Here is a 143854-nt window from a genome sequence, read left to right as displayed (position 1 = left end):
ACCTAAAACAGGGAATTTTTACTAGGATTAAATGTCAGGAATTGTGAAAAACTGAGTTTAAATGTATTTGGCTAAGGTGTATGTAAACTTCCGACTTCAACTGAATATACTAACTGCTCACCGAACATCTCATTACAAAATCATGGGCATTAATATGGAGTTGGTACCCCCTTTGCTGCTATAACAGCATTCAATCTTCTGGGAAGGCTTTCCACTAGAACAGGGGTGTCAAACTCATTCCACGGAGGGCCTAGTGTCTGCAGGTTTTTGGTTTTTCCTTTCAATAAAGCCCTAGACAACCAGGTGTGGGGAGTTCCTAACTAATTAGTGATGTTAATTCATCAATCAAGTACAAGGGAGGAGCGAAAACCCGCAGACACTCGTCCCTCCGTGGAATGAGTTTGACACCTGTGCACTAGAACATTATTGATGTCGTGCACTGATGTTGGACAATTAGGCCTGGTTCGCAGTCGGTGTTCCAATTCAGGTCAGGGCTCTGTGCAGGCCAGTCAAGTTCTTCCACACCAATCTCGACAAACCATTTCTGTATGGTCCTCGCTTTGTGCACGGGTGCATTGTCATGCTGAAACAGGAAAAAGCTTTCCCCAAAATGTTGTCACAAAATTGGAATCACTAAATCGTCTGGAATGTCATTGTATGCAGTGGCGTTAAGATTTCCCTTCACTGGAACTAAGGAGCCTAGCCCAAACCATGAAAAACAGCCCCAGACCATTATTCCTCCTCCACCAAACTTTACAGTTGGCACTATGCATTTGGGTAGGTAAGATTCGTCTGGCATGCGCCAAAACCAGATTTGTCTGTCGGACTGCCAGATGGTGAAGCGAGATTCATCAATCCAGTGAAAGCGTTTCCACTGTTCCAGAGTCCAGTGGCAGTGGAGGATGCTGAGGGGAGAATGGCTCATAATAATGGCTGGAACGGAGCAGATGGAATGTCATCAAACACATAAAAACTGTCACACCCTGATCTGTTTCACCTGTCTTTGTGCTTGTTTCCACCCTCCTCCAGGTGTCACCCATATTCTACATCATCCCCAGTGTAATTATACCTGTGTTCTCTGTGTGTCTGTTGCCAGTTTGTTTTGATTATCAAGCCTTCCAGCGATTACCCCTTGCTCCTGTCTTTTTCTAGTTCCTGTTTTCTAGTTTTCCCAGTTTTGACCATTCTACTTTCCCTGAGCCTTCCTGCCGTTCTGTACCTTGTCACACCACCCTGGATTACTGATTACTGTTTTGCCTGCCCCCTGTTCTAGTAATAAGCTTTTGTTACTTCGACACTGTCTGCATCTGGGTCTTCTCCTGAAACGTGACAGAAAACCATGTGTTTGATACCGTTCCACCGATTCCACTACAGCCATTACTACGAGCCCCTCCTCCCCAATTAAGGTACCTCCTGTGATATATATAAAGTACCAGTCAAAAGTTTGGACACACCTACTTGTTCAAGGGTTTTTCTTTAATTTTACTATTTTCTACATTGTGTAATAAGAGTGAAGACATCAAAACTATGACATAACACATATGGAATCATGTAGTAACCAAAGAAGTGTTAAACAAATCAAAATATATTTTATATTTTAGCAGCCACCATTTGCCTTGATGACAGCTTTGCACACTCTTTGCATTCTCTCAACCAGCTTCATGAGGAATGCTCATGAAGGAGTTCCCACATATGCTAAGCACTTGTTGGCTGCTTTTCCTTCACGCTGCAGTCCAACTCATCCCAAACCATCTCAATTGGGTTGAGGTCGGGTGATTGTGGAGAACAGGTCATCTGATGCAGTACTCCTTCACTCTCTTTGGTCAAATAGTTGAAAAACAAATGAAAGTCCCACTAAGCGCAAACCCGATGGGGTGGTGTATCGCTATAAAATGCTGTGGTAGCCATGCTGGTTAAGTGTGCCTTGAATTCTAAATAAATCACTGACAGTGTCATCAGCAAAACACCCCCACACCATCCCACCTCCTCCTCCATGCTTCACAGTGTGAACCACACATGCTGAGATCATCCGTTCACCTACTCTGCATCTCACAAAGACACGGCCGTTGGAACCAAAAAAATTCAAATTTAGACTCATCAGACCGAAGGACATATTTCCACCGGTCTAATGTCCATTGCTCGTGTTTCTTGGCTCAAATGCATTAAGAAGGAAATTCCACAAATTAACTTTTAACAAGGCACACCTGTTAATTGAAATGCATTCCAGGTGACTACCTCATGAAGATGATTGAGAGAATGCCAAGAGTGTCCAAAGCTGTCATCAAGGCAAAAAGTGGCTACTTTGAAAAATCTAAAATATATTTTGATTTGTTTAACACTTTTTTGGTCACTACATCAAATCAAATCAGATTTTATTGATCACATACACGTAGACTTTATTGCGGGTGTAGCGAAATGCTTGTGCTTCTAGTTCCGACAGTGCAGCAGTATCTAACAAGTAATATCTAACAATTTCACAACAAATACCTAATACACACAAATCTAAGTAAAGGAATGGCAGTAAGCATATATAAATATGTGGATGAGCAATGTCAGAGCGGCATAGACTAAGATACAGTAGATAGCAGTGGTGTGCCGTGAGCCTGGGGCCTGGGCCTTCAGTGAGGTCCTACACAGTCCCACCCGAATTAATCCACCTCTTATTACCATCATTATGATGCCATGGCTCTAGACACTATACATTTAGACAGAAACGCAGTATAACCAGGCGTTGCGTCACCTTGAAATTGACAAAAATTGACAGTAAACAGTGTTTACCCAAAAACATGACACAATCAATAAGTCTTTTCAATATTTCCCTATTTTTCTTCACCTTTTCATTGTGCAGCTCCGTTGCCCTGCGCGCTTGTTCGTTGAGCTGTAGATCCACTCAGATGTCTCGTTGCTGCCTTGGTTAGACAACTCAAGTTTGCAATGCCAGTGTGGCTCCAAACACCAAATCGATCACTTGCAAATAATAGGCATTCCCAGCAGTACAGTTTGCAGTGCTTCTCGGAGCCTGTGAGCCATTGACAGCGCTCGTAGTTGGAACTTTGAAAGTGGCGGACGAACCCCTTTCCCGCCTGTGACAGGCTTTGTAGCGTCGGCGTCGGGCGACCTCTCCTTACAATGTCTAACTTTTCTTGAAAAGTTCGTCTTGAGAATGGCGTTATAATTATATCCTCGACCAAATCGATATCTTTTCCTCCTTCCGCCATTGTGGGTTGAAAAAACAGCTTAGTAGTACGCGAATTAATTCGTTTATCAAATTCAGTTTCCTAGTTCTGAAGTTCTGCATAGACCTGCCCATAGGACCTGCCTCTCAATATTGGTAATCCAATCAAAAGACGTGCACGCACTACGCCTGCTAGCTGGCTCCTGTGTAACACTGGAGCCAGCCAGCAGGCGTACAATAGCCAACTCTAAAGCTGATTGGTTGACACTAAATTTTCATTTCCATTCACTTTAAGCTACAAGCGCCCGCACTGTTGATTCTGAAGGCCTGAGGGCAGATTTTAGACTCCTGGCAACACATGATGGCTGAATATGATTGGATAAAATATCTAACATAAAGACCAGCCCTCCAAATCTCAACCTGGGGCTGGAAGCAGTGCAACCAAGAGGAAAGCTATGAAATGAAGAGTATAACTCTTACTCTGAGGAATAATTTAATACATATTTGTGGGAAAATATATATTTTTTAAAATTATATTCTGATGATGTTTAGGCCAGCAGAGAAGGCCTTGCTGGCCCTGACGGCCCACCACTGGTAGATAGTATAGAACACAGTATACACATATGAGATGAGTAATGCAAGATATGTAGACATTATTAAAGTGACATGATTCTATATGTGTTATTTCATAGTTTTGATGTCTTCACTATTATTCTACAGTTTAGAAAATAGCACCAATAAAGAAAAGCCCTTGAATGAGTAGGTGTGTCCAAACTTTTGACTGGTACTGGCAAGAAAAAGTATGTGAACCCATTGGAATTACCTGGATTTCTGCATAAATTGGTGATCAAATTTTATCTGATCTTCATCTAAGTCATAACAATAGATAAATAGTCTGCTTAAACTAATAACACACAAACAATTATATGTTTTCATGTCTTTATTCATCCTTTGGCAGCAATAACCTCAACCAAACGTTTTCTGTAGTTGAGTATCAGACCTGCACAACGGTCAGGAGGAATTTTGGACCATTCCTCTTCACAAAACTGTTTCAGTTATGCAATATTCTTGGGATGTCTGGTGTGAACCTCTCTCGAGTTCATGCCACAGCATCTCAATCGGGTTAAGGTCAGGACTCTGACTGGGCCACTCCAGAAGGCGCATTTTCTTCTGTTGAAGCCATTCTGTTGATTTACTTCTGTGTTTTGAGTCGTTGTCCTGTTGCATCACCCAACTTCTGTTGAGCTTCAATTGGCGGACAGATAGCCTTACATTCTCCTGCAAAATGTCTTGATAAACATGAGAATTCATTTTTCCATTGATGATAGCAAGCGGTCCAGGCCCTGAGGCAGCAAAGCAACTCTAAACCATGATGCTCCACCACCATATTTTACAGTTGGGATGAGGTTTTGATATTGGTGTACTGTGCCTTTTCTCCACACAGTGTTGTGTTCCTTTCTAACAACTCAACGTTAGTTTAATCTGTCCACAGAATATTTTGCCATTAGCGCTGTGGAACATCCAGGTGCTCTTTTGCGAACTTCAGAAGCGCAGCAATGGGTTTTTTTTGGACAGTAGTGGCTTCTTCCGTGGTGTCCTTCCATAAACATCGTTCTTGTTTAGTGTTTTAGGTATTGTAGACTCGTCAACAGAGATGTTAGCAAGTTCCAGAGATTTCTGTAAGTCTTTAGCTGACACTCTAGGATTCTTCTTAACCTCATTGAGCATTCTGCGCTGTGCTCTTGCAGTCATCTTTGCAGGACGGCCACTCCTAGGGAGAGTAGCAACAGTGCTGAACTTTCTCCATTTATAGACAATTTGTCTTACCGTGGACTGATGAACATCAAGGCTTTTAGAGATACTTTTGTAACCCATTCCAGCTTTATGCAAGTCAACAATTATTAATCTTAGGTCTTCTGAGATCTCTTTTGTTCGAGGCATGGTTCACATCAGGCAATGCTTCATGTGAATAGCAAACCCACATTTTGTGAGTGTTTTTTATATTGCAGGGCAGCTCTAACCAACATCTCCAATCTCGTCTCATTGATTGGACTCCAGGTTAGCTGACTCCTGACTCCAATTAGCTTTAGGAGAAGTCATTAGCCTAGGGGTTCACATATTTTTTCCAACCTACACTGAATTTTAAAATTATGTAATCAATGTACACAAAAAAAGTACAATAATGTGTGTGTTATTAGTTTAAGCACACTGTGTTTGTCTATTGTTGTGAATTTTTTTGACCAATTTATGTAGAAATGCAGGTAATTCCAAAGAGTTCACATACTTTTTCTTGCATCTGTATATATGAATGAGAGAAAGAGAGAGACAGAGAGAGAGAGAGAAAGAGATAGAGAGAAATTCAGTTTAGCGTACGTTACTGAAGCTGACGGTGTTGTGTGCATTACAGTCCATAATGGAATTATTGAAATGAGCCCAATGAGAGTTTGAGGTTCATTTCAGCGCTGTTGCTTGGTTTGAATGAATGAAATGTCTTTCTAAAATGAACACACACACATTCACACAGCAGTTCTATATTCTCCCTATCCATAGAGCCTGAACAAAATACAGCCAACAAACATAATTTTTCTCCTTCTCCTTCATTCTCCATCACTACCCTGTGACACCAATAAATACTGTACCCTCTGACTACTCTGAACTATCCTCACTCTCATCAAATCCCCCTCATCCCATCCACTGCCTTTGGTCCCTATAGCTTCATGCATAGGCTATTTACATCCCTCGCTGATATAAATAGCTCCAACACCCCCCTCCCAGCACATGGCAGGCACCCTGCATCTTCTCTGCAACACAGAACTGCAGTGCGCTGGGCTGGCAGCACGCATACGCCATGGCAGAAATAGGATGAATGGCGATGCAGTGTGTGTGCTCTAAGCACGGTGTCGCAGTGCCTCTAACTGGAGCAGAGAGATGAGGGATAGAGAGAGAGAGAGAAGTGGGAGCAAGGCTGCTGTATTACACCAAACAGCAGGATAGAGAATGAAAAGGGAGCGCAGAGATTTAGAAAAGAAAATAGATCGTCCTGATAGTCTTTGTAGGGACTTGGTTATCACCGTTATTGCCATTATAGTTAGTGAGGATTGCCATCTAACCCGAACATGGAGATAATCAAAATCACACAGGCCCGCACTCCACATTTACCCCAAGACACACAGATAGGAAGAATTAACCCAAATCTTCTCTTCAACAAACCAGGTTGACCGTTCCTTCGGCTCAGCTATTCCAATTCCTTTATTTTCTCTTTCTCTCATCTTTTCATTTGGACAAAGATGAAAACCAATGCCTTGTGGGTTGGTCCACTGGGGATAAGTTCATAAGCTTGGTCTTGCCTTTCCTCCACCAGCCCTCAGCTTGGCTACTTATAGATCAGTCTGTGTGTCCGTGTGTGTGTCCCTCACATAGATCCAATGATTTTATTTTCTGGATTGTTCTAGTAGAACTTGAACCCAAAGTAAACACAGTATATGTATAAGTGACCAGACACATTGGACTGTCCACAGAAGAGATGGATGAAAGACGATAGTTTCCTTAAATTTCACCACGTGGTAATTCTATAACTACAGCAGACATCATTTGACAAATGGAACAAACACAATCAATATGTTGGTATTATTTTTCTCTGTGCAGGGATTTTGTAGATGTTACCACAACCTTATTTCTTTGCAAGTTCTTCCACCTAGTGGTGCTAGAAGGACACATCCATACCACAAAGAAACACTGCTACCAATGGTCTAATGGTTCATGTAGAAGAGGGGGAAGAATTAGACTGGTTCTTCTACTCTGGTAGGAAATATTCTATGCTAGTCTGGTCCCAGATCTGTTTGTGCCATTATGTCAACTCACTCATTAACCAGGTTTCCCTCCAACCATTTCATGCAGATTAATTACCTAATGCATAAAAATTGTCATGACTGGGCTGATAGAAACAGGAAATTATGTTTCAATTTAGTAATTGCCAACAGACCATTTGTTTGTTTGACATGGTGGGATCTTTTTGTGTCAGTCAAATGAATTATGCGAGAAACTTGCATTGATACAATGTATTCAGGGGTGTAAAGTACTTAAGTAAAAATACGTTAAAGTACTACTTAAGTCATTTTTGGGGGGTATCAGTACTTTATATATTTTTGACAACTACATATACATTTTTTTAGTTCACTACATTCCTTAAAATAATAATGTACTTTTTACTCCATGCATTTTCCTTGACACCCAAAAGTATTTGTTACATTTTGAATGCTTAGCAGCACAGGAAAATGGTCCAATTCATGCACATATCAAGAGAACATCCCTGATAATCCCTATTGCCTCTGATCTGGTAGACTCACTAAACACAAATGATTTGTTTCTAAATTATGTCTGCATGTTTAGTGTGCCCCTGGCTATTCGGGAAAAAAAATAGTATATTTTTGCAGTTATATTTAATTTTGATACTTAAGTATATTAAACACCAAATACTTTTACTCAAGCACTATTTTACTGCTTGACCTTCCCCTTTACGTGAGTCATTGTCTATTAAGGCATCTTTACTTTAACTCAATTGGGTACTTTTTCCACTACTACTGTAGTTGTACTACCACTACAACGTGAGAAAGCATTAAGAGTTTATAGGCAGATGAAATAAGTTATGATGAACTTCATGGTGGTTAAGTGATGGACAGTGGTGAGCTTGATGTAAATTTCCAATAAATATTGAAGGTATTATTTGAATGTCACCAGCATGATGATCGATGCTTGGCTGCTAATTGTATTTTATTGTTTTAAGGATATTTCTCTCATCCATATCTCATCATATAAGCTGCCACAGGGGTTCCTAAATGTTTTGTGTTAGCAATTCATAAGGGACCCCCTCATAATCAAAACAACTTGAGTGCGATAAAAATAGCTTATAATGAGTATTACTATGTTGTCTGCAGATCATTGCTGGTGGTGTGAATGTGAATACCTAAGAAAGTTCTGCGTGGACTTCGATTGATGACGTTATAAGGATTCTGTGTGATGTGTGAATGAAATTTGGGAAAATAGTGAGGTGGTGTGTGAAGATTTGAAAGGAGAGATTACAATTACTGAATGTGTTGTATTTATAGAACACTAGTGTGAAGGAGGAATTTGTAAAGAATGAATATCTAAACCCCTCTATTATAAAAGAAAGAATGTAATTACAAAGACACAAAATACAACATTGATATGGCCAATAATGCAGATTTTTTTTTGGGGGGGGTACAGCTGTATTTTACAACTACAGTTTTGCCGATTTATACTTCAGGTGTGCCTGTTTCAAGATAGGGAGCAAAAAGAGAGAATGGGAACGTGTTGTAGTAAAAACGAAAATACAAGTCGCCCCGGATTTCGGGGCCTGCCAAAACGATGAGTCAGAAATTTGGGAATAGGGTGTTAGACCAAACAGTTAAAGAGGCTAAATGTACAAATGGAGCATTCCCTTTAGATGGGATACAGAGAGACTTGTAGAAGCCAGAGAAAAACTGGAAGAGGCAGAGAAGCAGAATCACGGAAATAAAAGGACAGAACAGAGAAAGGTTTAATGGTGAAGCAAGTAGACAAAGAAAAGGAAACAGAAGAAAGTGAGAGAAGAACACGAGCAAAGAAAAAAGAGAACAGCCTTTATCCAGAATTTCCAACAGCCCCACCTGAGGCACAGCCCTTACTGCAGCTGATGTGCTACAGCGGGGGAGGGAAAGAAGGAAGAGGAGGAGGAAGAGGAGCTTGAGGAAGAGGTGGAGGACAAGGGAAAAGACGGGGGAGAGGTGGGAACCCCCGGGAAGAAACAGTCGGAAACGGTCGGAGGTGTTATAACTGTGTTAAACCAGGACATTTTGCCAGAGACTGCCAAGAAAATGAAGGCAGGGAGGAGTGAAATGGACCTCCCAGAAACATGAGGGTAAATGACCCTTTCGGAGACCAACAATAGGATGAGGCAGAAACCGAAAGTGAACAAGAAGAAACACCCCTACAGATGTTACAACAAACTACTCTCTCAACAGAAAATCCACTAATTAACATTGAGATACTGGGAGAAAAAAATCCATTCATTTACATTTACATTTACATTTAAGTCATTTAGCAGACGCTCTTATCCAGAGCGACTTACAAATTAGTGCATTCACCTAATGACATCCAGTGGAACAGCCACTTTACAATAGTGCATCTAAATCTTTTAAGGGGGGGGGGGGGCAGAAGGATTGCTTTATCCTATCCTAGGTATTCCTTGAAGAGGTGGGGTTTCAGGTGTCTCCGGAAGGTGGTGATTGACTCCGCTGTCCTGGCGTCGTGAGGGAGTTTGTTCCACCATTGGGGTGCCAGAGCAGCGAACAGTTTTGACTGGGCTGAGCGGGAACTGTACTTCCTCAGTGGTAGGGAGGCAAGCAGGCCAGAGGTGGATGAACGCAGTGCCCTTGTTTGGGTGTAGGGCCTGATCAGAGCCTGAAGGTACTGAGGTGCCGTTCCCCTCACAGCTCCGTAGGCAAGCACCATGGTCTTGTAGCGGATGCGAGCTTCAACTGGAAGCCAGTGGAGAGAGCGGAGGAGCGGGGTGACGTGAGAGAACTTGGGAAGGTTGAACACCAGACGGGCTGCGGCGTTCTGGATGAGTTGTAGGGGTTTGATGGCACAGGCAGGGAGCCCAGCCAACAGCGAGTTGCAGTAATCCAGACGGGAGATGACAAGTGCCTGGATTAGGACCTGCGCCGCTTCCTGTGTGAGGCAGGGTCGTACTCTGCGGGTGTTGTAGAGCATGAACCTACAGGAACGGGCCACCGCCTTGATGTTAGTTGAGAACGACAGGGTGTTGTCCAGGATCACGCCAAGGTTCTTAGCGCTCTGGGAGGAGGACACAATGGAGTTGTCAACCGTGATGGCGAGATCATGGAACGGGCAGTCCTTCCCCGGGAGGAAGAGCAGCTCCGTCTTGCCGAGGTTCAGCTTGAGGTGGTGATCCGTCATCCACACTGATATGTCTGCCAGACATGCAGAGATGCGATTCGCCACCTGGTCATCAGAAGGGGGAAAGGAGAAGATTAATTGTGTGTCGTCTGCATAGCAATGATAGGAGAGACCATGTGAGGTTATGACAGAGCCAAGTGACTTGGTGTATAGCGAGAATAGGAGAGGGCCTAGAACAGAGCCCTGGGGGACACCAGTGGTGAGAGCGCGTGGTGAGGAGACAGATTCTCGCCACGCCACCTGGTAGGAGCGACCTGTCAGGTAGGACGCAATCCAAGCGTGGGCCGCGCCGGAGATGCCCAACTCGGAGAGGGTGGAGAGGAGGATCTGATGGTTCACAGTATCGAAGGCAGCCGATAGGTCTAGAAGGATGAGAGCAGAGGAGAGAGAGTTAGCTTTAGCAGTGCGGAGCGCCTCCGTGATACAGAGAAGAGCAGTCTCAGTTGAGTGACTAGTCTTGAAACCTGACTGATTTGGATCAAGAAGGTCATTCTGAGAGAGATAGCAGGAGAGCTGGCCAAGGACGGCACGTTCAAGAGTTTTGGAGAGAAAAGAAAGAAGGGATACTGGTCTGTAGTTGTTGACATCGGAGGGATCGAGTGTAGGTTTTTTCAGAAGGGGTGCAACTCTCGCTCTCTTGAAGACGGAAGGGACGTAGCCAGCGGTCAGGGATGAGTTGATGAGCGAGGTGAGGTAAGGGAGAAGGTCTCCGGAAATGGTCTGGAGAAGAGAGGAGGGGATAGGGTCAAGCGGGCAGGTTGTTGGGCGGCCGGCCGTCACAAGACGCGAGATTTCATCTGGAGAGAGAGGGGAGAAAGAGGTCAAAGCACAGGGTAGGGCAGTGTGAGCAGAACCAGCGGTGTCGTTTGACTTAGCAAACGAGGATCGGATGTCGTCGACCTTCTTTTCAAAATGGTTGACGAAGTCGTCTGCAGAGAGGGAGGAGGGGGGGGGGGAGGGGGAGGAGGATTCAGGAGGGAGGAGAAGGTGGCAAAGAGCTTCCTAGGGTTAGAGGCAGATGCTTGGAATTTAGAGTGGTAGAAAGTGGCTTTAGCAGCAGAGACAGAAGAGGAAAATGTAGAGAGGAGGGAGTGAAAGGATGCCAGGTCCGCAGGGAGGCGAGTTTTCCTCCATTTCCGCTCGGCTGCCCGGAGCCCTGTTCTGTGAGCTCGCAATGAGTCGTCGAGCCACGGAGCGGGAGGGGAGGACCGAGCCGGCCTGGAGGATAGGGGACATAGAGAGTCAAAGGATGCAGAAAGGGAGGAGAGGAGGGTTGAGGAGGCAGAATCAGGAGATAGGTTGGAGAAGGTTTGGGCAGAGGGAAGAGATGATAGGATGGAAGAGGAGAGAGTAGCGGGGGAGAGAGAGCGAAGGTTGGGACGGCGCGATACCATCCGAGTAGGGGCAGTGTGGGAAGTGTTGGATGAGAGCGAGAGGGAAAAGGATACAAGGTAGTGGTCGGAGACTTGGAGGGGAGTTGCAATGAGGTTAGTGGAAGAACAGCATCTAGTAAAGATGAGGTCAAGCGTATTGCCTGCCTTGTGAGTAGGGGGGGAAGGTGAGAGGGTGAGGTCAAAAGAGGAGAGGAGTGGAAAGAAGGAGGCAGAGAGGAATGAGTCAAAGGTAGACATGGGGAGGTTAAAGTGACCCAGAACTGTGAGAGGTGAGCCGTCCTCAGGAAAGGAGCTTATCAAGGCATCAAGCTCATTGATGAACTCTCCAAGGGAACCTGGAGGGCGATAAATGATAAGGATGTTAAGCTTGAAAGGGCTGGTAACTGTGACAGCATGGAATTCAAAGGAGGCGATAGACAGATGGGTAAGGGGAGAAAGAGAGAATGACCACTTGGGAGAGATGAGGATCCCGGTGCCACCACCCCGCTGACCAGAAGCTCTCGGGGTGTGCGAGAACACGTGGGCAGACGAAGAGAGAGCAGTAGGAGTAGCAGTGTTATCTGTGGTGAGCCATGTTTCCGTCAGTGCCAAGAAGTCGAGGGACTGGAGGGACGCATAGGCTGAGATGAGCTCTGCCTTGTTGGCCGCGGATCGGCAGTTCCAGAGGCTACCGGAGACCTGGAACTCCACGTGGGTCGTGCGGGCTGGGACCACCAGGTTAGGGTGGGCGCGGCCACGCGGTGTGAAGCGTTTGTATGGTCTGTGCAGAGAGGAGAGAACAGGGATAGACAGACACATAGTTGACAGGCTACAGAAGAGGCTACGCTAAAGCAAAGGAGATTAGAATGACAAGTGGGCTACACGTCTCGAATGTTCAGAAAGTTAAGCTTACGTTGCAAAAAATAAATAAAATAAAAGATCTTATTGACTAAAATGATATAGTACTGCTGGCTGGTGAAGTAGCCTGGCTAGCAGTAGCTGCGTTGTTGAAAGTGAAGCTGGCTAGGTGACCTCGACAATTTCTCTAAATTTCTCTAAACTACACAATTATCATGGATACAAGGACAGCAAAGACAACTAGCTAACACTACGCTAATCAAGTCGTTCCGTTGTAATGTAAGTTTCTACAGTGCTGCTATTCGGTAGAAGTTGGCTAGCTAGCAGTGTTAGCTAGCAGTGTTGGCTAGGTAGGAGGACGGCAGCGCGGCAGGCGAAAATAGCTGGCTAGCTAACCGATAATTACTCAAAGCTACACAATTATCTTAGATACAAAGCTAGCAAAGAAAACTATGTAGCTAGCTAACACTACACAAATCAAGTCGTTCCGTTGTAATGTAATCGTTTCTACAGTGCTGCTAATCGGTGGCTAGCTGGCTAGCTAGCAGGGTTGACTACCTTACGTTACGTTAGGACGAGAATACCTGGCTAGCGAACCTCAGCGAACCTCGATAACTACACAATTATCTTTGATACAAAGACGGCTATGTAGCCAGCTAAGTAGCTAGCTACGATCAAACAAATCAAAGATAGCAAAGACAACTGTGTAGCCAGCTAACACTACACTAATCAAGTCGTTCCGTTGTAATGCACTCGTTTCTACAATGCTGCTATTCGGTGGCAAGCTGGCTAGCTAGCAGTGTTGGCTACGTTGCGTTACGTTAGGACGAAAATAGCTGGCTAGCGAACCTCAATAACTACGCAATTATGTTTGATACAAAGACGGCTATGTAGCTAGCTAAGATCAAACAAATCAAACCGTTGTACTGTAATGAAAATGAAAATCAGACCGTTGTACTATAATGAAATGTAATGAAAAGTTATACTACTATTCGGTAGACGGTGGACGTTTGCTAGCTGCTGGGCAGATAGCAGTGTGGACTACGATAGATGACGAAATACGATAATTACGCAATTATCTTTGATACACAGACGGCTATGTAGCTAGTTAAGAAGAAATTGCTAAGGTTGGACAAATTAAACCGTTGTACTATAATGAAATGTAATGAAAAGTTATACTACCTGCAGAGCGAATGCAAATGCGACCGCTCGCTCCAAACCGGAGCGAGCGGTCGTAGTAGACACTCCTAGTAGACACTGATGCAGCAGTCTCTGTCCTGAAGAAATCAGCCCTGAAAGTCATTCCCTCGAAAAGAACAATGCAAACTGTCAGCGCATCAGGGATCCCCTCTTTCGAACCCCTCACATACCCCTGCCCAGTTGCATGGAAAACTGGGAAACTGAGACATCAATTCCTGTATGCATCATCATGCCCAGTAAATCTACTGGGAAGAGACCTCAAGTGCTAAATTAATCTCACCCTATTGGGCATCAGCAAGACCCAGAAGAAAGAAACTACCTCTCCCCACCGAAGTGGTAATGGTGGTGGCTGAAACAAATTACACGATTCCATGGCTAAAGGAAGTGCCAGACAAAGTATGGTTCAAAGGGAAGACAGACATTGGCAAAATGAAAGGAGCAACAACCGTGGTGAGCAGAGAAGCAGAAAAAAGGCATAATTCCAGTACATACAGCATTAGTGGAGGCGGGTGCTGTTATACCATGCCCAAGTTCACCTGATAACACCACACCTCCCTGTAAGAAAACTCTCAGGGGATTTCAGATTCGTGCAAGATTTAAGATTGGTTAATGATGCTGTACATGATCAAGTACCACTTGTGCCTAATACGGTGACGATTCTCTCTCAAGTTCCACCTGGAAGCTGTTGTTTTTCAGTGATTGATTTGGCTAATGCATTCTTCAACATTCCAGTAGCTGAGGAATCGCAAGATAGGTTCTATTTCACGTTCCTCTGCAAAAAATGTAAGTGGACTGTCATGCCCTAGGCTCAGGAAATGGCTAGAAACCTGGAGAGCTGTGTCTCTCCATTAGGAAGTACGGTTATCCTGTTACGCCCTGATCTGTTTTACCTGTTCTTGTGATTGTCTCCACCCCCCTCCAAGTGTCGCCCATCGTCCCCATTATCCCCTGGGTACTTATACCTGTGTTCAAGTCAACAAGCGTTTTTGTCTCAGCTCCAGTCTCTCTTTTTCTCGTCCTCCTGGTTTTGACCCTTGCCTGTCCTGACTCTGAGCCTGCCTGCCGTCCGGTATCGTTGCCCCACCTCTGGTTTTCTGACCGCTGCCTGCCTTGACCTGTCTATTATTTTCCAGGGATATCGTCCCCCTGCAGCAGACAGTTGGAAGCGCTCACTGGTAGTGTCATGATCTGCCTAAGTTAGGACTCTCTTAGGCATGGAAGTGTGTGTGTGTGTGTGTGTGTTAGTGTGTGTGTAACTGGCCTGCCTTATCAGGAACTGAAACTAAACTGTTGCTATTTGCCTCCTTCCTTAGAAATATTAATATTCAGCAACATGTTTGAACAAAATATGAACTTTCTGCACTTCCCCTTGTCTCAGTATCTTTCCATACATAAACTTCGAATTCACCATTCATTGACCACCAAAAATGTACAATTATTATACAAGCAAAGTAATAACTATGTTCTAATATGATGACAGGAAAAATTCTACTTCAAGCCAGAATCCAACAGGTAGAAAAGTGAATGTTTCTGTCTATCAACTTCATAATGGATTGATGTAAGTGGAGTTATGTTTGTAACATGCCCTATGTTTGACAGCCTCACTTTAGGATAGGCAGACAGGGCATCTCCAGAAGGAGATTGAGGGGCTTTACCTCAGTGTGAACCAGAGGAAACACTACCTGTACTGTTTGACAGGTATGGCCCAACAACAATATGACCTCAAACACATTATTAATCAAGCAGTAAAACTGATTTGTGAAATAAAATGCATTAGTTATACACATCATACCATGTTTATGATCAAATGTAGGCATGTGCCCTTGATAAAAATCAAGATATATCTTATTGATCTTAATGATAAAAAGTGTCTGGTTTTATGTGTTGATTTCGCTTACTTTTAATATAAGTGTTTTCATAGAACCTCCTTTAATAGTTTCAGCCATAATCTAATTCTTACCTTAAAACGTAACAATAGTGTCACGCCCTGGCCTTATTATTCTTTGTTTTCTTTATTATTTTAGTTAGGTCAGGGTGTGACATGGGTAATGTTTATGTTTTGTTGGTTTTGGGTGTTTATTTGGTAAAGGGGTTATGGGGTGTAGTAGATGGTTTTGTGTTGAGTGTATATGTCTAGCGTTGTCTATGTTGGTTAGTTATCTAGGAGAGTCTATGGTTACCTGAATGAGTTCCCAATTAGAGACAGCTGATTTCGGTTGTCTCTGATTGGGAGCCTTATTTAGGGTAGCCATAGGCTCTCATTGGTTGTGGGTAATTGTCTATGTAAGAACGTTAGTAGCCTGTATGTTTGTGCACAACGTTTGTAGCTTCACGGTCGTTTTGTTATTTTGTTGTTTTGTTAAAGTGTTTTTGTGTCGTGTTCATCTTCGTGTTATAATAAAAGAAGATGGCATATTTTCCAACTGCTGCATTTTGGTCCGTTAATCCGCCACACGATCGTGACAGAATTACCCACCATAGGACCAAGCGGCATGGAAGGCGGCAACAGGACCTACCTACACAGGATCTCTGGAGTTGGGAGGACGAATTGGAAAGAGATGGACCTTGGGATCAACCTGGAGAATATCGCCTCCCTCGTGAAGAGCTGGAGGCAGCGAAAGCCGAGAGGAGGCGATATGAGGAGGCAGCACGGAGACAAGGCTGGAAACCCGTGAGTACACCCCAAAAATTTCTTGGGGGGGGGCCTTAAAGGGAGTGTGGCGAAGTCAGGTAGGAAACCTGCGCCTACTCCCTGTACTTACCGTGGAGAGCGGGAGTACGGGCAGACACCGTGTTACGCAGTAGAGCGCACGGTGTCTCCTGTACGCGTGCATAGCCCGGTTCGGTACATTTCAGCTCCACGTATCGGCCGGGCTAGACTGAGCGTTGAGCCGTATGTCATGAAGCCGGCCCAACGCATCTGGTCACCAGTGCGTCTCCTCGGGCCGGCGTACATGGCACCAGCCTTACGCATGGTGTCCCCGGTTCGCCTACATAGGCCGGTGCGGGTTATTCCACCTCCCCGCACTGGTCAGGCGACGGGGATCATAGAACCAGGTAGGGTTGGGCAGGCTCGGCGTTCAAGGGAGCCAGTACGCCTGCACGGTCCGGTATTTCCGGCGCCACCTCCCCGCCCCAATCCAGTACCACCAGTGCCTCCTCCACGCACTAGCTATATGGTGCGTGTCTCCAGCCCTTTACCACCAGTGTCTAAACCACGCACCAAGCCTCCTGTGTGTCCCCAGAGTCCTGTGCGTCCTGTTGCTGCTCCCCGCACTAGCCCTGAGATGCGTGTCTCCAGCCCGGTGCCACCAGTCCCGGCACCACGCACCAGGCCTACAGTGCGCCTCAGCCGGCAGGAGTCTGCCGTCTGCACAGCGTTGACTGAACTGCTCGTCTCCCCAGCGCCATCTGAGCCATCCGTCTCCCCAGCGCCATCTGAGCCATCCGTCTCCCCAGCGCCATCTGAGCCATCCGTCTGCAATGAGCCTGCAAAGCCGCCCGTCTGCCATGAGCCTGCAAAGCCGCCCGTCTGCCATGAGCCCACTGAGCCGTCCGCCAGACAGGAGCCGCTAGAGCCGCCAGCCAGACAGGAGCCGCTAGAGCCGTCCACCAGACAGGATTTGCCAGAGCCGCCAACCAGACAGGATCTGCCAGAGCCGCCAACCAGACAGGATCTGCCAGAGCCGCCAACCAGACAGGAGCAGCCAGATCAGTCAGCCAGCCATGAGCAGCCAGATCCGTCAGCTAGCCATGAGCAGCCAGATCCGTCAGCTAGCCATGAGCAGCCAGATCCGTCAGCTAGCCATGAGCAGCCAGATCCGTCAGCTAGCCATGAGCAGCCAGATCCGTCAGCTAGCCATGAGCAGCCAGATCCGTCAGCTAGCCATGAGCAGCCAGATCCGTCAGCTAGCCATGAGCAGCCAGATCCGTCAGCTAGCCATGAGCAGCCAGATCCGTCAGCTAGCCATGAGCAGCCAGATCCGTCAGCTAGCCATGAGCAGCCAGATCCGTCAGCCAGCCATGAGCAGCCAGATCCGTCAGCCAGCCATGAGCAGCCAGATCCGTCAGCCAGCCATGAGCAGCCAGATCAGTTAGCCAGCCATGAGCAGCCAGATCCGTTAGCCAGCCATGAGCAGCCAGATCTGTCAGCCAGCCATGGGCCGTCCCTCAGTCCGGAGCTGCAGTCCCTCAGTCCGGAGCTGCAGTCCCTCAGTCCGGAGCTGCCATTCCTCAGTCCGGAGCTGCCCCTTACCCTGGAGCTGCCCCTTACCCTGGTGCTGCCCCTTACCCTGGTACTGCCCCTTACCCTGGTACTGGTCCTTAGTCCGGAGCTGTCCCTTAGTCCGGAACTCCCCCTTAATGCAATGGGGTTAATGTGGAGGGGGGTCGTTTGGAGGAAGCCTAGGAGGTGGTTAGGTACTGTGGTGACGTGGGGACTACGACCAGAGCCGGAGCCGCCACCGTGGAGGGGAGCCCACCCAGACCCTCCCCTAGACTGTGTATGGTGCGCCCGGAGTTCGCGCCTCAAGGGGGGGGTTATGTCACGCCCTGGCCTTATTATTCTTTGTTTTCTTTATTATTTTAGTTAGGTCAGGGTGTGACATGGGTAATGTTTATGTTTTGTTGGTTTTGGGTGTTTATTTGGTAAAGGGGTTATGGGGTGTAGTAGATGGTTTTGTGTTGAGTGTATATGTCTAGCGTTGTCTATGTTGGTTAGTTATCTAGGAGAGTCTATGGTTACCTGAATGAGTTCCCAATTAGAGACAGCTGATTTCGGTTGTCTCTGATTGGGAGCCTTATTTAGGGTAGCCATAGGCTCTCATTGGTTGTGGGTAATTGTCTATGTAAGAACGTTAGTAGCCTGTATGTTTGTGCACAACGTTTGTAGCTTCACGGTCGTTTTGTTATTTTGTTGTTTTGTTAAAGTGTTTTTGTGTCGTGTTCATCTTCGTGTTATAATAAAAGAAGATGGCATATTTTCCAACTGCTGCATTTTGGTCCGTTAATCCGCCACACGATCGTGACAAATAGTTATCACAGAGTGATAAAAGGAGGGCGTGTGATGGAAATGTATTTTCATGCCTATATAATCGTATGTCTAGCACAATGCTGCTTTTATTATAACGCCATTTTCAGAGTTTCGTCAGGCTTGTATTGAGTTTGTGAACCTCTCTGGCCGTGATAGTAAAGCTTGTTTCATTTACTTGAAGTTTGAGTCTTTAGTGGGGAATTTCCACGACACTATCTTAATGATTTTATTGTTGTTGGGTTTTTTTCTTACACAAAACTGTAATTGTAGTCTTTGTGTTGATTGGTTAGGCACACAGTAGTGTTTTATTAGAATAGCTGACTGAAGATGTACGGACAGACATTATCACACTACTGGCAATGGGCTAGAATAAGAGGAAGTTTGTCAACATGGATCATATTTTGGCAAAGAGATATGTGAAGGTATGGAATTTTTGGGGGGCGGGTGCTTCCATAAAACTTAATTTTTTTACCTGTTTCTTCTTGTATCTGCTTTCTCATTCTTGTTTATCTATTTCTGCATGTCTGATCTTCTGTTTGCAATCCTGGCTCAGTTTCTTTTATTATTTTTACTAGTCATCTTGTCATGACTTTAACATTAATCTGAAGACTGTTGTTTATCTAATTAAATAACTATGTTTAATTGTTACCCAATTAAATTAATCATGTATCAGTTATTAACTAATTACGATCTCGGGCACCACGAGAGTGGTTCTTTAAAGAGTTACCATCTCCCGAATCAAACTCTAAAAGGTCTTTACCTATCACATCTATAAACATTCAACTTATTAACCATAACCTCGTATCATATCACCATTCTGAACAGTCATAACCTCCTTGCATCTGCAAAAACCGAGCCTTATGATTCAGTGCTTCACAAATTGGTTTAATTATTTATTTACTAGCTAATTAAATGGGAACACAGGATAAACATACCCACTTTGCATCGGTCACTTACTGGAAACTTCATACGCTGAAAACAGGTCCCTAGCGGAATGACAACAACATTGGAGACCAGCCTAAATTTGAACCTTCACCTATGTTATTCCTTAATTGAATTGTATTTTTTTCAGAATGTCAAAAGACTGAAGGAGGAGACCAGCCTCCTTGAAGAAAAGCGGCACAGCTGGACATCAACGGCGCTGTGCTACAGGAGTGGGTTGCTGAGGTGCAGCAGTGGCCTGAAGGTATATTAGTTTCTGAACAAATAGAGCAAAAACTCAAACGGACAACCAGAAAAAGTTTATTCAACCCACAAGCATATATTTATACCTTACGACTAGGCACCACCTTGCATGTCTACGATAAAGCATCATTATCTATTGTTAGGCAGAAACACAGTATGTTCGTCTCACTGGTAGTGTCATGACCTGCCTAAGTCTAGGACTCTCTTGGGCGTGGAAGTGTTTGTGTGTGTGTTAGTGTGTGTGTAACTGGCCAGCCTTATCAGGAACTGAAACTAAACTGTTGCTATTTGCCTCCTTCCTTAGAAATATTAATATTCAGTGACATGTTTGAACAGAATATAAACTTTCTGCACTTCCCCTTGTCTCAGTATCTTTCCATACATAAACTTCGAATTCACCATTCATTGACCCCCAAAATGTACAATTATTATACAAGCAAAGTAATAACTATGTTCTAATATGATGACAGGAAAAATTCTACTTCAAGCCAGAATCCAATAGGTAGAAAAGTGAATGTTTCTGTCTATCAACTTCATAATTGATTGATGTAAGTGGAGTTATGTTTGTAACATGCCCTATGTTTGACAGCCGCACTTTAGGATAGTCAGACAGGGCAGACAGGGCATCTCCAGAAGAAGATTGAGGTGCTTTACCTCAGTGTGAACCAGAGGAAACACTACCTGTACTGTTTGATAGGTATGGCCCAACAACAATATGACCTCAAACACATTATTAATCAAGCAGTAAAACTGATTTGTGAAATAAAATGCATTAGTTATACACATCATACCATGTTTATGATCAAATATAGGCATGGCCTATGTTATGAATTGATCTAATGTAAAACATTTCATTAAACTAATAAATTACATCACCAGAAACAGCAGAATACCTTGTGAGCCAAAACTCTGCATGGCTTGTTATAATGTTATAACTGCATGACAACCAATGCTTTAGAAAGGAGTTGATTGCTTTGTACTCTCTTTGTTTGTGCCTCTATAGTAGCTCTACAACTTATAGTTATGTAACATATCTGGATCTTCAGTTCGTCCAATCACCCCGTTGTATTCAGACGGCAACAAGAGGAGGCATCAGATTCAGAGAAAAATTGTTGAGCACAAGGCAGCCTTGACAGCAGGCAGAGCTGCTCAGTGGATGAGCTGCTCAATACTAACAACATTGTGCGGCCATGGGAGAGACTTGGCACCAGTAAGTATATGAATGCAGAATGTATCTACTGTGATTACATTTTTACCTTCTCATTGCTGTTGCTCTGTTATATACCTCCGAGTTTACATCTCACAGGCAACAGCCATCTCGCCATCAAAAAGGCAATCTTCGACAGACTGATGTTGGTGAACAGACTGCAGGAGGAAGAAAGGATCCTGGTGCAGGAGATGAAGAGCCACTGGGAAGCCTACAAAGAGCAGCCGGGAACTCTGGAGGCACTGTCCCTACAGCTGCAAGATCAGAGTAAGTTGAGGTTTATACTATTTTTGGACTGAACTTTTTGTCTTGCTTTACAAATACCCTCCACACTGTGGTGGAATTGTAAATAATTTACAGCTTTACTTATTACTTTTAGGTAATGCAGTGGAGGGAGGAATGGCCTTCTCTGCCTCCTGAAGAGAAGATTGAGTGAACTGACACAAGACCAAGGAAACGCCAGGAAGACCTACCAAAAGCTGGTCCTATTGCTGAGAGCTCAGATGACAACTGCTATGCTTTCTGAAATCATTCACCACCCCTGCCTCTTTTTCACCTCCCTCGGGAGCAGCCTGGTCTCCTGACGTTGACCCCTGACCCCTCACCTTCTGAACCCATCCAGAGAAATATAATTTGCCTGATGATGCGCTAGTGGAGAAGCAATGTCTTATTTCACTGCATTTGTTGCCAAGTTTCTTCTCCTCACCTCCTCTCCTCCCGCTTCTTCCGGTCGTAGACTATGGCGACATCATCAGCTTCCAAAATAAGTAAGTGAAGTAAAGGTCTTCATAAATAAATGCATTAAGCACTAACAAGTCTGTGTGAGTGTGTGTGTGTGTGTGTGTTTCAATCGATTACACAGAATGAATGAATTATTTTGACGTAATAAAAATTGTGGATGCAGCCATTGATACCCCTTGCAACGTCACAGCTTATGATTTGATAGTTGTTTTGCCAAAATGAATTGATGTCAAAACGAATTGATGTCTGTTCAATATACAGTTCGCAAACTATAGCCTACTAAGAAAGGCACCTGTACCAAGGCTGATTGATATAGGTTATGAGCAGTGAGCCTATCTACTAGTTATGAGCAGTGGATTGGTCAGAACAACTTAGTAGACCTAGTGATTTTCTTGTGAGTAATGAGAAAACAATCATCAAAAGTGATGGAAATATTGCATTTTGAAAAGAAAATACTTAGATTGAATATGTAGGCAAATTCCGACATCAGTGGACCTGCATTAGGGGTGTCATGAAGAATTGGGGCATTTTGAGTAGGCTGATACAGTATTGCACTATTTAGGCAGCGCAGGGCTCCTGTTACCATTTGTAACAGGGAACAACTTATTAGGCTATAGCTTAATTATATTACCAACTGACCTTCAAATAGGCTACGAACAATTTCTTCGACCTCATGGCTTCGTTTTTGCTCTAACATGCAAAGTCAACTGTGAGACCTTATATAGACAGGTGTGTGCCTTTTGAAAGGTGTGTGCCTTTCGAAATCATGTCCAATCAATTGACTCCAATAAAGTTGTAGAAACATCTCAAGGATGATCAATGGAAACAGGATGTACCTGAGCTCAATTTCGAGTCTCATAGCAAAGGGTCTGAATTCTTACAGTACCAGTCAAAAGTTTGGAAACACCTACTCATTCAAGGGTTGTTCTTTATTTTTACTATTTTCTACATTGTATAATAATAGTGAAGAAATAATACTATGAAATAACACATATGGAATCATGTAGTCATGTAGTCTTTGTGAGACGCAGAGTAGGTGTGTGGATGTGTGGATCCCCCCGTGAAGCATGGAGGAGTAGGTGTGATGGTGTGGGGGTGCTTTGCTGGTGACACTGTCTCTGATTTGTTTAGAATTCAATGCACACTTAACCAGTATGGCTACCACAGCATCCTGCAGTGATATGCCATCTCATCTGGTTTGCGCTTAGTGGGACTATAATTTATTTTTCAACAGGACAATGACCCAACTCACCTCCAGGCTATGTAAGGGCTACTTGACCAAGAAGGAGAGTGATGGAGTGCTGTATCAGATGACCTGGCCTCTACAATCACCCGACCTCAAACCAATTGAGATAGTTTGGGATGAGTTGGACCGCAGAGTGAAGGACTGTTGGAAAAGCATTCCTCATGAAGCTGGTTGAGAGAATGCCAAGAGTGTGCAAAGCTGTCATCAAGGCAAAGAGTGGCTACTTTGAAGAAATCTAAAATATAATTGTTACCACATGATTCCATAAGTGTTATTTCGTAGTTTTGATATCTTCACTATTATTGTTCAATGTAGAAGAATTTAAGGAGCATCAGGTACTGTCAAGTAATGTCTACCCAATGGCAGGCGTACCCATCTTTTTGTGAGAATTACACTGGTCACATAAAACATTTACAAAGTATTTATAAAGTATAAATAGCACTCACTTTAAATTAGGGACTGCAAAAACACAATGATTAGGCGAACACACTATTTGCAAATGCCTTATACATGGTTTATTACTACATTTACATTTACATTTAAGTCATTTAGCAGACGCTCTTATCCAGAGCGACTTACAAATTGGTGCATTCACCTTATGATATCCAGTGGAACAACCACTTTACAATAGTGCATCTAACTCTTTTAAGGGGGGGGGGGGTTAGAAGGATTACTTTATCCTATCCTAGGTATTCCTTAAAGAGGTGGGGTTTCAGGTGTCTCCGGAAGGTGGTGATTGACTCCGCTGACCTGGCGTTGTGAGGGAGTTTGTTCCACCATTGGGGTGCCAGAGCAGCGAACAGTTTTGACTGGGCTGAGCGGGAACTGTACTTCCTCAGAGGTAGGGAGGCGAGCAGGCCAGAGGTGGATGAACGCAGTGCCCTTGCTTGGGTGTAGGGCCTGATCAGAGCCTGAAGGTACGGAGGTGCCGTTCCCCTCACAGCTCCGTAGGCAAGCACCATGGTCTTGTAGCGGATGCGAGCTTCAACTGGAAGCCATTGGAGAGAGCGGAGGAGCGGGGTGACGTGAGAGAACTTGGGAAAGTTGAACACCAGACGGGCTGCGGCGTTCTGGATGAGTTGTAGGGGTTTAATGGCACAGGCAGGGAGCCCAGCCAACAGCGAGTTGCAGTAATCCAGACGGGAGATGACAAGTGCCTGGATTAGGACCTGCGCCGCTTCCTGCGTGAGGCAGGGTCGTACTCTGCGAATGTTGTAGAGCATGAACCTACAGGAACGGGTCACCGCCTTGATGTTAGTTGAGAACGACAGGGTGTTGTCCAGGATCACGCCAAGGTTCTTAGCACTCTGGGAGGAGGACACAATGGAGTTGTCAACCGTGATGGCGAGATCATGGAACGGGCAGTCCTTCCCCGGGAGGAAGAGCAGCTCCGTCTTGCCGAGGTTCAGCTTGAGGTGGTGATCCGTCATCCACACTGATATGTCTGCCAGACATGCAGAGATGCGATTCACCACCTGGTTATCAGAGGGGGGAAAGGAGAAGATTAATTGTGTGTCGTCTGCATAGCAATGATAGGAGAGACCATGTGAGGATATGACAGAGCCAAGTGACTTGGTGTATAGCGAGAATAGGAGAGGGCCTAGAACAGAGCCCTGGGGGACACCAGTGGTGAGAGCACGTGGTGCGGAGACAGATTCTCGCCACGCCACCTGGTTGGAGCGACCTGTCAGGTAGGACGCAATCCAAGCGTGGGCCGCGCCGGAGATGCCCAGCTCGGAGAGGGTGGAGAGGAGGATCTGATGGTTCACAGTATCAAAGGCAGCCGATAGGTCTAGAAGGATGAGAGCAGAGGAGAGAGAGTTAGCTTTAGCAGTGCGGAGCGCCTCCGTGACACAGAGAAGAGCAGTCTCAGTTGAATGACTAGTCTTGAAACCTGACTGATTTGGATCAAGAAGGTCATTCTGAGAGAGATAGCAGGAGAGCTGGCCAAGGACGGCACGTTCAAGAGTTTTGGAGAGAAAAGAAAGGGATACTGGTCTGTAGTTGTTGACATCGGAGGGATCGAGTGTAGGTTTTTTCAGAAGGGGTGCAACTCTCGCTCTCTTGAAGACGGAAGGGACGTAGCCAGCGGTCAAGGATGAGTTGATGAGCGAGATGAGGTAAGGGAGAAGGTCTCCGGAAATGGTCTGGAGAAGAGAGGAGGGGATAGGGTCAAGCGGGCAGGTTGTTGGGCGGCCGGCCGTCACAAGACGCGAGATTTCATCTGGAGAGAGAGGGGAGAAAGAGGTCAAAGCACAGGGTAGGGCAGTGTGAGCAGAACCAGCGGTGTCGTTTGACTTAGCAAACGAGGATCGGATGTCGTCGACCTTCTTTTCAAAATGGTTGACGAAGTCATCAGCAGAGAGGGAGGAGGGGGGAGGAGGGGGAGGAGGATTCAGGAGGGAGGAGAAGGTGGCAAAGAGCTTCCTAGGGTTAGAGGCAGATGCTTGGAATTTAGAGTGGTAGAAATTGGCTTTAGCAGCAGAGACATTAGAGGAGAATGTAGAGAGGAGGGAGTGAAAGGATGCCAGGTCCGCAGGGAGGTCGAGTTTTCCTCCATTTCCGCTCGGCTGCCCGGAGCCCTGTTCTGTGAGCTCGCAATGAGTCGTCGAGCCACGGAGCAGGAGGGGAGGACCGAGCCGGCCTGGAGGATAGGGGACATATAGAGTCAAAGGATGCAGAAAGGGAGGAGAGGAGGGTTGAGGAGGCAGAATCAGGAGATAGGTTGGAGAAGGTTTGAGCAGAGGGAAGAGATGATAGGATGGAAGAGGAGAGAGTAGCGGGGGAGAGAGAGCGAAGGTTGGGACGGCGCGATACCATCCGAGTAGGGGCAGTGTGGGAAGTGTTGGATGAGAGCGAGAGGGAAAAGGATACAAGGTAGTGGTCGGAGACTTAGAGGGGAGTTGCAATGAGATTAGTGGAAGAACAGCATCTAGTAAAGATGAGGTCAAGCGTATTGCCTGCCTTGTGAGTAGGGGGGGAAGGTGAGAGGGTGAGGTCAAAAGAGGAGAGGAGTGGAAAGAAGGAGGCAGAGAGTACTATACTATATAATACTAAATGTTCTAATGAAGGTCGACTGACCAAAAGCTCAACTTCGATTATTATTATTTTTGCATTTGACTGGAAGTGTGTTGAGGCTTTTTCCAGTTTGGCATTTTGATTCTAGCACCTTTGACTAGTTGGTTTTGGGTGTGCGGCCTATTATTTATTACTGAAGGTTAACATAACGTTTTACAAATGTTTTACAATTACAGAGGACGTGTTAGGTTCAGCTTCTTGTGACAAATCCTTTTAATCGAGAGTTTGTGTTGATTTATTGTGAGAAAGACACAGGAAGTCAGTGTTGAGCCTTCTCTGTGCAAAGTGTGATAAAGTATGATATAAACTCAAGTGAAAATGCAAAGTGCATGGGTGCACTGTGCATTGGATGAAGCATTCCAACCAGACTTGCACCCAGATGGTGCAATCGATGCCATTGACAAAATACTGAACAAATATATAAAAACAGCATAGAATCATTTAACAATAAATCATTTGCCAACAAGGCCACTGCCAAGTCAATACATCAAGGTATGCTACACTTTAGGGAACAATACAGCACAACCTGATACAACAGTGTGTTAACAATTGATTGCATGTGCTCTCTCTATACAAACAAACATAGCTTGCAATTGCTCTATAGCTCATTTAAAGACAAAGACTTTGATTCATTTAAGGTCATAATTCTACCCCCCCAAAAATGGTTTAGTCCCGCCCCCTTGTTACAAAAGGCTGTGTTGCTTCATACTGTTTCTAGGGCTGGGATAATCCCAGAAGTAAAATTATCTGGCGAAAGTTTGCCATTTCCTGTTTTACTTTTGGGGATAATGCTGTTAAAAAAATAGGCCTTGCTCTCATTTCTGGGTTGGGAAATCAGTTTTTGGCAAATTTCATGAATAGATGCATGCTTCAAAATATGTACAAACGGAGTACAAATCCGAGAAGTCCCTTCCGTGCTCCGTTTCACATACTTTGATTTGGACTCATACTCCGACCCTCCCGTGCTCCAATTTTCATGCTCGGAGCAAGGAAGTGTTAATTTTGAGAAACACCCCAGGAGCTACTGCTGCTCTTAATCATGTAAATCTACATGAGCTTTGACCAGGGGAGCCACTTTGGTTTTAGAAGTGGGGGGGACATAACCTAGCAGAGGATCTGGGGGCATCTAAAGCTCATTTCCTGAATTTTTACCTAATCCAATATGTCGTCTCTATTTAGAACAAAAAATAAGCAAAGTGCCCACAGTCATCAAGCTAGGTAAGAGATCATTATTACATATGTTTTTGAGATTAATAGGACTGAACTAGATCAAAGGTAATTCAATAATAAATAGTATGTTGCACCTTTAACCAAAAGCCTAACAAATTAACAACTCTTGAAAAAATACAAAGACTTTTGCATCAAATTTCAGCCAGACCTGACCAGCCAGCCCGAGCCGCCTCCATGCTCGACCCCCACCAGTTTAGTCAATAACTCAACTCTCTCCCAACACAATTTCCTTCCCAGTTCTCACTTTTCATTTTTTAATTCTCAAGGGAAAGGTTTGGAAACAACAACAAAAAACACACAAAAAAACCATACACCTCAAATATACATTAACACACAGAAACAGCAAATCCCCCATATAAATGAATCTTATAGGCCTAATAGTACTGTAGAGCTCGTTTTACTTGCACACAATATAGCTGGGTCGCCCCATCCTGTTCCTAGGGGTCCACCACCCTGCAGCGCCCCAACCCAACACACACCACTCAGCTTGAATTTTTTGGTTTTAGGCGTGTTAGGCCAAGGCCAGAGTGAGAACTCACAGGACGGCAGACCCCAGGGCCAGGACTGAGCAGCCCAGCAGCTAGGGATTACCTAAATAGGTATCTCCCCTGACGTGGGCATGTTTTCAATACAGACTCCGTTTGGTCGAACTGTATTCCATCCAGACTTTATGAAACTTGCCAGTATACCCTTAATCTGGTAATAAGTCAAATCTCGTAATACATAACTTGACATTATGGGAGGATAACCAACCTTCCAATGAATGGCAATGCATTTCTTAGCCGCTATAAATGCTAGGTTACACAGTTTCTTCAGAAAAAAGTCTCCAGTATCAACATTTCCAAGAAAACTAAAATAGGAGGTTGAATCTGTAGACATGCTGAGATAAAAGAACATACTCTTTGCCAGAATTCAGCCAGCCTTCACAAGACCACAGCATATGCAAATATGTCCCCTTTTGTGCTTTACCACTCATGCAGAGTAATACAATTTCTGAGTGCATGATATTCAGTTTCACTGGCATATAGTACGTTTGTAAAGGTTGTCAATGTCGTTCTCCTCCTCAGACGAGGAGGAGCATGGATCGGACCAAGATGCGGAGTAGGAGGTATTCATGATTTTAATGGCAAACCAACAAACACTACAAATTAACAAAACAACAAACGTGACTAACCTGCAACAGTCCTGTGTGGCCCAAACGCTGACACAAGAACAAACACCCACAAAAACACCAGTGAAACCCTGGCTGCCTTAGTATGACTCCCAATCAGAGACAAACGATACACACCTGTCTCTGATTGAGAATCATACCAGGCCGAACACAAAACCCAACATAGAAATAGAAACCTAGACCAACCCACCCAACTCACGCCCTGACCAACTAAAACAAATACATAACAAAGGAAAACAGGTCAGGAACGTGACAACGTTCTATGGATGGTCTTAAATTGCAGTAATTTATGTCTGAGATTATATGAACATGACTGGGCATTCTAACATCTGTACCCAATTATCATCATCAATAGCTTCTTCCAGGTGTTCCTCAAATATTAGTTTTTTTGTTGTTTTGTGTCATCGGGAAAAGCCTCTATCAACCCTTGATACAGTTTGGAAATCAACTTTGGAGGTGTGTCAGACTGCTTTAAAATAGCACCTGGCTTGTCCAGTGTTTGCCGCACAGAGAGAATAAAGTCTTGCATCTGAAAAAATTCCCCTCAGCTCCGTCACAGAATAGTATTCTCTGGCTGCCTGACCCTGCTGAGACCCCTGTCCCAATCCGATTCTCCTAAAATGAGGCATTATCCAAGAGAGGAATCAATGGTTCAATAAATTAAATGACCATTATTCCCAGATCCTACACCGTAGCTTTAAGCTTAAGCTACAGTCCTGTAGCTGCTGTAGGTCTACCCATCAATTCAAGATGGACATTCTTATACTTCACAGATATTAGTATACTGCAAAATTCACCTGAGCTCAGTATACTGCAAAATTCACCTGAGCTCAGTATACTGCAAAATTCACCTGAGCTCTGTAGCCATTTCACATCCGTTACACTGGGACCCCTGTTACCATCTGATCCCGCTAAGACATGATGAGCAGTGTTGTGTACTGACTGTGCACGAGAGGGCCTCATTCCCGAGGGATGCCTGCGGGACCTGCGGGTCCCAACAGAGATCATTACGGTTTGGTCGGCATCTTTCATGGTGCGGGAGGTCAAACAGATGACTTTGGGATGAAAATATTTTTGTTGTCCCGTAAATTATTTGGAAACGGTCCTCTTTCTGCTTTGTATGCGTTAGCCTACCTATTGTATTAAAATCACATATTTTTCGCATTATTCACACACTCAGAATTGGATGCTTCAACATCAACCTCTTCATGTTTCCATTTTTGGCAAGGATTATTTTTGGCCATACTGGTATCGTCATAGCCCTATCTGTTTCCTTCCAAATACTTCCTGTATGCTTTTTACTAAATAACTGTTCATCTCAAGCAGTTGGTCACCCACATAGAGAGCACACCCATGACAGTGAGTTGAGGGCTACATAGGAGCTGCAGCAGAATGACTCTTGTGAGTAGCGTCCATACAGCTGTATTTATAGTGTATATTTGTGTGATACATTTTTTACTAGGAGCAATAACTGTTTTATTACTAAATTTAACAATTGGGACTTTCTATCTTTAGGAGAAGATAATTGTGTTTAATGTTTTAAAGTAGACTAATAATAATGTAATATTGTGCCATAGGAGATCAAGTATTTAGGTTCAGGATTTATATTTATCAGCCTGTAAGGATTTACATAAAATAAGTCCCCATTACACTTGAGGCATATAGTATACCATATGATTATTCCATATATTACTACAGCACATACAGTATATACAGCATAGGCCTAGAATGTGAAGCTAGCACCAATGTGTAACTGTACCCTGAGATAATTTGGTTGATTAATAAATACATTTAAAAATATAAATAAATAAGAAGAACTAACATTGTAATTCTAATGACCAAGTAAAGAAGCTAAACAGACACTCGGTGAAAATAAATGACAGCAACTATCCAAAAGTATCACAAATGAAAGTTCATTGTCTGTTTTATCAGGCTTTTATTCGTTTATTCATAGCCGACAGTGGAGCATTTAATGTTTCTAATATTAACTCATTTAGTTTACTCATATTTGTGGCAGATTTCTCACCATTTCCTAAATGATAGTAAGGCAAACAAGGGAGATCACTCATGCCTAAGGGGAGTGAATTGCTTAAGTACTTCTAGCCAACTATTTAAGAAGTTTGGGACAATTTCACAGACACAGACCTGTTCCTGAATGAAGAGTACTCTCAATGTCCAGGAATTCAGCCCCATAACTTTGTAGACTCATATGTACTGAATGACTGATTGTCTTCCAATTCACAACCTGTTAGCGATACCTCACTGGGCGGTACATTTAAAACAACATTTTTTTTTTCTTAGATAGCCTCCTGGATAAATAATGGTAATGAATAATTTAAATACTGGCAATGGAGGACATTTAATTTAACAACAGCTATGCTTTTGAAAGATCATTTTATCTCCTTCATATTAGTGGCTTTGTCTTCAGCAGGGGAGGCTCCTCAGAGGAGGAAAGGGAGGACTACCAAAATATATAGTGAAACTTAAAAAGTTATCCTTTTTAGATAAAACAAAATAAATATAACTAAATGACTACTAATAAAAACAAAATATAGTGCATTTGGAAAGTATTCAGACCCCTTCAATTTGTCCACATTCAAGTCCAAGTCAAGGTAAGCTTTCGGTTTTATTAATTTATTGCCACCCGGGTCCGCCGGTGTTACCGCTAAACTACAATGCTGTACACTGTAGCGGGTTTAATAAGAGGTTATTTCTAGTAGCTATTGACAGTGGCGTTAGCTAATATGGTCACAACGATGTAGGGGCTGCATGAGGGGTTGTGGTATAAAAGTTTGGAGAGTTTTTTTTGCCTGGTTACAGACAGCTGTTGTGTTGGGCACTGAAGCGAAGGGAAAGCATGAGAGGAGGAGAGCATGTGATGTGAGAAGGAATTATGCAACGAGCAATGCGACGATGCTGTCTGTTTTTGGCTGCTATGAAAGTGAAAGATGCACTACACAGAAAACGCTCTGCCATTTCCTGGTTGCTAAAAATCTAATAGTTATCCTAATTTCAGTTTATGTGACAAAACGAACAAGTGTAGTGTAGATAACCATTGTACCATGTAAACCGCTGTGAAAAGTATTTTTCATAACCAAAAATATTGTATTTTCAGCTGTTTAAAGCTGGCGTAAAAAAACGATAGTAGAAGACGCAAAAGCGAAACTTGGAAACGGGAAGCGTAGATATAGCGCACATAAAACAGATCTTTCTATCTATATCTATTGCTTCTTAGACTTGCTTTCAAGGACAGATCTATAACTCACATTTCTATATGAATTTTGTTGGGTCACCCAAAAAGTTACATATTGCAGCTTGAACTCTATCTGCTGGTGATCAGGGGTGTATTCATTCCGCCGATTTTGATTGGATGGGGGGGTAGATCAGCTTTAATATTGATGGATTGTGGCTTCCATCAACAGTATGTCTGCCTCATTTCCAATCTCCCATATATATATATATATATATATATACACTGCTCAAAAAAATAAAGGGACCACTTAAACAACACAATGTAACTCCAAGTCAATCACACTTCTGTGAAATCAAACTGTCCACTTAGGAAGCAACACTGACTGACAATAAATTTCACATGCTGTTGTGCAAATGGAATAGACAAAAGGTGGAAATTATAGGCAATTAGCAAGACACCCCCAAAACAGGAGTGATTCTGCAGGTGGTGACCACAGACCACTTCTCAGTTCCTATGCTTCCTGGCTGATGTTTTGGTCACTTTTGAATGCTAGCGGTGCTCTCACTCTAGTGGTAGCATGAGACGGAGTCTACAAACCACACAAGTGGCTCAGGTAGTGCAGTTCATCCAGGATGGCACATCAATGCGAACTGTGGCAAAAAGGTTTGCTGTGTCTGTCAGCGTAGTGTCCAGAGCATGCAGGCGCTATTGAGCAGTGTATATACTCCATATATATATACCAGTCAAAAGTTTGGACACACCTTGTAAAATTCTAAAAACCTTTGTTCACTTTATCGTTATGGAATATTGTGTGTACATTGCTGAGAATTCTTCTTATATTTAATCAATTTTAGAATAAGGCTGTTACGTAATGAAATGTGAAAAAAGTCAAGGGGTCTGGATACTTTCCAAAGGCACTGCATATGCACACAGTACTAGTCCAAAGTTTGGACACACCTACTCATTCAAGGTGTGGCCACCAAATATTGACCCTCAGAGACAGTAGTTGATATTGTTTAGAATATTGGACAGTGGCCATGTGTGCATCAGATTCTAATAGTATAGGAGCTCTTACAGTGTATGTTTATTTACAGTGCACTTTTACGGGTGCTTGAATGGTAAATATAGATGACTGTAATAGTCTTTGACATTTGGTCATGATTGATGGAGTGACAAATGGCTGTTCCCTCTTTCTGTCACCAGGAAATGTATCCGTGTGTGTCTCTCCTGCTCCTGCTGATGGGCAGAGGTGGTACGTTTTTAAAAAGTCAACAAAATCACCTCTTGATTTTTTAAATCCTCACAATTATAATATGAGTCATCATGTGTGTGTGTGTGTGTGTGTGTGTGTGTGTGTGTGTGTGTGTGTGTGTGTGTGTGTGTGTGTGTGTGTGTGTGTGTGTGTGTGTGTGTGTGTGTGTGTGTGTGTGTGTGTGTGTGTGTGTGTGTGTTCGTGCGTGCGTCAGCCATTCCCCTAGTGCTCTCCCAGGAGGTGAAAGTATGTTCCAAAACAGTGATCAACTCCTGCAATGACTGCATCAAATCAGGAGCGTACTGCACATGGTGCAAACAACTGGTGAGGAGAGCCATATACAGTTGAAGTCGGAAGTTTACATACACCTTAGCCAAATACATTTAAACTCAGTTTTTCACAATTCCTGACATTTAATACTAGTAAAAATGTCCTGTCTTAGATCAGTTAGGATCACCACTTTATTTTACATTTACATTACATTTTAGTCATTTAGCATACACTCTTATCCAGAGCGACTTACAGTAGAGTGCATACATTTTATTACATTTTACATACTGAGACAAGGATATCCCTACCGGCCAAACCCTCCCTAACCCGGACGACGCTATGCCAATTGTGCGTTGCCCCACGGACCTCCCGGTCGTGGCCGGCTGCGACAGAGCCTGGGCGCGAACCCAGAGACTCTGGTGGCGCAGCTAGCACTGCGATGCAGTGCCCTAGACCACTGCGCCACCCAGGAGACCCAGCCCCACATTTTAAAAATGTGAAATGTCAGAATAATAGTAGCGAGAATAATTTATTTCAGCTTTTATTTCTTTCATCACATTCCCAGTGGGTCAGAAGTTTACATACACTCAATTAGTATTTGGTAGCATTGCCTTTAAATTGTTTAACTTGGGTCAAACGTTTTGGGTAGCCTTCCAGAAGCTTCCCACAATAAGTTGGTTGAATTTTGGCCCATTCCTCCTGACAGAGCTGGTGTAACTGAGTTAGGTTTGTGGGCCTCCTTGCTCGTACACGCTTTTTCAGTTCTGCCCACACATTTTCTATAGGATTGAGGTCAGGGCTTTGTGATGGCCACTCCAATACCTTGACTTTGTTGTCCTTAAGCCATTTTGCCATTTTGCCATTTTGTCCTTAAGCCACTTCCTTAAGCCATTTTGAAGTATGCTTGGGGTCAATGCCCATTTGGAAGACCCATTTGCGACCAATCTTTAACTTCCTGACTGATGTCTTGAGATGTTGCTTCAGTATGGCCACATAATTTTCCTCCTCATGATGCTATCTATTTTGTGAAGTGCACCAGTCCCTCCTGCAGCAAAGCACCCCCACAACATGATGCTGCCACCCCTGTGCTTCACGGTTGGGATAGTGTTCTTCGGTTTGCAAGCCTCCCCCTTTTTTCTCTAAACATAACGATGGTCATTATGGCCAAACAGTTCTATTTTTGTTTCATCAGACCAGAGGACATTTCTCCAAAAACTACGATCTTTGTCCCCATGTGCAGTTGCAAACCTTAGTCTTTATGGCGGTTTAAGAAGCAGTGGCTTCTTCCTTGCTGAGTGGCCTTTCAGGTTATGTCGATATAGGACTTGTTTTACTGTGGATATAGATACTTTTGTACCTGTTTCGTCCAGCATCTTCACAAGGTCCTTTGATGTTGTTCTGGGATTGATTTGCCCTTTTTGCACCAAAGTACGTTAATCTCTAAGAAAAATAACGTGTCTCCTTTCTGTAGTATGACGGCTGCTTGTTCCCATGGTGTTTATACTTGCGTACTATTGTTTGTACAGGTGAAAGTGGTACCTTCAGGCGTTTGGAAATTGCTCCCAAGAATTAACCAATTTTTTTCTGAGGTCTTGGCTGATTTCTTTTGATTTTCTCATGATGTCAAGCAAAGAGGCACTGAGTTTGAAGGTAGGACTTGAAATACATCCACAGGTACACCTCCAATTGGCTCAAATGATGTAAATTCAGAAGCTTCTAAAGCCATGACATAATTTGGGGAATTTTTCAAGCTGTTTAAAGGCACAGTCAACTTAGTGTATGTAAACTTCTGACCCACTGGAATTGTGATACAGTGAATTATAAGTGAAATAATCTGTGTGTAAACAATTGTTGGAAAAATGACTTGTGTCGTGCACAAAGTAGGTGTCCTAACCAACTTGCCAAAACTATAATTTATTAACAAGAAATTTGTGGAGTGGTTGAAAAATTTGTTTTAATGACTCTGACATAAGTGTATGTAAACTTCCGACTTCAACTGTATCCATGTGTGATTGATTGCCAGTTGTGGAAAAAGTACCCAATTGTCATACTTGAGAAAAAGTCAAATTGGGTTTTAAATATACTTCAATATCAAAAGTAAATGTAATTGCTAAAATATACTTACGTATCAAAAGTAAAAGTACAACAGCTAGAAATTCCTTATATTAAGCAAACCAGAAGGCACAATGTTCTTGTTTTTTAAATTTACAGATAGCCAGTGGCACACTCCAACACTCAGACATCATTTACAAAACGAAGCATGTGTGTTTAGTGACTCCGCCAGATCAGAGGCAGTAGGGATGACCATGGATCAGTAGGGATTTCCAGGGATCAGTAGGGATGACCAGGGATGTTCTCTTGATAAGTGTGTGAATTGAACCATTTTCTATCCTGCTAAACATTCAAAATGTAACGAGTACTTTTGGGTGTCATTGAAAAAGTATGGAGTAAAAAGTACATTACTTTCTTTAAGAATGTAGATATAGTTATAGATATAGTAAATGGATATAGTTTGATATTTAGATAATTTGTAGAGGACTATCCACAGACAGTCAGACCTCGTGAAACCAACCTAGAGAGATGGTCTTAACTAGGGGTCCTACTCATTTAAAATTCATTCCAACATATTTACTACAAATTCAGAGTGGATTACAGAGCAACTCCATCACTAGCTGCAGATTTGTAACTGGCTAATGTGATTTTCCATTTGCCATTACAGGATTGCTTCTGTTTGGCGTAGAAAGATCATTTTTGATCAGCCTTAACTTGGCGATACTATCTTTGTTCTCAAATCGGCCAAACATGTATATTCTAAAATGTCTGTGTCAAGTTGCAGGTAGTTGAAATTGCGACATTATCAAAACATGTTTTTTGCTCCATGAATGATGTGTGTGCCACAATCTTGTCTATTTCAAATCATGACAAGTGGCACTTCAGGGTGGACCCACCTGTATTAATCAATAAGAGTAGATTTGAAATAGACAAGATGACGGCATGCACATAGTTGGATTACTTCATGGAGCAAAACCTTTTCTCTTTTAATAACGGAGAATTTTCTAAATTCAAATGAATCACCAACATTTTAGAAGATACGTGTTTGGCCGAATCAAGAACGAAGATAGTATTGCCTATGCTGTAGGGTGATTGTCATAAAACCAGTTTTAAAATGTTTTATTAAAAAAAATATTTTGAAAAAACTAATTTGAATAAAACACAATACGTTGCTGTGGATTGTCCATAAATCATAAAACAATGTTTACATTAAACTATAATATTTATTGAGTACAAACAGTGTCTGTGGACATATGTCTCATTACCGGAACAATTTTTAAGTTCCTGTTAAAACTCCAATCAGTTTTTGAATAGTTTTATTCACCCATGATGCATAATCTAGAAGAGTAATCCTTAGATGAGCACAAGTTAAGTTAATTTGCTTTCAATGCACTCAGAAAGTATTCAGTATTCAGATTTCCCACATTTTGTTACATTACATCGTTTTTTTCCTCCTCATCAATCTACACACAATACCCCATAATGACAAAGCATAAACAGGTTTTTAGACATTTTTGCAAATGTATTTAAAAATAAAAAACTGAAATATTACATTTACATAAATATTCAGACTCTTTACTTAGTACTTTGTTGAAGCACCTTTGGCAGCAATTACAGCCTTGAGTCTTCTTGAGTATGACGCTACAAGCTTGGCATACCTGTATTTGGGAAGTTTCTCAGATTCTTCTCTGCAGATCCTCTCAAGCTCTGTCAGGTTGGATGGGGAGCGTCGCTGCACAGCTATTTTCAGGTCTCTCCAGAAATGTTAGAAATGTTTGGGTTCAAGTCCTGGCTATGGCTGGGCCACTCAAGGACATTCAGATACTTGTCCCGAAGCCACTCCTGCGTGGTCTTGGCTGTGTGGTTAGGGTCATTGTCCTGTTGGAAGGTGAACCTTCGCCTCAGTCTTGAGCTCTCTGGAGCAGGTTTTCATCAAGGATCTCTCTGTACTTTGCTCCGTTCAACTTTTCCTCGATCCTGACTAGTCTCCCAGTCCCTGCCACTGAAAAACATCCTCGCAGCATGATGCTGCCACCACCATGCTTCACTGTAGGGATGGTGCCAGGTTTCCTCCAGACGTGACACTTGGCATTCAGGCCAAAGAGTTCAATCTTGGTTTCATCAAACCATAGAATCTTGTTTCTCATGGTCTGAGAGTCCTTTAGGTGCCTTTGGCAAAGTCCAAGGGGGCTGTCATATGCCTTTTACTGAGGAGTGGCTTCCATCTGGCCACTCTATCATAAAGGCCTGATTGGTCAAGTGCTGCAGAGATGGTTGTCCTTCTGGAAGGTTCTCCCATCTCCAAAGAGGAACTCTAGAGCTCTGTCAGAGTGACCATAGGGTTCTTGGTCACCTCCCTGACCAAGACCCTTCTCTCCCTATTGCTCAGTTTTACCACTGTGTTCTTGGGGACCTTCAATGCTGCAGACATTTTTTAGTACCCTTCCCCAGATCTGTGCCTCGACACAATCCTGTCTCGGAGCTCTATGGACAATTCCTTCAACCTCATGGCTTGGTTTTTGCTCTGACATGCACTTTCAACTGTGGGACCTTATATAGACAGGTGTGTGCCTTTCCAAATGATGTCTAATCAATTGAATTGACCACAGGTGGACTCCAATCAAGTTGTAGAAACATCTCAAGGATGATCAATGGAAACAGGATGTACCTGAGCTCAATTTCGAGTCTCATAGCAAAAGGTCTGAATACTTATTTTAAAAAGGTATTTCTGTTTTTTTAATTTTTTATAGATTTCTAAAAAGCAGTTTTCACTTTGTCATTATTGGATATTGTGTGTAGATTGATCAGGATTTAAAAAAATCAGTTTTAGAATAAGACTGTAACGTAAAAATGATGGAAAGGTCAAGGGGTCTGAATACTTTCCGAATGCACTGTATATGTCTTCAGAATTATGTTCTTATTCTCAAACACCCCCTTTACCCCACATGGCCTTCTCATTACCGAAATAGCTAAAATTGGGGAAAAGTCTGATTTAATTTGATCATAATTGTATGATTTAATTTGAAATATTTGTATTTTCATTGGGGGAGCAATGTAAAAAAAATGTAAAAATATGGATTTGTTTTTTACTTTTTTGGACCTCTAAAACTGCTTTGGTAATTGGCATTTTGTGAAAATGTTGGTAAAATGCATAATATCTCATTCAAAAACGTAATAATAATTATGAAATAGATAAGTACAGATGCTCATCTCAGTGATTCAAGAGGATATTTCTTGAAAAATGACACTTGAGAATTTGTATTTTTTTTTGACAGTTTTGTACGAATGACCTTGTAACGGCTGATGGAGAATTCCATTATCCCGTTGTAAATCTGTAACTACTCCATCACAGTACTTTATTAATTGAAGCCAGTCTGTTCCATTCCCAGAATTTCATCAAACCAGGGGAGCAGGAAGCAGCTCGCTGTGACACCTGGGCTCAGCTAGTAGAAAGGGGCTGCATGGAAGGAGACATCATATCTCCCGACAATACCTTTTCTTTTTCTAAGAACGTCGCCCTGTCCAACACTGCATTGGACAAGGAGGAACCCATCCAGCTCCGTCCTCAGGAGGTCAATCTGAAGCTCAGACCAGGTGAGGGTTATCAAATTGGCCAAACTGGGTTGTAAAATGGCCACCATGTAGTGATGTGACGTTTGATACCGGATCTCTGAGGCATGGGTCGAAATTGCGAAGCAGCTAACTTCGAAGCAGTGTGCAGATGTGTGTATCACTTTATCAGAAGTAAATCATGACGTCCGAAGATTCGTTTGATCACATGCTTTTTCAAACCGTGTGTTGCAAAATGCGAGATCCAACTAAGTTCGCCATGGTTCCGGTGATTTCTTGGATTCCAAGCTGCTTTTTAACACCAACCTCTACTGGAACCCATACTAACAAATATAGTTTGGGTTTTGTACTAAAAGTTAGCAGGTAGAGTAGGTAACTATGTAACATTCAGAGAAGTGAGAATATTAGGTCAAATCCCATTGAAGACACACTATTTTGAAAATTGTTTTATGTGAAACCACACTCTCTGCACTATTGTTCAAATAATTTGTTTTATTTAGTATAGTTTAAACTTCTGTCTTAAGCATGATGTAAGATGTGAAGCATAATGTAAGATGCAAACCTGGTATTCCAACTGACTATAGGCTAACAACGCCAATGACTTTCCGCTGAACCATGTAGATTTGAGGAAAAGAATAGAGAAAGATAAGTCTATCACACGCTGCTATTTATTGCTGACGATTGCATTGTGAACAGATAATGAAGCTCTGAGTAATTAACAATTTTTCGGCACAATTTGGTGAAAGCACCAAAGCCTTCAGAAAGCCTCAGTTTCCCAACACTACCATGTTCTGAAAATGGCTAAAACCACACCTGTTTTAGCATGGGCAGAGCATTTTTCCCACCAATTAGTCAACTGGGTTGAACTTTTTATGGGTTAAATGAGGATAACATAATTTCATTCAGGTTAGCACCAGGGATCAGCCAATAACTAAACTCCTCAGCGAACATTTCCTAACTACAAGTGGCAGTAAATCACCAACCTTGGCTTTAAGCTCTCTATCCAACTCTATGGCTGTAACAGATTCAAAGTAGTCAAATGTAATCACGATAGAAGTATCTTAAAATGGAAAATAAACGTCCTCAATTTCGTCATTACTGTTATCCTTGCAGTCTATGTTTGTTTTTATGACAGTAATACATCTTTTCATTAACTTTTTACTTTTCTCTTGGGCATTTCAGTTTTCACCTTGATGTTACTTTTTTCAGGACTGCCTCATACGTTCACGCTGGACTTTCAGAGAGTGGAGGGCTATCCTGTTGATCTCTACTACCTGATGGATCTCTCCTACTCCATGGAGGATGATTTGAGGAGCATCAAGACTCTGGGAAATGAACTGTTTAATGCTCTGCAAGGCATCACAAAAAAAGGACGAATCGGTGACATCATCTCAGATCAGATAAAATTGTTCAAATACCATTTGATTATTTTATTTGCATTAGCTTTAGTTTGCCTTGGGTTCCACGTGAGCAGGGTTTGCACTTTTGGGACGTTTCTATTAGTTCCACTCCAACAGCACAGCTAAAGTATTTCAAATGATATCAAATAGTATTTGAAACCAGGTCTATCTCAGCTCCAATTCCTACTCAAAATCAATGAACGTCCTTGGGTGTCCATGAATCTCATTTTTATAACCATTATCTTTTGCTCTAGGTTTTGGCTCTTTTGTAGACAAGACTGTCCTGCCGTTCACTAACACCAACCCGGAGAAGCTGAATAAGCCATGTGCCGAAGCAGAGATGTACTGCCAACCTGCTTTTGGCTACAGACATGTTCTTAGCATGACGGAAAACAAAGCTGAGTTTGAGAGCAAAGTCAACCAGCAGCGCATCTCTGGGAACTTAGACTCCCCCGAAGGGACACTGGACGCCATCATGCAGGCTGCAGTCTGTGGGGTAAGAGTAGTCTAATCCCACAGGGCAAAAATATGTTGAATCAACATTCTGTCAACATACTGACGTTGAACATCAGTGACATTTTTGGTTAGCCTGTTGTCGAAGCAGCATTGTGTATCATAGATAAGTACATAAGTTGCCAAGTACTGTACATCAACTCCTCCATGGAGTTGAGTGCAGACTATAGTTTTTTAAATGAACCTCCGACTCGCTACGCTTCAATACTTCAAAAATGTTCATTCTTAAACACTTACCGTGTACCTATGTTTGTCCTCTGTTGTTGCATGTCTTTCTTCATTAGTTGAATCCATACTTTTTAATAAAACGTTAGTCAAATACAACCACCGACTGTTTCCTGATTGCGATTCAATTGGCACGCGTGCATTCGCGCTGAGTTGCCATCTTAGAGCAACAGCGATAAGGAAACAGTCAGTGGTTGGATTTGATTAATGTTTTATTAAAAAGTATTGACTTCAGCTAATGAAGAAAGACATGTAGAGACTAGGAGTCAGAGGTTCATTTCAATGTAGTAGTACAGTAGTAGTAGTGGTGGTGGTAGTAGTTCATCTATCAGACGCTTTTATCCAAAGCGACTTAGTCATGCTGTCATACATTTGATGTATGGGTCACAATCCTGGCATTACATGCTCTACCAACTGAGCTACAAAAACTATAGTCTGCGCTCCACTCTGTGGAGGAGTTGAGGTACTTGGCAAGTACAGTAGATAGGTAGCCCTATATAGACAAACAGGGAAATAGTCCACTTCTGCAACACAAAGTTCACACAGAGATGTGGTCGGCCTATTGTTATTCCAACAATTTTCATAATTCAATGAAATGGGGCAGAATGATGAAATATATGCACGTTGTGAAACTTAAATGTATTTCTGTATTTTTACACAATACGATAGGCTGCAGTAAAAAAAAAAGGTTACTGCTAGCGTAGCACTCGAAAGAGAAACTCAGGCCCCTAACAATGTATGATGAATACTTTTTCACCTCTTTGCCATTCATTTTACATGAAGCCCCAAATTGTTTCCCACAGGACAGGATTGGCTGGAGGAATAGCAGCACTCGGCTTATCGTCCTGACCACCGACGATGGCTTCCACATGGCAGGGGATGGCAAGCTGGCTGGCATACTGGAGCCCAATGACGAGAGATGTTACATGGACAATAACCTGTACAGCAAGAGCAATGAAATGGTATGTTGATGACATGCGGCACATTCGGATCAGTATCATTGGTCCTCAACAAAACTATATGAAACTCATAAGAGATTATGAGAACTATGTAGTGAATGTAACAGCATGACTTAGAAGCCTGCATTCCAGCCCATTTGTCCCTAAGCAATTACATTGTTGAGGTTGTACAAGTTAAGTGTCTCTGCATGTAGGACTACCCATCTGTTGGTCAAGTGGCTAATCAGTTAGAGAAGAACAACATTCAGCCAATCTTTGCTGTGACGAAGAACATGGAGAATGTATACAGGGTAAGGGGACTCTTTCTTTCCTTTATATTTCCTCTGTCTTTCTGTCATTCATTTGAATGTTGTCTAAAGGCCCTGGGTTTCAGCGCCAATATTTTTGACACACTTCAACATATCTAATGCAGGCACTTATAAATCCTGTGACATAATCAACACCTTTATTCCAGGAACTCAGTAAAATGATCCCCAAGTCTGAGGTGGGAGTGTTGTCAGCTGACTCCCATAATGTCGTTGAACTGATCAAAAATGCCTACAATGTAAGACATTTATAATCTTTTGTTATTAACTTAACAAATCACCAAAACTGTACTCCAAGAAATCATATTGTAATTATGTGTGGAACTTTACTTGAGTTCAGTGGTGGGAAAAGTACTAAATTGTCATACTTGAGTAAAAGTAAAGATACATTAATAGAAAATGACTCGATTAAAAGTAAGTCACCCAGTAAAATACTACTGTCTGGTTTTAAATGTACTTAAGTACAGTGGGAATAGTAGCTAATAGTCATACTTGAGTAAAAGTTCAAGTAAATGCCTCACATCAAATGCCACACAGACGGCACAATTGTATTGTTTTGTATTTATGGACAGACAGGGGCACACGGCAACACTCAGACTTAATTGACAAACTCAGTATTTGTGTTTAGTGAGCCCGCCAGCTCAGAGACAATAAGGATGACAATGTGTTAAATTTATAGGTGCGTGAATTGGACCATAATTATGTCCTGCCTGAGCATTTGAAATGTAACAAGTACTTTTTGGTGTCAGCGAAAATGTATAGGAGTAAAAAGTGCACATTTTCTTTAGGAATGTAGTGGAGTAAAAAAAGTTAAAAAGTACATATACCCCCCAAAAACTACTTAGGTTTTACATTTAAAGTATTTTTATTTAAGTATTTTACACCATTTTTACTTAAGTACTTTACAACCCTGCTGGAGTTCATCATAAACTTGAAACTCTAGTATCTCTAGGAATAAAGTGTCCGTTTGGATTTTCTTGGGTTGTTCTTTCTGGTGATGTAGCGTTGGTGTCCGCTCTAAGACTGTTTTGTGTCTCTGACACAGAGGCTCTCCTCCAAAGTGACGGTGACTCATGATGCTCTCCCTGACAACGTGAGAGTCACTTACACTCCGCTCTGTCCTGAAGGGGGACCCTCAAGGGACAAAGGAGTGTGTAACAATGTGAGAGTGGGACAGATGGTAAGAGCTCAGCAGCAACAGACTATCCCATACCAAAAATAATATGGTAACACTTAACTTTCATGAATAAGCATGAATAAACTGTTGACAAAACATTCATTAAATATGTATTTAATTACTTGTAAACATTTATATGCATCTAAAAGGATTAAAAGCATTATAATTCATATAATGGCTAATTAGTGAAATGTATTATAAAGTGTTATACTTTAGGAATACATTTAGTTACATGATACATAGCAAACAAACATTATCCAAACAGACACCCTAAAATGCCTCTCTTGAATTCCTCTCAGGTGTCTTTCAATGTAACAGTGACAGCGGATGAATGTATGGACAGTGAAATGTCTTTCCTGATTGGTCCGTTGGGTATGAAGGACAAGCTGAAAGTGAGCTTGTCGACTCTCTGCAAGTGTAAGTGTGATGACCGTGTGCTGGCCGAACACCCGTACTGCAATAGGAAGGGCCAAGTCAACTGTGGCATGTGCAGGTAAGGCAGGAATTGGCCGGGATATTAAAAAAATAGCATGCACGGCATTATCATTCTTATTTTGATTTAGTCAATATCGAATTCAATATGTGATGCATGATTCACCCTCCTTCCCGCTATGCGTGCATTGAGTCACCTGAAAAACAAATGGCCTTCTGAGAAACATGAATTGATAGGATTCATCTATTTTCCATACTGTATTTATATTCTCTATATTCTCTATATTCTGGGGGGACAAAACACAGGCACCACGGTGGGAGGGGGGGACATGTCAAGTTTTCACAAGCAATCTGTACATTTGGCTATTTTCCCAAACTCTGTGCAGTTGCCAAGCCAGCTTCGTGGGCCAGAAGTGTGAGTGCTCCATCGGGGCGAAGGACGAGAGCTCTCTGAGAGCGGCGTGCCGGAAGGACAACGGCACGGAGTGTGAAGGACGAGGGGACTGTGTGTGTGGCATTTGCCAGTGCCACACCTTACAAGGCGGCAGCACCTACTACGGCACGCACTGCGAGTGTGAAAACGAGAGCTGCGAGAAGTTTCAGAACAAACTGTGTGGAGGTGGAGTCTGATATATAGGAAAATACTGTATCAATTGAGGGGGGGGAAAGATAGATAATAGATAACATAGGAAATATAGATGAAAACATATGCGTGCATTTATGTAGAACAATAGAAAGAACACCTGCCATTTGTTACGTTCTGTTAAATGACAGTTCCATTCTGATTTAAGCTACATTCAAAATTCTGACATAAGGTCACTTCTCTGTGTTGAAGGGAACGGAAAATGCCGTTGCAAAAATTGCGAATGCAACCCCGGGTACGAGGGCACCGCCTGCCAATGCAAGAAGTCGGACGAGCAGTGTCGCACACCAAGCGGGAGTGTGTGCAGCGGCAGGGGCACATGCCAGTGTAACCAGTGCAAGTGTATTGAGGGCTACCAGCGGCCCTACTGTCTGACCTGTCCCGCCTGCCAAACCCCCTGTATAACCAAGGGGTAAAATGGACTGGGCCCTCCTTTTCCACTCACATAACCACCTTTTTCACTGGCCCCTTGGGGTAATGTTGTTGGAGCCATTGTGTACACGTTAAAAGCCACAGGACAAAGATGGCTACCGTGGATCGTAAAAGAATAACTAGGAGAATAGAAAATACCATGTCTGGGTGTTGCCATCTTACTCAAAACAAAGAGTTTTTGAATCAAAGCACGAGTTTTAAGTGTTAAAGAGAAGCGAGAAAACGTTGAGCAATGACGTTTTTCACCATTTGCTTCTTGTTCTTCTGCTTCCAGGAAATGCATTGAGTGTCTGGGCTTTCAGACAGGCCCATTCAGTAAGAACTGCTCCCAGGCCTGTACGAGTATTAATGAATTCAAGATGGTGGAGACGTTGCCACCTGGTAAGCCTTGTGATGTTAGGGATGTGGAGAGCTGCCGGGTGTTCTTTACCGTTAAACAGTTGGACGGAGAGGACACCTACACCGCCCAAATACTAAAGACCAGAGGTAAGAGACATGTCTTGTGCAACTAAAAAGTATGCCCATGTTACCTTCATTGCCCATAGAGACAGAAAAATGTGCTGGGGTTAATTGACCGGCCATATTGTTTGAAGGGCATCAGATAGTCAGCTTTTTAGTCAGGTTAATCTGGGTCCAGAAAATGTCCCCTACATGCAAATATACTCCATAAACTATCAGTTCCATTTTTTCCCAGGCAAGTGGCAACTTTGCTGATGTGGGAAAGCTAGATCTAACATGGTTAGACACATCTTAGTTGCGTGTTAACCTGCTAGAGGGAACTATGTCAAAACAAAGTGTAACCAAGTGTTTTCACAGCAGAAACATAATCCCGTGATAGCTTCCAGGACTGCCTAAACTGACGTTTGCTTATGTCCGTCCTAAATGTGTTAGAGTGTCCCAAGTTGCCAAACATCTATGCCATCATTGGAGGCTCCATCGCAGGCGTGACTGTCATCGGAATCCTGATCCTGATCCTCATCAAAGTCCTCTTCCACATGAAAGACCTGAAGGAGTACCGCAAGTTTATGAATGATGCGCAGAAGACCAAGTGGTCGGAGGTGAGTGACATTTGCTTGCACATAAAAACCATCACTTTGAGGATGGCAGAACTGCACAGCAGTGGTCTACACTACACAACCTGGGGGGGGCCTCGTTCATAAAACACTCTTGCAAGAATTGATACGTAATTGTACAAAGTCAAAATCCACGCCAATGTTGTGATTTATTAACCTTGCATGTCAGTTGCCCTAAATGTATGGCTGGCAAAGACGGCAGCTATGAAAAACATCAACATGTGTTTATCGCTCCAGACATCTGATAATTTCTCATTTGTCCTCTCAACAGAATAAGAATCCAATATTCCAGGAGGCAACCACCACCGTGGCTAACCCTACCTTTAGTGGAGAATAAGTTCAGGGAAGTCAGTTAAGACATTCGGTTGGATGCAAATGCATACATTTATTGTTTCTGTTTTAATGTGCATTTTATGTAGATTAGTTCATTTCATTTATACATTGGTCTGTCTTTTTGTGTGTCCCGAGTCTGAACATTTAAAGAATGACAGAACTTGTACTGATGGAGAAAAAAAACGGCTGCAATGTTGCTACATTATCTTATGTCTAGTTGGAGTCAATTCCATTTTAGCTCAATTAAATGCAGGAATTTGTTTATAAAAGTACTGAATAGTTTTGTGCAAGCCTGGTTTTATTTTGTTTGGGATTATAAACTGTTGTGTAAAAAGTTGGACACATTGTTCAACTTCATGAAACCTATTAAAGGCCCAGTGCAGTCAGCGTGATTCTCCTGTGCTTTAAATATATTCCCACACTGAGGTTGGAATAATACTGTGAAATTGTAAAAATTATGATAATGCTCTTTTAGCGTAAGAGCTGTTTGAAAAGACTCCCTGAAATGTCAGCCTGTTTTGGTGGGATGGAGTTTTGGTGCCTGGTGACATCACCAGGCGGTAAATTAGTTGATAGACCAATAAGAAATAGTAACAAACCTCTCTGCCAATAACAGCTAGTTTTCAGTATTACCCTCCCCACTCAGACCACTCCCAGACAGTCCTCGCTAAATTATTGCTTGAGAAATTTCTCTTTGCTAAGATTTTTTTGGGTACAATTTAAAATGAAAACAATCACATTAGGGTACTTAACTGTTACTCTGAAATTATTTGATATCGATATAAAATGGCTGCATTGGACCTTTAAGCGTTTTTTATTTTTATTTTTTAGCTTTTATGTAGTTATCTACAATGTACCATGTCTGTACATCATGAGTAAATGTTGTATAAAGAAGCAAGTGAATGTTGAAATAAAACTCTTGATTTGATGGACTCCAGGTCATGGTTCAAAGAAAGAGAATGTGATGCACTCTGCAGTCATCACAACAACAGAGCACATTTTTTGAATAACCTACAAAGATCTACTATTATACACTAGCAGTGCTTCTCTCCCTTCTTTTCTCTATATTGTTAATATTCAAATGTATATTATAAACAAATCTATCTCGTCTTCCTATTGTGCGATTGTTTTACAGCAGCAACATGCACCTTCCCAAGCACTTCAAATCATGTGCAACCTTGCCAGCTCATCGGCCCATTGTGTAAGAGACGGGAGGGGGGGGGGGGGGGACCAGGGAGATAGGCAGGGGAGCTGGGTCTCCTACTCACGAGTGTTGAGGATGGGTCTTAGCCCCTCCTTTGAGGGCAAGCAACAGTCCAGAGAACTTTCACAAAGGGAGAGCCATGGAGCTGAACTAACCATTCGCCCAACACCTCAGGCTTACATAAGCCTTGGAAAGGGGAGTTGAGAGTCCGCCAGCCCATGCAGCCCGGAAGAGGAGCAACCAGTGGCAGCCAGTCAATGAGGGAAGCAGCTCTGAGGTGCAGGCTCTCTTTATCTCCTTCCAAGCACTTCCAGGCACCACCACCACCGCAGCACCAAGGGGCTGGTTAATGAGTTGGAGGAGCTGGAGGGAGTGGCTGTACAGAAGGGGCTGAAGTTCACTGGCACAAGCAGCAGGTGGAAGAGAGAGAGAGTGTGAGAGACCCTGATGCACTGACTCTGTCAAGGAGAAGCACGCCCTTCACCTGACTGAGGTAGGTTTTCTTTTTGATGGGTGAATGTTCGTTGTTTATTTTCTTGTGTTTGTAGGGGGTTGTGGTGCATGGCGCAGGTGTGAACAGGCTTTCATTTCGTGAGAGGGTTGTTTAGTGAGCCAGCTGAGCGAGAGCTGGTGTAAAACCCTTCCTTAGGGCTGACAATGGTTTCAGAGTTGTCAGGAGTGAGCAGGTGTACGTGTGTCGTGTGTGCGTTTGCATGAATGTATAAGTATGTCTGTTTCTGGAAGCCTGTGTGCATGTGTGCACTGTTTGTGTTGCCCTGCTTGCATTGTTTCTATGTTGTGTATCTGTATGTGTGGGTGTGTGTGTGACGTGTATGCAATTACAGGTCATTATAAAGCTGAGGGGATGCGCATCGTACGTATGGCCCTGCTTGCATTGTTTATGTGTTGTGTCTACTGTTTGTCCATAGAGGTCTTTTGGTAACCTGCCTGCTCTGAATTTTCCCATGCCGTCTCTCCTCTCTAACCAGCAAGGTTTCTCAGGGGCTCCTATGTTGAGTTGCTGCATGACTTCAAGGGAACAAAAGTCTGAACCATTAGTGGAACAAACAGCTCCCTACTATACCAACACATCTCCCACTTAGCATTCGCCAAATTTGAATGGTCTGTTTAGCTTGGTGAAGCACTCTGAATTTCTCTGAAGAGCCCACCCATTCGTCATTTGACATGGTGGTCCAAATATCACCAAGTGAGGCCATAGTGGTCCGATCCTCTGGACAGTGGATAGACAAAGAGGCCAGTGAACGAGGAGGCAGGACATTAGAGAAGAGAGTGGGTGGCTTAGGGATGGGGCCTCCGTGATAAAGAGAAGGCTTCAGTAATGGCCTGCATTCGGGTTCAGCTGTAGTTCAAACTGTGTGTGTGTGCGTGAAATTACAGGTCATTTCAAAGCTGTGAGGAACTGCGAGAGTTAATCATTTGTGCATTCCAAGATTTTGGCTTGAGTGTTGGTAGAATTCACTTAATCTGAAAATCAGGGAGCTTTTAATCTCCAGACTATTATCCAGAGAGCTCTGGCTGAGGTTAAACCAGTACAATGTGGCACAAGTACAACTACAACCTACAGAAAACCAATATAAAACCAACAGAGGAAAGAGAACACATACAACAACCTATAGACAACCATAATACAAGTTACCAAAAGAGGAAAAATAGCACATACAGGATAATCTGTATTTTGCTTCCCTTTACTGCCTAAATCCACAGACAGACCCCTACTACATAGAAACAACCCCTACTGACAAAAAAACAAAACCACCATGCAACTTCATTGTTACTGAATATAAACTTAAGTGATGCATCAGGTTCAGTTTGAAAGTAATTGATGACCAAAGCCCACTCAAACACAATACATCTAGCTCTCTGTGGTATTCACCATGCAATTGTGTTCTAAAAATATGCACATCTAGTACTTTCTTCAAAGAATTCAACACAAGACCTTACCGTGCAATTAACAATAATTTCCATATACAGTGCATTCGGAAAGTATTCAGACCCCTTGACTTTTCCTAAATTTTGTTGAATTACAGCCTTATTCTAAAATGGATTAAATAAATAAAAATCCTCATCAATCTACACACAATACCCCATAATGACAAAGCGAGACAGTTTTTAAAAATTATTTTAACTTATTTACATAATCATTCAGACCCTTTGCTATGAGACTTGATATTGAGCTCAGTTGCATCCTGTTTCCATTGATCATCCTTGAGATGTTTCTACAACTTGATTGGAGTCCCACTTAAATTAAATTAATTAAATTTATTGGACATGATTTGGAAAGGCAAGATTCAAGATTCTCTGGTCTGATGAAACCGAGATTGAACTCTTTGGCCTGAATGCAAAGATTCACGTCTGGAGTAAACCTGGCACCATCCCTACGGTGAGGCATGGTGGTGGCAGCATCATGCTGTGAGGATGTTTTTCAGAGGCAGGGAGACTAGTCAGGATCGAGGGAAAGATGAACGGAGCAAAGTACAGAGGGATCCTTTATGAAAACCTGTTCCAGAGCGCTCAGGACCTCAGACTGGGGTGAAGGTTCACCTTCCTACAGGACAACGACCATAAGCACACAGCCAAGACAACGCAGGAGTGGCTTCGGGACACGTCTCTGAATGTCCTTGAGTGGCACAGCCAGAGCCCAGACTTGAACCCGATCGAACATCTCTGGAGAGACCTGAAAATAGCTGTGCAGCGACACTCCCTATCCAACCTGACAGAGCTGGAGAGGATCTGCAGAGAAGAATGGGAGAAACTCCCCAAATACACGTGTGCCAAGGATGTAGCGTCATACCCAAGAAGACTCGAGGCTTTAATTGCTGCCAAAGGTGCTTCAACAAAGTACTGAGTAAAGGATCTGAATACTTATGTAAATATGATATTTAAATGTTTTATTTTTAATAAATTTGCTAACATTTCTACACCCTGTTTTTGCTTTGTCATTATGGGGTATTGTGTGTAGATTGAACAATTTAATCCATTTTAGAATAAGGCTGTAACGTAACAAAATGTCAAAAAAGTCAAGGGGTCTTACTACTTTCCGAGTGCACTGTAAATACCTGGTAATTGTCTGTACCATAAAATTAAGTGTTAGGCTAAATGTATATTCTCCAAATACACAATAAGGGCAGGAGGGAAAGGAAGTACCACAAGGGAACCTGAGGAGGCCAAACACAATAAGACATCTATAGACCAAGGACAATTCCACAGAAACAGAATGACAATGAGACTCCAATGTTTCACTTTAAAAGTACGCCAAACACAAAACATTGATTGCAAAGTTAAACTATACAACTATATGCACAAGGACGACTTTTAACAATTTCCACTGACATTTTGACAAAAACACATTTACTCGAAGAACTGTGCAGGAGTGAATCTTGGTAACAGAATGTAGGTAAAATCTCCCTCAGTTTTTGTGACCACGTTTTTGAAAAACTCTGTTATATCTACTTTGAATTAAGAACGGGGTGTCAGCTATGATATGACACCTCGAGTAAAAAAAATATATATATACATATTCTAATTGAAGTACAGTAAGAAAAGTGGTTTAACATCCGGTACAGACTGACATCATGGGTCCCCAAATTGTACTATACAGAAATGCATAATTCTCTTCATGGTTATGTATCCTGAGTGGGTACACAAAGGTAGAAAACTTTAATATCCTCCTTTGCATGTTTGGGTATGATTCTACACACTAGCTATTATTCTAATGAGCTCTGCCCCCAAACAAGACCACATTTGGTTGGTCCAGACCAGACCAAATCTCTACCAATCATAGACTATGTTTCACAAGTTTGGACATCCCAGTACAGCACAGTAAAGTGGAGTTCAGTACAGTACAGTACAATATAGTACAGTACAGTACAATACAGTCAATTATACTGTACTCTACTCTAGTGTGCTCTAAGGTACTCAATGACTGTTTATGAATGGACGAAGCCATCGATCACGTGACATCCTTCATTCCTATGTGAAGACTCAATTCAGCATTTGAAGCCAAGGATGTCAGATAAGGTGGTGTTTCATGGATGCATAACATGCACAGTTTGAGCTACTCCAAGAAGTGACGTTGCAGGCTAGCTCAGTGCTGCCCCTTCTCATTGAATATCTCAAGTTGAAGGCAGACCAGAGTACTGCAGGCTGCCATTAGCAACTAAACTATCCTAACTTCTTCTGTGTGCGATTTTAAAATAATCCGTTCGAGGACATACATCTGCTGTAATAGAAGCAATTATTGCTTCCGAGATTGTCTTCTAAATATACATATATTTTTTACACAAAGATTGACATTTTCCAATTCACTATAACGGGGAATCCTGTTTTCTGCAAAGAATACCTGCAGTACCAAGGTCGGCCTTGAACTTCGTGGCTTCGATGAGAGGGGTCAGTGTTCTGACCTGACTGTACTGTACTAAACTTTACTTTAGTGTTCTGTACTGTTCTGTATTGTACTGACTTCTACTCTACTTGACAAAATGTCAACCACTTTTCAACATCCATTGATGTCTGGTGTCGGTCGCTGCTCAGTGGGTGAGAGGGCTGGTTACAGTACAAGGATAGAGAGGGGGCTCATGGGTAGGTGTCAGTAAGAGCCGGGAGAGGTGACATTAACTGGGAGGGGTTGTCCAGACTGTTTTCACATTTGCTTTGACCACCAGATGACAGGAAGAGAAAGAAAACAGTTATGAGCTGAACATAACTGTTATGAGCTGAACATAACAGTATGCCAGTGGAAGGGAGGACAGTAGCACTGGACACAACTGTGGTTTGTGACTACTATGAATTCTCATTGTAGCCAATTCATGCAGCTATTCTGCTCCTAATTTTTCTATCATTCTGTTACCGATTTGGTAACAGAATTAAATGTTTTAATGCGTTAATAAATTAAAAAACGAATTGTTATCAGTAAAATGAGGGAAAGAATTGGAAAATATCTTAAAGATATGTGGTTTTATGGTAAAGTTTTTGTGATCCTATTTGATGTGGTCCAATAAGCTTTTTACATGGAAATGGGGTCTAGGAACAAGGTCGCTCGTCACTAGATAAGAGAAGGCACACACCTGTATGCATATCACCTCTCACTTACCATATATGGAGGGAGGGAGAAAGGGAGAGAGAGCGCAAAGTTCAGGTGCTGTAAATTGCGTGGTGAGATGTACAGGTAGTCTGCTGCTGCCTGCTAGATCCTGACACATCTCACCCTCTCCTCTCCACTCCTGTTCCCTCCACATCAGGTGAGTCCTTTGTACAAAGTAACAAGCTAACAGTCGGTTTCTGTGTGTTTTCGCAAAGACGTCATGTAGAAAATGGGCATTTATGCGGCATGAGCTCTATTGATGTGGACAATTAAGGACAAATTATGTCTTGGTCACTGTGGAACCATGGGAGGTTAGCCAGGGAAAATGGACCTATCAGATGTAGATATCAGCTAAAGTAGTAAAAATGTCTGCCTGCAAATGTATTGATATTGGTTATAGGAGATACGTTTATTTGAACGGAAATGGGATTTGTTTGAACAGTATATTGTTACAACTATATGTCTAAAATAAGCCAAATCAAAAAGGGTAGTATTGAGATATTAATATTTTAAATGTCATTATACTCCTTCATTTAATGAATGGGAAATTTGCATTACAGAATCTAGACATACTCCATATTTGAGAGAACACTATAAGGAGTATAATGACACCGAGATGTTGTCTGCATGGTTGACAGATCATAGGGTTTTACAGGAGGCATGTATAGGTCTAAAAAAGGCCTACAATTGCCAATTTCCTCATGATTTTCGATACACAATGTGTGATGCTTCCTCCCAATGAAGTTCCTATGTGAGAATTCATAGCGGTGGGAAGTAGTGGTGCTGAGGGAGCTGCAGTTCCCCCTGATAAATCAGAATTTAAAAAATTACAAAACACAATTTTACAAATATCAACAACAACAAAAATGATGTATATGGGCCTTTATTACACCTGTATGAGCGGACAAAAATAGTCGTCAGTAGCACGGGGATAAAATAAATGTCTTGGCACCCCCATCTCTAAACATTGGCTTGACACTAGGCAATATTTCTTATACTTACAGAAGGCAAATAATTTCTGCAAAACTAAATATAAATGTTGATATTAGTTGGCAAGGGTCTTACTACAACATTATTGTGTTTTGATGTACACTATACAGTATATACAAAGGTATGTGGACACCGATTGAAATTAGTGGATTCGGCTATTTCAGCCACACCCGTTGCTGACTGGTGTATAAAATCGAGCACACAGACATGAAATCTCCATAGACGAACATTGGCAGTAGAATGGCCTTACTGAAGAGCTCATTGACTTTCAATATTCCACCGTCATAGAATGCCACCTTTCCAACAAGTTAGTTCGTCAAATTTATGTCCTGCTAGAGCTGCCCCGGTCAACTGTAAGTGCTGTTATTGTGAAGTGGAAACGTCTAGGAGCGACAGCGGCTCAGCTGCGAAGTAGTAGGCCACACAAGCTCACAGAACGGGACCGCCGAGTGCTGAAACACTCACTACCGAGTTCCAAACTGCCCCTGGAAGCAACGTCAGCACAAGAATAGTTCAGCAGGAGGTTTATGAAATGTGTTTCCATGGCCGAGCCTAAAATCACCATGCGCAATGCCAAGCGTCAGCTGGAGTGGTGTGAAGCTCGCCACCATTGGACTGTGGAGTGATGAATCACGCTTCACCATCTGGCCGTCCAAAGGATTAATCTGGGTTTGGAGGATGCCAGGAGAACGCTACCTGCGCCAATGCATCATGTCAACTGTAAAGTTTGGTGGAGGAGGAATAATGGTTTGGGCCCATAGTTCCAGTGAAGGGAAATCTTAACGCTACAGCATACAATGACATTCTAAACGATTCTGCGCTTCCAACTTTGTAGCAACAGTTTGGGGAAGGCTCTTTCCTGTTTCAGCATGACAATGCCCCCATGCACAAAGCGAGGTCCATACAGAAATGGTTTGTCAAGATCGGTGTGGAAGAACTTGACTGGCCTGCGCAGAGCCCTAACCTCAACCCCATCAAACCCCTTTAGGATGAATTGTAACGCAGACTGCGAGCCAGGCCTAATCGCCCAACATCAGCGCCCGACCTCACTAATGCTCTTGTGGCTGAATGGAAGCAAGTCTCCACAGCAATGTTCCAACATCTAGTGGACAGCCTTCCCAGAATAGTGGAGGCTGTTATAGCAGCAAAGGGGCGGACCAACTCCATATTAATGCCCGTGATTTTGGAATGAGATGTTCGACGAGCAGGTATCCACATACTTTTGGTCATGTAGTGTATTTCTAATGCCTTTGAAGACTTTTTATGCTAGATGTATTGTAAGACCCCTTTTCCATATTTGACCAGAAATCTAAGCATTTGCTTATTCCCAATTTTCAGCATGGGAAATGGTTGAAAAATGTATATACCTTAGTTACTCCAAAATATAGACGCTTAGCCTTCATTTTACACCAAAGTTGATATGCTCCTATAAACTTCACATGTCAGTGCTCATGGGTCTTTTTACATGGTACACTACATGGTACACACTCTGGGGTCTAGGAACAAGGTCGCTCGTAACTAGATAAGAGAAGGCACACACACCTGTATGCATATCACCTCTGCCTGCCATATATGGTCACTAAAGTAATCGACAATCAAAAGTGTGCGTGTAATGTGCGTGCATGTGTGTGTGTGCGTTAGAGAGAGAGATGTTGGAGAGAGAGAAGACAAAGTTCAGGTGCTGTAAACGGGTTGGTGAGATGTGCAGGTAATGACACATCTCACCCTGTCCTCTCCACTCCACTCCTGGTCCCTCCACATCCGGTGAGTCCTTTGTACAACGTACCAAGCTAACAAACAGTTTCTGTGTGTTTCGCAAATAAGTGATGTAGCAAATGGGAGTTTAAGCGGAATGAGCAAATGGGTGTTTGTGTGGAATGAGCTCTGTATTGATGTGGACATTTAAGGAAAAATTATGTCTTGGTCATTGTGGAACCTTGGGAGGTTAGCTAGGGAAAATGGCCCCAACATGTATCGGATATATAGCTATCAGCTAAAGTAGTGACATTTTTTGCCTGCAAATGTCTTCATATTGATTACAGAAGAAAAAAAAATTGAATGACATATTGAGGCCAGTCTGAAAATGTGTATATTGTTAGTAACGAAATGTCTAAAAATAAGCAAAATCAAAAAGAGTAGTATATTAATATTCATATTTCTAAGGTTGAATAAATTAATGTGAAATTTGTTTTACAGAGTCTAGACATACTCCATATTTGAGAGAACACTATAAGGAGTATAATGACACCAAGATGTTGTCTGTATCATGTACGGTTCACAGATCATAGGGTTTTACAGGAGACGTGTATAGGTCTAAAAAAGGCCAATATCATCATGATTTTCAAAGAAATTGCATGTGATACATATTGAAACACCATGTTAAACATCCTTCCTCCCACTGATGTTCCTATGCCAGTACAATCTGAGATACTAAAAATATTTTCCGTTCCCGCTGGCATGGAATCGCCCTATTATCCAATCATGACACAGGCAAGATAAGTGTCGTTGTGATGAATCATTATTGTATTACTCTATCAACAGACCTCTGAACAGCAGTTATGGGAGGAAAAATGGTGCTGATAAGTTGACTCAAAGTTATTGTTTTATGATAAGCAAACACGCATTTATACTGCGGTTCCTCCACAAGTAGAAAGGCTCATTGTGAGCGCAACAGTCTTACTTATTGTCAATTTGAAATGAACATTTTGTGAACAATCACTCACTTGGTTTTATTCCATTTGACAACTTACAGCAACGAAAATCAAATAGTTTTCAATGTCATGAATTTGGCTTGGATGTGCAAATTAGAAAAAGTGTTTTTGAGGACCTACATACACACTGCAGGGAACAGAAAGGAAAGATAAGCTATAGGTTAAGCAGTGATACACATTTAAACAATATACACACACAAACCTACATGTACAAATTACCTTGACTAACCTGTAGCCCCGCACATTGACTCGGTACCGTTAACCCCTGTATAAAGCCTTGTTATTGTTATTTTATCGTCTTACTTTTTTATAATTTTTAACTTTAGTTTATTTGGTCAAATTTTTCTTAACTCTTTTTGAACTGCACTGTTGGTTAAGGGCTTATAAGTAAGCAATTCACTGTAAGGCCTACACTTGTATTCGGCACATGTGACAAATAAAGTTTGATTTGAAACCAGCATGGAGCAACTATACAGTAATGAGTTGATGAAGCTGTAAATAGCCTATCATGGGTCTTTGTAGTTATGAGCCTTATATTTATTATTGAATCTACCCAGGGTGTTGGGGTGGGTCATTTATTTGATTGACAAACACTCAGGCTACAAAGGAAGCAATGTAATAGGCCTGCTAGTCTGTTTCAGCGATGGCTGCTGTTTGGTTTAGAAGCCGTATGGAGACGAGTCTGTGGTTACAAGACACAGACAGAGCGCAAACACAGCACAATATTACTTTATGGTCCACTGCTCATAAACTGAACTGGGCTTCCATGGTCTATCAGCAGCCAGGCAACTAGCCAGCCTGCCATCCAGTCAGCCACACAGTATGCTGTTCCAGCTGGCCCTCTTATTCTCTAAATGACGATTCTATTAATCGGGACAAATAGTTCTGTTAAGTGGATGTTTTGTTCCTATATGTTGTTGGGGACTATCGCCTTTCCACAGTGGACATTTGAATAAGAGTAGCCTACTCTGTGTCCGAGAAACCAGTCCTAAAGGTTTAACTCCTTGACAAGACCACTGTTCTCTACTTCTCCCTTAGATTGATCGAGAAATTATATTAGCATTATCATAAAAACTTGGCTTCGCCTCAGCAGCCAAATGTACCAACTAAATATCAAACCATAAATGTGTCAATCCCTGTATTTACAGCACGCTGTACAATGGAATGGTCCACGAAACGAAGCACACGTTAGACACATATATAGTTAAAATTCTGGCAGGTCCTCATTACAAATAAGACATGAGACCATGATGGAAAAGTTGACATTCAGCTATCTGTCAATATATTCCAATATCGCAGTATAACTGCACACACTCTAGTAAGGCACCATATGTTTTGACACTCAGAAAATTGGAGTGCTGTGTTCAAGACTGTGGTAACAATTGGGAGGTACTGAGACTTTCACTTCCTGCTTTGTGGCAGCTGTTTACGCTCCTCCTGCAAGGGTGGCTTCAAAATATGTTGTTCCTTTTATGTAGTACAATGAGCACAGACTTAGACACTCTTGAGCAGTATACTCCCGTTACCATTCTGTAACCTGAGATAGGAAATACTCTACTGAGGTCACATCCAGGAGTGAAAGTAAGGCAGTACGGTCCAGTACGGCGTGCCGGCAAAATAAATAGTGGGGGTATGGCATACCGGTAAAACATGATTAAAACAAAATTATTAAAGCAAAATGCCAAGAGAACTGTAGGCTATTACACTATTATGTATCATTACCACATGAAACATGAGCGAATGGACTTGAAAATGGGTAGTATAGCCTATGCTCCAAAATGCGATGTGGTTCGACAAGGACACTCACACTTTGCCAAGGCAGGGAGAGATGAGTGGCCGACAGCAGCAGACAGCAGTAGACGTACTGTATAAATCCTGGCCTAATGGCAATTGCCAAATGCCGTTACACTTTTTGGTGTTTTGTGTAACAGATGTCTTTTTCCATTCACCACTGTTTGGAGTCTGGAAATATGTTGCGAGTGGATGAACATGTGCGGTTGGCCTAGTAAAGGAACTCTTTGAAAGGATTGTTTGACAATCAGATGACAACATCAAGACTGGTTGTGTTTATGCCACAGTAAAAGGTCATACATTTTAATAGTTAAATGAGAAATCTTTACGGCCCACAGAGATCCTATTGAATCAATAGGGATTCTATATGGAATTATATGATAACACAACACTAAACAAACATTAATTGCACTATAACAGTGACAAACGGTGCCCACAAACTGTTAGGGCCTACATAAAGCTGTCCCAATAGCAAAGACCCAACAGCAGTCCCAACACCTTACCACTGCTACACCTGGCTTTCAACGGAGCCTTGTCTGGCAGCGAAACAGTTCATTCAGCCTCATTTACTGCCTTTAAAAAAATCTAAGCTGATATAGCTGACTTGCTTAAACAAATGTGGTTTCTCCTGATGATTGAGATATACAAAATATGGCATAAGGGGACGACAAGCGGATAAGAGGCAATCCGTAATTCCGATTAACACATTGATGAGCAAGCAACGACGAACGTCGTCAATATAACTATTTGTTCAGCACCTTTGAGAATGTACAGCGACAGAATTCAGAACATGGGCAGTTCTTACAGTGTACTCCCAGTACAACAAGTCAGAACTGTAGGATAAATAAAGGGAGCATATAAACAGACAATGAAAGCTCTTACAAAATTCAGTGATTACATTTCTCTAAAACAGGTTATAGGCTACAGTACATGTGCACCACCAAGTTAGAACAGTAGGTGAAATTAAGAGGTGAAAATGGACCAAATTATTAGGGTGAGGCACATTGAACACCGTTTGGGTCTTTGCGTGTCAAAAAAGATAACACTATTTGACGAGTTAAATAAACGTCAAATAACACAATTCTATTATAGAATGTTGTGTGTGCTGAATTTGCACGTGCAAGCCAAGCGCCACCACTACTATCAGTAGCACTGTCAAAGCTATACAAAAAAAAGTTGGCAAACAAGCACACGGCCACGAACGATGTGTCTACAATACCGCGTTGGTGAAAGTAGACCAAATTATTAGGTTGAGGCACATGGGCTACTAACAGCGTATTACATTACATACACTTAGTATAACTTTCTTAGCGACAGTATACATATCTCCCTTGCATATTACATCATTTATGCAGCAGCATACAAGACATTTTTGGACTCACCTTGTGAAGGTGTCGCGGCGGTCCTTTGTGGGAAAATGTTGTCATCAAACTTTGTCATTAAAGTCTGGCATACTCTTGTCACGTTCCTGACCTATTTATGTTAGTTTTTGTGTGTTAGTTGGTCAGGACGTGAGGTTGGGTGGGCATTCTATGTTATCTGTTTCTATGTTGGTTTTGGTTTGCCTGGTATGGCTCTTGATTAGAGGCAGGTGGTTTGCGTTTGTCTCTAATTAAGAGTCATATTTAGGTAGGGCATTTCTCACTGTTTGTTTGTGGGTGGTTGTCTCCTGTGTCTGTGTCAATGTTTGCACCATACGGGACTGTTTACGGCTTGTTCATTTCATGTAGTCTGTTCCTGTTCATTTCGTTCTTCACGTTGTATGTAAGTTCGTCGTTCAGGTCTGTCTACTTTCGTTTTGTTATTTTGTATCATTTTCAAGTATAGTTCGTTTTGTCTTGTTAAATAAATTCATCATGTCATTTCAACGCGCTGCACCTTGGTTCAATCCCTGCTCCTCCTCTTCTGATGAAGAGGAGGAGGATTATCGTAACAGAACCACCCACCAAATGTCCAGAACCAAGCAGTGTGACTACGAGCAGCGACCAAATAATCAGGACTCGTGGACTTGGGACGATGTTCTGGATGGAAAGGGTGTCTACACATGGGAGGAGATCCTAGCTGGTAGAGATCGCCTCCCATGGGAACAGCTGGAGGCACTGAGGAGAGCGGAGGCTACCGGAGAGAGGAACCGGAGCTATGAGGGAACGCGTCTGGCACGGAAGCCGAAAAAGCCCGTGAGTAACTCCCAAAAATTTCTTGGGGGGGGGGCTAAAGGGTAGTGGGCCAAGGGCAGGTAGGAGACCTGCGCCCACTTCCCAGGCTCACCGTGGAGAGCGGGAGTACGGGCAGGCGCCGTGTTACGCAGTAGAGCGCACGGTGTCTCCTGTACGAGTGCATAGCCCGGTGCGGGTTATTCCACCTCCCCGCACTGGGAGGGCTAGATTGGGTATTGAGCCAGGTGTCATGAGGCCGGCTCAACGCATCTGGTCACCAGTGCGTCTCCTCGGGCCGGCATACATGGCACCGGCCTTACGCATGGTTTCTCCGGTTCGCCTACATAGGCCGGTGCGGGTTATTCCACCTCCCCGCACTGGTTGGGCAACCGGGAGCATTCAACCAGGTAAGGTCGGGCAGGCTCAATGCTCAAGAGAGCCAGTACGCCTCCACGGTCCGGTATTTCCGGCACCACCTCCCCGCCCCAGCCTAGTACCTACAGTGTATACACTACGCACTAGGCTACCAGTGCGTATCCTGAGCCCTGTTCCTCCTCCACGCACTCTCCCTGTAGTGCGTGTATCTAGCCCGGTGCCTCCAGTTCCGGTCCCACGCACTAAGCTACCAGTGCGTCTCCAGAGCCCTGAACCCACTGTATCTTCTCCCCCTACTAATCCTGATGTGCTTGTCCTCAGCCCGGTGTCACCAGTGCCGGTACCACGCATCAGGGATAGAGTAGGCTTTGAGAATACAGTGTGCCCTGTCCCTGCTCCCCGCACTAGTAGGAAGGTGCTTATCATTAGCACGGTGCCTCCAGTTCCGGCACCACGCACCAGGTCTACAGTGCGCCATATCCGGCCAGAGCCATCCGTCTCCCCAGCTCCATCTGAGCCATCCGTCTCCCCAGCGCCATCTGAGCCATCCGTCTCCCCAGCGCCATCTGAGCCATCCGTCTGCCAGGAGCCTGCAAAGCCGCCCGTCTGCCATGAGCCTGCAAAGCCGCCCGTCTGCCATGAGCCTACAGAGCCGTCAGCCAGACAGGAGCCGCTAGAGCCATCAGCCAGACAGGAGCCGCTAGAGCCGCCAACCAGACAGGATCTGCCAGAGCCGCCAACCAGACAGGATCTGCCAGAGCCGCCAACCAGACAGGATCTGCCAGAGCCGCCAACCAGACAGGATCTGCCAGAGCCGCCAACCAGACAGGATCTGCCAGAGCCGCCAGCGAGCCATGAGCAGCCAGAGCCGTCAAAGAGCCATGAGCAGCCAGAGCCGTCAGTGAGCCATGAGCAGCCAGAGCCGTCAGTGAGCCATGAGCAGCCAGAGCCGTCAGAGAGCCATGAGCAGCCAGAGCCGTCAGCCTGCCATGAGCGTCGTGAGCCGTCAGCCTGCCATGAGCGTCGAGAGCCGTCAGCCTGCCATGAGCGTCGAGAGCCGTCAGCCTGCCATGAGCGTCGAGAGCCGTCAGCCTGCCATGAGCGTCGAGAGCCGTCAGCCTGCCATGAGCGTCGAGAGCCGTCAGCCTGCCATGAGCGTCGAGAGCCGTCAGCCTGCCATGAGCGTCGAGAGCCGTCAGCCAGCCATGAGCATCGAGAGTCGTCAGTCAGCCATGAGCTGCCCTTCAGCCTGAAAAGGCTGGATACCCAGAACTGCCCATCAGTCCAGAGCTGTCTCTCTGTCCGGAGCTGCCTTTCAGTCCGGAGTTGCCCCTCTATCCTAATCTCCCTCTCTATCTTCATCTATCTCTATAGTCTTATCTATCCCTCTATCTTGATTTATCTCTCTGTCCTGGTGTTATCCTTATTAAATATATTATTAAGAGAATTGTGTGGGGGGAAAAAAGAGGGTGGACATTCTTTGTGGGAGGAAGTTAGGATGGATTATGGTGGGGTGGGAACCGCGCCCGGAGCCTGAGCCACCACCGTGGTTAGATGCCCACCCGGACCCTCCCCTGGACTTTGTGCTGGTGCGCCCGGAGTTCGCACCTTGTGGGGGGGGGGTACTGTCACGTTCCTGACCTATTTATGTTAGTTTTTGTGTGTTAGTTGGTCAGGACGTGAGGTTGGGTGGGCATTCTATGTTATCTGTTTCTATGTTGGTTTTGGTTTGCCTGGTATGGCTCTTGATTAGAGGCAGGTGGTTTGCGTTTGTCTCTAATTAAGAGTCATATTTAGGTAGGGCATTTCTCACTGTTTGTTTGTGGGTGGTTGTCTCCTGTGTCTGTGTCAATGTTTGCACCATACGGGACTGTTTACGGCTTGTTCATTTCATGTAGTCTGTTCCTGTTCATTTCGTTCTTCACGTTGTATGTAAGTTCGTCGTTCAGGTCTGTCTACTTTCGTTTTGTTATTTTGTATCATTTTCAAGTATAGTTCGTTTTGTCTTGTTAAATAAATTCATCATGTCATTTCAACGCGCTGCACCTTGGTTCAATCCCTGCTCCTCCTCTTCTGATGAAGAGGAGGAGGATTATCGTAACAACTCTGGATTTATCGTGGGAACTCTGAGAAAAAAAAAACACACAGCCACACTGGTTGCTTTGCAATGCTTGCAGTTAGCCACTGATTCCTTCCAAACAACTCATTGTTGAATTTGAACTTGTTGTGTGATGTTTATGTTCAATGACCGATGATACGTTTTATCTATCATTTTTCTTCATTATTTATCTTTATATGACAAGGATTAAAAAGGATTTGCCTGTAGATTGTCAACTTTATTCATGATGATGACTGCTAGCTAAGACTTTGAAAGTAAGATGTTGACGTGATCAGTCCAATCAAAGCTACTGTGCATATAACGTGATTTGACGTCATTTTATCTGTGGCCAATGTCATTTTATCTGTGGCCAATGACCTTGAGCCTTCTTGGAAGGGCACTTGTAATATAACTCTATGGCAGGACCCGAAGGGCTGACATTTTGGATGTCTACCCTTAAAATTGGTGATGACGTACTGTCCCCATGAGTGACAGAAAACTGAGCCAATCAAGGCGCAATGCTCCTATTTTCTGCTGGCTCGCCCCACCACCACAGAAAACACTGAGCTAGGCTGAAACACCTGCATTTTGGAGCTGCCTTACTCAAGAAAACAAAAAATAGACCATGTGTGAATGAAGCTTTATTAACTGAATTATATATATTATTTTTTATACATTGTTTGCAAACAAATATGAGATATGTATTAATGCCAAAATAACATGAAAAACAGGAAAGCCACCCCCCCAAAAGAAAAAAATACATATATTTATTTATTTTGCTAAAAATGTGGGGCTCAAAACAGGTGGGGCTCTGATTAGGCCCACACACAAGCGTGTGCACACAAAGGACATCCAGTACAAGGAATACATTTGATCTACTTTCACCCCTGTCACATCATTGACTCTGCCAATGATCAACTCATTGACTTATGGATCAACTCCTCCCCTTAGCCAGTCACGTGAGGAAGCAGAGCAGGATAGCACTAGGCAAGAGTACAGATTATAGAGTTTGTGTCTGTTTTGATGATGTTTTTCCGTATTTCAAGCCCTTTGAATCATTGTCTGAAATACTATTGAACATGTAAACAACAGAATTTGAATACGTTGGCTTTATTAATAAATAGTGAACGACCACTAACTCACTCACACATCCCCCCCTTCCCTCTAGGTATCTTCTCCAAGCTGAATCTGGCACCATGCCACAGATCGAGGTCAAAACCCAAGTTGCAAAAGTCCTCAATAAAACCACGCCAGGGCTGCAGATATGGAGGATAGAGGTGAGAGAACAGCACATATTTCCTCTGTCATCACTACATAATGAATATGCCGAACATGTAAATAACAATTTAGGTTCATTGTCAAACTTTTTCACACAATGAAATGAAATGCAATTGAACTGGTTCCAATTTTCTAATTGGTCAGGCCTTGGAGATGGTGCCCTTCCCTTCTAAAGCATATGGAAATTTCTATGAAGGAGACAGCTATATCATTCTATACGTAAGTAATCAATGCAACGTTATGATGCACCCAAAATAATGCATACAGTGACATCCCAGTAACATCATGTCTCTGTCTGATCTCGTAGACCAATAAGATGAACAGCTCATTCACCTACGACATCCACTTTTGGCTCGGAAAGGACACCTCCAACGACGAGCAGGGGGCGGCGGCCATCTACACCACCATGATGGACGAGCACCTGGGGGGTGTGGCTGTGCAGCACCGCGAGGCGCAGGGCTACGAGAGCGACACCTTCCGTGGATACTTCAAACAGGGCATCATGTGAGCTACGTCGTCCACACCCTACACCTGCCTACTGCATGGAAAGAAAAGGAACAACTCTGATACAATGATTCCCATTGAACACAGACAAATTAGCAGCAGCTCACATGTATCCAATGCAACGTCACTATTTACACTAGAGACAAACAACTTGAGTTCCTCCAACTCATCACTCAAATAAGACACCATGTTGGCTTAACCTCAAAGTAACACACCCAAACACCCATAGAATTCTTTTTAACACCTATAAAAATCATCCATCCAACACCCACACACAGTTTAGTGGCACTGTCAATGAACACAATACCAAAAAGCCTCAAACCAAGATATTTGGAATGATTATGGTGCCATGAAAGACAGTGGCAAGAGAAACACCTTGTTGATATACAAGAGGTGACAATAGGAGGAACCAGAATCTTGAGAAAAAAGGTATGTACTGGTATTTCTGTAGCCATCATCGGTTTTGTATTGTAAATCATAGTGAAATTATATCACCTCCCCCTCTCTACAGCAAAAGGCCATTTCCCCTTGTGGTGACGTACCTAACACGTAATGGTTTTCAGAGCATCGTGATGGTTTTCAGAGCATCGGAGGTGTATTCACTAGGAAACGAGTAGAGACAAACAGGCTGAAACAGGAAGGGATCTACCTGAAGATGTCCAATAAGAAAAACACATTTTTGTTCCAAAACCTTTTGCTGAAATTTGCGCTAATGAATACAATCCTGGTAATTGCCAAATAACAACAGAAATGGTTTCAGACCATCATTCATGGCTGTCATCTGACAACATTTCTTGCGCATGTTTTCCTGCAGCTACAAGAAGGGCGGCGTGGCATCTGGGATGAAGCAGGTGGAGACCAACACCTACAACATCCGTCGCCTGCTCCATGTCAAGGGAAAAAAGCATGTGGTGGCTGGAGAGGTGAGAAAGCTCAAGCCAACGTGACCCTTGTGGCCTTCACAGTCTCTGCTCTGCCCCTGACTAGGATGTCTACTCCAGTTACTATATTTTCTTCTTCAATTTGACTTGACTAGAAACAGCTCAGCCGGTGCATGTCACTTCCTTTTCTGCCTCAGAACAAATGCAAAACACTTCTTGTACAGCGGATTCAACTTAAGTTCAAGTGCATCAATTATTAGTCACATTTGCTGCGCCACTGGCTACCGTGTAGCTCCTCACTGACATAATCACAAGAAAGCCTATCAAGAAATTACACTGACGTGCCTTATCCATTACAAAAATTCCAAGGTTAAAGGCTGACTCAGCCAAATGACATTGCGACAAGCAGCACCGGAGATATTGAGATGAGCGAGATGCAACACTTTGCGCTGACACGGTCACACACAGTGTCCGTGCATGCGCATGGTTCGTTTCACGCTGTGTACAGCTATGTACAACGTGGTAGCCACGGGACAAAAACAGCAGAGAAGTTGAGCCTATTAGTTGCTTGCGGAAATTGACCCATTATGCTGTTTACTTTCTGCATCTATGTCATATCGCTGAGTCTACGTTCAATGTTCAACTCAGACATACTACTAATTGTGAAAGCTGAGTAGAATTAAGAAGATGTTGTTAACCCAACGAGTACCCCATAATGCCAGTTAGACTTCTAACCCCTTTTTTAAAAATAAATGTAGCTACAGACTTCTGGGTTGTACCATTGGATTAGTCTAGTTCATCTGCATCCACAGATGCCAACCATTCTGTGTGATTAACGGGGGCCGTGCTAGAGTGGTGTTTGTGAAACAAGGGAGTATTCCAAAGGGGCCCGGTGCCGGGGCTTTTTACAGAAACATCTGTGGAGTCCAAATGATTGGAGCTACAAACTATTAAAATCTATCTATTAAAAGCTGAGACTCCCACAAATATTCTACGATGCTTACGTGCGACACAAGAGTCGTTAGAAGATAAGGGGTTCTACATAAAATATCATAGGAAATCCCAGGACATAGTGTCTGTAATACTGTAAGAATCTCACATAGTCACTGTCACAAACTCCAAACTCCACACAGTTGTCACTGACTAGTTGGATATTCAGTTCCCAGTGAGCCAACAATTTCCCTACTTACAGCATTTATATTAATTTTTTATCAGATTTTTTAATTGACATTTATGGAATTCATCTGTGTCTTTTCCATCCCCATCAATCCCCCTTTCCATCATCATCAAACCCCCTTTCCATCCCTATCAATCCCCCTTTCCATCATCATCAATCCCCTTTCCATCAACATCAATCCCCCTTTCCATCATCATCCATCCCCCTTTCCATCATCATCAACCATCCCCCTTTCCATCATCATAAATCCCCTTTCTATCCCCATCCATCCCCCTTTCCATTCCCATCAATCCCCTTTCCTTCCCCATCAATCCCCCTTTCCATCCCCATCAATCCCCCTTTCCATCCCCATCAATCCCCTTTCCATCATCATCAATCCATCCTTGAGAACAGGTGGACATGAGCTGGAACAGCTTCAACAAGGGGGATGTGTTCCTGCTGGACCTGGGAAACCTCATCATCCAGTGGAATGGACCCAAGAGCAACCGTATGGAAAAACTCAAGGTAAGGAGACATTTTAGACCACAGCCATAGAGATACTACTGCAATACTACTTTAACAGAACTTTACGGGTGATATTTTCGTTGTCTAAACGTTGCGAGCAAAATGGACAGATCTCGTCAGAGTTTAGTTCCTGTCTGTGCTTCGAGATGTTTATATTTAACCAGGAAAGTCAGTTAAGAACAAATTATTATTTACAATGACAGCCTAGGAACAGTGGGTTAACTGCCTTGTTCAGGGGCAGAACGACAGATTTGTACCTTGTCAGCTCGGGGATTCAATCTAGCAACCTTTTGGTTACTGGCCCAACGCTCTAACCACTCGGCTACCTGCCACCCCATTTTACCACCCAAAGTTTTAATGAAGTGAAAGTGTGGAGCGGTGGTGCTTTGTTTTTACTTTGATGCATCATGAATGAGAGATAAGTGAAAGCAGGGTTTCAACCACATTGCTTTCACACCTCCAGGCATGTCAGGTCAGTGATAACCATAAGGAAGAGAAGTGAGGACTTGTGCATTTTTAAGTATTCAAACAAGGCCCCTATGTAGGAAGACCTCTGCCTCTAAACCTAACCCTTCCAGCATGGAAAGCATACAACTAAGAAAGGAGTGTGGTTCCAATGGCTCAATAAGGTAGAGCGTGGTGTGTTTTATTGTAAAGTACGGCCCTTGCACTCAAGGTGCTTTGGATAAAAGCATCAGCTAAAAACTAGCATTACAGAGCGCCCTAGTACCCTGGTGGTGTTATGATTGGTGGATATTGTCACGTTTGTTTTTCTCTGCAGGGAATGAATCTAGCCAAAGACATCCGTGACAGGGAGAGAGGGGGACGGGCACAGGTGAGCGTGGTGGAAGGGGACGACGAGAAGTCTTCAGAGGAGGCCATGAAGCTGATGAAACAGCACCTAGGAGAGACAAGACGGGACATCAGGGACTGCATCGCACCTGACGATGTAGTCGACCAGAAGCTGAAGTCCAGCGTGAAGCTCTTTCAGTGAGTGCTGACCACTGACATGACCTCAGGGATATCTATAACCTCCTTATGACCTGTCATAGACATGATAAACTCTTATGACCTGTCATTGACATGTACTGTAGCAGATGTGAACTAGCTAGTGAGAGCTAGCCTTTTTTATTACAGAATTATTGTTAAAAAAATATGTGTAACATTCTGTTTGTTCTGTGCAGTATCTCAGATGCCCAGGGGAACCTTGTGGTGCAGGAGGTGGCAGTGAAGCCTCTGACTCAGGACCTGTTGAATCACGAGGTCAGTCTCCTTGTCAATCAGGGAAAGAGGAGGGGGCATGTTAAAGGAGAAGGGGTTTAAAGTGCACTTTGTTGCCACTTGTCTACTCAAGCAATCTTTTATCCAGAATTCAAAGTACAGTATTTGGGCGTGTGCTATTAAATTATATTGACTGAGCTTAAGCATAATAAAATGATCAGGTTCATACAAGAATGAGAAGATGATAAGGACATGATAAAGATCCTTCTGCGAAATGTGGAAGCTGAGAGAGATAAGTATGTGTAAGTTTTACACTAGTTCTGTGATGTTTTAATGAGAACTGAAAGAGTGTCACGTTCCTGACCTGTTTTCCTTTGTTTTGTATTCATTTTAGTTGGTCAGGGCGTGAGTTGGGTGGGTTTGTCTATGTTTTGTATTTCTATGTGGGGTTTTGTGTTCGGCCTGGTATGATTCTCAATTAGAGACAGGTGTGTATTGTTTGTCTCTAATTGAGAGTCATACAAAGGCAGCCAGGGTTTCACTGGTGTTTTGTGGGTGTTTGTTTCCTGTGTTAGTGTTTGGGCCACACAGGACTGTTTGAGGTTAGTCACGTTTGTTGTTTTGTATTTTGTAGTGTTTTCTTGTGTTTTACATTAAACATGTACAATTACCAATCCGCATCTTGGTCCGATCCATGCTCCTCCTCGTCTGAGGAGGAGAACGACATTGACTGCCTTTACAGAAACACCCACCACAACAGGACCAAGCGGATTGGAGCCGGAGGAAAGGAACTAAAGCAATGGAGAGAAGAGGAATGGAGTTGGGAACAAATATTCAATGGAGAAGGACCCTGGGCTAAGGTTGGTGTGAATCGCCGCTCTCGGGAGGAGAAGGAGGCAGCCACAGCCCAGGAGCGCTGGTATGAGGAGGCAGCACGTATGAGAGGCTGGAAGCCCGAGAGGCTCACCCAAAAATTTCTTGGGGGGGGGCTAAAGGGAAGTGTGGCGAAGCCAGGTAGGATACCTGAGCCAACTCCCCGGGCTTGCCGTGGAGTGAGAGGGCGTCGTACTGGTCAGACACCGTGTTATGCGGTAAAGCGCACGGTGTCCCCAGTACGCGTGCTTAGCCCAGTGCGGGCTATTCCACCTTGCCGCACTGGGAGGGCTAGGTTGGGCATCGAGCCGAGTGCCATGAAGCCGGCCCAACGTATCTGGTCTCCAGTACGTCTCCTCGGGCCGGTGTACATGGCACCAGCCTTACAGGTGGTGTCCCCGGTTCGCCTGCATAGCCCAGTGCGGGCTATTCCACCTCGCCGCACTGGCAGGGCTACGGGGTCCATTCAACCTGGTAAGGTTGGGGAGGCTCGGTGCTCAAGAGCACGTGTCCTCCTTCACGGTCCGGTATATCCGGCGCCACCTTCCCACCCCAGCTCAGTACCACCAGTGCCTACACCACGCACCAGGCTTCCAGTGCATCTCCAGAGCCCTGTTCCTCTTCCACGTACTCTCCCTATGGTGCGTGTCTCCAGCCCGGTGCCTCCAGTTCCGGCACCACGCACCAAGCCTCCTGTGCGTCTCCAGAGCCCTGGACGCACTGTTCCTTCTCCCCGCACTCGCCCTGAGGTGCGTGCCCTCAGCCCGGTACCTCCAGTTCCGGTACCACGCACCAGGCCTAGAGTGCGCCACGAGAGTCCAGTGTGCCCTGTTCCTGTTCCCCGCACTCGCCCTGAGGTGCGTGCCCTCAGCCCGGTACCTCCAGTTTCGGTACCACGCACCAGGCCTATAGTGCGTCTCAGCCGGCCAGAGTCTGCCGTCTGCCCAGCGGTGCCTGAACGGCCCGTCTGCCCAGCGCCGTCTGAGCCATCTGTCTGCCCAGCGCCGTCTGAGCCATCTGTCTGCCCAGCGCCGTCTGAGCCATCTGTCTGCCCAGCGCCGTCTGAGCCATCTGTCTGCCCAGCGCCGTCTGAGCCATCTGTCTGCCCAGCGCCGTCTGAGCCATCTGTCTGCCCAGCGCCGTCTGAGCCATCTGTCTGCCCAGCGCCGTCTGAGCCATCTGTCTGCCCAGCGCCGTCTGAGCCATCTGTCTGCCCAGCGCCGTCTGAGCCATCTGTCTGCCCAGCGCCGTCTGAGCCATCTGTCTGCCCAGCGCCGTCTGAGCCATCTGTCTGCCCAGCGCCGTCTGAGCCATCTGTCTGCCCAGCGCCGTCTGAGCCATCTGTCTGCCCAGCGCCATCTGAGTCATCCGTCTGCCACGAGCCATTAGAGCCGCCCGTCTGTCCCGAGCCAGTAGAGCCGTCCGTCAGTCAGGAGCCGCTAGAGCCGTCCGTCAGTCAGGAGCCGCCAGAGACGCCCGCCAGTCAGGAGCCGCCAGAGACGCCCGCCAGTCAGGAGCCGCCAGAGACGCCCGCCAGTCAGGAGCCGCCAGAGACGCCCGCCAGTCAGGAGCCGCCAGAGACGCCCGCCAGTCAGGAGCCGCCAGAGACGCCCGCCAGTCAGGAGCTGCCAGAGACGTCCGACAGTCCGGAGCTGCCCTACAGTCCGGAGCTGCCCTACAGTCCGGAGCTGCCCTACAGTCCGGAGCTGCCACTCAGCCCGGACCTGCCGGAGTCCTTCAGCCAGGACCTGCTGGAGTCCCTCAGCCAGGACCTGCTGCCCCTTATCCCGGTGTTGCCCCTTATCCCGGTGTTGCCCCTTATCCCGGTGTTGCCCCTTGTCCCGGTGCTGCCCCTTGTCCCGGTGCTGCCCCTTGTCCCGGTGCTGCCCCTTGTCCCGGTGCTGCTCCTTGTCCCGGTGCTGCCCCTTGTCCCGGTGCTGCCCCTTGTCCCGGTGCTGCCCCTTGTCCCGGTGCTGCCCCTTATCCCGGTGCTGCCCCTTATCCCGGTGCTGCCCCTTCATTTAGGTGGGGTTAGTGGGAGGGTGGTCATTGGGAGGGGGATAAAGAAGCGGGGATTGATTATGGTGGGGTGGGGACCTCGTCCACCGCCAGAGCCGCCACCGTGGACAGACGCCCACCCAGACCCTCCCCTAGACTTTGTGCTGGTGCGCCCGGAGTTCGCACCTTAAGGGGGGGGTTCTGTCACGTTCCTGACCTGTTTTCCTTTGTTTTGTATTCATTTTAGTTGGTCAGGGCGTGAGTTGGGTGGGTTTGTCTATGTTTTGTATTTCTATGTGGGGTTTTGTGTTCGGCCTGGTATGATTCTCAATTAGAGACAGGTGTGTATTGTTTGTCTCTAATTGAGAGTCATACAAAGGCAGCCAGGGTTTCACTGGTGTTTTGTGGGTGTTTGTTTCCTGTGTTAGTGTTTGGGCCACACAGGACTGTTTGAGGTTAGTCACGTTTGTTGTTTTGTATTTTGTAGTGTTTTCTTGTGTTTTACATTAAACATGTACAATTACCAATCCGCATCTTGGTCCGATCCATGCTCCTCCTCGTCTGAGGAGGAGAACGACATTGACTGCCTTTACAAAGAGAGACTATTTCTGCCCTGTGACACCGAACAGAGACAAACATGCTTCCCCTTGAGGGCTGGCATATGGTCTCAACAGTCAAAATTAGCCAAACTTCTAATACTAACACATCTAGATTACAAGGGGTACACAGAAAATAAATCCACTGTCTGTCTGCGTCTAAGTATTTCAGTTGAAAGCCAACACTGATGTGGTTTAAAACCATGAGAAATGAGGCTCACATGAACATTGAGGATTACAGTAACTGGTTCTCATAGTAATTGGTTCTCATTTTTAGCGCAGTGAAAATTAATCTGTTGGGATTGTTACAGACATTCTTGGTATGCCACATAATAATTGTTCCTATGTACAGAAGTGAATAATGCAGTACTGACACTCAGGACAACAGTAAACCTCTTTACTGGGCATTAGAGGTATAAATAAATGTAATGTGTTTAATGTAATACATGAGACATCTAATCTAAATCTACTAATTTCACAGGACTGCTTTCTGTTGGATCAAGGTGGTACACGAATCTTTATCTGGAAAGGAAAGAAGGCTTCCAAGACAGAGCGGTCTGAGTCTTTGGATAAAGCAGAAGTGAGCCGCACCTCGACACATATTAGTTTCACAATGGTTTTGATACCCCTTTGCTGTCCCCTACGGGCTTTCTAGGGGAATTCAGACTGACTGTTATAGGGGGTCCTAAAATATCAGACACCCTCGGTTTGTACATCCCATATAACAAATACTCAAACAAGTTAACCCTGAAAACCACCTGAGACACTTATTCTGGTCCTTGATCTAAGCTCCACTCAATGATTTACCCACTCTCTCTGACACCCATATATCTATAACATTCTGATGTATGAATACTTTGGTACGTTCCTAGCAAAATAAAAAAATTAAACAAAGCACAGGAATTACATTCCATGTGATCCCTACAGATGTACGATTTTAATTTGAGCCAGTTTGGAAAATAATCCTGCAGCAACAAGAAATGTGAATTATTATGTGGATTATAATGAATGCAATGATTTTAGGGGTTGATACATTTTCACCAACAAAATAGTGATCAAATTAAGATCCTACATCTGTATTTTAAAATCGAAAATCTTGGAATTCTAGGCATACAAGAAGGCGAAGGGCTACCCTATCTCCACCTACATTGAGACGGTGAATGATGGTGCTGAGTCTGCCGTATTCAAGCAGCTGTTCCAGAGGTGGACCGTGAAGGGTCAGACTGTGGGGATGGGAACCACAAGCAGCACAGGGAAGATTGGTGAGCAAGTCACACTGGATATACACTCAATGCACAGTAAAACTCAAATGATGTCAATTAGCCTATCAGAATCTTCTAAAGCCATGACATCATTTTCTGGAATTTCCAAGCTATTTAAAGGCACAAGTCAACTTAGTGTATGTACATTTCTGACCCACTGGAAATGTGATACAGTGAATTACAAGTGAAATAATCTGTCTGTAAACAATTGTTGTAAAAATGACTTGTGTCATGCACAAAGTAGATGTCCTAACCAACTTGCCAAAACTATAGTTTGTTAACAAGAAATTTGTGGAGTGGTTGAAAAACCAGTTTTAATGACTCCAACCTAAGTGTATGTAGACTTCTGACTTCAACTGTATCTCTCAACTTGACTAATGAAACTAAACACTCAGTATTCACTGGTAAAACAAACAGTGTCCCTAGTATCTCTAAATGTGTTTTCTTGACAATGCAGCCAAGGTTGAGCAGATCAAGTTTGATGCAACTTCCATGCATGCAAGGCCTGACCTGGCTGCCCAGCAGAAAATGGTGGACGACGGAACAGGCGAAGCAGAGGTTGGTTGGTAACAAGAATTCTTCTATCACATCCTGTTATAACCATCTTTGACACAATAATTATTCATAATCCTCCCCTTTAAACTTTACATCCAATGGACACCAACATGTCCTATTTTCCTCCAACCAGATGTGGAGGTTAGAGGACAGTGAGCTGGTGCCTGTGGACAGGAAGTGGTTGGGCCACTTCTATGGAGGCGACTGCTATCTCATCCTCTACAAATATGAAGTCAGCCACAGGAGTCACTACATGCTATACATGTGGCAGGTCAGAATAACCTGCTAGCCACCATTCCCTGTGACATAGCTCTTTTTCTGCTTGGCAAACAAGCTTTGTTAATACCAGAAAAGGTTGATATGAGAAGAGCTTCATTTCATGACTTAGTCTCTGGCTTGCTTTCTGCAACCTATGCAGATAGATAACTAGGATGTGTTTGATGTGTGCAATATAGGGGCGTCATGCGACCACGGGAGAGCTAGCTGCCTCTGCTTTCCAAGCCGTGAACATCGACCGGAAGTACAACGGGGAGCCAGTTCAGGTCCGAGTGCCCATGGGGAAAGAACCACTGCACCTCATGGCCATATTCAAGGGCAAGATGGTGGTCTATGAGGTAAGCCCTCCATGTGTTCCTTTGTCAATGAGTTTTCAAGGAAATTCTTGGAATGTTTCAAATCTATCGTCTTAAAAGATTCTCATTGGGATCTCATAATGATTGTATGTAATCCATTGATTGTAATCATGGTTTGCAGGAGGGGAGCTCCAGAGTCAACTCTACACATGTCCAGCCGGCAGTTCGTCTCTTCCACATCCACGGCACCAACGAGTTCAACACCCGCGCCATCGAAGTGCCAGCACGCTCTTCGTCCCTCAACTCCAACGACGTCTTTGTGCTCAGCACTGACACTTGCTGCTATCTGTGGTACGGAAAGGTAAGCTGCAAAAATGCCATAACCTTGTCATCCAGGTTAAGCAGAGTAACAGGTCTCCAGCTAAGCATTGAGGAGGAGTACAAGCAGTGGCGTCATGCCCAATGGCACGTGCCCCCTCAGATTTGCACAGTTGTTGAAGAATTCTGATGCTAATTACGAAACTTTATCTTTAAGCCTAAATGTTATCATAATTATCTATAATAAGATCTGTCAGCGGTATTTGGGTGGAGGGGCACAATGATTGGACCAGCCAAAAAGTACAAGGAATGTTTTTTTTTTTTAGATAAGCAAGAAATTACTAAATGTACTGAAGGTTCTTGGGTTATGATACTATATACTAGTGTGGCAGTGGTACTAAACTCCTAAGTCATAAAATATCTTAAATAATCAATGTGCATGATTAATAAAAAATTAAACAGGTATATACATATTTTTACATAGAATTAGGCATAATGATTATGGCTCTAGATTGAAGGAAAAAGATGATTCAGGTGTTTGAAAATTGCACCCCCCCTCTTAAATAATGGGTGCCTGATGTCCCTGAGTTCATGGGCAGTACTTTACCTAGTTATGCGACAGGTATGACTCTCATCCCTTGCAGGGCTGCAGTGGCGATGAGCGAGAGATGGGCAAATCCCTGGCAGACATAATCTCCAGAAGGGAAAAACAGGTCATTGCAGAGGGCCAGGAGCCGGCTCACTTCTGGGTCAATCTGGGAGGCAAGTCCCAGTATGCCGACAGCAAGAGGTACTACACTTGATCCCTTGGTTTTATAGTTACCTAAGGGCCCTATTCTTCTGAATTCAGTTAGCGGGTTTAACCTTGTTTTATTAATGAACTCAGAAAAACATTGTTTACAACTGAAAATTACATCCCTTTTTTGATACCTTCTTCCTGGTCCGTCTGTGGTCTCTGCCAAGGCTTCAGGAAGAGCACAGCAACATCACCCCACGTCTCTTCGAGTGCTCCAATCAGACGGGCCGCTTTCTGGCCACGGAGGTCACCAACTTCAACCAGGACGACCTGGACGAAGATGACATCATGTTGCTGGACATATGGGACATGGTGAGGGCCTGTCTTTTAAGCCTTATTTGTATTTATTAGGGATCTCATTAGCTGCTGCCAAGGTACTCTTCCAAGGTACTCTTCCACTCTTTCATTAAGGCACTTACATCACAAACTAAACAAAAGATAAAACAGTACATCATATAACATTACACCACTAGATATCTACAATACAAAATGTATAATACCACCATACAACAATATTGCAAGGAACGTGTGTGTAGAGTGAGTGTGCTAGCGTTTGTGTGCGTATGCCTTGTGTCTGTATCTGTGTGTGTGTCACTTCACAGTACCCGCTATTCCATAAGGAGTGACAATATTGTCCGCTATCATCCTCAGTCATTTTCTATCCAAGTTGTCAGATCCCGGTGGCTTGTCATTGTTGATAGACAAAAAAAAATGATGATCACCTCTTCCACACTCACTGAATAGAATTCAAAATTACAATGCTTGTCTTTCATAATTTGTTATACTTGAATGTGTAGAATCAGCATTTGTTGCTGGCATGTCTTGCCTAAATTTGCTAATCTTGCCAATGAAAAAAACATTTTAAAGTAGTTGGCAATATCAGTGGGTTTTGTGATGAATGAGTCATCTGATTCAATGAATGATGGAGCTGAGTTTGCCTTTCTGCCCAAAATTTCATTTAAGGTACTCCAAAGCATTTTTACTATCACTCTTTGCATCATTTATGTTTGTTTCATAGTATAGTTTCTTATTATTTTTATTCAATTTAGTGACCTGATTTCTCACTTTGCAGTACAACTTGCCAATCGGTTGTGCCTGGAATCCAAACTGATTTACCATGTTTCCCCATTGTTACAGTTTGGGTTCCAGGCTACTACTGTACTGTCCTTTGGTGGCCACTATCAATCTACGGTCTGGAGGTTTGGTTCTTGTAAAACACAAGCGGTCCTGAGAGGACATCCTTCTTTACAAACCCTTGACCTCTTCTTACTCAGGTGTTCCTGTGGATCGGCAAGGGAGCCAATCAAATAGAAAAGGACAATGTGGTCCCCACAGCACAAGAATACCTGAAGTCCCACCCAGGGGGTCGGGATGTAGACACCCCCATCGTGATGATCAAACAGGGCTTTGAGCCTCCCACCTTCACTGGCTGGTTCCACGCCTGGGACCCACACATGTGGAGTGTATGTAGCAAGAATATGAGTAATTATGAGATAATAACACACATTGTAGCAGGGTCATGTGTTTATAACAAGTCTAACAATGCATTATAACTGCATCATAATGCATTACACCTGTTGGTATCAAGTGTTACCAAAATGTGTTTACTCGGGGCACAAAATATTGATTTAAACAAGCTGATTGTTATGTCCACAGGGAGGGAAGTCCTACCAAGAATTGAAGGCTGAGCTTGGGGATGCCACTGACATCATCCAGATCACTGTGGTGAGTCTACTCTCTCTCAAGCGCACTAACATAATCTGATTTACCAAACCGTTCTCATGTAAGCATTCTTTACAAATGCAGTGCATCTACAGCATGCAACTGGAAATGTATTTAAGTGTTAGTGTTAATCTGACTCACGGAAAACAATGTCCACCAACAAAGTTGCCGAAGGTCTAGCCACCAGTTGACCTGGTGTTTTAACCTAGCCATTTAGGAAAAATGATGGCATTGTCACAGAAACCAGTCAGATATGATTTTCTGCAACGGTTAAAGGAATGGTCTCTGTCTGTTTGTGGCTACAGGAGAGAACCACATCCAATTCCACTCAAAATAACTCCAAGAACACTGGAATACCACTGCAACCTACCGTTCAGGCCACCTTCCCTGCAGACAAGCTGTTGAACTGCCAGACAGAGGACCTGCCCGAAGGGGTTGACCCCACCAAGAAAGAGGTAAACTACACCCTTGAACTCCATGATTGGTCTCTCTTCAGTCTGTATTTCAGAGTAGCTGTCAGCTAAATGCATGTTAATCATTCTCACTCATCTATTTTAACATGTACTATAACTATACCATACCTTTATCTTTTCCAGGAGCATCTTTCCAATGATGACTTTGCTCTGATCCTGGGTGTGTCCAGGGTAGAGTTCTACTCCATGCCCAACTGGAAGCAGCAGAATTTGAAGAAAGAAAAGGGTCTGTTCTAGAAGGAGTATATCTACACCTTGGGCCTCATTTTGACAGCGTAAAATAACTGCACTGTTGTCAAATCTCCTCGAACTCTATTTCAAAAGGAGTTTGGAATGCAAGAGTTCTAAATTCTGCATCTTGATTCTGCACTGTTATTTGTGCATCTCAGACCTGCAGAAATATTACTCCAGCGTGGACATGACATGCTTTTGAAATTAGCCCCACTAAAACAAAAGTATATGGAGTATTTCAGACATGGTTGACACTTTTTCGCGCTTTCAAAATTAGGCCCCTCGTGTTTTGTCATCTAGCCTTGCACTTCTACTCTTAGCCAAGATAATGTGTTCATGAGTGGGTAGTTCTCAAATAACTGTAAACAACAGATTAAAGTGCCTTTAGGTTTAGTCTTGCAAATAATCTATGATTTTTTTTCTTGATTCTGAAATGTTGCTGTTATAATTTAGGCAATCGAGTTATGAAGATGACATTTGTAGTTGATAGAAAGGATTCTACACGTTTTATTATTGGAGATTTAGCATAGGCTTCATTTGCAGCACTTTCCCCCCTGAATTGCTACTTGTGTCACATAATTATATCTGGATATGTAATGTGCCTGTCAAGGCATTTAAAAAAAAGTATAATATGATATTGGTTCTATACTTTATGTCCACAATTAGCCTTAATATTGAAAACATCTGCAAAATGTACATTTGCAATCTTCAGAGGACCACAAGGGCTTAGTTTATTAGTAGGTACTTTGTGTTTCATAATATAAATGTTGAGGTCTAACGTATCAATGAAATTATGACTGTCAAATGGAGATATCTATTGGGGTATTTTGTTTTTGCTATGTTGGATAAGCAGATGAATATATCTCTATGAAGACCCTTCATTTGCAAAGCTACAATGACAGTTAATAAAGACCATATTCCCCAGTTTGTGTTTTCAATACCTTCAGCAAATCAATCAAATCAAATCATAATGAATCATACTGATATGTGCATCAAATTTTAATGTGAAAACAAATGGCAGTGTGGTGTATCTAATTGGGATCCAATTAATATATTCATCACAAAAAAATGTATTTGTGTAAAAAAGAAGGTTGTCAATGAATTACAGCTTCGGTTTCAATTTACATGAAAGAAGGAAAAAGGTCATTACATTATGAGTGAGGTAATATTAGTATGCTAACCAATCCCTAAAAGAAAGAACAGATACTGTGACATACAACTACAATTACAAAGCACTTCAACTTTAACACGTGACCAAAGTCCACAGCTGAATCCATAGTGGCGACATTCATAGTGGCTAATGATTTCAAGCAGCTGCTTACCAGATAACAAAAGCAATTCATGGTCATTTCATCAGTATCAGTAACCTGTTGAGAAGCTAGAGTTCTTAGTAATGAGGCGTTTTGTGTATCACTCGTTATAGGAATCGAGCTCACTACCGGCGTAAAGGTCAATGAGTCTTTGTGCTTCTCTGATGCCCGTCATGTAGGCCCCGTGAGTGGTGGTGTAGAAGTTAACGTGGGTGGCCTCGCCAGCAAACAGCACCTGAAGAGGCTGAACATACAGAGACCAGAGTAGAGGTCAATTCAGGGAGTAAGTTGAAATTCCATTCATGAATTGAAAAATCTTCATAGAAAACAATGGATGATTTCCATTTCATGAATATCATTTTAATTCACTGAATTAACTAAATTGAAAACTGAATTGACCGCAGGACTGACAGACGCAAACACACAAACTTTGGTCCCTGAGTATTATCTTTACCGTAAATCACATGTGTATATCATGCAATTCTACAACGCATCATTAAAAAAAGAGGTCACAGTCTACAAAGCACCACCACCTCGGTTGGTATTTGGTATATGATCTTGGCTTCAATTGCAGATACTGAGCGAAAATATCTTCTCCATAAAATCTGATTACGGGTCAGCTTGCCGACCATAAAATGTACATTGACTGAGATCATTGTGATACCGTGGCTTAATTGATGCCGTCTCAAAGGCAAGTTAGCTAACTTAGAGACATATCGCTGGTTCATACACTTATAAACTTGACTGTGTGTGTACCAATATTAGCCATGTCAAACTACTGTACATTCTTACTAACATGTTATTAGGAAGTAGGTATGTCAAAGATATTAGTTATTGCAATAATGAGCAGTTAGAAGCATGCGTAATGTTACTAGAAGCTATCTTCATTTTAAAGTGTTGCCAAATGTACATGAAAGTTATTGTCAGAATCATGTGCGCTCAGGAAGAATTGTGAACGTCATGTACTGTACCTTTGCCTGTGAGTATCCAGCCTCACAGGGCAAAGGAAGAGGGGCTGCCAGGGCTGTGTGTTCCCTCACAGCGTCCACTCCTGGAGGGGGGTACGTATATGACCCACGGACAAAACGCTCACTCCCCCACTTGGACATCAGGACCTGGGCTGGCTCTGGTACTGACCAGCCAGTGAAGGACCTGAGCATTCTGTCAAAACACAAGCCTGATTGTTACTCATCCTGAACATGCAAAACAGTTTGCCAAAAGAATAGCTGACTAATAATGGGATTAAAAGTGATGACTGTGTGTTTCTGATTTAATTCTTCATGCATGCATTCTCACACAGTTTTTTTGCTTGTTGAGCAATAGCTCATGCTTGAATGTTGCAAAATAGGTTGTTAGAAATTAGAATAGCTTATAGTCGTTTTCTTTACAAACTCACTTTTGTCTCAAGCACAAAACAATAGCAGAATAAAATGTCCTTAAATATTAGTGCGGTAAACCATTGTAGGGTATTTAAGGGCATAAAAAGCATGGAATTAGAGGCCATCTACAGACACCACCTTAAAGACAGGGTGAAAGGTTCAACATGAATGCCACATATCTCAGTGATGAGATATGATGGCCACACCTCTCTCCCACACACCCAATGATTGAACCTTTGACCTGTGCACCTGATTGATAAGCAGACCTGATACACACCTTACACACACCTCTCCCACCATCTTCTCATCCAGGCTCTCCATGTGTCGGGCTTCCCGGCCTGTGATCCAGCCGCAGAGGACTGTGGGATGGCGGGCCACCGTGTCAAAGCCACAGATCTTCTTATACCACATGTCTCTCCAGGCCCCACCCTCTGACTGAGAGTGCTGGTATACCTCCTCATCCTCGGGCCCCGCGTCCCACACCAGCTGGATCCCGGCACAGTCATGAGGCCAGAACCTGTCCTCGAACCGCAGGTAAATCTTGTCCACCGTGCCGAAGCCCAGTCTCTCAATGGCGTCGGCCTTGGACTTGGGGAGGGCTGGCTCAAACATGGCCACTGCATTCTCTTTCAGGAAGCCTAAAGGGACGGTCACGATGACGTGGTCTGCCATGAAGCACTGGCCCCCCTGGCACAGCACTCTGACTGGACGGGTGTGGTTCTTCTCCTCCTGCAGGGCCCAGTGGATGCTGTGTACCGGCCTGTCACACAGCACGGCTCCAGGCGGAAGGTTGTCCAAGAGGGTGTCTGCCAGGGCCTGATACCCTCCGGGGCCCAGAGAATTGAAGAAGCCCCCCTCCAAGGCCACATAGTGACCCAGCTGCGAGGCAGACACCTCATAGAGGGAGGAGCTGGCCTCATCCGTGCATTCGCTCCTCTTGCACCACTCGAATACCCTCGGGCCGTCCTCCGAGGCCGCCAGGGGTGACTGGGCGAACTCCTCGTCCAGGTAGCCCCCCAGGCTCTGACTGCTGTGCCTCGGCTCCAACTCTGATTCGAAGGCCCTGGAGGTGAGCCCGCTGAAAAAGGAACACACCTGCTCCACCTCGTTCACCGGAAGCTGTCGCCTACTCTCCCGGAAGAAGTAGTCCCTAGGGGTGACGGAGCCTGGCAGGCACATGATGCTGGCTGAGCCTTTCTCCTCCAGCAGCAGGCCCTGCTCCTGGGCTAGCAGGAAGAGCGGGTTGGCCTCCTGACCGTGGATCCAATTGGCCCCCAGCTCAATTACATTCTGGCCAAAGGGTCTTGTGGTGTAGACCCGGCCTCCAGGCCTGCCCATAGCCTCCAGGACTTGGATGTGCTGAAAGCCAGCTTTCACCAGGGTGGAAGCTGCAGATAAGCCTGCTAGACCAGCACCAACCACCACCACTCTGGCAGCACTGTGTGGACTCATTCTGCAGTGAGCTGTCTCCTGAGGGAAGGAGGTGAGAAGGGTACAGTTTTTGCCCTGTCACCATAGAATTGCTTGGGACACATTCCTTCACCAAAAACTAAACTTTCCATGCTGTATTTGTGCAGCTGTTTTACAACAAATAATAGACCATTTCAGTTGCTCAAAAGTTTAGCCAAAAATGTAAGGGACAGTGGGGTAAGTCGTGCCAAAGGTTTCGTTGAGTCACTCTTTGTTTCTAGGAAACTATACACAAAATGAATCATGTGACCAAATATTTAAGAAGAGGTCATCATGTTATGGAGTCTGTGAAGGAAGAAACCACATGGAAAAATTTAGGTAAAAAAAGGTATTAATCAAGTCCAATGAATGTATTGTGTTATAGGTTTCATGATGCTTGTATCTAAGCCAGAATACATAGTCTTAAAACTGTTGATACATTAGTTGGGGTATCTATGAGCTACAATATGAGGTCCTAAACCTATCATGAAAGTGTATCCTTGTAGCTGTGTGGGCTAATATAGTCAAAATGGTTGCTTTGGGGTAAATTGTGCCCCTTCGCGAGTTGAGCCAATGGCTAATCAATATAACCCATAAAAATTATTACATTTAGTTCGTTTTATGCATAATATGAATAGTATTTTGAAGACACCTCACATTTGTGGGATTCAAGTTGCCTCTAAGACACACTTGTAGTGTTTTATTACCAGGCATAATGCAAGGCATTATGGCTGGAATATGAGTTCACACCAGGGCCTGAGCCTATGTTAAAAGTGTACAAGAAAAAACAAAGTGTTAGAAATGTGTCCCTATTCTCAATTTACGCCGAGAGTCCTAGGGGGCGTAGTTCTTCCTGATGTCGTATTACCTATAGGTGTCGACTCGGTCTGCACAGATTGTAATACACTATTTTGGTCAATTCTGTTTTCCCGGTTAAATTTTTCCTGGTTTTCGAGTCTTCCTCGTTTTTTAATGTTTTCACTCTCAAAATCACAACAATGCTTAAAACACATCAGGATACCACGTTTGAGGTCTGGGAACAATCAATAAAATACCGTAACGACCCTGGGTTTATAAGCGCGGAAATCGACACTGCCGCACGAGCTTTCTTTTGCGGCACAGTCGATAGCGCGCCGGACCTCGGGCTAGAAGGTCAAGAGTTCGAGACCTGCTCCCTGCTGTTTCATTACAATACATTTGGAGGGTGTAGTTGCCCTTTAATTCAATTGCTCGCTTAGCGAGAACAGGTTGTGTTTGGCTAGCGATGTTTTTGAACTCTACAATGTAGTGTGTCAATTTCTCTCATACCTAGCGCCGAGACTCCTAGTGGGCATAGTTCCTCCTGATGTAGTATTACCTCTAGGTGCCAACGCTGTCAGCCTCGACGGTAATACGCTCGTGTCCCCCCCATGGACTGACATACATAAAACATCCTTTATTATGGATGCGAAGGCATCGGTTCCCTCCTTAACTAGATTTAATAGCTCGTCTGTGGAAAAAATATGGGAAATTTGCGTACTATACTGTTAATAAAACACACATTTCCACCACCATGCTAAGGTGGCTAATGCTACTTCCTGATGTTGTGGTGCGCGTTCAGCCAGTGGTAAACAAGACTCGCGAGGTGTGCATCATCCGGATGTTGTCAGAAAAACTGAAAACGTTGGTGGGAAATTATGTTTTATTAGGAGAGCACAAATATGTTGCCCATTTTTGTTTTATCGAAAAGCCATTAAGTCTAGTTAAGGAGAAAACCGAAGCAAGTTTTCTTCCCGGACAACCTTGTTCGTGGCTTGATTCATGCGTCCTTCACAAAGACAAATCTTCCCGATTCCAGCCTTGCTGAAGCACCCCCAGATCATCACCGATCCTCCACCAACTTTCATAGTGGGTGCGAGACCTGGAGAGGCCTACAAGCCACAGTGTCTCGCACCCACTGTGAAATTTGTTGGAGGAAGAAAACTTGCTTCCTTCTGCTCTGACAATGTTCCCCATCTCTGAGGATTGTTTTTTCCAGCAGGACAATGCTCCACGCCACACACTCTTCCTAAGTTAAAACATTAGTATTGTGTTGTTTTAAAAATGAATATTAACTTATTTTCTTTGCATTATTCGATGTCTTACAACACTGCATCTTTTTTGTTACTTTGACCAGTTGTCATTTTCTGCAAATAAATGCTCTAAATTACAATATTTGGCATAAATGTTGTCAGTAGTTTATAGAATAAAATGAAAATGTTAATTTTACCCAAACACATACCTATAAATAGTAAAACCTGAGAAACTGATAATTTTGCAGTGGTCTCTTAATCTTTTCCATAGCTGTGTACTTTTCATAGTCATGGTATGCTTTGTGTAAAATTGAAAGTAAAAAATACATATAAAAAAAAAAAGTCAACAACAAAAAGTGAATTGTTATCATTTCTCCCCGATTCAGAATATATCATGGTTGACAACTCCACAGTGTTGCCCTCCCAGAGTGCAAAGAACCTTAGTGTGAACCTGGACAACACCCTGTGGTTCTCTGCAAACATCAAAGCAGCGCTCTTGCAGGTTCATGTTCTACAACATCCGTAGAGAACGACCCTACCTCACACAGGAAGCAGCGCAGGTCCTAATCCAGGTATTTGTCATCTCCCATCTGGACTACTGCAACTCGCTGTTGGCTGGGCTCCCCGCTTGTGCCATCAAACCCCTGCAATTCCAGAATTCTCCAGCCCGCCTGGTTTTCAACCTTCCCAAGTTCTCTCATGTCACCCCGATCCTTCAAGTTTTCAAGATATGTAACTTTCAAAATACAGAAATCATCCCTGTATGATGGATTTTGCATTATATGATGCAAAGCACAGCATCATATGGTGCAAAATGCATCATGCAGGGATGTGATGGCATATTGCTGCAGAATGCTGTGGTAGCCATGCTGGTTATGTGTGCCTTGAATTGTAAATAAATCACAGACAATGTCACCAGCAAAGCACCATCACACCTCCTCCTCCATGCTTCACGGTGGGAACCACACATGCGGATATCATCCATTCACCTACTCCGCGTCTCACAAAGACACGCGGTTGGAACCAAAAATCTCAAATTTGGACTCATCAGACCAAAGGATAGATTTCCACCGGTCTAATGTCCATTGCTCATGTTTCTTGGCCCAAACAAGTCTCTTCTTATTGGTGTCCTTTAGTAGTGGTTTCTCTGGAGGAATTCAACCATGAAGGCCTGATTCACGCAGTCGCCTCTGAACAGTTGATGTTGAGATGTGTCTGTTACTTGAACAATCTGTGAAGCATTTATTTGGGCTGCAATTTTTAAGGCTGGTAACTCTCATGAACTTATCCTCTGCAGCAGAGGTAACTCTGGATCTTCCTTTCCTGTGGTGGTCCTCATGAGAGCCAGTTTCATCATAGTGCTTGATGGTTTTTGCGACTGCACTTGAAGAAACTTTCAAAGTTCTTGAAATTTTATGGATTGACTGATCTTCATGTCTTGAAGTAATGATGGATTGTCGTTTCTCTTTGCTTATTTAAGCTGTTCTTGCCATAATATGGACTTGGTCTTTTACCAAATAGGGCTATCTTCTGTATAACCCTACCTTGTCATAACACAACTGATTGGCTCAAACGCATTAACCTGTTTGGGCTGCAGGGGCAGTATTGAGTAGCGAGATAAAAGGTGCCCATTTCAAACGGCCTCGTACTCAATTCTTGCTCGTACAATATGCATATTATTATCACTATTGGATAGAAAACACTCTCTAGTTTCTAATACCGTTTGAATTATATCTGTGAGTCAAACAGAACTCATTTGGCACAAACTTCCTGACCAGGAAGTGGAAAGTCTGAAATTGGGGCTCTGTTCTACTTCCTGCCTATAAATGGGCATGATACGTAAGAGTATACGTTCACTTCATAGACCTTCCCCTGGATGTCAAGAGGCGGTGAGAGAAGAAATTTAGTGTTTATCTTGGTCTGAAGTGGAATACAGGCTATTTGTATGACGTGTCCGCCCATTTCCTGTTTTCTGGAAGCGCGAAAGGGTACTTGGATTTGCCTTCTGTTTAGCTGCCGTTATGGACGACTAATATCTCCGGCTTTGATTTAATTTGATACATGTGACCATATCATCGTAAAGTATGTTTTTTCAATATAGTTTCATCAGATTATTGAACATTTTTCGGGAGTTTTGCCGTGTTCCGTTCTCTTCCGTTTCTTGACATGGAGAGCTTTGTGCCACTAGGCTAGCGCGCTTGCTAATTCAAGAGGGAAAATGAACGTTCTAATTCCAAACAACGATTGTTCTTGACAAAGGACACCTTGTCCAACATTCTGATGGAAAATCAGCAAAAGTAAGAAACATTTTATGATGCTATTTCATATATCTGTCGTGCATGTGAACTAGTCGTCGGCGCCCAACGTTTGGGTACTCAGCTATACCGAAGCTGGATGTCGTAATGAAGTTATTTTTTAGAATTCTAACACTGCGATTTCATTAAGAACTAATGGATCTATCATTTCCTATACAACATGTATTTTTTAGTTATGTTTATGAATAGCTATTTGGTCAGAATATGTGTGTCAGAAAACGTGTCAGAAAAATATCGTTGCTGTTTAGACGTTGTGGAAAAAGTAGCTAAGTTAGCACAATGTGTAACCACTGATTTCAGCTCTAAATATGCACATTTTCGAACAAAACATAAGTGTATGTATAACCTGATGTTATAGGACTGTCATCTGATGAAGAATATCAAGGTTAGTCAAAAATTATATATCTTTTGCTTGTTTTTTACGATCGCTAACCTTTTGCTACTGGGAAATGGCATGTCTTTCTGGCTATTGTGGTAAGCTAATATAACGCTATATTTTGTTTTCGCTGTAAAACACTTAATAAATCGGAAATATTGGCTGGAATCACAAGATGCCTGTCTTTCATTTGCTGTACACTATGTATTTTTCAGAAATGTTTTATGATGAGTAATTAGGTATTTGACGTTGGTGTCTGTAATTATTATGGCTGCTTTCGGTGCAATTTCTGATTGTAGCTGCAATGTAAACTATGATCTCGCCATCACGGTTGACAACTCCATTGTGTCCTCCTCCCAGAGCGCTAAGAACCTTGGCGTGATCCTGGACAACACCCTGTCGTTCTCCACCAACATCAAGGCGGTGGCCCGTTCCTGTAGGTTCATGCTCTACAACATCCGCAGAGTACGACCCTGCCTCACACAGGAAGCGGCGCAGGTCCTAATCCAGGCACTTGTCATCTCCCGTCTGGATTACTGCAACTCGCTGTTGGCTGGGCTCCCTGCCTGTGCCATTAAACCCCTACAACTCATCCAGAACGCCGCAGCCCGTCTGGTGTTCAACCTTCCCAAGTTCTCTCACGTCACCCCGCTCCTCCGCTCTCTCCACTGGCTTCCAGTTGAAGCTCGCATCCGCTACAAGACCATGGTGCTTGCCTACGGAGCTGTGAGGGGAACGGCACCTCAGTACCTTCAGGCTCTGATCAGGCCCTACACCCAAACAAGGGCACTGCGTTCATCCACCTCTGGCCTGCTCGCCTCCCTACCACTGAGGAAGTACAGTTCCCGCTCAGCCCAGTCAAAACTGTTCGCTGCTCTGGCACCCCAATGGTGGAACAAACTCCCTCACGACGCCAGGACAGCGGAGTCAATCACCACCTTCCGGAGACACCTGAAACCCCACCTCTTCAAGGAATACCTAGGATAAAGCAATCCTTCTGCCCCCCCCCCCCCCTTAAAAGATCTAGATGCACTATTGTAAAGTGGCTGTTCCACTGGATGTCATAAGGTGAATGCACCAATTTGTAAGTCGCTCTGGATAAGAGCGTCTGCTAAATGACTTAAATGTAAATGTAAATGTAATGATTTATACCTGAAATATGCAAATTTTTCGAACAAAACATATATTTATTGAATAACATGTTATAAGACTGTCATCTGATTAAGTTGTTTGTTGGTTAGTTTGGTTGGTTCTTGGTTAGTTAGGTTGGCTTTGTGCATGCTACCTGTGCTGTGAAAAATGTCTGTCCTTCTTTGTATTTGGTGGTGAGCTAACATAAATATACGTGCTGTTTTTGCTGTAAAACATTTTAAAAATCGGACATGTTGGCTGGATTCACAAGATGTGTACCTTTCATTTGCTGTATTGGACTTGTTAATGTGTGAAAGTTAAATATTTAAAAAAATATATCTTTTGAATTTCGTGCCCTGCACTTGAAGTGGCTGTTGTCATAAGTGTACCGGCGTCGGGCTGCAGCCATAAGAAGTAAGTAAGAAAGTAAGAAATTCCACAAATGAACTTTAACAAGGCACACCTGTTAATTGAAATGCATTCCAGGTGACTACCTCATGAAGCTGGTTGAGAGAATGCCAAGAGTGTGCAAAGCTGTCATCAAGGCAAAGGGTGGCTCCTTTGAAGAATCTCAAACATAAAATATATTTTGATCTGTTTAACACTTGTTTGGTTACTACATGATTCCATATATGTGATTTTAGAGTTTTGATATCTTCACTATTATTCTACAATGTAGAAAAAAAGGAAAAATAAAGGAAAACAGTGGAATGAGTAGTGTGTCCAAACTTTTGACTGGTACTGTATTTGTCCTCGCATCTATACGGAGCAATACTGGTAAGGGAGAACAGGAGCGACTGGAGAAGATGGCAGAAAAGGAAATAAGGAAAAAAGTGCAGCATATTATTAATAAACATGGAGTGGAGGATAACACGGGCCTTCTAAAATATCTAGTGAAGGCGAAGATAATGGACAAGAAAAAAAGGAAAGCAGTGGAAACGTTTATGAGGGAATATGGAATGAGGGATTTCACAGAACTTTTGGAAGAACTTTAGGAAATGGAGTAGAACGAGTGAAGATGAATTAGATGTGGTGGCAGGTGCAGTGATGACTGTTGAGAAGACGTTGAGTATAGAGGGAAGCAGTATGACAAGGAAGGTTGGTTTCAAGTACAAAAAAAAGGGATACGTGTTTCAGTAGCTCAGTGATGGGCCCTGACGAGAGTGTGGATGAAGTTCCTACAGTGAGGACCACCAAGGTCGGGCCTTGTCCGAGTATGTAAAGGATGATTCTGGGCCAGTGCGAGTGATATTTGTGTAGAGAATGGATCCTTCCATTTTGGCTGATCAATATGTGGTGGTAGGTTGGGTGGAGAAGAGGTTCGGAACTGTTGAGTTGGTTAAAGTAACTAGGAGTGGACTAGGGATGATTTGTGTTTCTTCAGCCCAGAGGGAGCGGGTGCTCCGGATCACATGATTAGAGACAATAAATGTGACTTGCTTTGATCTCCAGAGCAGGGCACCTTTGAAAGGAGTGATAACGTGGGTAGCATTAAATGTTGAGGAAGATCAGTTGAAAGTGAAGATTCCCGGTGTCTGTGACGCTCACCATTTGTTGCGACCAGGGTTGGGTAGGTGACTTTCTAAATGTAATCCATTAGTTACTAGTTACCTGTCCAAAATTGTAATCAGTTACGTAACTTTTGGATTATCCAAACTCAGTAACGTAATCTGATTACATTCGATTACTTTCCCCTTCAGAGACATTAGAAGAAGATAAAAATGTATGTTACCAATTGAACGACATCTATTGCAGAATTAATCAATGTTCAAGTTTACATAGCTAGCCATATATGGATGTACAATTTTACTTTATGGGTTGGTTATGTAGGCTGCTTTTAACCCATTACCTTCTACTACATATAGTAATACGTTTAAATTATAAATTACATCTTTACATTAAAAAACAAATCTATCAGAATTCCAGTAATTCCAGTAAATGTTATACCCCTTGATCTTCAAGAATAGGACTTGGAAATATGAAAGTATAGATTAGCCAAATTGCTTTACCTGGGCATAACCCAAAAACAAAGGACTTATTAGCCAGCCCTACTCTGTTGCTTATGATTTTGTTGTCATGGAGGACTGATTGGGCTCACTGGTTCGAGTTGAAAAAAATGCTGCGCTCATGGAATGGCATGCTTTGAGCACTACTGAAAAGAGCTATTTACATGTGAAAAATGAATGCCATGTGCCGCATTTGCTATAGGCCTATTGTTTATCTTTCTGTTGGTGACACTTTCATATCTTGATAATATGCAGCTGTTTAAAGGGCAAATCCACATATAAAGCCCTGACCTCAATCCTATAGAAAATGTGTGGACAGAACTGAAAAAGCATGTGCGAGCAAGGAGGCCTACCAACCTGACTCAGTTACACCAGCTCCGTCAGGAGGAATGGGCCAAAATTCACCCAACTTATTGTGGGAAGCTTGTGGAAGTCTACCCGAAACGTTTGATCCAAGTTGAACAATTTAAAGGCAATGCAACCAAATACCAATTGAGTGTATGTAAACGTATGACCCACTGGGAATGTGATGAAAGAAATAAAAGCTGAAATAAATGATTCTCTCTACTATTATTCTGACATTTCACATTCTTAAAATAAAGTATCAATAAGAAGTGATATCCGTATCGTCTTTAGACTACACCACTGCTGTTGTCCTTACCTCCAAGCATTTATTCAAGTTGATTAATCTTTGGATGCCAAAAGTAGTCGCACCACTGGAAGACATAGCTTGGACTGTAGCCTACAAAAACCTATTCCTGCTCTTTTCCAGCAATCCATCAAACACATTTGGTGTGTCATCATGGTGGTTTCTGACTTGTGCTCAGACACGCTCAAGTGAAACAAACTTAAAACATGCACCTTTTTTCAATGTTGATTTGAGAAAACAAAGAAGTGTGAAAGCATTTTTAATACGTTACGCCCCAACCCTGGTTGCGACACAGATCTGGTGGAGAGCGTTGGGAAACAAAAAATAAGTTGTCTGTTCTGTTGACTTTTGCTGTAATCTTTGGCAGATAAGGTTAAGGTAGGAAGTGAGAGTTATCCCGTGATATACTTCGGTGTTTAATGAGCCAAATTTATGGGCATGTTGCAACAGTAAGTAGGAGGGAGAGTCCTAGATGTGAGAAGTGTGCAAGAGGGCATGAGATGATGGAATGTGTAGTTTGGATGTTAGTTGTGGGGGTGCCCATGGGGCTAGAGATCGGAGGTGTCCGGTGAGAGAATGGCAGGTTGAGGTTGCTACCGTCAGAGTAGTACAGATAGTGTCATATGTGGAAGTGGTGAAGAGAGTGGTAGAGGAAGATGGGTACAGGGTGAGGGATCCTGAGAGGATTCCTGCGATTAGGCAGAGACTAATAGAGAGTGATGGGAAGAATACTGTATTTGCTTCAGTAAGGTAGGTTTCTTGGCATTCATAGCTATGGTTGCCAATTGTACTGCATCAATGGATTTTTTTTTTAAATCACAGAAAATAAAAGGTTGTGTTGGCAGCAGCAGAGAAATACTTGGGATTGCAACGTTTTACCACCCTGCATACCACTGCTGGCTTGCTTCTGAAGCTAAGCAGGGTTGGTCCTGGTCAGTCCCTGGATGGGAGACCAGATGCTGCTGGAAGTGGTGTTGGAGGGCCAGTAGGAGGCACTCTTTCCTCTGGTATAAAAAATATCCCAATGCCCCAGGGCAGTGATTGGGGACACTGCCCTGTGTAGGGTGCCGTCTTTCGGATGGGACGTGAAACGGGTGTGCTGACTCTCTGAGGTCATTAAAGATCCCATGGCACTTATCGTAAGAGTAGGTGTGTTAACCCCGGTGTCCTGGCTAAATTCCCAATCTGGCCCTCAAACCATCATGGTCACCTAATAATCCCCAGTTTACAATTGGCTCATTCATCCCCCTCCTCTCCCCTGTAACTACTCCCCAGGTCGTTGCTGCAAATGAGAACGTGTTCTCAGTCAACTTACCTGGTAAAATAACGGTAAAATAAAATAAAAATATATAAATTACTGCATAACAGTTGCGGGGGGTGTTGAGTGGTAGTGTTCTGTCCTCACAGACGTTGGTCTGGAGTAGGATTAGATAGGTTAAATAGTGGAATGTGGTGGTGTGGTACAGAGAACTATTTTCCCTATGCTAAGTAGACTAGCTAAAGATGTAGTTTAAAATGTATTGGGCTGTAAGCTAAGATTTCAGCCAAACAGGCTATATATTTAAGCATTAAGGCACGAAGGGGTGTGGTATATGGCCAATATACCACGGCTAAGGGCTGTTCTTTATGCACGACGCAATGCGGAGTGCCTGGATACAGCCCTTAGCCGTGGTATATTGGCCATATACCACAACCCCGAGGTGCCTTATTGCCATTAGAAACTGGTTACAAATGTAATTAGAGCAGTAAAAATACATGTTTTGTCATATCTGTGGTATACAGTCTGATATACCACGGCTGTCAGCGAATCAGCATTCAGCGCTCGAATCACCAAGCTTATAATTGAAAACAATTGCAGCCTACCTGTGTTGATTTCAATAGCATATAGCCTAGGCAGGCTGGGCTGGGAAAGTCAAGGACTCAGATTTCAAGAGAGAATACTGTTATGTAGGAAGAACAAGACTAAAGTCTTTATAAACTGCTCGGGTGTGTCTACAACTCTCCTCACATGGTGGCTCCCGTAGGACATTTTAAGTTGAGTAAAAAGGAACACGCGACAATAATATACAAGGGCTACATAGCGACCATAACAAAAACAACTGTTTATATGGATTCTCATGGCAATTAAAATTGGCATACGCTATGCACTGTATGGGGATTGAAGCGCTCTACTCTCTCACGCAAATTTGGACTCCGTTGACAACGCCTCTCCATGTGGTTTCTGCTTTAAATCCTGGACTACAATCTCACGCTGGGTAGGCTAGCCTTTGGACCCATACAGTTATTGCACAGTAAGGAGGAGTTCTTTGAACGTCTTCGGTAGTCCTCTTTATAACACATTATAAAAGGCAAAATAACATTTATCTTGCAGTGGCATCTTAAGAACACTCTGGGATTCTATTTGATTAATTTGTGCACTCCATAATTTGTACATTCACGCATATCCAGACCTCATTACAACTAGCCGGACATGTGTAGCTACAACAGCTGTTTGACAGCATGATCTTCCTGGTGACTGTTATGCTACTGACATCTTCTAGACATTATTAGTACATTTTTTGCAACATTGCCAGGTACCAATGACTGATTTTATTACTGATAGGGAAATGGAAAAGGGGATACCAAGTCAGCTGTACAACTGAATGCAAATCAACTGAAATGTTCTGCATCCTTTAACCCAACCCCTGTGAATCAGAGAGGTGAGGGGGGTGCCTTAAAAGGCATCGCCACCCGAGGAGCAATGGGTTAATTGCCTTGCTCAGGGGCAGAACAACTTTTTACCTTGTCGGCTTGGAGATTCGATCCAGCAACCTTTCATTCTGTGTGGTATTGGTGCACCTGTATGAAGTTGATGTAAAGTATGTTAGTAAAACATTATTATTTTTATTTATTTTTTGTCTACTCAAACACACAGACAAATTTACAAGTTTACAACATCATTGTAGTGAATTTATTTTATTTAAATATAGAACAGACTTTCCATAGAGAGAATATATATATATATATATATATTTTAAATTAAAACAAAACAGTGTGGTCTAGATATAGCAATTTATATACAGTGGGGAGCAGTAGATGACGGTCAATCAGGTCTACAAGGTCTACAATTTTATCTCTGATGTCCTTACACAGCTCTCTGGTCTTGGCCATTGTGGAGAGGTTGGAGTCTGTTTGATTGAGTGTGTGGACAGGTGTCTTTTATACAGGTAACAAGTTCAAACAGGTGCAGTTAATACAGGTAATGAGTGGAGAACAGGAGGGCTTCTTAAAGAAAAACTAAACAGGTCTGTGAGAGCCGGAATTCTTACTGGTTGGTAGGTGATCAAATACTTATGTCATGCAATAAAATGCAAATGAATTACTTAAAAATCATACAATGTGATTTTCTGGATTTTTGTTTTAGATTCCGTCTCTCACAGTTGAAGTGTACCTATGATAAAAATTACAGACTTCTACATGCTTTGTAAGTAGGAAAACCTGCAAAATCGGCATTGTACCAAATACTTGTTCTCCCCACTGTAGTAGCCTACATTTTAATCAGTCATTGTAAAGCCTTTTCAGAATTCCCAACATAGAAGACAGCTGAACTCCAACTATACCAGCTAGCACATAACGTTCTGAGAACCATATGTTTCTTAAGGCGTGGTTGGCCTGTGGTTATTTTGCATACAACCTTCCCACAACTTTCTGATAATGGTGCAGGATAGTTGCTTGGTGTTGGAACATTCTCTGCACAGTTAAGGAACTTGACAAAAAAAAATTGTACACTGAACAAAAATATAAATATAACATGTAAAGTGTTAGTTTCAAGAGCTGAAATAAAATATCCTACAAATTTTCCATTCGCACAGTGTATTTCGCGCAAATTTTGAGCACACATTTGTTTACATCCCTGTTAGTGAGCATTTCTCCTTTTCCAAGATAATCCATCCACCTGACAGGTGTGGCACATCAATAATCTGATTTAACAACAATCATTACACAGGTGCACCTTGTGCATGGGACAATAAAAGGCCACTCTAAAATGTGCAGTTTTATCACACAACACAATGCCATAGATGTCTCAAGTTGAGAGAGAGCGTGCAATTGGCATGCTGACTGCACGATGTCCACCAGAGCTGTTGCCAAAGAATTGAATGTTAATTTCTCTACCATAAGCCACCTCCAATGTCGTTTTAGAGATTTTTTTTGAACATCCAACCAGCCTCACAAAATGAAGACCACGTGTAACCATGCCAGCCCAAGACCTCCAAATTCTGGTTCTTCACCTGCAGGATCATCTGAGACCAGACACCTGTACAGCTGATGAAACTGAGGAGTATTTCTGTCTGTAATAATGCCCCTTTGTGGGGAAGAACTCATTCTGATTGGCTGCGCCTGGCTCCCAAATGGAGCCCTCCCAGGCCCACCCATGGCTGCACCCCTGACCAGTCATGTGAAATTCATAGATTAGGACATCATTAATAATTTCAATTGACTGATTTCATTATATGAACTGTAACTCAGTAAAATCATAGAAATTGTTGCATGTTGTAATTATATTTTTGTTCAGTATAAATTCTTGGTATTTCATTACTTTAACAAAACATTTCCTAAAAATATAAGATGGTTACATTTAATTTCAATTTTGTTAGTTTTCTAGGAATGTTCTCCAACTGGTTTGACATTGGGAATGTTCTCAAATAGTTTTGAAAATGTTAAGAAACAACATTCTTCTGTGGGAATTTCAGTACTTCAGCATAACGTTTCCTACAGGTTTCCTCATGGTTCTATTTAAAGTCATCTTCTCAAATTGTTCTGAAAACGTTAAGAAAACTCTGTCAAGTTGGTTGTTGATCATTACTAGACAGCGATCTTCAAGTCTTGCTATAGATTTTCAAGACGATTTAAGTCAAAACTGTAACTAGCCCATTCAAGAACATTCGATGCTGTCTTGGTAAGCAACTCCACTCTATATATTTGGCCTTTCCTGCTGAAAGGTAAATTTGTCTCCCAGTGTCTGTTGGAACGCAGACTGAAATAGGTTTTCCTCTAGGATTTTGCCTGTGGTAAGCTCTAATCCATTTATTCTTATCCTAAAAAAACTGCCTAGTCCTTGCTAATGACAAGCATACACATAACATGAAGCAGCCACCACCATAAATATGAAGAGTGGTACTCCGTGATGGGTTGGATTTGCCCCAAACATAACTTTATGTCCTGAATACAATGCGTTATTTTATTTTCCTAATTTTTGGCAGTTTTACTTTAGTGCCTTATTGCAAACAGGATGCATGTTTTGGAATATTTTATTTTCTTCAGGCTTCTTTGTTTTCACTCTGTCATTTAGGTTACTATGGTGGGATAACTACAATGTTGTTGATCCATCTTAAATTTTCTCTGATCACAGCCATAAAACTCTAACTGTTTTAAAGTCACCATTGGTCTCATAGTGACATTCCTGAGTGGCTTCCTTCCTCTCCGGTAACTAAGTTAGGAAGGACTCCTGTTTCTTTGTAGTGACTGGGTGTATTGATACACCATCCAAAGTGTAATTAATAACTTCACCATGCTCAAAGGGATATTCAATGTCTGCTTTTTTTTTTACCCATCTACCAAAAGGTGCCCTTCTTTGCGAGGCATTGGAAAACCTCCCTGGTCATTGTGGTTGAGTCTGTTTTTAAAATTCACAGCTCGACTGAGGGATCTTACAGATAATCGTATGTGTGGGCTAAGCACATTTGTACTCCTGAACTTATTTAGGCTTGCCATAACAAAGGGGTTTAATACTTATTGTCTTATTAAGACCTTTCAGCTTTAAAAAAATAAATAATTTGGAAAAAGATAATTAGACTTTATGGGGTATTATGGGGTATTGTGTTTAGTACCCGCAAAACACCAGTCTCAACATCAACAGTGAAGAGGCGATACCGGGATGCTGGTCTTCTAGGCAGAGCTGCAAAGAAAAAGTAATATCTAAGACTGGCCAATAAAAATAAAAGATTAAGATGGGCAAAAGAACACCTGAGCCAGCATACCTGAGTCACCTCTTCAGGAATAGTACACAGTGTTGTTCGAGATCTTCAATTTCTTGCCAATTTCTCGCATGGAATAGCCTTCATTTCTCAGAAGATTAGACTGACGATTTTCAGAAGAAAGTTATTTGTTTCTGAAAGTTATTTGTTTCTGGCCATTTTGAGCCTGTAATCGAACCCACAAATGCTGATGCTCCAGATACTCAACTAGTATAAAGGCCAGTTTTATTGCTTCTTTAAATCAGAACAACAGTTTTCAGCTGTGCTAACATAATTACAAAAGGGTTTTCTAATGATCAATTTGCCTTTCAAAATGATAAACTTGGATTAGCTAACACAACGTGTTAAAAAGTATATATATTTTTTAAATCAGCTGTTTCCAGCTACAATAGCCATTTACAACTTTATCAATGTCTACAGTGTATTTCTGCTCAATTTGATGTTATATTAAATGGACAAAAAAATGTACTTATCATTCTAAAACAAGGACATTTCTAAGTGAACCTAAACTTTTGAACTTTAGTGTATGTTTATTTACATTCAGCGATAGATATTGTAGGCTGCTTGGTGACAAATGGCCATCACCTGTCTTTAACATATCAAAGGGCAGCTTTGTCTGTCCTCTCCAGGAAGTGCAGATTGACTTGCCTGTCTGCTACTAAGACGGAGCGATAGAGAACTTTCACCTCTCCTATGCTGGGGTCCGGTCGGATTTCAAATAGCTTGATTATCTGGGGGAGAGAAAATATCATTTTCAGTCATTGTCAGGGTCTCTTCAGGAGTATTCAGGTTCAAAAAACATTCCTGTCCTATCGGCTTCCTGACAACCACCAACCGCCCTGAGTTCTAGGTCTAGTAGTAACTGAAGTAGCCCTTACAGATCAAGATGCCTTTATATATTCACTAAGAGAGAATAGGCCTAAGTCGTCCACCTAAGCATCGAGCAAGACTCCTGGCCAGCGTTTCCTTTTTAGGAGGATATTTTCCACAATTTTCAATACCCCGTCCAAACCTTTAACTACACAGTCTTTCTTGAGGAGGAAGTATGTCTGTGAAATCTTCATATTAAAACACTATTGCATTCAATTGCTTTTTTCGATAGATGTTCTCATTGTTCAACTCAAAGTTGTATCAGTTTAATATCAACCAACATCTATAATGATGTAGGCCAATACTTAATTCAGAATGACTATATAATCTTGAGACTGAATAATATTTTTTTCTTCCTTTTAGCCACATTAATTTTTAGCCATTGATGCCATTAGCCGTTGCATGTTTTGTATCACCTGTGCTATTGTTCCCTTCTCCCTGAGTGCTGCGGGCTCTCCATCAGGTGATCGGGTCTTTCTAACAGGCTACAAGTGAAGACAGACACTTTGGGGATGCAACTGCGCCCGCCCTTATCCAATTCCGAGGTGCATATTGAATATATTGGAATAACTGTCCACATTTACTTTTCGTCAGCCAACAAGATGGCCTAACAAAGTAGGCCTAACAAACAGCAAAAGCACTAGCCTAGGTCAATCTACTATCCCCCATAGTGGCGGTAGGTAGCCTAGTGGTTAGAGTGTTGGGCCAGTAACCGAAAGGTTGCTAGATCTAATCCCCAAGCTGACAAGGTAAAAATCTGTCGTTCTGCCCCTGAACAAGGCAGTTAACCCACTGTTCCTAGGCCGTCATTGTAAATAAGAATTTGTTCTTAACTGACTTGCCTAGTTAAATAAAAAGAATAGTATAAAAGTTGACCTAAATATAATATAAATAAATATTCCAAACATAGTCTGGGTCAGTTGTAGGATGCAATAGATACCAAATTAATATAGCCACTAGCATAACAAAATCTTTTTTACACAATGAGGCTGATGCAACAGATCAGAATGTTTAGCTTAAAATGTTGATAAACTATTATCAAAAGTGGCCGCATATACGATTATGCATGCTTTTATTAATGCTTTTATTATAAAGGTGCATTTTTATGGTAAAAATGATCTTCCCCAAACTTGACTCACGGGCTGCATACGTATGCCAGTTAAGCACATTAATCCGCTTTACAAGGGGTGTAGATCCTAATTTTAAGAAGTTATTTGGTCACTTTAGTTGTGATACAAACCTTACCAAACATATAGGTCTATGGGCTAGGTTACATGTGTGCGACTATGATTCGAAAAAGTCGCCCATCAGACAAATATTGTCACCCATCAGACTGTTTTTTATTTAATCTTGTCTTTACATATATTAAATAATATATGTGTGAAATTTGTTTTTATTTAGAATGGACCATTATCATGCACCTGTCTCAAAACAGGTGAACTATGCACTTAAATAGCAAATGGAGGATGCTTTTCCCGTGGTTCATTTTCATGCCAGCCAGGTAGTCTATACTCCTTTTGTAAATATAAGCAATGTGCTTAATATTAGGAAAGTTGAGATATAAATATAGTAGGCCTATCTTATAGAAAGCTGATGGGATTCTCCTCTTAAGTAGAGGCCATCACTCTGTTTTCTCACACAATTGCATAGCCTACATGAAGTGTTTGATTAGATTTTCCATTACATTTGCATTGATATCAAAGTGATTAGAGAGACAATAGAGTGCTGAGTACCAGGCAGTTAGCAAGTTTGGTAGGCTACTAATGACCATCACCAGCATCAGAGCTTGGAGAAGCCTAATTACCGTGACTAAACGGTCACATGGAATTTGACTGCCCTCATGAATCGTGACCGCCGGTGTGGCGGTAATACGGTCACATCAAATCAAATGTTTTATTTGTCACAAACACATGGTTAGCAGCAGCCCTACCTGTACCCTGAAAGCTCTTTATTAAAACTTTTACTTCGACTGGATCCTAGAACGCAAGTTTCCTCTTTAACCTTTACCAAGTCAACTGTGCTACTACAAAATCCACTCTACACAATCTATTGTTGGTTGAAATAGTGTAGTGCAATGTATCTGTAAACTGCTCTTACCCGTGACAAAGCCAGGTACATCTCCAGTTCAGCTATCCGACGACCTACGCAGCCCCGAACCCCAAAACCAAATGGGATAGAGCCAAAGGGGTTTGGTCGGACTCGGCCGTCCCTCAACCATCGTTCAGGCTTGAACTTCGATGGTTCTGGGAATGTCTTTTCATCTTGGCTGATGGCGTAGTGGCACATTGTAAACGAAGTCTACAGACACAAAACAGCAGAGAGAGGGAAATAATTGTTACAGCACTATACCAACAACGGCATGATTTACATGCATTCAAATGTTGTTTTGTTTTTATGGTTGGGTCAGTTTTAGGACAGTAAAGTGAAGATGTACTTGAAAGTTGGTTGTTTCCCTAAAGAGAGATTAACCTTCTTGGGGAAAAAATGTCCGCCAATGATGACATCCTTCTCTGCCATGATGCGTGAGTTCAGGGGGACAACAGGGTACATTCTGGAGAACAGGAAGTACATCAGAAATGGTGTTATAGAGCAAGATACAGGAACTTTCAAGAACTCCATCCTTTCCAAAGTGACGTACACGACCACTTTCACATTTCTTACCTTAGTGTTTCCTTGATGACAGCCTTGAGGTATGGCATGCAGGTGACATCTTGAGCAGATGGAATGTTGTCTCCTGGTATACAGCGGGACACCTCCTGATAAAGGGTGTTCTGCACATTGGAGTCCCTGGACAGCAGGTACATCGCCCACATCATGGTATTGGATGTCTTAAAATATGACAACAGCAGCGTTAGTGACACAGGAGGCTACTGCCGGGAGAACGGCTCATTATAAAATGGCCGGAGTAAAGCAAATGGAATGGCATCAAACACCTGGAAACCATGTGTTTGATGTAATTGATACCATTCCACCTATTCCGCTCCAGTCGTTAACACGAGCCCGTTCTCCCCAAATAAGGTGTCACCAACCTCCTGTGGTTAGTGAATACATGCCCTTATCGTACAACACATTGGGGCCATACTTGTGAACTTTTGGTTAGAACATTGTTTAAAATCAGTGGTCCCCCCCCCTTCCCTCAGTCAGGCATTCAACTTACTCTTCAAAGTTGTAATAGTAGAATGCAGAAGGTGCCATGTCAAATTTGGACAGTGCATAAGCAGTTTTGCTAATGTAATGTCAGTCATTACAGACCGTAGAGAATGTTTATATTGTCAGACAAGACCATGGTGCTTGCCTACGGAGCTGTGAGGGGAACGGCACCTCCGTACCTTCAGGCTCTGATCAGGCCCTACACCCAAACAAGGGCACTGCGTTCATCCACCTCTGGCCTGCTCGCCTCCCTACCTCTGAGGAAGTACAGTTCCCGCTCAGCCCAGTCAAAACTGTTCGCTGCTCTGGCACCCCAATGGTGGAACAAACTCCCTCACGACGCCAGGTCAGCGGAGTCAATCACCACCTTCCGGAGACACCTGAAACCCCACCTCTTTAAGGAATACCTAGGATAGGATAAAGTAATCCTTCTAACCCCTTAAAAGAGTTAGATGCACTATTGTAAAGTGGTTGTTCCACTGGATATCATAAGGTGAATGCACCAATTTGTAAGTCGCTCTGGATAAGAGCGTCTGCTAAATGACTTAAATGTAAATGTAAATGTCAGAAATGTCCAGATCACCTAGACCATGTCAGGGAACATTTTTAGCTAGGTTTTTATAGCCCATTGATTTTGTTGTAATGTTTGAGTTACTCAGACATGAATCAGTGTTAATTTTGTCAACAAAAATAGTGACTCAAATATTTGTCAAACACCTATTTTTCAGTGACAATTGACGAGACTATAACTGACTAAATAGAGCCAGAAAAAAAATATAACTATTATTTTTCAGTTCACTAAAACGAGACAAGACAAAATTATCTCTGTAACTAAAATCGTACTACTAACTGGACAAAACCTTTTGGAGTGATGGAGAGCATTTCAGTGATAAACACAATTAATATTAGCAGCACAGATGAGTAGCAACACAGCCTTCATCAGCTGGTGAGCTGCTGGGCGCAAGCAACGAGTGTAGGCAGACAGGCTCTGATTATACACATCACGCAGGTGACCCTCTTGCTTCACCTTAGCTAAACAGTCACCACCAGCCTTCTAGTTAGCTACCCTTTGCCTGGTTAAAAAACACAAGCTGCTTTACGATATTAAAGACAATAGCAGCATTGAGTTTAATAGTAAAACAACAGTCTAGCTATGTTTTTCTCCCACTTCAGTACGCTTTAGAAAAGTAGGCTGTCTTTGAATTTGTAGTCTCGATCAATCCTTCCACTTTTCCCACTGAATTTCATATACAGGTTCTGTATCCAAGTCTCCATCTTTTCTTCAGAGAAAACGTCTTGATTCTAGCCCTTAGGCTACCGTTCAAAAGACATGACTCATAAAAGGGTACTACGTTTTTTTCTTTCTATCATGCATTGGCAGGCCACATTTTACATTCATAAAGCATATCGTGGGCTGTTCTAAAACTAGGCTACTTTTGGACTGGGCCGTCAACCATTTGTTTAGGCTACACCTTGTTCAGTGATGTTACCTCATTAGCTAGCTATAGCTAACAACCAGAGGGAGCGTTCAGCAGGACACAACGTTTTAGAAATATACTATGAAGAACAAATAACTTAATTCAAGAACATTTTTCAACTGAACGTGGCCCTAGTAACATTACCAGTAGGGTATATTTAGTGGCACAGAAAGAAAGGAAAAGGGATAGCAAACAATTTGACAATAGTGTCCAAAAATAGTGTTGATATACGCTAGCCCAGCTAATAACACATCCATGACAATGACATTCACCAAAGAAATGAGACTGGGTGTGTAAGTATGCCTCCAGGACAATATGGTGAAATTGGCCTCATGTATAGACCCTCAAACAAATAAATAAGACCAAGGACATCCAAAATCCATCAGATTAACAGTTAATGAAGCCAGTCTGATGGCCTGGAGATTGAAATATAGTTTCTGTCTCTCGGTACAAGCTTTGACGCACATAAACTGCCTCCACCTTCTAGATGGTAGTGGGGTGAACAGGCAGTGGTTCAGGTGGCTGAGGTCCTTGATGATCTTCTTGGCCTTCCTGTGACATGAGGGCGTGCTCTCTCTGCTGTCTCCTGTAGTCCACGATCAGCTCCTTTATTTTGTTGACATTGAGGGAGAGGTTATTTTCCTGGCACTACTCTGCCATGGCTCTCACCTCCTCCCTGTAGGCTGTCTCGTCATTGATGGCAATCACTACCACTTTTGTGTCGTCAGCAAACTTGATGATTGAGTGCCACGCAGTCATGGGTGAACAGGGAGTACAGGAGGGGGCTGAGCATGCACCCCTGTAGGACTCCCGTGTTGAGGATCAGCGTGGCAGAGGTGTTGTTGCCTACCGTCACAACTTGGTGTCAGCCCATCAGGAAGGGCACTATGGTGTTGAAGGCTGAGTTGTAATCGATGAACAGCATTCTGTAACACTTTACTTGACACCTAGCGTCACAACGTTTTGACACAGTCCAAACCATGTCATAATATTTCATAACAGCTGACATGACCATATTATGACCGGTTACGACAAGTTATGTCAGCTGTTATGACACATATATTTAGACCTATTGTGACATATATTGCATTATTTTATGGCTGGTTATGACAACTACTGTAAGAAAGACTATCATCTGGAGCCCAACTACTCCAGCATTGAACAGCTGTTCTGTTTTCCAGTGACCGAACACAAAGACAAGGGGGAGCCTAAAGAGATCTCCTTTATTGACACAAAGAATAATTTGAACTACCACTGTAGTTCTTTTATGGCTGGTTATGACACCTAAAGTACTAGTCAAAAGTTTGGACACACCTACTCATTGCAGAGTTTCTTTTTTACTTTGTAGAATAATAACACATACAGAATCATGTAGTAACCAAAAAAAGTGTTAAATCTAAATATATTATATGTTTGAGATTCTTTAAAGTAGCCACCTTTTGCCTTGATGACAGCTTTGCATACCCCTTGGCATTCTCTCAACCATCTTCATGAGGTAGTCACCTGGAATGCATTTCAATTAACAGGTGTGCCTTGTTAAAGGGAATTTATTTCCTTCTTTATTCATTTGAGCCAATCAGTTGTGTTGTTACAAGGTAGAGGTGGTATACAGAAGATAGCCCTATTTGGTAAAAGACCAAGTCAATATTATGGCAAGAACATCTCAAATAAGCAAAGAAAAATGACAGTCCATCATTACTTCAAGACTTGAAGGTCAGTCAATGTGGAAAATGTCAAGAACTTTGAAAGTTTCTTCAAGTGCAGTCACAAAAATCATCAAGTGCTATGATGAAACTGGCTCTCATGAGGACCGCCACAGGAAAGGAAGATCCAGAGTTACCTCTGCTGCAGGAGGATAAGTTCTTTAGAGTTACCAGCCTCAGAAATTGCAGCCAAAATAAATGCTTCACAGAGTGTTCAAGTAACAGACACATCTCAACATCAACTGTTCAGAGACTGTGTGAATCAGGCCTTCATGTTCGAATTTCTGCATAGAAACCACTGGGGCGGCAGGTAGCCTAGTGGTTAGAGCATTGGGCCAATAACTGAAAGGTTGCTGGTATGAATCCCTGAGCTAACAAGGTAAAAATCTGTCATTCTGCCCCTGAACAAGGCAGTTAACCCACCGTTCCCTGGTAGGCCGTCATTGTAAATAAGAATTTGTTCTTAACTGACTTGCCTAGTTGGGTTGAATAAAAAAAATACTAAACACCCATAATAAGAAGAGACTTGCTTGGGCCAAGAAATACGAGCAATGGACGGGTAGAAATCTGTCCTTTGGTCTGATGAGTCCAAATTTGAGATTTTTGGTTCCAACCGCTGTGTCTTTGTGAGACGCAGAGTAGGTGAACGGATGATCTCTGCATATGTGGATCCCACCGTGAAGCATGGAGGAGGAGGTGTGATGGTGTGGGGGTGCTTTGCTGGGGACAATGTCAATTATTTACTTAGAATTCAAGGCACACTTAACCAGCATGGCTACCACCACATTCTGCAGCGATACACCATCACATCTGGTTTGCACTTAATGGGACTATCATTTGTTTTTCAACAGGACAATGGCCCAACACACCTCCAGGCTGTGTAAGGGATATTTGACCAAGAAGGAGAGTGATGAGTGCTGCATCAGATGACCTAGCCTCCACAATCATCCAACCTCAACCCAATTGAGATGAGTTGGATCGCAGGGTGAAGGAAAAGCAACCAAAAAGTGCTCAGCATATGTAGGAACTCCTTCAAGACTGTTGGAAAAGCATTCCAGGTGAAGCTGGTTGAGAGAATGCCAAGAGTGTGCAAAGCTGTCATCAAGGCAAAGGGTGGCTACTTTGAAGAATCTAAAATATATTTTGATTTGTTTAACACCTTTTTGGTTATTACAAGATTCCATGTGTGTTATTTCATAGTTTTGATGTCTTCACTACTATTCTACAATGTAGAAAATAGTATATTAGCTTCTCGAGTGGTACAGTGGTAGCTGTGCCACTAGAGATTCTGGGTTCGAGTCCAGGCTGTGTCGCAGCCGGCCGCGACTGGGAGACCCATGGGCGAAGCATAATTGGCCCAGCGTCGTCCGGGTTAGGGGAGGGTTTGGCCGGCAGGGATATCTTTGTCCCATCGCGCACTAGCGACTCCTGTGAAGGGCCGGGCGCACGCTGACACAGTCGCCAGGTGTACGGTGTTTCCTCCGACACATTGGTGTGGCTGGCTTCCAGGTGAAGCAGGCATTGTGCTGGGTTGTGTTTGAGGAGTTGCAGCAGTTGCAGTGATGAGACAAGACTGTAATTACCATTTTGGATACCACAAAATTAGGGAGAAAAGGGGTGAAATATATTTAAGAAAATAGTAAAATAAAGAAAAATCCTTGAATGAGTAGGTGTCCATTTTTTTTTTTTACTGTGTTTATTGGATTTTCAAACACCATATTTACAAAATAATTAAACTTGTAAGTTATTTGGTAGTAATATAAAACAACACATCAAGGACAACAATACAGCAAAACAAAGAGTGAGAGAGGAATAACAAAAAAAACAAAGACAGAAAATATATATTTTGATAGTTGTTACAAGTCAACTAGCACAGATAATACAGTCCTCCTTATCATCCGAGATTCCGTGTATACACATACCAGGCCTCTTACGTCACCGATGTATAAATATACATCACTCTGGAACTGCAGGGAAATGTAGTCGTTTAACATAAGAAAAGAAGGGAGCCCACATTGCATAGAATTTGTCTATAGACCCATTGAGGGTGTGTTCAATTTTTTCCAACTTCATGCAATTCAAAATGGATTTAATACAAAGAGCATGAGAAGGGGGTGCAGAGGATTTCCATCTAAGTCAAATTAATCGTATCGCTAACAAAGTGACAAAGGAAATTACATCCTTATTCTCCTTCCAGACTCACATCAAACATCTCCAATCCAAAGTTAAATCTAGAATTGGCTTCCTATTCCGCAACAAAGCATCCTTCACTCATGCTGCCAAACATACCCTTGTAAAACTGACCATCCTACCAATCCTCGACTTCGGTGATGTCATTTACAAAATAGCCTCCAAAACCCTACTCAATAAATTGGATGCAGTCTATCACAGTGCCATCCGTTTTGTCACCAAAGCCCCATATACTACCCACCACTGCGACCTGTACACTCTCGTTGGCTGGCCCTCGCTTCATACTCGTCGTCAAACCCACTGGCTCCAGGTCATCTACAAGACCCTGCTAGGTAAAGTCCCCCCTTATCTCAGCTCGCTGGTCACCATAGCAGCACCTACCTGTAGCACGCGCTCCAGCAGGTATATCTCTCTGGTCATCCCCAAAACCAATTCTTCCTTTGGCCGCCTCTCCTTCCAGTTCTCTGCTGCCAATGACTGGAACGAACTACAAAAATCTCTGAAACTGGAAACACTTATCTCCCTCACTAGCTTTAAGCACCAGCTGTCAGAGCAGCTCATAGATTACTGCACCTGTACATAGCCCATCTATAATTTAGCCCAAACAACTACCTCTTTACCTACTGTATTTATTTATTTATTTATTTATTTTGCTCCTTTGCACCCCATTATTTCTATCTCTACTTTTTTCTATCTCTACTATCTCTACTTTTTTTACTTTTTTTTACTTGCTATATTGTATTTACTTCGCCACCATGGCCTTTTTATATTTTTATTTATATATTTTGTTTGCCTTCACCTCCCTTATCTCACCTCACTTGCTCATATTGTATATAGACTTATTTTTCACTGTATTATTGACTGTATGTTTGTTTTACTCCATGTGTAACTATGTGTTGTTGTATGTGTCGAACTGCTTTGCTTTATCTTGGCCAGGTCGCAATTGTAAATGAGAACGTGTTCTCAATTTGCCTACCTGGTTAAATAAAGGTGAAATAAAATAAATAAATAAAAATTCATTTTGGCCAGTTGTATTGTGGGAAAGGAAAACCCAAATAGTGCAATAAAAGGGTCTGGTTCGATCTGTGTGCCGCTTAATTCTGAGAGTGCGTTAAAGAGGTCTTTCCAGAAACCACCAAGAGATGGGCAACATCAAATTATGTGTACGTGATTAGCAGGAGACTGGTTACATAATACACAATTAGGGTTCACATCCGTTGTACATTTTGGATAATCTCGCTTTGGTCCAGTGAGCCCTATGAATGAGTTTGCATTGAATGAGACCGTGCCGAGCGCAAATAGAAGAGGTATGTACCCTTTTGAGTGCCCCTTCCCATAGCTCATCAGATATTTCCTCACCCAGTTCCTCCTCCCATGAGGATTTCATATTGTTTGATGAGGTGGTTTGTAGTGAGCAAATTTGACTATAGATTATTGACAAGTTGCCAATTAGAGTAGGAAGTGGGATAAGAAATGTGTCAAACTGTGTTTCACCAGGCAGGGTGGGGAATCCTGGATCTATGCTGTGGACGTTACTCTTGACTTGTAAGAACCTAAATAAATAATGTCTGTGGAGACCAAATTTAGCTAATAATTGTTCAAACGTATTTAATGCATTGTTAATATAGAGATCTCTAAATCTTTTAATACCAAGACTAGACCATGTTGAGAAAGCACCATCAACCATAGATGGGGGAAAAGCTGGGTTTGAGGCTACCGGAGCCAAAGAAGAGGTTGTCTGAAACCCAAAGTGGTGTCTAAATTGACTCCAGATCTTCAATGTTGTTTTGACACATATTTTTTGGTGAAGGAGGAGTAAGGGCCTGTAACAGAGGAGTGAGCGAGGGCAGACAATGATGCCGGTATAGATGAGGCGTCCTCCATCTCTATTCAAATTGGGGGTAGGAATATCTCCCTGCTCTGCAACCAGTATTGAATAATCCTAAGGTTAGGGGCCCAATAATAGAATCTTAAATCCGGTAGCGCTAGACCGCCGTCTGGTCTGGGCCTCTACAAAAGCTGTTTTCATATCCTAGGGGGCTTTTTGTCCCATATAAAAAGGTGGAATTAGGCCGTCAATCTTTTTGAAAAACATATTGGGAATAAGAATCGGTAGGCACTGATAGAGATAAGAATTTAGGGAGAGTATTCATTTTAATATAATTAATTCGCCATCAATTCACTTTTACTGAGATTCAGTTCATACCCTGATAAGTGACCGAAGGATGTGAAAGTGGCAAGGGCAGCAGGAACAGAAAAAGAAAGCTCAGATGTGTATAATAATAAATCTGCATATAAAGACAGTTTGTGTTCGTGTCAGTATCTGACTATACCTTTGATGAGGGGGTTGGAGCGAAGTGCTATTGCAAGGGGCTCTATGTCGAGGGCAAACAGTAAGGGACTTAAAGGGCAACCCTGGCGTGTCGATCGTTGCAAAAGGAAGCAATCTGATTAAGTGTTATTAGTCCTGACAGAGGCTTGAGGGGATGAGTACAGAAGTCTTATCCAAGTAATGAATTTGGAGCCAAAGACAAATTTATATAGTGTAAAAAAGGTATTTCTATTTCACCCGGTCAAATGCTTTCTCCGCATCCAGAGATTTAAAGATGATGGTAAAAAAAAGGAAAGAAAAAAAGAACGGTTGTTTTTTTCTTTGTATTATCTTTTACCAGATCTATTGTGTTATATTCTACTACATTCCTTTCACATTTCCATAAACTTCAAAGCGTTTCCTTTCAAATGGTACCAAGAATATGCATATCCTTGCTTCAGGGCCTGAGCTACAGGCAGTTTGATTTGGGTATGTCATTTTAGGCGAAAATTTGGATTTCTTCTGGTTTAAGAGCAATAAAAGTGGTACAACTGCGACTGAACCATGAAAACTGCGACAACCATAGAATAAACAATATACACTGCTCAAAAAAATAAAGGGAACACTTAAACAACACAATGTAACTCCAAGTCAATCACACTTCTGTGAAATCAAACTGTCCACTTAGGAAGCAACACTGATTGACAATAAATGTCACATGCTGTTGTGCAAATGGAATAGACAAAAGGTTGAAATTATAGGCAATTAGCAAGACACCCCCAAAAAAGGAGTGATTCTGCAGGTGGTGACCACAGACCACTTCTCAGTTCCTATGCTTCCTGGCTGATGTTTTGGTCACTTTTGAATGCTGGCGGTGCTCTCACTCTAGTGGTAGCATGAGACGGAGTCTACAACCCACACAAGTGGCTCAGGTAGTGCAGTTCATCCAGGATGGCACATCAATGCGAGCTGTGGCAAAAAGGTTTGCTGTGTCTGTCAGCGTAGTGTCCAGAGCATGGAGGCGCTACCAGGAGACAGGCCAGTACATCAGGAGACGTGGAGGAGGCCGTAGGAGGGCAACAACCCAGCAGCAGGACCGCTACCTCCGCCTTTGTGCAAGGAGGTGCACTGCCAGCGCCCTGCAAAATGACCTCCAGCAGGCCACAAATGTGCATGCGTCTGCTCAAACGGTCAGAAACAGACTCCATGAGGGTGGTATGAGGGCCCGACGTCCACAGGTGGGGGTTGTGCTTACAGCCCAACACCGTGCAGGACGTTTGGCATTTGCCAGAGAACACCAAGATGTGGCAAATTCGCCACTGGCGCCCTGTGCTCTTCACAGATGAAAGCAGGTTCACACTGAGCACATGAGCACATGTGACAGACGTGACAGAGTCTGGAGACGCCGTGGAGAACGTTCTGCTGCCTGCAACATCCTCCAGCATGACCGGTTTGGCGATGGGTCAGTCATGGTGTGGGGTGGCATTTCTTTGTGGGGCCGCACAGCCCTCCATGTGCTCGCCAGAGGTAGCCTGACTGCCAATAGGTACCGAGATGAGATCCTCAGACCCCTTGTGAGACCATATGCTGATACATGCACATTTGTGGCCTGCTGGAGGTCATTTTGCAGGGCTCTGGCAGTGCACCTCCTTGCACAAAGGCGGAGGTAGCGGTCCTGCTGCTGGGTTGTTGCCCTCCTACGGCCTCCTCCACGTCTCCTGATGTACTGGCCTTTTCACAGAAGTGTGATTGACTTGGAGTTACATTGTGTTGTTTAAGTGTTCCCTTTATTTTTTTGAGCAGTGTATATATACACTGCTCAAAAAAATAAAGGGAACACTAAAATAACACATCCTAGATCTGAATGAATTAAATACTTTTCTTTTTTTTCTAAATTTGGTCACTAACTAGGGAAATGCGTTCTACATCCTTGGCTTACAACAGCACCCCCCGTGTGTCCAAACTTTTGACTGGTAGTGTACATGCAATAGGCTACTTTATATATAAAGGATTTTTCCCCCCCGGGTTGCTTCCCCTAATTTGAAACTCACACACCGCATAAACTGAGACGGTAGTTTAACCTCCGCAGATTTACTTACCGTATCGACTCCAGCCAATAACAGCTCAGCGATGCTGCCGTACACCTCCTTATTGGTCATCTTTGTATTGGAGAGGAGGTACGTTAAGTATTCTCCCTCAACTTCCTGGTTTGTGTCCACTCGCTTCTGAATTGCCTCCATCTTCATCTCAATAAACTTCACAGCTGAAAAAGAAAATCGTTATCTATCTGTACTAATAGGTAATCAAATGAATTCCAATATTAACAATGCACACTCCAATCCAATGCTTTTAAATCCTTGAGATGTGAAGAAGTGCACAGAATGTCTTATGCTGAAGAATTCACAGAATTTAAAGATGCCCTCCCAGCCAGCGATGTAGCGCCCGTAGAATGGCAGGATGTTGCGGCTCCACTTGGGCAGCATGGCCACCGGCAAGCTGTAGGAGAACATCTGAGCGATGGAATCGATGAAGTGCTGCGTCTCCACCGGGATCTCTTCCTCCAGGCAGCCGATCCGTGTCTCAAACAGGATGGAAGAGATTCCTGAAGAACAGAAATTTTAAGTTTAAGATAAACTTTTGTCTGCACATGAATGGTGAAGCCATAGACTTATGGAGCACAGACACCATCACTGCTGATACTGTACATATGATGCAAAGGGACAGATTAACAGCTAAGTCATCACTATCATTTGCTCAGCAGCATGGAGAGAGTAAACACAGATTTTACTACCTGTTGAAAACCTTTTGACCCAGTGGGACAATTAGATTTGTCTCTGGCCCAGTTCTCCAATCACAGCTGCAGTGCAGGCGAGGACAGCAGAACTCCACATCAGGCTGGTCAGAGGTTCTAAACAACTCTCCATGACACCAAACTCTTTTTGTACATCCACATATAGGAGCCTGAGGGAGTGCGGGTCTCTGCTCACCTCATCCAGAGTGAAGATTTTATAGGAGATCAGAATCTTGCTCTCTAGCCTGGTCAGATCGTGGAACATAGTGCCCAGTGCTGGCTGCATGATGAGGTCCACGTTCATTGGCATCAGATCCCTCAACTGCACTAGTGTTCAGGTCAGTCATGTCCACAAACTCCTGCAGGGATGTGGTGTCGTGGTAAGCTGTAGGGCGAAGCCTGGTGTTCGGCACTGTCACTGCCGATGATGTTGGTGAGAGTAAAGCAGGAGCAAAGTTCATGTGAATCAGCCCTTGGGGACAACACCAAATATGTTTGTCAGATTCACACTTGTCTCCAACTCACTAGGTCAAAGTCCGAATCTACTTTCTTCAGCGAAGTGAGGAGGATGAATGCAGACACTTCAATGTGTACAAGTGGGTTATTATGCAGGATTAGTGTTTCCAAGCTGTGCAGACCAAATTAACTGTTCTTTGTAATCATGTTTTTATCCAAGTAAGAAACTAAATTTACCCAGTCCCTTAAATGTAAAGTCTACAATAGTGGTGACTTTATTAACAAATAAATCCAGCCGCTCGAGATTCATCAAGCAACCAAACAACTCTGAAGTGATGTTTGTGATGTGTAAATTACTCAAGGAAAGTCTCCTCAGCCACGTGACAGGACTCGAGTGTTATAAAACATACCGAGGTCAGGTGCGCATGTTAACAGTCATGTCTGTTAGAGTCTTCAAAGAATGGATCAACGTGAAGTTAACGGTGCCAGATAGATAACGATTCCAAAGTCCAGGGTCGTTAATGAATAAAATATTGACTATGCTACATTGTAAAATCAGAAAGCTACCGTATACAGCTGATGATTGTGAGTTTCTTTTAAAAAAAGGCTCCCACCCAATGCATCTCACTTCCTCCTAGCCTCTGCCTACTTCGGAGGTAGTGACAAGCATTGTCGGTTCATCTGACATACTAAGATGCCAGACACTACGTAAAGCATCATTTTCCATATTATTACAAAACCCCTTAAACCATGACTGGAGAGACTCAACGAAAACAGCAAAGAGCTGCTGTTTTTATGAGTAAGTTCATATTTAAAGTTGTTATTCAGCACTGTCGACACTTTTGTTAACACTTAAAAACCATAGAATGTGCGTTCTCCCTACTTCCACTCCCGCTACAACCAGCACAGCAGCTGCAATGAAGGAGTACAGCAGTGTTTCGATAAGCTTGCGGTATTATTTAAGTAATGTTTAAAACCAAATCTGAGCTGTAGATCTAGGCTTGCATTTTGACTCAGAAAGTGATCTTGACTCAGAAAAGGTTGGTGACCACAGCTTTACAGCATCCAGGTATGAGGCATTAGGATGCAGCTGTAATGCATAGCAAGACTAGCATGTATGACCCCGTTATAATGTCGTATAATCATCTCATAATGAGCCGGACTAAATAACAGCCAGTTTGAGACAGTTGAAAATGTTATGCATCGAGATAGCCCACATGACATTAGAAGCCTTGTTATAAGACATTTCAAAGCCTATTAATGCTTATAACAAGTTAGAATTATATTAGCATTATACCTGGATGCTTTAAAAAGACCCAGTTAAACATGCAACTTGACCCAACTTAATCAAATCATTGAACTTAAAATGAACTGTAGATATAGTGAAGGGTGAAAGAATCGCCGTCCCGACCCACAGGCAGAATTTCCCACGTACCCTCCAGAGAGAATCGGTAGAGCTCATTGGACAGGTTGTTCACCCGGTCTCCCGTGGGGCTGGTTCGACGTAGATGGTAGATCCTCTTGATCAGGTCGCTGACCACCTCGTTGACCACGTCTCCGTACTGCACAGAGTCTTTAGGGTGCATCATGCGCTTGTTCAGCACAGTCCTCAGATTGTACCACTTCACCCCTTCCCTGTCAGGAAACATATACTGTATCAGGAAACATGCATGACACATTCACAACAATAACATTGATGAGACATTAATTCATTGGTACATGTTGGAATTTAGGTAACTTCATATTGAATTCAAGCAGGATAAGATGGGATAAAGCTTTAATTTCAGTTTCTGTGTAAATTGCATACAGTATGTAACAATAGTGTATTACTACTCTTGCGTAACCGGCTCATTTAAATGGATTTACTGTTTTTGAGCATCCGTTTTGATGAACATGACTGGACCTTGCCCTACAAATCCACGCAGGGTGTTGTGCTGGTCTTGCAGCACGTGGAGTTCACGGAACACAAAACTAAGGAAATAAATCAGAACGACTGCACTGCTTCTCGATTTGAAGCATCTGTGTTGATATGCATAGGAAATGTCACAAAGCTAGATGGATACTAAGTAAAATATATGTAATCTCATACAGTTTGATGGTTCTAAAAAGGACACTCCCAGTGCAAACTGTGCTGTGTTAGTCTATAGTTCAAGTTTCCTGCCTTGCACACACGCATGGTCTATGGAAATGTGTAATGACAGCCTTTTTTTTGAATCACTGGATCTGTAGCATTTTCTTTCATGACAGAGCAGTAGTGTATCAATGGCATCACTGCAGTGATGTGTAGTCAAGGTAGGCAGGGTAGACAGTGCTTACCCTGTGATATACATACAGTGCCTTCAGAAAGTATTCACATCTCTTGACTTATTCCACATTTTGTTGTGTTACAGTGTGGGATTAAAATGGATTCAATCGTCATTTTTTTGTCAACAATCAACACAAAATACTCTGTCAAAGTGGAAGAGAAAAGATTTACAAAATGTTAGAATTGATGAAAATTAAACACTTATTTATCTTCATTACAAAAGTATTCATCCCCCTGAGTCAATACATGTTAGAATCACCAGTCTTTCTGGATAATTCTCTAAGAGTTTTGCACACCTGGATTGTACAATGTTAAAATTCTTCAAGCTCTGTCAAGTTAGTTGTTGACCATTGCTAGACAGCCATTTTCAAGTCTTATCATAGATTTTCAAGCCGATTGAAGTAAAAAATATAAAACTAAGCCACTCAGGAACATTCAATGTTGTCTTGGTAAGGAACTCCAGTGTATATTTGGCCTCGTGTTTTAGGTTATTGGCCTGCTGAAAGGTGAATTTGTCTCCCAGGGTGTGTTGGAAAGCAGACAGAACACGGTTTTCCTCTAGGATTTTGCCTGTGCTTAGCTCTATTCCATTTCTTGTTTTCGTAAAAAGAACTCCTTGCCGATGACAAGCATACTCATAACATGATGAATAACACCATGCTTGAAAATATGAAAAGTGGTACTCAGTAATATGTTGTGTTAGATTTGCCCCAAACATAACGCTTTGTACTCAGGACAAAGTTTATTTTGGGCAGTTTTACTTTAGTGCCTTATTGCAAACAGGATGCATGTTTTGGAATATTCTTATTCTGTACAGGCTTCCTTCTTTTCACTCTGTCATTCAAGTTAGTATTGTGGAGTTAATACAATGTTGTTGATCCATCCTCAATTTTCTCCTATCACAGCCATTAAAACTAATTGTTTTAAAGTCACCATTGGCTTCATTGCGGTTTCCTTCCTCTCCGGCAACTGAGTTAGGAAAGACGCCTGTATCTTTGTAGTGACTTGGTGTATTGATACACCATCCAAAGTGTAATGAATAACTTCACCATGCTCAAAGTGATAATCAATGTCTGCTTTTTAAAAATGTTTTAAATATATAAAAAATATTTAAAAAATGTATCCATCTACCAATAGGTGCCCTTCTTTGAGAGTATTTGAAATTCACCAGGGACCTTACAGATAATTAGTTGTGTGGGGTGCAGAGACGAGGTAGTCAATCAAAAATCATGTTAAATCCTCTCACATTTTGAAATTGCATTTTTGTCCCCCCCACCCAGTTTTATAATTGCGCTGTGACACAAAAATGGCATCAGTGTGCTTTAGGAGTATGTAGACGCCTCTGAGCGGTTGGGTAGGTTGCATTTTCAAAAGGCTGGATTTAGGGCTGTGCAGACAACACAGCACATGTGTACAGGCTGTGTGAAGGTAAAGCTTCCGAAAGGCTGGCTTAGGAACGGCACAGGAGAGTTGAACAGATGTAGCTGTTGTCAGTGTGTATGTGTTGCGCTCTTTCTCCAAGTTGTTACAGACGCACTGAGAAAGTTATAGATACACAAGACATGTGTCTTTTTGGGGGGATACGATATTTATGCCTATGTAACTTTCTCACTCATTATTTCCGAGTCATTCAGGGATATACTGTAATCATGGTAGCATCCATATTAAATGTAGAATTGTTTAGAAAACATTCTATTCTTATTTACAATAAAAGTGACCCAAGATGTCACTACATGATTTACCATTGAGTTTATTTTATTTTTACAGGGACAGTGCACATTAATCAACGTTTCACTAAAAGTGCCGTTTTTTAGCCAGCCGGCTAATTTTCAACCGCAGTACCTGGGCAGGTTATTAAAAACAATTACAATATAGACAATCATTGAGCATACAGACAGAGCAACATAGGACAAGCAAGACGTAGCATACAGAGAGCAACATAGAACAAAAAGCAGCAAGACAAAATTCATAAAAGCAACAAAGTGTTTCCACACCTCACAAGCTACAGAAAACATGGAAAGTGGCAATACACAGCTAGGGATTATGTTCACAAATCTGATTGACCTTTAGCCATGTCTTCAAGCATTTTGTGAAAGTGTGATATGTGGTGCAGTTATGTGTCTGATGGCAGTGTATTCCAGACATGGGAAGCTCTCACAGAGAAAGCAGAATTACTAAATGTGCTTTTCCTTAATGGAACTATACAGAGTCACCTCTCATGGCAGACCTTGTGGATCTGCTGCCATATGTTTGGGTTTTCTGTTTAACAAAAATACTGAGTGGAGGGGGAGCCAGGCCATTTAGGATCTTGAATACAAGACACAAGATTTTCCCAACTCAGGAGCTCATGCTTTCTGAGGATGTAACAGTGATCATGGCTATGGGGCTTCCTATCAAGCACTTTGAGAGCCTGTTTGTAGACAGACTGAATAGGTTTTAATGTTGTACAGCAAGCTTGGGCCCAACTAGTCAAGCAGTATGTTAAGTGGAGGAGTATCATAGATTTGAAGTAGTTTTGCTACCTCTGTAGTCAAACTATTTCGTATAAATCGGAAATTAGCTAGGTTGAATATAGTTATTTGAATTACCTTTTCACATGCTTTTTAAAAGAGAGGTTGGAATCAAGTATGATGCCAAGGTACTTAAGATCTGATACCACCTGGAGCTTCTCCCCAGACACATAGACATCTGGCTCAGTAGCATCTGTTGCCCTCTTGGTGAAGAACATGCAAACTGTTTCTTTCACATTGAGATGCAAACACTGAGCCACTTTGTAACCTGGACCATTACAGTAGTGAGTTATTGTGCAACTTGTTGTTTGCTCTTTGCATGCACATATCACTGTATCATCTGCATACATTTGAACTTCAGACCCAGTACAGACAGAAGGCAGATCATTAATGTACAAGCTGAACAGGAGGGGCCCCAGTATTGACTCTTGGGGCCCGCCCACATCATAGCTAAGAGTGGGCGACAGCTCATTGCTCACTCTGACACACGGAGTTCTGCCTTCAAGGTATGATTTCATTAATTTGTAGTGGGCGTAAAATAATCTGAAACACAACCAAAAACAAACAGCAAATGAATCCAACAAATGTCTAGAGTCACAAGCTTGATGTAGTTATTGCGTGCTATGAATATGGGACCAAATAATTAACTTTTTACTACTTTAATACACATACACTACCGTTCAAAAGTTTGGGGTCACTTAGAAATGTCCTTGTTTTTGAAAGAAAAACACCTTTTTTTGTCCATTAAAATAACATAAAATTGATCAGAAAATACAGTGTAGACATTGTTCATGTTGTAAATGACTATTGTAGCTGGAAACAGCTGATTTGTTATGGAATATCTACATAGGCGTAGAGGCCTATTATCAGCAACCATCACTCCTGTGTTCCAATGGCACGTTGTGTTAGCTAATCCAAGTTTTAAAAGGCTAATTGATTACTAGAAAACCCCTTTGCAATTATGTTAGCACAGCTGAAAACTGTTGTCCCGATTTAAAGAAGCAATAAAACTGGCCTTCTTTAGACTGGTTGAGTATCTGGAGCATCAGCATGTGTGGGTTCGGTTATAGGCTCAAAATGGCCAGAAACAAAGGACTTGCTTCTGAAACTCGTCAAGTCTATTCTTGTTCTGAGAAATGAAGGCTATTCCATGCAAGAAATTGGCAAGAAACTGAAGATCTCGTACAACGCTGTGTACTACTTCCTTCACAGACCCAGCGCAAACGGGCTCTAACCAGAATAGAAAGAGGAGTGGGAGGTCCCAGTGCACAACTGAGCAAGAAGACAAGTGCATTAGTGTCTAGTTTGAGAAACAAATGCCTCACAAGTAATCAACTGGCAGCTTCAAATAGTACCCGCAAAACATCCAGCTCAAAGTAAACAGTGAAGAGGAGACTCTGGGATGCTGGCCTTCTAGGCAGAGTTCCTCTGTCCAGTGTCTGTGTTCTTTGGCCCATCTTAATCCTTTTTTAAATGTTTATTATTGGCCAGTCTGAGATATGGCTTTTTCTTTGCAACTCTGCCTAGAAGGCCAGCATCCCGGAGTCGCCTCTTCACTGTTGACGTTGAGACTGGTGTTTAGTGGGTCTTCTATGCAGAAAAAAACAACCTGACAAATGTACACTATTGCACCTCAAACAATAACTGCCAACCACCGTCTCCCTCACTGCTAGCTGTCGGGCAGGCGAACAGTGAGTACTGGAATGTCCACTAGTCTGAAACGTCATTACCAAATAACACTTTTACTAAGCTAACATATGAAATTGTTAAGATGTTCGAATGGATTATTTAGCCATTTGATTTAGAAATTTCGGACACCGTTAAGTATTTTTTTTTAATTGGCCTTCACAAGTAACCAATGGAAACACATAGAATAACAAGTTCATAAATGGCAAAACAGACAGTCAAAAAATAAATCATACGGAATAAGGTTTTTAAGTGTCTGTCCTATATCAAGGAGATGTTTTTTTATATATTTTTATTTCACCTTTATTTAACCAGGTAGGCAAGTTGAGAACAAGTTCTCATTTACAATTGCGACCTGGCCAAGATAAAGCAAAGCAGTTCGACACATACAACACAGATTTACACATGGAGTAAAACAAACATACAGTCAATAATACAGTAGAAAAATAAGTCTATATACAAAGTGAGCAAATGAGGTGAGAAGGGAGGTAAAGTCAAAAAAGGCCATGGTGGTGAAGTAAATACAATATAGCAAGTAAAACACTGGAATGGTAGATTTGCAGTAGAAGAATGTGCAAAGTAGAAATAGAAATAATTGAGTGCAAAGGAGCAAAATAAATAAATACAGTAGGGGAAGAGGTAGTTGTTTGGGCTAAATTATAGATGGGCTATGTACAGGTGCAGTAATCTGTGAGCTGCTCTGACAGCTGGTGCTTAAAGCTAGTGAGGGAGATAAGTGTTTCCAGTTTCAGAGATTTTTGTAGTTCGTTCCAGTCATTGGCAGCAGAGAACTGGAAGGAGAGGCGGCCAAAGGAGGAATTGGTTTTGGGGTGAGCAGAGATATACCTGCTGGAGCGCGTGCTACAGGTGGGTGTTGCTATGGTGACCAGCGAGCTGAGATAAGGGGGGACTTTACCTAGCAGGGTCTTGTAGATGACCTGGAGCCAGTGGCTCCAGGTCAACGAGTATGAAGAGAGGGCCAGCCAACGAGAGCGTACAGGTCGCAGTGGTGGGTAGTATATGGGGCTTTGGTGACAAAACAGATGGCACTGTGATAGACTGCATCCAATTTATTGAGTAGGGTATTGGAGGCTCTTTTGTAAATGAAATCACCGAAGTCGAGGATCGGTAGGATGGTCAGTTTTACGAGGGTATGTTTGGCAGCATGAGTGAAGGATGCTTTGTTGCAAAATAGGAAGCCAATTCTGGATTTAACTTTGGATTGGAGATGTTTGATGTGAGTCTGGAAGGAGAGTTTACAGTCTAACCAGACACCTAGGTATTTGTAGTTGTCCACATATTCTAAGTCAGAACTGTCCAGAGTAGTGATGCTGGATGGGCGGGCAGGTAGCGATCGGTTGAAGAGCATGCATTTAGTTTTACTCGTATTTAAGAGCAATTGGAGGCCACGGAAGGAGAGTTGTATGGCATTGAGGCTCGTCTGGAGGGTCGTTAACACAGTATCCAAAGAGGGGCCAGAAGTATACAGAATGGTGTCGTCTGCGTAGAGGTGGATCAGAGACTCACCAGCAGCAAGAGCGACATCATTGATGTATACAGAGAAGAGAGTCGGCCCAAGAATTGAACCCAGTGGCACCCCCATAGAGACTGCCTTCAGAAAGCTCAGGAATAAAAAAAATTGTTAGCACAAAAGTACCTCTGTACTGCCTTTCATTCCTTTGTATGGATTACCTTCAGACCTTAGAGTAAAACGGAAGACACCATCATGTTTGTGAGAGTCATCCGTCTATAGAGTGGTCATAAGTTTGTAGGCCGTTCGGATGCTGCAAACGTTTTTTGTGAGAAGACATTGTCGGGATGTCTCGTGGTCTGAAAAACACTGCTGTAGCTCGGCCACCTTCCACCACAGATGTGGAAGGCCACCACAGGCAGATGCGGTGGATTTAGACACAGTATTTAGATACAGTATCTTTAGCTTAATCTGACAGATGTTTACGGCGTTTTGTTTATTATGTTACTTACATTGACGCACAAATGAGTCAATAGAGGATTTTAATAGCCTATGTCACTCTGGTTGTTGGAGCTTCATCAAGGTTTGTAAGTAAATCTGGCTTTCATAAGAGCCCGTGCTTACCCAGCCACCGACCTCACCGCGTCACTGAGTGTGATCATAAGACATACTATACATGTACAGTATATTCTAACGTGACTGCTTTCCCCTTGCCACTGCTATATCCCTCTCTTATGTGATCTCATCACTTCCCACCAACAGAAGGGCATCCCTGGGCCTTACTCAGTGAAGGGGCCGTAACCAATGCCCCTCAGGTCCCGGTACTCTGTCCAGAGGGACATGTCTCCTCGGCTGGGGAACCTCTCGTCCTTCCTAAGCAGCTCCTCCTGTAGCTCCACACTGTTGAGAGCAACGGAGTTAATGCTGCCTATGTCTATTTTGTACATGGGGCCGTACAGCTGCTTTTCATACACCTAGCACACAGAGTGAGAGTGAGAGAGAGAGAGAGCGCGAGAGAGAGCGCGAGAGAGAACGAGAGAAAGACGAGCTGGGTTACATATAGTATAGGCCTACTTTGTTGTACACACATCTACTATTCAGTCTTTTCCACATTGTTATGTAACTGAAAAGCTGGATTGATATTAGGAAATGGGGTAAACAAATCTTTCAACATGCATTCTGGTACAACAAATGTAAACCGCTGTACTTTTGTAATCCCTGCTGTGTCAATGGGGATTGTATTTCCAGTGCAAGACAGCTCTTGGAGAAGGTAAACAACACTGCATGTCAGCTGAGACTGCCTGTTTTCCTTAAATTGCACTCATCCGCGGGTTTTTTTTATTTTTTATTTATTTATTTATTTAACCTTTATTTAACCAGGTAGGCAAATTGAGAACACGTTCTCATTTACAATTGCGACCTGGCCAAGATAAAGCAAAGCAGTTCGACACATACAACAACACATAGTTACACATGGAGTAAAAACAAACATATAGTCAATAATACAGTGAAAAAGATAAAAAAAATAAGTCTATATACAATGTGAGCAAGTGAGGTGAGATAAGGGAGGTGAAGGCAAACAGATATATGTATAAATAAATAAAAATATAAAAAGGCCATGGAGGCGAAGTGAGTACAACACAGCAAGTAAAATAAAAACTAAAATAAATAAAAACTACTACGGCAACAAATATATATATTATATACCTTTATTTAACCAGGTAGGACAGTTGAGAACAAGTTCTCATTTACAACTGCGACCTGGCCAAGATAAAGCAAAGCAGTGTAACAAAAACAACAGAGTTACACATGGGATAAACAAACGTACAGTCAATAACACAATAGAAAATCTGTATACAGTGTGTGCAAATTAAGTAAGGAGGTAATGTTTATTACATGACATAGTGGCAAAGTAAATACTAGCAAAAATACTGGTGTGCAAAAGAGCAGAAAAAAACAGATATGGGGATGAGGTAGGTAGTTGGTTAGATGGGCTATTTACAGATGGGCCAATTGGCAAGAGAGGTATTGTAGTTGGTGTACTTCGTTTGCAAGCAGAGGGAATGGGCTTAGCTCGAGTCTAACTGGTACTTCTGGACAAGGGAGTTAGCCATGATAGCCACTCGCTAGCTAGCTGCGATGATCCGGTGAAATGGTCCAGAGCTTGCGGCAGGAGTCTGGTGATGTAGTGGGGGGGAGGGGGGGGGGGGGGGGGGGGGGAAGCAGTCCAATATGCTCTGGGCTGATATCTTGCTGCGCAGACTCGCAGATATTATTAAGGTAAAAACTGCTAGCAGTGGCTAACAATGATTAAATAGCTAGTAGCTAATTAGCTGGCTAGCTTCTGAAGGCTAGCTTCGCTTCTGAAGGATAGCTTCTGATGGCTACCTTCTGATGGCTACCTTCTGAAGGCTACCTTCTGAAGGCTACCTTCTGAAGGCTACCTTCTGAAGGCTACCTTCTGAAGGCTAACTTCTGAAGGCTAACTTCTAGCTTCTGAAGGCTAACTTCTAGCTTCTGAAGGCTAACTTCTAGCTTCTGAAGGCTAACTTCTAGCTTCTGAAGGCTAACTTCTGATGGCTAGATCTACCTTCTGAAGGCTACCTTCTAGCTTCTGAAGGCTACCTTCTAGCTTCTGAAGGCTACCTTCTAGCTTCTGAAGGCTACCTTCTAGCTTTTGAAGACCACCTTCTGAAGCTTTGCTTCTGAAGGCTAGCTTTGCTTCTGAAGGCTAGCTTTGCTAAGCTTTGCTAAGCAGAAGCTTAGCTTCTTGATGGCTAGCTTCTACCTTCTGATGGCTACCTTCTGAAGGCTACCTTCTGAAGGCTACCTTCTAGCTTCTGAAGGCTAGCTTCTGATGACTAGCTTCTGAAGGCTAGCTTCTGATGGCTAGCTTCTGAAGGCTACCTTCTGAAGGCTACCTTCTGAAGGCTACCTTCTAGCTTCTGATGGCTAGCTTTGCTTCTGAAGGCTACCTTCTAGCTTCTGAAGGCCACCTTCTGAAGCTTTGCTTCTGAAAGCTAGCTTTGCTTCTGAAAGCTAGCTTTGCTTCTGAAAGCTAGCTTTGCTTCTGAAAGCTAGCTTTGCTTCTGAAAGCTAGCTTTGCTTCTGAAAGCTAGCTTTGCTTCTGAAGGCTAGCTTTGCTTCTGAAGGCTAGCTTTGCTTCTGAAGGCTAGCTTTGCTTCTGAAGGCTAGCTTTGCTTCTGAAGGCTAGCTTTGCTAAGCAGAAGCTTAGCTTCTTGATGGCTAGCTTCTACCTTCTGATGGCTACCTTCTGATGGCTACCTAGCTTCTAGCTTCTGATGGCTAGCTTCTAGCTTCTGATGGCTAGCTTCTAGCTTCTGATGGCTAGCTTCTAGCTTCTGATGGCTAGCTTCTGTTGGCTAGCTTCTGATGGCTAGCTTCTAGCTTCTGATTGCTAGCTTCTGTTGGCTAGCTTCTAGCTTCTGATGGCTAGCTTCTAGTCCAATATGCTCTGGGCTGATATCTTGCTGCGCAGACTCGCAGATATTATTAAGGTAAAAACTGCTAGCAGTGGCTAACAATGATTAAATAGCTAGTAGCTAATTAGCTGGCTAGCTTCTGAAGGCTAGCTTCGCTTCTGAAGGATAGCTTCTGATGGCTACCTTCTGATGGCTACCTTCTGAAGGCTACCTTCTGAAGGCTACCTTCTGAAGGCTACCTTCTGAAGGCTACCTTCTGAAGGCTAACTTCTGAAGGCTAACTTCTAGCTTCTGAAGGCTAACTTCTAGCTTCTGAAGGCTAACTTCTAGCTTCTGAAGGCTAACTTCTAGCTTCTGAAGGCTAACTTCTGATGGCTAGATCTACCTTCTGAAGGCTACCTTCTAGCTTCTGAAGGCTACCTTCTAGCTTCTGAAGGCTACCTTCTAGCTTCTGAAGGCTACCTTCTAGCTTTTGAAGACCACCTTCTGAAGCTTTGCTTCTGAAGGCTAGCTTTGCTTCTGAAGGCTAGCTTTGCTAAGCTTTGCTAAGCAGAAGCTTAGCTTCTTGATGGCTAGCTTCTACCTTCTGATGGCTACCTTCTGAAGGCTACCTTCTGAAGGCTACCTTCTAGCTTCTGAAGGCTAGCTTCTGATGACTAGCTTCTGAAGGCTAGCTTCTGATGGCTAGCTTCTGAAGGCTACCTTCTGAAGGCTACCTTCTGAAGGCTACCTTCTAGCTTCTGATGGCTAGCTTTGCTTCTGAAGGCTACCTTCTAGCTTCTGAAGGCCACCTTCTGAAGCTTTGCTTCTGAAAGCTAGCTTTGCTTCTGAAAGCTAGCTTTGCTTCTGAAAGCTAGCTTTGCTTCTGAAAGCTAGCTTTGCTTCTGAAGGCTAGCTTTGCTTCTGAAGGCTAGCTTTGCTTCTGAAGGCTAGCTTTGCTTCTGAAGGCTAGCTTTGCTTCTGAAGGCTAGCTTTGCTAAGCAGAAGCTTAGCTTCTTGATGGCTAGCTTCTACCTTCTGATGGCTACCTTCTGATGGCTACCTAGCTTCTAGCTTCTGATGGCTAGCTTCTAGCTTCTGATGGCTAGCTTCTGTTGGCTAGCTTCTAGCTTCTGATGGCTAGCTTCTAGCTTCTGATGGCTAGCTTCTGTTGGCTAGCTTCTGATGGCTAGCTTCTAGCTTCTGATTGCTAGCTTCTGTTGGCTAGCTTCTAGCTTCTGATGGCTAGCTTCTAGCTTCTGATGGCTAGCTTCTAGCTTCTGATGGCTAGCTTCTGTTGGCTAGCTTCTGATGGCTAGCTTCTAGCTTCTGATGGCTAGCTTCTGTTGGCTAGCTTCTAGCTTCTGATGGCTAGCTTCTAGCTTCTGATGGCTAACTTCTGACGGAGGTTCCAGTTATAAGGTCTACAAAAAATGTGCAGATCCGTACCACGTTGGGTGAGGCGGGTTCCAGGAAGGTATATTTAATTCGAAAATGGAAAAATAGATTGAAATGTATATATAAAAACGAAAAAAACTGAATATTTACATGGGACAAAACACGTGACAAAAATAAACACGTCTTGGGTTAAATCCACTGTCTCTGTGGGTCAGCTGTGGCTAAACACAAAAGCTAACCCTGGCTGATACGGATCTCATGTTTCAATTTGTTAGTAAATATCAGAAACACACAGCAAGATATTGGAAACGTACAGTACCCAAAACATAGAGAGTGGTAAATATTTGCAGCAAGCCACTTTGAGTGCCAAAGAAAACATAGAAAGCCCACTTAGATAACACACATTTCCCTTTTTCCTGTACCTGCAGCTCATGTAGACGCTTGTAGTAGCCTTGGACATACAATCTGTACAACATCACCCTGGTTTTGATCCTGGGGAGGTCATCCTCGGTCCGAATCTTATCCTGGGAGGTGGACGGTTGGGCAACTGAGGGAGAAGGGGTGCCTCCTGCACCCCTGGTGAAGACCTGAGCCAGGGCAGTAGGGAACGGCAGGAGCCAGCGGCAGCTCCTCTGCACCATACTCTGGGCCAGACAGACGACCATGATGAGAGCAGTACAAGGAATGTCTAATAACACAGGGGTTCTGTTTCACCAGTGAAACTGGGGAGGGGCCATATCCCTGTGACTGTAAGGAGGTTAACCCTTCAGCTCCAACACTGGAGAAAAGGAAGAGGAATGGAAGGAATGTCCCCTTGTTGAAGAGAAGCCCTACAGGAAGTAATGCTTACTTGGAACATAGAAATAACAGAAGGCCACTGTCACTGGCTCTGCGTTGAGAAATTAAAAATCTCACATAAAAGAAACGGCTGTGGGCAGTGTTGGGGAGTAGTGAAAGCCATGTAGTTCAACTAGTAATTTAACTACATTTTGCAGTAGCTTTGTGGTAGTTGAACTAAATTCAAATCTTGGTAGTGTTTGAGTTGTTAATAATTTTTTTTTGCCTAGATAACTACTGGAACTACACACTACTTTCTTTGCAAAAACTAAAATAAAGAATTGATACCCATTGACTTATTCCACATTTTGTTGTGTTACAGCCTAAATTCTAAATTGATTAAATATATTTCTCTCATCCATCTACACACAATACCCCATAATGACAAAGTGAAAACAAGTTTTTAGAAATGTTTCCTAATTTATTGAAAATGAAATACAGTATCTCACTTACATAAGTATTCTCACCCCTGAGTCGATACTTTGTAGAAGCAACTTTGGCAGCGATTACAGCTGTGAGTCTTTCTGGGTAAGTCTCTAAGAGCTTTCCACACCTGGATTGTGCAACATTTTCCTATTATTATTTTCTAAATTCTTCAAGCTCTTTTCAGGTCTTGCCATAGATTTTCAAGTAGATTTCATTCAAAACTGTAACTCGGCCACTCAGGAACATTCACTGTCTTCTTGGTAAGCAACTCCAGTGTATATTTGTCCTTGTGTTTTAGGTTACTGTCCTGTTGAGAGGTGAATTAATCTCCCAGTGTCTGGTGGAAAGCAGACAGAACAAGGTTTTCCTCTAGGATTTTGACTGTGCTTGCTGTCCATTTATTTTTCATCCTGAAAAATTCCCCAGTGTTTAATGATTACAAGCATATCCATAACATCAAATCAAATTTTATTTGTCACATACACATGGTAAGCAGATGTTAATGTGAGTGTAGCGAAATGCTTGTGCTTCTAGTTCCGACCATGCAGTAATATCTAACAAGTAATCTGACCTTTATTTATTATTTATTTATTTTACCGTTATTTTACCAGGTAAGTTGACTGAGAACACGTTCTCATTTGCAGCAACGACCTGGGGAATAGTTACAGGGGAGAGGAGGGGGATGAATGAGCCAATTGTAAACTGGGGATTATTAGGTGACCATGATGGTTTGAGGGCCAGATTGGGAATTTAGCCAGGACACCGGGGTTAACACCCCTACTCTTACGATAAGTGCCATGGGATCTTTAATGACCTCAGAGAGTCAGGACACCCGTTTAACGTCCCATCCGAAAGACGGCACCCTATACAGGACAGTGTCCCCAATCACTGCCCTGGGGCATTGGGATATTTTTTAGACCAGAGGAAAGAGTGCCTCCTACTGGCCCTCCAACACCACTTCCAGCAGCATCTGGTCTCCCATCCAGGGACTGACCAGGACCAACCCTGCTTAGCTTCAGAAGCAATTTCACAACAACTACCTTATACACACAAGTGTAAAGGAATGAATCAGAGTATGTGCATAAAAATATATGAATGAGTGATGACCGAACGGCATAGGCAAGATGCAGTAGATGGTATAGAGTACAGTATAAACATATGAGATGAGTAATGTAGGGTATGTAAACATTATATAAAGTGGCATTGTTTAAAGTGGCTAGTGATACATTTATTACATCAAGATGGTAAGATACAGTAGATGGTATAGAGTACAGTATATACACATGAGATGAGTAATGTAGGGTATGTAAACATTATATAAAGTGGCATTGTTGAAAGTGGCTAGTGATACATTTATTACATCAATTTTTCCATTATTAAAATGTCTAGAGTTGAGTCAGTATGTTGGCAGCAGCCACTCAATGTTAGTGATGGCTGTTTAAAAGTCTGATGGCCTTGAGATAGAAGCTGTTTTTCAGTCTCTCGGTCCCCGCATTGATGCACCTGTACTGACCTCGCCTTCTGGATGATAGCGGGGTGAACAGGCAGTGGCTCGGGTGGTTGTTGTCCTTGATGATCTTTTGGCCTTCCTGTGACATCGGGTGGTGTAGGTGTCCTGGAGGGCAGGTAGTTTGCCCCCGGCGATGCGTTGTGCAGACCTCACTACCCTCTGGAGGTCCTCACGGTTATGGGCGGAGCAGCTGCCGTACCAGGCGGTGATACAGCCCGACAGGATGCTCTCGATTGTGCATCTGTAAAAGTTTGTGAGTGTTTTTGGCCACAAGCCGAATTTCTTCAGCCTCCTGAGGTTGAAGAGGCGCTGCTGTGCCTTCTTCACCACGCTGTCTGTGTGGGTGTACCCTTTCAGTTTGTAGTGATGCAGCCACCACTATGCTTGAAAATATGGAGAGTGGTACTCAGTAATGTGTTGTATTGAGTTTGCCCCAAACATTACACTTTGTACTCAGGACAAAAAATCTATTGTTTTGCCACCGTTTTTGCAGTATTACTTTAGTGCCTTTTTGCAAACAGGATGCATGTTTTGTAATATGTGTATATATATATTTTTTTAAACATTTATTTAACCTTTATTTAACCAGGTAGGCCAGTTGAGAACAAGTTCTCATTTACAACTGCAACCTGGCCAAGATAAAGCAAAGCAGTGCGACAAAAACAACAACACAGAGTTACACATGGGATAAACAAACGTACAGTCAGTAACACAATAGAAAAATCTTTGTACAGTGTGTGCAAATGTAGTAAAATTAGGAAGGTAAGGCAATAAATAGGCCATAGTGGCGAAATAATTATAATTTAGCATTAACACTGGAGTGAATAGATGTGCAGAATATGATGTGCAAGTAGAGATACTGGGGTGCAAAAGAGCAAAAAATAAATAACAATATGGGGATGAGGTAGTTGGGTGTGCTATTTACAGATGGGCTGTGTACAGGTGCAGTGATCGGTAAGCTGCTCTGGCAGCTGATGCTTAAAGTTAGTGAGGGAGATATAAGTCTCCAGCTTCAGTGATTTTTGCAATTCGTTCCAGTCATTGGCAGCAGAGAACTGGAAGGAAAGGCGGCCAAAGGAGGTGTTGGCTTTGTGGATGACCAGTGAAATATACCCGCTGGAGCGCGTACTACGGGTAGGTGATGCTGTGGTGACCAGTGAGCTGAGATAAGACGGGGCTTTACCTAGCAAAGAATTATAGATGACCTGGAGCCAGTGGGTTTGGTGACGAATATGTAGCGAGGGCCAGCCAACGAAAGCATACAGGTCGCTGTGGTGTGTAGTATATGGGGCTTTGGTGACAAAACGGATGGCACTGTGATAGACTACATCCAATTTGCTGAGTAGAGTGTTGGAGGCTATTTTATAAATGACATTGCCGAAGTCAAGGATCGGTAGGATTCTGTACAGGCTTCCTTCTTTTCACTCGGTTAATTAGGTGAGTATTGTGAAGTAACTACAATGTTATTTATCCATCCTCAGCCATTAAACTCTGTAAATGATTTAAAGTCACCATTGGCCTCAGTGAAATCCTTGAGCGGTTTCCTTCCTTTTCAGCAACTTAGTTAGGAAGGATGCCTATATCTTTGTAGTGTCTGAGTGTATTGATACACCATCTCAAAGTGTAATCAATAACTACACCATGCTCAAAGGGATATTCAATGTCTGCTTTTTTATTTTGACCCTTCTACCAATGGGTGCCCTTCTTTGCGAGGCATTGGAAAACCGCCCTGGTCTTTGTGGTTGAATCTGGGTTTGAAATTCACTGCTCAACTGAGGGACTCACAGAAAATTGTTGAGGTAGTCATTCAAAAATCATGTTAAACACTATTATTGCACACAGAGTGAGTCCATGCATCTTATTACGTGACTTGTTGAGTACATTTTTACTCCTGAATTTATTTAGGCTTGCCACAACAAAGGGGTTGAATACTTATTGACTCATTTCACCTTTTCATTTTTTTAAATCATTTGCAAAACATTCAAAAAACATAATTCCACTTTGACATTATGGGGTATTGCGTGTAGGCCAGTGACAGAAAAATCGACATTTAATCCATTTTAAATTCAAGCTGTAACACAACAAAATGTGTTAAAAGTTAAGGGGTGTGAATACTTTCTGAAGTCACTGTATGGGTGAGATAGGCAAGAATTTCCTTCTTTTTTTTCAGACCACGCTTGAAATATAGTTTGGTTTTTAGTAGGCTAAATTAGATTTTTTTTTTTATATATCTCACTCCAGAGTGATCTGTTCTTGCAATTTGTATGACATTTCAGATTAAATATGATAATTTATCACTAAAGGTGACACGACCTGAACTGACTCTACTTCTGTTCACTGGTATCCTCTGTTGTCTGTGTTGATGTCAGCCTAATCATTGAAATACTGGCCCCTCTTCTAACCACATCTTGTACATTTCTCTGAAGGTGTGTTGGTAGTGCACTGGGCCTTTATTAGTATTAGCGGACTGATATAGACCTCTGTATCACGGGCAAGAAATCTTTTTCAGCATCTCTGCTTTGGCAAAAAAGGTACTTGTATAATTAAGAACAGTATCTTGCAGGATTCAATAGGTGGAATTGTAAGATTTGTTGCCCTGTCCCTTTATCTGTGATCTTCATTCTAATGGAATCCAGAAATAACTAAATCCTGCCCTCAAACATTTACATCAAAAGTTGTAAAGTTATGGGCAAAGACCCGAAACACCCACATTAAATGTAATATATTTATTGATAAGATCATGGAAAACAACCACTTTTTTGTGCAGTATTAATTTAGCATCCTTACAAACCACTTAATGAAAATGTATATTAGTGTATAGTACATAGGCTGGTCATCTAGGTTTGTACCTGTAGACTTTCCATCACCATGAAGAAAAACAATGACCAATACAGTAATTGAGTACATTGAGACATCAAGTGGCTTGCGGTGTGATGATGTGGCTTAGTTGCTCGAGCATGGAGCTTGCAATGCTAGGGTCCATGGGGGACCAGTATGAAAAATTATGAAAATCTCACTACTGTAAGTTGCTCTGGATAAGAGTGTCTGGAAAATGAATGAATAGACCAATTCAGTTTTTAGGGTTCTACCTGGAACCAAAAGGGTTCTTTAAATGATTCTCCTATGGGGACAGCTGAAGAACCCCTTTAGGTTCTAGATCGCACCTTTTTTTCTAAGAGTGTACGACTCTGTTTTACCTACAACAGGCATCTTCAGCACAGAGTAAATTGCCTCTGCATGTGGTGGATTAGTCTGACCTAACATGTAGAATAATTGAACAGCATTAGAAAGACAGTAATGATCCCTCTACTCTTTAATCCAGTATATTCGCTATTAGAAAATGCAGGGGGCACTAACAACCATGCATAATATGGCGTCATGGATCAGTTGATTCCTTAAAGCTGGGAAGGTCTCCAGTGTATGACGTCTGTCCATCCCACTTACACTACTGTTTTGTGTAATTAACTGTCAATTTAATAGATCAAGGTCTTCCACAATCATGTTTAATCAGCCGTGTTATAGCTGGTCTGGGGAAAAAAGCCCTCCAGGATCAGATTTGCCCACCCCTGCCTTAGAATATTACTAATCTATTCAATAATTAAATGTGGTAATTGATTACATGGGAGGCTAATTGAGAGAAAAAAATAAACATTTAGATCAGATTCATACCTTTACATGATTCATAGAGTACATTAGATCAGCGGTTGAAGTGAGAAGAAACAAGCGGACTGACCATGCCGACGCTGCAGTGGTATCTCTGGTCCTGGTTGGCATGTTGTTCTCTTCACTTTATTGGACGAAAGATATCCAACAAAACCGATCAGATCAGTACAGCACCTCTAGTCATAGCAAAGATCCACTTGTGGTCTGTCCTGTGTTTCACTGTTGAGTTGCAGGTGGTGTTAGTGTAATCCTACAGCAGCCCTTTTTTCCTCAATATGACTCATTTGTAAACTACAGCCAATTGAATATCAATTGAATATCAGAGTAAATGTCTTAGCTTTTATTTTTAGTAGGCAAATAAGCAGCACCAGTAGATCAACGGGCACGATCAGTACCACAACCACTCCCACAGCAATTAGTGTAGTAGAGGGCCTAGAGGCTGGAGACTCTGAAATAACAGATGTGCAATTGTAGTACAAGTTTTAAACGGATGTTAAATATATGTGGATTTGGATCAATGAGAACTTTGTGTACAAAGATAATGTCTTACCTCTCCAGCTCTCTGGTGATTCTCCAGAGCCTCGGTATTTACACTTGTAGAAGCCCTCATCGGTCTTTGATACTGAGGGGATGGTCAACTCTCCTGTAGTCTGGTTCTCAATGGAGTGATCCATCTTTATAAAATGTTGGGATGGAATGGGAGGGAGTAGTCTTATTTCTACAGCAGTCACATATTTCCCTGTCACAGGATGCGTAAAGTCAGATTACCATCTGTACAACTGCAGAACAATCATATTATGCTGTACATCAACCCCATTATTATACAATTGGAAAGTAGTTATTAAACTACTATGTAACATGATAATGACACTGTTACCATAGTAATTACAGCTGTACTACACAGGTATAGAGCAACTTTGTCAAATGTTAGCCAACTCAGATGAATCTCTTCAATCTCCATCAATGAAGACTTTCCTTAACCTCATAGGTGAAAGAGACTGATTTCTAAAGTGTTGAACACTGTCAGGATTAATCTTCAGCAAGGTTAGGGGAAGCCCATATGAAACCAATAGGGACTAGGTCAGACTGACCTGCTAACCAGAGAAACTGAGTTCTGCTGTCTCTTGTTTAACAGCTACCTCTCCCAGCTTTACACTTGTATCTTCCTCTATCGGTTAGTTTAACAGAGCTGAAATTGTAGCAGGACCCAGGGGATTCATGGGAAGAATCTTATCCCAGACAAACTAGCAGCCTGTAGAATAGCCTTCAACCCCACAGCTCAGAGTCACAGATCCTCCTACATTCAGCCACCATTTTGAAACATTCGCTACAGCTCTGGGCCTCTCTGTAATGGGGAGATGCATTGGAAATGTTCACAATGTACTTCACAGCTGAGCATCTTACATCAGCCTTACCAGTCCTTCTAAAACATCCTAATGTCTGTGTTAGATAAACTTACCTGACACAGTGAGATTAATAGCATTGCTTACAGATCAAATTTGAAGCTGCGAGTGTGCATGTGTGTAGTTTGAAAATGCCATGTGTATATCCTGCTCTTTTCACACCAATACAAGTGTAGACATCCATGTAAATTGCTGATACAAAATGGATTCTGTATTCATGATCTGTATTGGAATTCACTGACGTATCATTCAATCTCCATTTATAGTCCCAGTCAGTGGCTCCTCCATCTTCTGTCACATCTAAAAATGACAGTCTCTCTTTTGAGTAAAAAAAATGACAGTCTCTCCAGTTTGGCTGCAGGGTTAGAGCAGCCACAAGTCTCTCTGGCAAAACATAACTTATTTGAGAGAAAAAAGATATCATTACAACAGAATTCAATTAATAGTGTGAAACTGAAATATGACAAGACATCAGATGGATGGATAGAAGATCAAGGTCAGTTTTTTGGTCAATTGCACATAGGTCCAACCGAAATTACATCCGCTTTTAACCCAATCCCTCTGAAAGATACACATACAGGTTTTGGAGAGGTGCTGGGGGCAGCCACACGAGCTGTTGTTGTGGGGAGTTCATTACCTTTGTCAATGGCACAATGGCAGGCAATGGCATCTAGGACTTGATACGAGCAACCCTCCGGTTGCAAGCTCACCTCCAGCAAGATTTTCCCCATCGGAACCAGGATTCAAACTAGCAACCCTCCGGTTGCTGGCCCGCTCTCTAACCGCTAGGCTACCTGCCACCCCATAAACCGGAGACATAAAGGGATGGAGAATCTGACTTTACTACAGAACATCCCATTGGGAAACCAGCTTAGCCCCCTGGGTAATTGCTGGGGGTAAAAATCGTTCATCTTGCCTGTATCCAGAGTAGGTGAATATAGAGTAATTAGTACTAAAACACAAAGAAATGTCATTACATGACACAACCACTAATCTAAAATAAAACCCCAAAGGTATACAATTATGTTGTAAATCAAGGAGAAAAATACAATAGTGATAAACACAAATGATTGGCACATACACTTACAGAGGAGCACACAGCGACCCTATCTCCATTCTGTCCTTACAGTGTGACCCCTATGTAAACTACTGTATATATATATATATATATATATATATATATATATATATATATATACTGTAGACCTCCTCCACTTCCTAAATAAAGTCAGCTAGGTTGCGTAAGACACAGAGCAAAGAATACAGAAAAAACGTCATACGTATTATCATTTTATCTCTACTCAACTTATCTTTCTGTGGAGCTTACTCTTACATAGAGGAAGTAGAGGGGCTTAACTTTACATCTTAGACCAGTTAAGAGTTTGTTAGTTACGAGCAATGACTGTTAGCACAATATTGCATTATATAATTACTGGATTAGTTTCTACAGTAATTATATCGTAATATTGCAGTACTTAGTTTTCTACCAATCTCAAAGCTCAGTAATACAGGTACCAACCAACCTCAAATCAATAACATTGTATAAGCTAGGGACATCAATACTTAAGCAGTTGCCAAAAACAGATTGTCACAGAGACTTCTCAAATCAACCAATGAGAAAGGCTACCTAGGTGAAGGTAGACTTATGCCAATATGCAATCAAATGCAGAGTGGATTTGAGAAATGTGTTTGATTTGCACAGCAGCATGTCCCGGTAGGAGGGAGTTCGAGACTCGTTATAGAAGTGTGGTTCTGTGAACTGGATGGCTTCTCAGCCAGATTTGCCATCGAATTATCTTAGAATTCGGAGAGGGTAATACATGCCACCCCCCTTTCACTCTGAATCTCTACATACTGTAAATACCACGTCAATAGTACCCACTTACTCGTGTGCCTTCGATTTGATTTAAAACATGTTTTAATTTACACTCACTCACTTTTATTCAGTATGTGACTTTGCCATAAAAAGCACATCACAAGTTTGACAAGTTACAGCATTTTCCATCTCAAACAGAGTCCATTTAACTTCTCCTTTCGTGTCAAATGGCGACTGCTTCTGTGACCTTCTTTCCCAGAGTCCTTTAAGTCTCCTCACTCCTTCATCTTGGCCACGTTGTCTATGGAGCCTGTTGGGTCCATTTTGAACAGCATGAAGTGCCCCTGCACCTGGGCAGCACTGATGTTGGTGTTGGCGGCCAGCGCGCTCTCCGCAAAGCGGTCCCCCTCTGTGGCCGGCTCGGCTGGGTAGAAGCGTCGGAACATCTGGGTGAGCTGCCAGTGGGTGCAGTGGCCCACATATTGTTTCAAGTCCACACGGCCCGGCCTGATCAGAGCTGGGTCCAACCTATAGGGATGAAGGGAGATGGTAGTCAGGATACACAAAGGATTAGATCACAATACAAACAAATGTTGCTAGATACTGTATTAAATCTCAAGGTGGCTCATACCTGTCTATGAAGTTGGTGGTCATGAAGACTATTCTGGCCTCTGACGAGGCCACTCCATCCAAAGCGTTGAGGAGGCCACTGAAGGTCAGCCTGCCCATGCCCTGGTAGGCCAGAGGGCCTGTGGGACAGAGAGATGTAATAATGAGTCCTAAAGAGCAACCGAACTGGAAGGAAGAGTCTTGTTTTTTTTAACCTTTATTAAAGTAGAGAGTCTTGATCGAGCCGTCCCCATAGTAAGCATAGTGAATGACATAATCAAGTAAACATTAACTAACCTACAGTTGAAGTCGGAAGTCTACATACACTTAGGTTGGAGTCATTAAAACTCGTTTTTCAACCACTCCATACATTTCTTGTTAACAAACTATAGTTTTGGCAAGTTGGTTAGGACATCTACTTTGTGCATGACACAAGTCATTTTTCCAACAATTGTTTACAGACAGATTATTTCACTTATAATTCACAGTGTCACAATTCCAGTGGGTCAGAAGTTTACATACACTAAGTTGACTGTGCCTTTAAACAGCTTGGAAAATTCCAGAAAATGATGTCATGGCTTTAGAAGCTTCTGATAGGCTAATTAACATAATTTGAGTCAATTGGAGGTGTACCTGTGGATGTATTTCAAGGCCTACCTTCAAACTCAATGCCTCTTTGCTTGACATCATGGGAAAATCAAAAGAAATCAGCTAAGACCTCCACAAGTCTGGTTCATCCTTGGGAGCAATTTCCAAACGCCTGAAGGTACCATGTTCATCTGTACAAACAATAGTATGCAAGTAGAAACACTGTGGGACCACGCAGCCATCATACCGCTCAGGAAGGAGAAGCGTTCTGTCTCCTAGAGATGAACATACTTTGGTGCGAAAAGTGCAAATCAATCCCAGAACAACAGCAAAGGACCTTGTGAAGATGCTGGATGAAACAGGTACAAAAGTATCTATATCCACAGTAAAACGAGTACTATATCGACATAACCTGAAAGGCCGCTCAGCAAGGAAGAAGCCACTGCTCCAAAACCGGCATAAAAAAGCCAGACTACGGTTTGCAACTGCACATGGGGACAAAGATCGTACTTTTTGGAGAAATGTCCTCTGGTCTGATGAAACAAAAATAGAACTGTTTGGCCATAATGACCATCGTTATGTTTGGAGGAAAAAGAGTGATGCTTGCAAGCTGAAGAACACCATCCCAACTGTGAAGCACAGTTGCATCATGTTGTGGGGGTGCTTTGCTGCAGGAGGGGCTGGTGCACTTCACAAAATAGATGGTATCATGAGGCAGGAAAACTATGTTGATATATTAAAGCAACATCTCAAGACATCAGTCAGGAAGTTAAAGCTTGGTCGCAAATGGGTCTTCCAAATGGACAATGACCCCAAGCATACTTCCAAAGTTATGGCAAAATGGCTTAAGGACAACAAAGTCAAGGTATTGGAGTGGCCATCACAAAGCCCTGACCTCAATCCTATAGAAAATTTGTCGGCAGAACTGAAATGTGTGTACGAGCAAGGAGGCCTACAAACCTGACTCAGGTACACCAGCTCTGTCAGGAGGAATGGGCCAAAATTCACCCAACTTATTGTGGGAAGCTTGTGGTAGGCTACCCGAAACATTTAACCCAAGTTAAACAATTTAAAGGCAATGCTACCAAATACTAATTCAGTGTATATAAACTTCTGACCCACTGGGAATGTGATGAAAAAAATAAAAGCTGAAATAAATCACTCTCTCTACTATTATTCTGACATTTCACATTCTCAAAATAAAGTGGTGATCCTAACTGACCTAAAACAGGGAATTCTTACTCGGATTAAATGTCAGGAATTGTGAAAAACTGAGTTTGAATGTCTTTGGCTAAGGTGTATCTAGACTTCCGACTTCAAGTGTATGTGGGAACTCCTTCAAGACTGTTGGAAAAGCATTCCAGGTAAAGCTAGTTGAGAGAATGGAGAATGTGCAACGCTGTCATCAAGGCAAAGGGTGGCTACTTATAGAATCTAAAATATATTTTGATTTGTTTAACACGTTTTTTGGTTACTACATGATTCCATGTGTTATTTCATAGTTGTGATGTCTTCACTGGTACTGTATATATAGCAGGACAAGCAGGTGCAATATACATACTCTCGATGGGCAGCAGCTCTCGGCTGACGAAGGCGGCGTCCACGTCCTCCAGTAGGATGATACTCTGCTGCGGCGCCACACTCAGCAGGTGGTTGAGGCGGTCGTCAGACAGGCTGCGGTCGCTCAGACTCATCAGGCAGATGCTGTAGCCCAGCTCTCCAGCCAGGGCAGTGCTGAAACACAAAGACAGAGCATGCAACAACAAAACATTCAGTTCAAGGAGGCTAATGCCATCTCTGTAAATTGGGCCAATTGACAACAGCAAAGGTAAGTGGAAAATCATGTCAACTTGTATTTTGAGAGATCTATCCCTTTAAACTGAATGTTTATAAGGGATTATACACAGATAAGTGTGGAGAGTAAACACCACTAACACGAAACTTCGAAGCAAGGTTGGGGCTGCCATACTACCATCATTAGCATACTCACATGAAGCTGCTTTTCCCACAGCCTGGAGGTCCATACAGCAGATAACCTCTCCTGTAGGGGATCCCTGAATGCAGAACACAAAACACAACCACATTAACCCTGACAAGACCATACACTCATCTGCTTGTATGGTGAACAGGGATGGGTTCAATTCAATTTCAAAACAGCTATTCATTTGTCATTAATTACTGAATTGGAATTACCTCGGTCTGTGTACCACTTGGGGTTTCCGATGAACTCCTTGACATCATCTACAATCCTATCGGCCAAGCCCTGTTCCAAGACCACTGAGCTGAGGGGCCGTCGTCGCCGCGGGAACCCAAAGGGCCTCCACTCGGAGCCCAGGGCCGTGTACATCACCGTCCGACCCTCCTCCTGCTTCAGGGCCAACTCCCTGGCTGCATCACACCCAAACAGACAGACAGCCAATCAACTCCATATCACAAGCTAGTAATACAGCCAATCTCCCTCTTCTGCAACAGCCAATCAAATCAGATATCAAGTTGTGTGCACATTTTCCTGGGCCACTGTCAGTGTCTACTTGTCTAGATGATTCTAGTGTACCTTCTTGCAGGATGTTGAAGAAGACGTCTCTGTTTCTGCCCATGGCGGTGAAAGTGACCGACTCCCAGGGTGTGCCTGTGTGGAGATCCACCATCTGTTTCTCTCTGGTCCTCTCCACTCGGATCCACTTCCTCCCATACCTGCACTCAAACAGGGATGGCAGTCAGCACAAAGTTGACCAACTCACACTCTGAAACAAAAGTGTTTTTCTAAATTCTGGTATGCGTTGCTCCAGAGCTGTGTACATACAGTCAGGTCCAAAATAATTGGCACCCTCGATAAAGATGAGCAAAAATTTTATAAATAAAGTGAAAATGATTTTAAATTAATACAACTGCTCAAATGAAAGCGAGGCAACCAGTTTTCTGCTAAACTGTCCTGATACTGGGTAAAGTTCATGACGCTGTTAACCATAACAGGGACCCCGTGTGGCTCAGTTGGTAGAGCATGGCGCTTGCGACATTCGATTTCCACGGGGGACCAGTAGGGCTGGGAATTGCCAAGGACCTCACGATACGATATTATCACAATACTTAGGTGCCGATACGATACGTATTGCGATGAGATACTATGGTTTCATTGCGATTAGATGTTCCAAACCTATTTCTCACCATACGTCTGGGATAAAAGAGAGCCATGAGAAAACTAGTTTTGATCAGTCATGGAAATAAAAGTGCTGAAAACAAATTGGCTCCCTATTTAAAAAGAAGATGGAGAATAAGCTATGAAGGAAAGACACTGGAGTTTTGGTGCAGGTACAGCCAAATAGCGCAAAAATATTGCGATATTGTCAAAATGATACATAAAAAATAATACCTCGATATGTAACTTCATCAATATTTTCCCCCCAATCACTAAGTAGGTATGGGGTTCTTTTATGACTATGCATATTTCTTTCTACGCAAAACTCACCACTTGTGTGCATGGCCAAAGAGCTCTATTTTCATGTAATCTGACCATAGCATCAGTTTCACTCCATGTGCCAATCTCCAGGCGTTTACATTTGTTGGATGACATCAAAATACATCTCTTTCGCCACACACACCAGTGGTGGGTTTTGTGTCGAAAGAATGATATTCAGAAAATAACCACTTACCTACTGTAAAATATGGTGGTGGATCGTTGACGTTACTGGTCCTGGTGCCCTTGTTAAGGTCAATGGCATGATGAACTTACCCAGACAGTAGCAGGACATTTTAGCCAACAACCTGGTTGCTCTGCCAGGAGGCTGAAACTTGGCCGCAAATCAATCTTCCAGCGAGACAAAATCCACAAAAAAAGTATTAATTGACCACAAAATCTACATTTTGCAATGGCTAAATCCCATTGAAAACCTGTGGTTTGAATTGAAGAGTGCAGTCCGTAAGATTAGACAAATGATATAAAGGATTTGTAAAGATTTTGTATGGAGGAATGATCTAGGATCCCTCCGAAGAGTCAGTGCTATTATCCTCACAAAGTGAAGTATTAAAAGGTATTGAAAAAAATTTTTTTACCCCCCATCTTTTTTAGAATAATTATTACTTATTAAAAAATATATATTTCTCTGAGTATAAAACATATTTTGAGCACACAATATAGCTCAGTATGTTAATTTATTTTATAGTGCATTTTTTGCTCATCTTTATCAAGGGTGACAATTTTGGACCTGACTGTGCCTACCGGCTACCAGTGAAGAGATATCCTACTGTATGGTATCTGTTGACAACGTTAGGTTCAGCATCATTTTCTCACCTCAGCTCAGAGAAAAATAGAGAAGAACTATGAGAAACCACTACGAAAACTCCAACAGACTAATCAGAGAGGGTTATTGAGTCTTGTCAACATTTTACCAGATTATGTGGTTGCCAGGACTGGGGTGGAAGTCAAACTGTGTGTGTACCCGTCCACTCTCGTGCTGCATGTAAGAGGTCTCCACACTCAGGTGCTGCGTGTGCTTGGCGTGCTTGGTGATCCAGCTCAGCAGCCAGTGGTAGCTCTTGTCCCGACTGGGCACCTCCAGGGTGATCATGTAGTTCCTCCGGAAGAAGATCATCCCAAATTGAGCTGATTTCCTGGCCACAGCAATGGCCGAGCCCACCCCCACCAGTCCAAAGCCAGCTCCAAAGTAAGGGTTGTCCTTCAAGGCATCCACGAAGTCTGATATAGGCATGGTCCTTGTGTTTCCTAACTATGTAGCTAGGCTACTCAGAAGCTATACAACACCTCGACCTAGAAGAAAAATGAGACTTTCTTACAGCTAGCTAAATTACAGTCAGTATCATTATTAGTTAGCTAGCTAAAGAGGCTCAGGCTGGTTGGATCTCTTGCTCTGATCACGCCGGTAAACGTAACTGTCAGAATGTTGTAGCAACAGACAGAAGATTTGAGATGTTGTGCAAATAGGGAAGCTAGCTAGCTAATTAGCTGGCTATATTATAGCTTTCGGACACAACATCGTGGGTTGTGTAAATCAAATCTGTTTATTGTTTTTTATTGGTTGGAGTTCAACCAATACACAGACACCTGATGTTGTGTCCCAAAGCTAGCTATCTTACATACGTTATGAGCATCCCAAAGAGGTGTCCTCACAGTCTTCCATTTCCAGTCTCATTCCTAGAACCATGGCACCCTTGGCCTTGTTACACTACAGATTGGACATATAATTTCCACAGTACTGTGGCGATGCTGTGAATTGGTTCATCAGCGTCTCGTCAGCAACACTAAAAAGGTACTTCCGGGTCATGGAATTTCGAAAATGTTTATAATAAAAGTCCCCAGCCTAATAGTAGAAAACTGTCAATAACCTGTATTTATTCACGCAATATGGAAATTGTCTAAACATGAACAATTATTCATATTTGTTCATATTTAAGTGACAATTGCATTAAAAATGGTCCAAGGTCAAATAAATGCCCCCAATGCAAATCACCTTGTATGAAATACATATTGGCTTAAAGAGCAAAAACTATTCTAGGTGCTGCAGTAAAAGTATTGTAGAGAATACTCAGTTGGGTAGGTAGAATGTATATATAGTGGCATTTCATGTAGCACTGAATTATACAGAGTGTTGCTGGCCTTTTAGTATATTTTCAATATCATACATTTTCAGTCGCTCAGAAAAGGATAGAAAAACAAACATCTTAAATTAAATGGATAAGTTATTGTTCTGGACACTGTGGATGCACTAGATTTCCATGTGTCATATTCAGGCGATATCATACATTCAGATGAAGATGGTATAAAGACCATTTCGAGCACACTCACTTTTCCAAAATGTGATTATTGCGCAACAGGACAGTTAAACCGCACTGTCCTCAAACCAATCCATGCTGCCTGCTAATTATCTATAGGCTGTTTCAACTTGTCAATTTCTAATTATTTTTGAAAAAGTTGTATTTTCTAACAACAGTTTGAATTGAGGTGTGTTCTGCTTCCTCATTAATTCACATAGAAGTAGCCCATTTCACTGTTGCGGACAATTTACAGTACCATTCAAAAGTTTGGGATGTGTCGGACAGCAGAGTGAAGGGAAAGCAGCCAACAAGTGCTGAGCATATGTGGGAACTCCTTCAAGACTGTTGGAAAAGTATTCCAGGTGATGCTGGTTGAGAGAATGCCAAGCGTGTGCAAAGCTGTCATCAAGGCAAAGGCTGGCTACTGAAGAATCTCACTTTTTTGGTTAATTAACACTTTTTTGGTTACTATATAGTTTCATTGTGTTATTTCATAGTTTTGATGTCTTTACTATTATTCTACAATGTAGAAAATAGTCAAAATAAAGAAAACCCCTGGAATGAGTAGGTGTGTTCAAACTTTTGACTGGTACTGTATATACAGAAACACACAGACACACTTTTTTTTTTACAATGTTTTTCATTTTTTCTTCCCTTTTTGTAAATTTATTTCTATAAGCTGTCTAAAACTCTGTGAAGTTTTGAGAGCAGAGGTAAAATCACATACGTTTTTATAACTCTCATCCCCTTGGGATGAAAATAGTTGACCTTTGTTGTACCACAATTATAGAATATGCTATTTGTTTATACAAAATGCATAATAGGCCTATATAAAGCACTTATGATAGCTTGGTTCTCGTAACTAAACATTTTTTTTTGTACCCGTTTCTCCTACGGACCTGTAAGTTTCACTATCATTGCGAGCTATCGCAAACATGAGAGTTTCTCAGAGAACAAAACTCATCGCCAATATGGCAAAACATACAGTCAAAATAAATTGTGTGCCAGGGCAACACACTGGCTAAACACAAAACTTATTGATTTCCCACCCTTGAAAGAGGGTTTTACCTGAATGCTGAGATGACTTGGAGAGATGACTTAGAGCTGACCCAGGGAAACCATCTCCTCACTTCAAAAAAGGCAATTTCCCAGTTTCAAGCATTGAATTCAGCGACATTTTCACAATCCATGTCTCAAGAACAACTTCATTACAGTGGTGTAAAGGACATGGTTGAACATCTTGTTCTTAGCAAATTATCTACTCTACATTCACAGTCTAAACATTTCCAGTAAGTGTGATGCCCAGGCAGTGTATGGCAGACTACAAAACAACTGATAGTAGACTACAAAACAACTGATAGTGGAACTGAGGGAAATTTCTGCAGAAAGCATAGGCGAATACCTTGTTGGTTCGAATCAACAGAGCAAAGCATGTAATATATCTAAGAATTCAAAAGCCTCTTAACATTCAAGCTTTTATGTAACCCATGCCCCAAAGACTTTGCTTGGAAAAATGGACATGGCTTGGATCAAATTACCTAGAAGCTTTACTCTACCTTGCATATTGTGCAATTTCCAGTATAGTTTCATTTTCAGAAGAATAACCATTTGTGAAATTTTATACATGTCATGGCCAGCTTTGGCATGTAAACTGCACTGAAACATCAAAGTCGTCAGTGTGCTATAGTTTAGAATTACTCAACAAATTGCTTTGTCTCGTTGCACATGACCGCATAAGTAGTGCAGGGGTTCTCCACTTTGGTCTGAAAGAAGTCCTTCACTTATACACTGTCAAAGGCAAGGAATGTGATTCCTCTAAACATAAAGACATTCCTAAGCCAACTCGAAGGAAACTGAGAATTTTGATACAATAACCAATGGAAACTGGTTCAGTGATAAGATAATAGATGTGTACCTTGATTTTGTAAAATATCATTTGGAGGATCACTTTGTGTTGATCTGCCTCGATTCCTTTGTTAGCCAACAGTTACAGAATCTCTGTTCCAAGAGGATAGATGTTCTGCCTAAGGTACCTAGAAGAGCACACAATTGGTGGCGTTTTGAGTGTGTAATAATACCTGTGAATTTAAAAGCACATTGAATGTCCATAGCTATAAACATGAAAATTAAAGTTTGTGCTTGCAATAGTATAACATATAACTACTTAATCTTAGTCTATACCGCTCTGACATTTCTCATGCATATATTTATATATTGTTAATTCCATTTCTTTACTTAGATTTGTAGTGAATGGTGAATGCCATGAAAGAATGCTTCCATGTACATTGTCAGAAGAAGATCAATCTGCAATGATGTGATTACGTGGTGTAACCTGCACATATACTATGGTTCTCAGATTGTTTGGTGTATTTCAGGATCGGATATCCTGAACCCTGTTCTTGCATATAAGGAAAACTATGTGGACACCTGCTCATCGAACATCTCATTCCAAAATCATGGGCATTAATATGGAGTTGGTCCCCCTTTGCTGTTATAACAGCCTCCACTCTTTTGGGAAGTCTTTCCACTAGATGTTGGAACATTGCTGCGGGGACCTGCTTCCATTCAGCTACAAGAGCATTAGTGAGGTCGGGCACTGATATTGGGCGATTAGTCCTGGCAGTCGGTGTTCCAATTCATCCCAAAGGTGTTCGACTGGGTTGAGGTCAGAGCTCTGTGCAGGCCAGTCAAGTTCTGCCACAACGATCTCGATAAACCATTTCTGTATGGACCTCGCTTTGTGCACGGGGGCATTGTCATGCTGAAACAGGAAAGGGCCTTCCCCAAACTTGCCACAAAGTTGGAACCACAGAATCGTCAAGAATGTCATTGGATGCTGTAGCGTTAAGATTTCCCTTCACTGGAACTAAGGGGCCTAGCCCAAACCATGAAAAACAGCCCCAGACCATTATTCCTCCTCCTTCAAACGTTACAGTTGTATTGGGGCAGGTAGCATTCTCCTTGCATCCGCCTATCCCAGATTCGTCCATCGGACTGCCAGATGGTGAAGCGTGATTCATCACTCCAGAGAACGTGTTTCCACTGCTCCAGTCCAATGGCGGCAAGCTTTACATCACTCCAGCCGACACATTTGGCATTGCGCATGGTGATTTTAGGCTTGT

The 143854-nt window shown here is 42.7% G+C and overlaps 5 protein-coding genes and 1 long non-coding RNA gene across 14 annotated transcripts; 3 read left to right on the top strand and 3 right to left on the bottom strand.

Moving 5' to 3' along the window:
• The first annotated feature begins 20841 nt into the window (after positions 1-20841).
• LOC129816394 (uncharacterized) lies at positions 20842-21784 on the top strand. Its single transcript, XR_008753548.1, has 3 exons — positions 20842-21011; positions 21108-21275; positions 21388-21784. It is a non-coding gene; the product is annotated as an uncharacterized LOC129816394 (long non-coding RNA).
• An 8001-nt stretch (positions 21785-29785) lies between these two features.
• On the top strand, positions 29786-47231 carry LOC129816384 (integrin beta-2-like). Of its 3 annotated transcripts, none has more exons than XM_055870810.1 (16): positions 29786-29875; positions 32871-32916; positions 33134-33243; positions 38631-38835; positions 40021-40191; positions 40466-40707; positions 41753-41911; positions 42103-42198; positions 42363-42452; positions 43259-43393; positions 43690-43883; positions 44209-44441; positions 44658-44877; positions 45172-45383; positions 45789-45955; positions 46242-47231. In XM_055870810.1, exons 1-16 carry the CDS (start codon positions 29867-29869, stop codon positions 46305-46307), a joined length of 2355 nt encoding a protein of 784 aa, XP_055726785.1. In that variant the 5' UTR covers positions 29786-29866; the 3' UTR covers positions 46308-47231. The 3 variants fall into 3 exon arrangements, with proteins under 3 accessions (XP_055726785.1, XP_055726784.1, XP_055726786.1); XM_055870809.1 differs by having other exon boundaries at positions 32871-32919; XM_055870811.1 differs by lacking the exons at positions 32871-32916; positions 33134-33243 and having other exon boundaries at positions 29792-29875.
• Positions 47232-47787: 556 nt separating this feature from the next.
• On the top strand, positions 47788-78614 carry vil1 (villin 1). 3 transcript variants are annotated; one of them, XM_055870807.1, is made up of 20 exons: positions 47788-48000; positions 63898-64006; positions 64152-64226; positions 64315-64511; positions 65326-65434; positions 66963-67073; positions 67855-68063; positions 68258-68336; positions 72243-72341; positions 72870-73023; positions 73481-73581; positions 73712-73849; positions 74034-74192; positions 74332-74511; positions 75113-75258; positions 75432-75576; positions 76539-76727; positions 76921-76989; positions 77292-77441; positions 77583-78614. In XM_055870807.1, the coding sequence occupies exons 2-20, from the start codon at positions 63926-63928 to the stop codon at positions 77694-77696; spliced, it is 2505 nt and encodes an 834-aa protein (XP_055726782.1). In that variant the 5' UTR covers positions 47788-48000; positions 63898-63925; the 3' UTR covers positions 77697-78614. The 3 variants fall into 3 exon arrangements, with proteins under 3 accessions (XP_055726782.1, XP_055726781.1, XP_055726780.1); XM_055870806.1 differs by lacking the exon at positions 47788-48000 and adding an exon at positions 52688-52765; XM_055870805.1 differs by lacking the exon at positions 47788-48000 and adding an exon at positions 55289-55362.
• Positions 78615-78676: 62 nt separating this feature from the next.
• zgc:66484 (uncharacterized protein LOC327557 homolog) lies at positions 78677-92314 on the bottom strand. 3 transcript variants are annotated; one of them, XM_055870818.1, is made up of 4 exons: positions 92220-92314; positions 80657-81849; positions 79972-80161; positions 78677-79244 (listed from the first exon to the last, which is right to left on the bottom strand). In XM_055870818.1, the coding sequence occupies exons 1-4, from the start codon at positions 92238-92240 to the stop codon at positions 79101-79103; spliced, it is 1548 nt and encodes a 515-aa protein (XP_055726793.1). In that variant the 5' UTR covers positions 92241-92314; the 3' UTR covers positions 78677-79100. The 3 variants fall into 3 exon arrangements, with proteins under 3 accessions (XP_055726793.1, XP_055726794.1, XP_055726795.1); XM_055870819.1 differs by lacking the exon at positions 92220-92314 and adding an exon at positions 83137-83508; XM_055870820.1 differs by lacking the exon at positions 92220-92314 and adding an exon at positions 83186-83508.
• Positions 92315-96578: 4264 nt separating this feature from the next.
• LOC129816387 (sterol 26-hydroxylase, mitochondrial-like) lies at positions 96579-124890 on the bottom strand. Of its 2 annotated transcripts, none has more exons than XM_055870816.1 (9): positions 124534-124890; positions 120075-120265; positions 112755-112954; positions 110477-110674; positions 110172-110335; positions 99902-100068; positions 99710-99791; positions 99338-99538; positions 96579-97101 (listed from the first exon to the last, which is right to left on the bottom strand). In XM_055870816.1, exons 1-9 carry the CDS (start codon positions 124774-124776, stop codon positions 96970-96972), a joined length of 1578 nt encoding a protein of 525 aa, XP_055726791.1. In that variant the 5' UTR covers positions 124777-124890; the 3' UTR covers positions 96579-96969. The 2 variants fall into 2 exon arrangements, with proteins under 2 accessions (XP_055726791.1, XP_055726792.1); XM_055870817.1 differs by having other exon boundaries at positions 120075-120191; positions 124534-124622.
• Positions 124891-132157: 7267 nt separating this feature from the next.
• Positions 132158-140219, bottom strand: LOC129816390 (mitochondrial chaperone BCS1). Of its 2 annotated transcripts, XM_055870821.1 has the most exons (8): positions 140059-140219; positions 139350-139728; positions 137518-137657; positions 137157-137351; positions 136954-137017; positions 136525-136697; positions 134398-134515; positions 132158-134294 (listed from the first exon to the last, which is right to left on the bottom strand). In XM_055870821.1, exons 2-8 carry the CDS (start codon positions 139667-139669, stop codon positions 134042-134044), a joined length of 1263 nt encoding a protein of 420 aa, XP_055726796.1. In that variant the 5' UTR covers positions 139670-139728; positions 140059-140219; the 3' UTR covers positions 132158-134041. The 2 variants fall into 2 exon arrangements, with proteins under 2 accessions (XP_055726796.1, XP_055726797.1); XM_055870822.1 differs by lacking the exon at positions 139350-139728.
• Between the last annotated feature and the right edge of the window lie 3635 nt (positions 140220-143854).

This window comes from Salvelinus fontinalis, chromosome 19 (genome assembly GCF_029448725.1).
Source record: "Salvelinus fontinalis isolate EN_2023a chromosome 19, ASM2944872v1, whole genome shotgun sequence".
Taxonomy (NCBI): domain Eukaryota; kingdom Metazoa; phylum Chordata; class Actinopteri; order Salmoniformes; family Salmonidae; genus Salvelinus; species Salvelinus fontinalis.
Note: the sequence above shows the minus strand (reverse complement) of the source record. Positions and strands in the feature narration are given on the sequence as shown.

Bases quoted from the DNA above. Each gene is read 5' to 3' on its own strand.
- LOC129816384 (XM_055870809.1), top strand. The intron at 40,708-41,752 runs GTAAGAGTAGTC...TGTTTCCCACAG, and splicing joins TGCAGGCTGCAGTCTGTGGG to GACAGGATTGGCTGGAGGAA. The intron at 43,884-44,208 runs GTAAGGCAGGAA...AACTCTGTGCAG, and splicing joins GTCAACTGTGGCATGTGCAG to TTGCCAAGCCAGCTTCGTGG.
- vil1 (XM_055870805.1), top strand. From the start codon at position 55,310: ATGACACATCTCACCCTGTCCTCTCCACTCCACTCCTGGTCCCTCCAC. The intron at 72,342-72,869 runs GTGAGCCGCACC...TTGGAATTCTAG, and splicing joins AGTCTTTGGATAAAGCAGAA to GCATACAAGAAGGCGAAGGG. The intron at 73,024-73,480 runs GTGAGCAAGTCA...TTGACAATGCAG, and splicing joins AAGCAGCACAGGGAAGATTG to CCAAGGTTGAGCAGATCAAG.
- zgc:66484 (XM_055870818.1), bottom strand. From the start codon at position 92,240: ATGCTATTGAAATCAACACAG. The intron at 81,850-92,219 runs GTAGGCTGCAAT...TCCTTCCCTCAG, and splicing joins TGCTATTGAAATCAACACAG to GAGACAGCTCACTGCAGAAT. The intron at 80,162-80,656 runs GTGTGTATCAGG...GTGTTTTGACAG, and splicing joins GTGGGAGAGGTGTGTGTAAG to AATGCTCAGGTCCTTCACTG.
- LOC129816387 (XM_055870816.1), bottom strand. From the start codon at position 124,776: ATGGTCGTCTGTCTGGCCCAGAGTATGGTGCAGAGGAGCTGCCGCTGG. The intron at 112,955-120,074 runs GTAAGGCCCAGG...GTTTCCTGACAG, and splicing joins GGTTACGGCCCCTTCACTGA to GGAAGGGGTGAAGTGGTACA. The intron at 100,069-110,171 runs GTAAGTAAATCT...TCATATTTTAAG, and splicing joins TATTGGCTGGAGTCGATACG to ACATCCAATACCATGATGTG.
- LOC129816390 (XM_055870821.1), bottom strand. From the start codon at position 139,669: ATGCCTATATCAGACTTCGTGGATGCCTTGAAGGACAACCCTTACTTT. The intron at 136,698-136,953 runs GTGAGTATGCTA...TTTGTGTTTCAG, and splicing joins TGTGGGAAAAGCAGCTTCAT to CACTGCCCTGGCTGGAGAGC. The intron at 134,516-136,524 runs GTATGTATATTG...TCTGTCCCACAG, and splicing joins AGAGCTGCTGCCCATCGAGA to GCCCTCTGGCCTACCAGGGC.